Raw genomic sequence first — 103,758 nt, forward strand, 5'->3', positions numbered from 1 at the left:
GGACTCATCTTTCACCTTCATTTTGATAACCCTCATGCCAAAACCAGAAGAGGAAAGAGGCATTGATTTCATTGTCCTGGAGTTCATTCACTCTGTGTTTTCTAAGAGCCTGTAACTTTGTGTTTTCTGCCAACTCAATTTCCCTGGTGCACTGGCAGAGAAGCACACTGGGCAAACACAAAAATCCCCAAAATACTGACCATGTTTGAATCTAACCTACTTTGGGAATCTGGGATGCAGAGGAAGTTGAACTGGCTACCCAGTTCCAGCTGTGTAAGAGTGCCCTGGCTTCTTTTAAAGCTTATTTATGTACAGATCAAACAAACAGACTTCCAAGCTCTTTCATTTAACTTTGATGCCAAACTTTGATGTCTTCACCATTTACAGTAATCATTTTTATGTGCATTTAATATTATTTTTTTAGTGCAAAACACTATACATAAAAAGACCAACTTCATTTAAAATATGCAGCATTTTTGCTATTTGAAAACTCTGCATTTTTAATTTGTTTCTTATCAGCAGAGTACTTCTGGGGCAAGGAGAACATCAAGTTTTTAATGCCTTTCAGTTGATTTAAATTAATACTTTATGTTTTTATTCAAAAGAGCTGACTGATAGAAGGGTGCTGACTTTTTTTTTCACACTCTTTCTCTGGCATGTGTTATATGCAAAGTAATAGTTATTTCTTAAATGTTTGGTGCTTTATTCCATGATGAGTACCCAGAAGATAACATTTCCACACAGCTTAATGCACTTGGATCACTGCTCAAATGCCCAGGCTGGATTGGAAAGGATCCCCAGTGTCTCAAGGTTAAGATTTATATCTTAATATACCAAACATTTCTTTTAGAGGCAAACACTACCTTTGTATGCTTGAAAGCCCCATCCCCTCAAAACAACAAAGCAAGGAAGTGTTTCCCTCCTTGGCTCTGTGTCTTTGCTGAGCTCTTTTCCAAAAACATAGAAAGCCAAAAGATAAGAGTAAAACTTTTAATCCAAAGGGGCCTGAATGATTTCTATTGCATTGAATAACCACTTCATCACTGTCTCTGGACAAAAGGGCTGTGTTGGATTCCATAGCTGACAGGAGTGGTGAGGCAGAGGACAGTCTTCAGTTGGGAAGCTGCACTCCTCTCCTTTTCAAATCGGTGGAGGAGGAGTATCTGAAGTTACCTTTTCACTGCTGAATGCTTCCCCTTTACCCCAGGTAGCTCAGAGGCTGGTAGAAATCTGGTACCTGCAGGATGGAGCTCAGAGAGGAGTCACTGGGGATGCAAACTCAGACTATTCCTGCTACAGCTACCACAGTCACAGACAGGATCTAGAAATATCTGGAAAATGGGGGGAACTTAGAGGAGGACTGCAATCACACAGCCAAGTCCCACACAGCACAGGCTACTGTAGTATCAGCACCACATTTTTACAGAATGAAAATATTATTGCCATTATCCATGAGGGCAAAGTACAGGGGGGAAAGTTTTTCTTTCTAGGGCAGATGGAGGAGGAGGAGAGCAGTGAGAAGAAATCATTAGTAAAATAATTGGCTGCCTGCTTTGCACAGTTGCCACAAAATGTTTATGCTGTCAGTGCCATGAGGGTATTGACTTCCAAAGTCACAGTTGTGCCAAGGAACTGTCAACCACAGGGGCTGCTGTTGCTTTTCACCTTGTGGGTATATGAAGCACCCCAGTGTCATCACCCCCATTGCCCTGCTTTCCCAAGAACCATATCAGAAAGATTTATTATCAGCCTCCTTCTGAAACCGAGGATTTTGGCCCCTGTGATTGCAATCAGGAACAACCATAACATCTGAAAATATCTCTGAAAAATGAAGATAGGATGCTGTGTGATAAAGGATCTGAATTAAGTTCGTGGAGGGGTTTTTTTAAGTGAGTAATAAGTTGGAAGCTTCTGTGTCAAAGAACAAAAGACCTGTTGTTTTTCCCTGCTGTAGATAGGAAGAAATGTTAATATCTTACAGTCAGGCAAAATGATACTGAGTTTATTCCAGGAGTGTGCTGGAGTGGGGCAGAAATGTCACTTTATTAAAGCAGGTTTTTTTGCTTTTCCACCTCATTTTCCATCTAAGTTTAACAAAACACAACTTGAAGAAGGAAGGATGTCTTTGTTTTGTATCAAAGCAGACAGACGTAAAAAAGAGCTCCTAAAATACCCAGTGGTTAACTGAGCACAGGCAGTCATTACAAGAATTCCATCAAGAAGCCTCCCTTATCAGCAAGAAATCATATTAAAGAAGGGCATGGTCTGGGAAGGAAAGACAGGCACCACACAGTAACTTACTCATACCTTACATGTGTAAAGAAAGCTTCTAAGAGCACCATCCTGAGAGCAGCTGCAGCTCCCTGCAAGTCCCTGCTGCTCTGGGGTGGTAAGCACACTCAGTACACAGCAGGATTTACCTCTCATGGCTATCTCAGCCCAAAGCCAAACTGTTACATGAATAAAATCCCTGCATACTAGATCAGGACACAGGAAGATTGCCCGTGTTGCTGAGAGATTATCAAGTGAATAAATCTAGCATGTGATAGATAAAACAAATATCCATTAAAAATACAAATCTCTCAACACTAGGAAGAGAAATGCATTCCCAGCACAGACTCTGAAAGCCTTCAAAAAGACAGGCATATCCAGCATCAGAACAGATGGAGAAGATGAACAATAATTGCTTTCCAAGCATCCATCCCCACAAAAGCAGTGAGTACAGGCCCCCTAAAGAGACAGATAATAAGAGCAAAAGAAAAATGAAGAGTATCTCTGAAACACCTCGGACTTGATGAGAACAGCTGGGAATTTCTGCTATGAAGTGTGACATACTAGAGACAAATGCAGACACTTCTGGCTACTCAGCCAGTAGTTGAGTTGGTATTGCTTGATCTCAGAAATTTCCACTGACTTTTGGAGCTAAGAGAGGTGTAACTGCACCAGACTTCTGATTCTTGCTCTTGACTCCAGTCAGCCCAAAGTAAATCCAAGTTTCAAATAATTTTGCCCCTTCCCTTCACTGACTGTGGAATCCACCTTTCCCCTCTAAGGGCATCTCAGTTCTGGTTGTTTCACACTCAAATTTCTCTAGATACACCTTGGTCTAGTCTTGCCACATTCACCTGTCAAGAGAGAAGGTAGCAGCACGAGCATAATTAAATAATTATTTAAATAATTATTATTAATTATTTAATCAGCCACTTGTGGGAGTTTCTGGGCTCGTGCCAGCTCTCCCTTCAGAGTTTTTGGACAAACACAGTGTGAGGGGAAGGACTCCAGTGCACTCTCCCAAGCTGTTCCATTACACCTGATTTATAACATGACACTACTTGTTCTAGCCCATAACCTTGAGCTTGTAAAATACACAGGGGAAAATTTACTAACTACTGAGTTCATCTTAATGCACTCTTGGGAATCTTAAGGGGGGAGAAAAGAAGGGAAGGAATTGGGCATCTAGAAGAGCTGATTTTGAACAGCAATCCTATACTGGCCCAGTGCAGTGCATCTCACTCTGCTTCCATTTAAGTAAAGTTTTAATTTACACAGCCAGCATACAGTAAGGACCCATGTTTATCTTGCTCTGAAGGTAATAATCAATAGGAGAGTTGTAGACACATTTCCCAGCTTATTAGCTGCACACATGGATGGAGTTTCCCCACAACAGCATGTACAAATGCCTTTACTCCACTCTTAGCTGGCATCAGAGTTTGATTAATAACAGAAGACAAAAAACTGGTTTGCAACTTTTCTGTTAGGATAGAAAATTGTCCCCCACATAGCAGACAAATTCCTAGCAGTAAATGAGTTTAAACAGAACAGCACTGGGAGCTGGATCACGGGTGCCACAGGTCCTTCACCACACAACCCTTGATGGCTGCACTGCTGTGCAACACACACAAGCACCACCCACACATCCAGAAGTTATTCAGATGCTGTGCCCCACATTTTGTCACTGTTTTCAAGTGTAGACTTTTAGGTTAATTTCCTCAGCTAATACTCTTGAGGTGAATGTCTAATTTGCCCAAGGTAGAGTTAGGCTCTCCTTGGCTTGTTCCCTTCAATGGCAGCCTGCCCTCTGTGCTAATGTACAACTTCCTTGAGACAAGCAGAGAGTGTTGATGTTACAGAGTAAATACAAAATGAGCTCTGCATTCACTGACTATTCCCAAGAGATATCTTGCCCCTTTGAGTCTAAGTACTCAAAAGTCAGTCCCTGAAACTTTCAAGTTGTTTTTGCCATGTAAGGCTCCAGCTAACAGCAGCTTGTGTGATTATTTCTGCCATTACAGTCTCTTACTTTGTTCAGCTTTTAATTATTTTAAATTACATGGCTGAAGTGCTGCTGGATAGATGTCATTCAGCAATAAAGGCTTGTTCTTTGAAGAGCCTGAACTAGGGGCCTTTTCAGCAGGACTGCAGCTCATATGCTGGGCAATGTCACACTCAGTTTCTGTGGTTCACTGAGGACATTAGGAGTAACCTTATTTCTATTCAAAGCAGAATTGTGTTTGCAAATTACTTTCCAGCATGCCAGCAGTGGATTCTCATAGGGACTGGCAGGAAGCAGTGATTTCTATTGTTCCTTCACTCCAGTGACTGAAGGATTTCCCAAGTGACAGCACAGGACTGTCACACAGCTCCAGCTTGTGCCAACAGGGAATCACAGGATTTGTACTGCACAACCTTGGTCAAACCAAGTTCACAGCAGGTACAGCAACACTGCTGAAGCACTGGGCACACCTGTCACCTGTGTCACTGAACACACCTGTCAGTGCCCAGGTACCAGCTGAGCCCTAATGCAACCCACCTCACCACAGCAGCTCCCAGCACACACCTGGCTAGAACCAGCAGTACCCAGCTGTCCTGGCACTGACTCTCACACTCATTTCTCCTCCATTTTTAAAAAGGATGATGATCATTTTATAACTACAATCATGAGCCTTTCTTACTCTACCTTTGATGAACCAACTCATTCACAACTGCCCAGAAGTCTTAAAAAGGAAAAAACAAACAAACAACTACACACATCCAAAAAGATATCAGGCTGCCTGACTAAAGTATTTCTACCTTCTCACTGGATACTTCAAAATGTTTATGAACAAGCCCACCAGCAGGTTTACAAGTTTCTCCTCAGTTAAATCTCACATTGCTCTCTTCAGATGTCCCTGAAGCCTCACTACACCTTCAGATGTACTTGCTCCTTCTGCTGTTTCTGTACCACCAGCACAAACACCCACCAGTGCTGAGTTTACAGTGCCCCCAGATGTTAATCATGAAATCAGCACCAAGTAGAGACCTCACTGCCTCTCCATCCCTTCTGGTGACAGTTCATTTTAAAACATTCTTTTATAATAAATGATCTGCTAAAGGCTTATTGCAGTTAGCATGGAATTTTGTGTCTGAATCTGTACCAAACACCTAACTGAGGTGCAGATGTACTGTAATTACCATGAAAGCACACTCAGCACACAGCAGGATTTACCTCTCATGGCTATCTCAGCCCAAACCTGAGATAAAATTTATAAATATACAATTATATGTAGTACTTGCCAGTATAAAGCTGTGTCACCAGAACTTACTGAACTGGAAAAGGTTCAGTTCCCAGCATTCTGATGGACCTACCACAGAAACCACTCCAGACATTCTCACCACCCTACCAGGGAAAGGCAGGGATCAAGGCAGCTCCTCACCTCACCCCATCTCCCATCACTCCTGTCACAGACACAGCTGTGGAGCTTCCTTAGCCTGCACCATAAAGATCAGCTCTGGGTTATGCACGTTTAAGACAGCAGAAAATGCTACCAAGGCACAGAAGAATACTAAAAAAAACATGCCAAAAATGAGTTTTCCCACTTACTGTCTTGAGGAAGAAAACAAGAACAAGCAACAACCTTGCTTTTTAACTAAAAAATGTTTAAAGCCCAGGTCTGTTTGTTTAAAGGACTTTCAGGGCCACCTGCAAATCATAAAGCAGCTGGAAAATAAATCTTCTCCCTTCTCTCTCTGTCTGTGGATTCATAACCAGAGTAATGATATCTCTAAGGATACAGCCTTCTCTGGAGGTCCAGAAAGGATCTGAAACAAAATCTACAGCACGCAGGGGAAATAGGTACTGGAATAAAATACCTAGAAGCCAGGTTTTAGATATTTACATGTGTCTGAATGTAATATATATGAGTGCTTATTAAACTTGGATTATTTTGCAATTCTTTAGTCTTCTCCCAGATCAGTGATCCCCAAAAAGATTATAAACAACTCAAGTTTGCTACAACTTGTAAGAGATTCACTCTGACAGAGGAGTGTGAGGGCAGCTGGCAGAGCTCAGCACAGCTGTTTATCACAGTACAACAGAACCAGTTCTTCAAACACACATCACGGACTGCAGAGATAGAGAATTTTATCAGAACACACCTTTCAGACAAGTTACTAAATCGTGGCTTTACAGCAAGAAATGTGTTTGAAAGTGCACTGCAGAGACCTAGATTGCAAATAGCCCCCATTAATGGTACTGAGTTCTCAATGTGCTTCTAAACATCATGAAACCCTTTCTTTGGTAGCCAAAAGAAATCACTCTGTTCCAGCCTTTGTCAAGACAATAAAAATTATTTGTTTCCTTAAAGGAACTGTCCCTTTCCCATCAGCCAATACTGATCAAAGTAAACACATGTAAGGAAAGCTACCATGAGCTGTTGCAGTAAAAGACCCAAATGAGGTAAGCAAGCTATCTCCCACTCCAAAGTTCCCAGAATGGAAAAGAAAAGTCCAAAAATCAGACATCTGCATGTACAAGCAGCTGCTCATTCTGATTTTATGCTGATGTTCATCAATTCTGACCATCTTGATGTGAAAATCTGACTTGAGTGAAATGAGATTCCCCCTATCAATCTCAGTCTTTTTCTTTTCAAAGAAGTAATGATAAAAATGGGATTGTTTTCAGAGAACTGAAAGCCTGATTTGTATATGCAACAAGCCATTCCATATGAAATCCATGGAGTGTTTCACTTTCCTCCATGTTACAAAAACTATTTGTTTCCAGACAATGCAGAATTATGCACCAAAAAAAGCTTTTCTCCATATTTTGCCTGTTACCCACAATGAATTTCCAGAGAGAACAGCCTGAACTCCACGCCTGTACCTGATTATTAATGCCACGGGCAAGATCCAAAAGAGTTTGACCATTCTGGAAGTTTTCACTGTCACCTCCTCTCTGACAAACTAAATACTGCCACCTACTGACTGCCAAAGCCGGAACTTCCAAGTATTTTTTTATTTCCCTCTCCCAGACACAATTCCCAGGACACACAACGAAGCCTGTTACAGCCCAGATAAGCCAAAAATTGATGTCTGATATTCTGAGATATTATTGTTACTTGGTTTTGGCCACTGTTACTTGTTTTCTTCCAATGTTGTAACTACTTTAAGATGTCAAAATTTAGTTTGAGGTTTGATCTTGCAGCATGACTGTCAAGCACACAGTTTTACAATAGAAGGTTCACCATACATAGCAGAGACACCAAGCTTTATAACACCACCATATGTTTTAGATTTGACAGTCCAGAGTCGAGCTTGAATGCTGTGGTCCAAGTAACTCAGAAAAAGTAACATCTGCTGCTCCAAGATTTTTCCATACCCTTGACTTGACAAATAAGGAAAAACCCATGATTTTTCTCACATCATCCAGCTCCAGCAGCACCAAAGATATAACTAAACCATGACTTTAATTATTCCTTTACACAATTACATTGCCCACCATGAGATATCTAATACAGCCACTAACGTGCGTCACAGTGTGTGAACAAGGGTTCTGTTTCTCAGCTGCTGCACGTATTCCTTTGCTTGCTCAAAGCCAGTCCTTGGTGGCTCTGGGGGAGGAGGAGGACCTTCCACCAGCTTCACAAAGTAGTGGCACCTACTGATTTTCATCATGCCAAACATGCCCTTGCCGTGGCACCGCAGGCGCTTCACATAACGGCCCCTGCCCGTCTGTGACTCCGCTGCAGGAAAAGGACAGGGAGAGAAGATGATTCAGGCAAGAACAAACTGCTACAGCTGCAATAAAACACCTGTCTTGCCAGGGTATTTTTCATGGCTCTTTCTGGGGAGTTAATTCTACTTGGGATTCTCCCTTCCATCTTTCTTCTGTTACATTTAGCAAATCACTGCTACAGAGGAACCCGTGAGCTGCATTAACGCTCTTCAGGAGCACCAAAAAGGGGAATTTAGAAAGCAGGCACACAAAGATAAATATGTGGGGAAGGACAAATCACACTGAGCACTTACTAGATTATACAGCTCTTCTGAAGGTGGTATTCATTTCACTGCCTTTCAGTAGTTTGTCTCATGAATTCCTGTAAAGTCTTACAGACTTCATTTTCCCTCCTTTCTCCCTTTATTGAATTCATCACAGGTATTTTCATTATCTGCACATCCAGTCCTGCACTACAGCTGAGCCTTCCTGTGGCAGAGGCCTGGAAGGCTCCAAAGAATTCTAATCAAATCTCTCTACACTCCAGGTGACTTTAAGCTTATGAGGTCAGTTGAGTAAAATTTATCCCCTATGAGACAAAATGGGAATTTTTTCTATGGGCCTCAAAACACCTAAGAGTACATTTCTCTAACATTTTCTAGCCTAAAAAGCACTTTAGTTAGTACAAGCTTATCCTGCAAATCATCTACAGACAAGTCTTTTTATTAAGAAGTTTACTGTCATTACCCATTTACTTTTACACTATGTCTGATGGAAGTTTAACTTTGATCCTGCAAATCAAATTGTACCAGCCCCAGACAAAGGTTCCAGCATCTCTGACTGGCTTCTTATTGTCCAATCTTTCATATTTGTGTCAAGCATCTTCCTTTGTTCAACAGGGAGCAGAAATTCCATTCTCAGATGGATACATCCATTTTAAAAATGCTGCAAACATGTGTCTTTCATGTTTTGGTAAAGTTAAGTTTAGCAGAAACTGTCCTCTATTCACTTCTGGTGATTTCAAGCATCAAAATCTTATTAAATATATTTATATACATTATTCAATATATTAAATATATTTATATACATATTACATATATTATATACATTTTCATAGGGTAGGATAGAGTAGGACGACATTTTTCTAATGCACTAAATTTAAAAAATGTACCTATGTGTAAGTTTGATTTGAATTCCACATTGTGCTTTCTTACAGCCATTTCCTGTGCTTCTAACAGAACCTGTAACAAAAGGAAAAGAAATGGAAATGCTGAGGAATTTAAGCAATGCTATTTCTTATCTCTAGATAACATGAAAGAAATTGCAAGTTTAAGTCAGTTATAGAAAAAGTATTTTATAAAGATAAAAACTGTTAAAAGACAAGCATCTTTTACATAAGACTGTTCCTTGCATAGAATGAAAAAGCCTCAGGACAATTTTATTACATTTTTGGGGAGGAAAGGGAGTGGAAAAGATGGTTTCCACCAGCACTTGTCAGCCTTCCCTCCACAGACCTTTGTGTAATTAGACATCTGGCTAGAAATAAATTCCAAGGTGGGCAAAATGAACTTGGGTCCATTCAATCTTTTCAGCTAACACAGGACATTTCTTTGCCATAATTATACCAGAAGTCAACGCTTCAGCCAAGAAAATGAGTAATTTGAGAATCCAAACTACCACAGTGTATTCAGAGCATTTGTGCCTTTACAGAACTCAGTCCTCTCCAAAATGATGTCCCTCATCTCTTACAGTTTAAGAACCAAAGCACACAGATGTAGCAGCCATTAGTGACATTAGCAACCATTAGGATTCTGCACCTTTTACCATGAACTTAACACCAAGCACTGCTAGAGAGGACATCCACATGGAATTGATCACCACGTCAAGACAGAACAGACAGCAAAAGTGACCCCAACATATTCATAAGTTACAACATTACATGACTGCAACAAAAATATGTTGTTAGTATGTGCTCCCAACAGGCTTACTTGAAACACAAAACCCGACAGAAGTAGAAACACCTCCAAACTTCTGGTGACAGGTATTGATTTTTAGGTTTTCTGGAAACCAGGAGTGTTAAAGAATACTGCTATTTACCTCTTTGATCACCTTTGCTCCCTTTTTGTCACTGAATTCCAGCTGAGCAAGAGCCTGATCAATGGACATTCCTTTTATCTGCAATCAAAGTGTTAAAATTAACTCCTGCATTTATAAGTTATTTCATTTCTCTTATTCAGAAGACAACATTTAAATTATACTGCTATTATAAAAACAAAAATACTGTCATTTCCTTAATTACCATTTCTTCACTGTAACACTAAACCAAACTACAAACAGCCATTCCCTGTCCAGACCCATGCTCACCCCCGGGACTCTGCTATAAAGGTGCTGATTAAACTGTGATTGAATGAGGCTCTTAGGACAAATATAGCAATTAAATTTTGCATTCTCTCAAGTACTGTACAAAGTACTCTTTGCTTACCAGTTTTGCCAGATACCACATCTTATCTTTGCTATATTTTATTTCCCTCCGACAGTGATATATTTCCTGGGGCAAAAAAAAGTTAAAGGATGAGTAATTTTGCTGTGAAAACAGGAATGGAGCATCCATGTCTGCTCCACAATCTATTTTCTTACTAGGAATAAAATAAGAATGACTCTGCCTACTATGAGAACAGCACATAGCTTTGACATTTGAAACTGAAAGCACTAAAAAAAAGATGCTGGCACCCAAGAAATTTTAATTTAATCTTATGACAGTTCATCCTGAGAAGGATAATCAGAAGGTTTATCACCATCTTTTCCTCTCCTTCTCCCCACTTTAGAAGCAAAGATTGACATGCCCATTCAGCCTTAAAAATATTACCCTGCTGTCAACTCCACTTACTGGGAGAGCAAATAAACAATATTACCAGAATGAACTGAATTAGCCCTCAAGAAGTGAAGAGAGTTTCAAGTTTGATTGGCACAAAGAGCTGCCTCCACAGACCCATTTAACATTATTGCTAACAGGGACCAGCACCAGCTGGTAGAATCTAACATCAATACAAATTTGAAAGAGATGGAACTCTTGATAAACAGGGAAAACACTGATCTAATAAACAAGTCTGTCAATAGCTGCATTTTCACACACACTGCACCAGTCAGCCCAGCCCACAGCAGGGATTTCTATGTCCTAGGCCACAATGCTCACAAAAGCAATCAATAAATGCTCATGGCCCACAAAATACATGCCTAAAACCCCCACTTCTTTTCAGATATAAATACTTTTATTTGCTGAGCAGCGTGTCTAACAGAAGCCACAACACATCAATTCCTAATGAAGAGAAATGACAACAATGGAATTCCAGAATATCAGTTCTTGACAGTACAAATTCTACCTCCTTGTAGTTCAGAAACTTGTACAAACAGAGGATGGGCCCCTTAGAGCTTGAACCACACACTGAGTAGGTGAGCAGCTCCAGGTAACTCGAGGCTCCAATATAATTTAGAGGTGGAAAGAATTCCAAGTGATATCAACTTCTGCAATACAGCCAAAAACTGAATAAAATCCTAAACAATGAGCAAACAAGCTTCCAATCAGTGCCTTGTGCAGTCACCCTGTGCAGACAGTGACAGTCTGTTCAGAAATTGCTAAACATTCTCAGGTGAGGACATCCTCAGGTGCACCCTTACAGCTGGCCTGCGAGGCTCTCCAGGCAGCTGGGGAGGGTACACAATCCTGTTCTTCTTCTCCCACTTCCCAATTCTCTGCAGAGATGTGCTGGTGTGGAGGCAGGACAGAGGAAAAAGGCTCCCAGATGGCAGCCACCTGCAAGACAAAACCTCAGCCTCAGCTGCTGAACACAAGAGTTCTTTGTCCCTGCCCAGTTTATCTGGAAAATTGTGAACTTGTTGTCTTGAAAAAGAGAACCAGCACATTTGTATACTCAAAAAAACCCCAAACTATTGAAACCTTTGTAGTTCATGCTGAAAGGGATTTTTAATTCAGCAGGACTCAAGCTTCTTAAAGCAAACCATGAATGTTGGTATAAGATTCCACATGAAGTGTCAGACTGTCACACAAAGTCACAGCCACCTCTGTTCTGATGCTCTTGTGGGGTTCAGAACTCACACAAACCATTTGTACCTTTCCCAAGGTACTTTCCATACTTATTTAACTTTTACCAACACATTTAGCAGTGGAATTTTCTAGTTTTTCAAGGGGCTGAGTATCTCAGAGCATCATAGATTTATAAACATTCATAAACATTATGAAATTTGAGAAAAGAGGTATTCTAAACTACTTCCAAAACACAATCAAGTCAATCCAAAAAGCAGACAGCTGATAGCAATAAAATTAATTTTCAGGCAGTTTGCTCAGCTCAGATTCTGAAAAAACAAGCTACATTTTGCCCCCTGCTGCCTGGATAAAGCAGCAGACACTGGTGGCTACAAGAAACAGATGAGTTCAAGACCAAACACTGTGAGTTTTCCTGAGCCTTGAATGTCTTTGTGTGTGTGGCCAACCTGTGCAAAGCATCTCAAAAACAACAGAGCATGACAAAAGGGCATTGTAGACCACTGCTCACAATAATATGTGAGCAGAGATTAGCATAACACACATATTTCAATGTCATGGTGTATTTTTTCAGGTATTTGCAGGGACACAGCTGGCAGTTCCAGTGCTCCTACAGCCCAGCTACGGGATTCCTCCACAATGAGGGGAAACTTCAGCAAGTGAGGAAAGCAGTGACTGGGGACAGCACAAATACCATACTACTGTGACTGTCAGAGAAAATATGGATGTGCAACAGAAAGAAGTGAGGAGAGAGACATCTGCATCGTGGCACAAGCTCTGAATACACAGAAAGACACCACAGGGACAGAAAGTGACCTGTTCCCACAGCTCCAGGGCTGGGTGAGATGGCCAAGCCAGGGGACTCCAGAGCCCAGCCCCAGGTGCCCATGCAGGGCAATGCCTGTCCCACTGCCTGGGGCAGGGGTGACAGAGCCAGACTCACCTCTCTGGCCGTGCCCAGCTGAGGAGACCCCGTGCCCAGGCAGCACCTGAAGGGTAGGGAAAGTGAAGAAGGCATGAACCGAATGGTAAAATCACAGCATGGTTTGGGTTGGAAGGGACCTTGAAGACCATCCAGCCCCACCCGCCGCCATGGCCAAGACGCCTTCCACTATCCCAGGTTGCTCCTAGCCCCATCCAGCCCGACCTTGGACAGTTCCAGGGATGGGGCAGCCAAAGCTTCTCTGGGAAACCCGTGCCAGGACTTCACCACCCTCACAGGGAAGAATTTCTTCATAATATCTAACCTAAACCTACTCGCTGCCAGTTTGAAGCCATCCCCCTCACCCTGTCACTCCAGGCGCTTATACACACCCTCACTCCATTATTCCTGGACGCTCCCTTCAGACACTGAAAGGATACAACTTGGTCACCTCGAAGCCTCTCTTCTCCAGGCTGAACAACCCCAATTCTCCCAGCCTTCCCTCACACGAGAGCTGCTCCATCCCTCCGATCAACCCGGTGTCCTCCTCTCCAGCGAGACCCTCCCAAACCAGCGCCGCGTCCACTCAGCCTCACCCGCGCTCAGCGCCCAGCGCGCCGCCATCTTCCCGACCGCGCTTTGCGGCAGCGCCCCGGGCGGGCGCACGGGTAGGGGCGCGGTTTGCGACAGTTTGCGGCGCCGTGCGCGGTGCTCGGCGGCAACGCCCGCAGCACGTGGGGCGGCGCGGGGGGACCCGGGGCGATGGCGGCGACAGGGACGGGAACAGGGACCGGGACAGGAACGGGAATGGGGGTGCGGGCGCTGCCCGCCTCCCCCAACTGGTACAGCAGCCGCTGCAGCGATGCCAGCAGCGACGGCCGCCTCTTCGGCTTCGCGGCGAGGCACCGCATCTGCCTGCTGGATGTCGCCGCCGCCGCGCCCACGTTTTACGGTACCGTCACAACCTTCCCTGTCCGCCGCGCCGTGCAGAGGCTGCGGGGTGGTACCGGCACAACCTTCCCTGTTCCCCGCACCGTGCAGAGGCTGCGGGGTGGTACCGGCACAACCTTCCCTGTTCCCCGCACCGTGCAGAGGCTGCGGGGCCTCCCCGCACCGGGAGCCAGGGTGGGCGCGGGGGATGCGGGGGGCTCGGCGGGCTCCGGGCGGCCGTGGGAGGGCTGGGCGGGCTCCGGGCGGCCGTGACGGTCTCTCGCTGTCGCGGCAGGGGAACTCATCGGGCACACGGACAGGATCTCCGCGTTCGCCTTCTGCCACTGCCCCGGGCACGGCGGGCTCTGCGCCAGCAGCTCGGACGACGGAAGCGTCAGAATCTGGGACAGCGGGAGCCTGTCGCCGGTGCTGGAGTACAGCCTGCACCAGGTGGGGACACGGGCAGGGGACAGAGGGACTCGCGGGTGTTTCGGGGCTGGCGCACAAAGTTGGCGAGGCTGCTTTGCCCAAAAGTGAGTTTCAAGCCCGGTGTGGTTAATCCTGTTTGGCGCTCCTGGGCGCTCTTTGTTCGCAGCCCGCAGCGCTGTTCATCCCCGTAGCTGCTGCTTCACCCAGCTCGCCTAAAATGATCTCAGCAAATTGCTGTGGCCACAGGACAGAATAAATGTGTATTTAAAGAGTTACTGCTGGTCAGGAGTGCCCCTCAGCAGCTCCATCTATCCTCTAAAGCCTGAAAGAACGGAGGCACTCAGGGACAAACCACAGTGCTGCTGGGGCACTGCTCTCAGAGGATTTCCTGCTGTTACTCTGTGTTAGGTAGCAATAAAACAGCTCTAAACCTTTCCCATGCTCTTTCCTCAGAATGCCATCTCAGCACTGCACTGGTCCCCTCTTGTGAAAGACCTGATTGTGACTGGTGATGAGAAAGGTGTCATTGTTTGTCACTGGCACAACAGAAATGACAGCCAGCAGTTCTTCCCAGAGCCCAGGACAGTGTTCTGCCTCACCTGTTCTCCTCATCATGAAAACCTGGTGGCCATTGGGTAAATGCTCATTATTTAATGTTATGTTTTCCTTATGTTTTGTTTTCCACTCTTCTTCTGCAAGAGTTTAATTGTGAGGTTTTGCTACATGGTTGAAAGGTAAATTTTAAGTGGTCTTGGTGGCTGTTCTTTTAGTTTTGGAGTAAAACAAATTAGAAATAACATTTAGATTTGATAATCCTGCAAAGGCAAAGAAATCTGTAAAAGTGTAATGGTCCATCTTGGCTTCTCTGTAATAGGGTGATAGTGACCCTGGAAAGAGCCTATAAATCACCTTGGATATTATTCCACAAGCATCCAAGAATCTCTTAATTAATTTAAATCTCTGCTTTCAGCTACAAGGATGGCATGGTGGTGATAATTGATATCAGCAGGAAGAGAGAAGTCGTGCACCGGCTGAGAGGCCACGAGGATGAAATCCATTGTCTGGCCTGGTGCCCTGTGCCTGGGGAGGAAAGGTTACCTGCTTGGCAGGATGAGCTCCAGGGTAGGTGAACATGATTAACAACTTGTGGAGTAATTTTTAGTTCATGTAAATGTCCTTCTAGAGGACTGAATTTTTTACAGAAGGTTAGTAATTAGCTAAGCAACTGATGAGTTCAATAAAATATGTTCTGATTCAAATCAGTATAATTTTCAGCTCATTTTTATGAAGCTTTGATTTTTACAGCATAATAACATGACTTCAATGGTATTCAGCAGCTCCTTCAGAAGAAGGCAAGCTTCCAAATGGGGAGCTGACACAGGACACAGCCACAAGGAAAGGTTGTTACCTGGCCTCTGGAAGCAAGGATCAAACCATACGAATATGGAGCTGTACCAGAGGCAGGAGTAAGTAAGAGATAAACAATAACAAGGTGTGGAATAACTCCTGAACTGCAAATTGCCTTTGTGTGCTGAAAGCACGGGGAATGTAATTAAAGCTACAGATCCTCAGGACTGCTCTGTTTGTCTAGGTTTGAAAAGGCAAGTGTCCACTGAGGAAGGCAGGAGCCTCCCTTGAAATGGAAAATGCAAAGTTCCTCCCTCTGAATTGTTACAATTTTGAAATTAAGGGGCTCTCAGGCAAAGATACGGGAGTAGGAGTAACAGCTCTTTATTAGGAAAAAAATAAAAATGCAGTAATACAAAACAACCCTGCCAGGGTCAGAACAGGACCTGACACCCTGTGGGTCAGGGTGGTGGCACATTCCCATTAAATGGTGGCTGCAGCCCTCCTGCAGTGCCAGGTGTGCTTCTGTTGGAGCAGGGATCCTGGAGAAGGGTGTTTTGCTCTGAAGTTCCAGGGGTGGTGGAAATGGGCCTGGTCTTCCTCTGGGAATGCAGTGGGAAAGGGCTGCTGTGGTGTTCCAAACCTCAGATTGTATCCATGTAGGAATGCTTGGCTCCTCCCTCTGGGATGATGGAATTTTATCAGCCATGCAGGGACACTCACTGGCCATGAACAGAAGATATTTTCTAGAGGGAGGATTGGGTGTGGAAGGGATAAAGAAAACTGCCCAGTTAACAGAGGATAGCTGCCCCATCTCTAATAGATGGCAATAGAATACACACTCAGCCAAATGAGTGCATTTGATGCACAATTGATGCATGAGTGCACAATTTTGGCATCTCCACCCTAAGACACTGAGAATTTGGGTGTGAGGTGCAGTGATGCCTCCTGGTCCTGCAGGTGTGATGACTCTGAAGCTGCCACCCACCAAGAGGAGAGGTGGGGCCGTGGACCCGGCGGTGAAGGAGCGCATCTGGCTGACAGTGCACTGGCCTGCTGGCCACCCCTCAGACATCCTGTCCAGTGCCTTTGGGTAAGTGGGGCACCCAGCAGCAGCTGCAGAGTCACTTGGTCCTGCTGAAGGAAGTGCTGAGTAGAAAAGACCACGCCTTCTTCCCTCCTTTTCAGTGTTACAGGAGAAAACAGGCTAAGAGTTAAGGGTTCAGACTTTGGCAAAGTTACTGTTTGTCCCATAATTTGTCCAACAGTCTGAGTATTGACTGCTAATAGCACTAGTTGTGGTTTAACCCATCTGCTGGGAAAAATTAGCAGTTTTTAGGGGGAGTTTGGGTGTGTGGCTTTTTACAGATAACTGCAGAACTCTGTTACTCCTGTATACTAGCAGTATATTTGTCATATAGTCTGTATAGGACCTGTGTTGTTCTTCTGAAGTGAAAAATTTAAATACATTTCAATTTTGCAGAGGAGAACTGCTCCTTTGGAATTTGACCCAGCCTGGCAAACGCAAATGGACTCTTCTGGGATCTTCAGAAGGACAAAACCACTCCCGAATTGTGTTCAATCTCAGCTCTGTGAAGCACCAAGACAGGGAGCTCCTTTTTTCCATTTCAATGGACAGAGATGTAAGAACCATTTAAAAATTAGCATAGGAATGGCAGTTTGAGTGAGACTAACCCTTTTAGGGCCACAGTTTTCTGTTTTCGCTAGAAGTGGGTTTATTTTACCATTTTATGACATCACTTCCCACCATTTGTCCTGAGCACAGGTTATCTATGTTTTTGTTAGTTTATAAGCTCAATCTCTTACGGTGATGGAGTGAATGCTTATGACATTCTAGACTTGAATAGTAAGCATTTAATGAAAGGGGTTTTCCACTTGTTTTCCTCTATGTTTCACTTTTAAAAGGCTTGATTTTCTTTCTTAAAATCATATAATTGTAGAAATGAATGCATCTATTTTTTATGGGGTTTTTTTTTGATCTTTGGTATTTTACAGGCAGCAGAGTGTCTCCTGTTTTGAAATTAGAAGAGAAACTTAGTAACATAAATTCATTATGTCCATTCCAGTCCTGCAGCTACTGCAGCCCTGTCTGTGACATGGAATCCATGGGTGCAGATCACATCCTGCCAAGCCTTTGATTCTTCATTTCACTTCTGCTTTGTTTTTCCTTATCCTGTCAATCACTCTGTATTTAACCATTCCTTGTTCCACAAATATTCTTCAGGTGAAATGCTGGGATCTGTCCACTCTGGATTGCTGCTGGACTATGCCCTCCCTTGGAGGGTTTGTCTACAGCCTTGCCTTCTCCCCCGTGGACACAGGCTGCCTCGCCATCGGGGTCGGGGACAGCATGATCCGAGTCTGGAATACTTTGTCCATCAACAACACTTATGATGTTAAAACCTTCTGGCAAAGCATAAAGTCCAAGGTTACAGCAGTAAGTGTGCTTTGGATTCCTTTTTTTTCCCCTCTTATTCTTTTCACTCCATTTTTTTCAAGTATGTTTTTCACTCTGAAGGTTTGTCCCAAATAAAATGAGATAAAGCCATGTTGTTAATTTTATACTCAATTCTTTCTGTGTACAATACATTTTAGAATCTGGCAAGAAGTTTTTAGACCTGTTTGTGATCCTAGAAGCTTGCCTTTACATCTAGTGGAGATAAGCTGAAGTCCAGCTGGCTGTTATGTTACTTTTTCACTTTTGTCCTCCTTCCTTGCTTCACCCATGGTTGCCCTTGCTCTGCTAGGAAGTTTGACAGATACAAAAAGCCAATACAACCAACATAGGTGTCTTCAACTGGGGTTTAACCACTGGTTGGTCAAAAGCTACTGCCTGGTAAAACAGCTGGCAGCTATTTCTGTTTTGTAATGTAGCTATCAAATAGGATTTTAATGATTTTAGTCCCTTGCATCTTATCCCATCATACCAGGAAGGGAGAAAGACTTTGATACTCAGAGTGATCAAATCAAGTGGCTGTGGTTGGAAGGGTGGGTATAAGGTCCTTGCTCATCAGTTTCAGCATTTTCCCCTTGTTTATTATTTAGCAATAAAGTGTTTGTAACTTAGGTCATTTTGTGTCTCTTTGTATTTTTCTTGTAGTTATCCTGGCATCCAACTAAAGAAGGCTCCTTGGCTTTTGGAACAGATGATGGAAAAGTTGGCATATTTGACACCTTGTCCAGCAGGTGAAAAAGTAGCTTTCAAATTCATTGGTGTCAGATCCTGCTTCTGTGTTACCACTCAGGGCTGGTGTGGTCTTTGTTGAAGGATATCTTTGCTGTTAAATGAGTGAGATTAAATTCAAGTTAGTCAAACAGGTGGATTTTCAGTACATTTTTCATTTGCTTTATGTCAGTGAGCTTGTAAGGTGAACTTGCTTTAAGGTTAACTTAAAATGGCATGACCAGAGATCACCTGTGGGAGACATCACTTCAGGAAGACTTTACCCAGAAAGACATTTTCAGGGAAGGAGGAGCAGCAGGGAGGGGAAGGTCACCAGGACAATTAGGTTACAATTTTAGTAGTGTCCTACAGGAGATGTTAAAGAAAGCTTGGTTGAGCCATGGCTTTAGAATGTTAGAGCACCTGGTCTCTCAAATATGTTGCTTTGATTTTATCTTCTTTTCATTTCCATTTGCTGAAATCTGACTGCCCCTTCTTCCTTATCTCCCTGCCCAGTGCTAAGAACAAACCACCTCAGATCTCCAGCACTTACCACAAGAAGACAGTGTACACATTAGCCTGGGGTCCTCCCACTCCTCCTCTGATTTCTGGTGAGTCTCCCAGCACCTTGTGACAAGGCAGAATGTCCATGCAGAGCACACAGATGCCAGGAAGCTGCCATTCCCTCCCTTCTTAGGAGAAGGAGCCCCATTGCTTGGTGGCAATCCTTTGGAGCAGCTAAGAATGTGTTATGTTTGAGGAACTTCTAACAGTTTTGCAAGGCTACAAACTCTGGTAGTTTGTGAATTCTGGTACCTTCAGCAAATAGGTTTGTGTCGTGTCCCACACCTCTGGGCTTGCTTCAGGGTGTTACAGGCTCACAGGCTTCCTGCAGCAATTGCATCAAACCAAATACAGGTTCCAGAGCTTCTGCCATTTGAGCTTTAGCCCTGCTTACACAACTTGGATCTTTTTCTTGTAGGGACCAAAATTTAAAGAGAATTTTATTGGTTTTGTGCTATGAGGGATCTGTTGGTGGGAATGAGAGCTCCTATTAGAAGATTGAGAATTTCCTGCTGCTGGACCACAGGCAATTGAAGGATGTATATTGCTTTTTGAAATAATGCTTTGATTTATAGAGATTACTTCTGTGAAGAGTGTTGAAGAACAGAGTGTAATTAGCTCTTTTTCTCTGTTGGATAGGAGAAGAAAGTGAACAGCCCTCTGTAACTTTATATAGTTGTGCTGGAGAAGGAATTGTTTTTCAACACAATCCCTGGAAGCTTAATGGAGAAGCAAATGACATCAACAAAGTCATCAGAGACACCAATTCAATCAAAGTGAGTATGAATTTGAAGGGTTTTATGGATTCATAGTAATCACATCAGTTTCCATGGCCTTGTAGTTCTAAGTTTCTGATTTTGCCTTTTTGATGTATCTGTAGCAAAAAACTTGAACCCCTCAGTCTCCAGGGATGAATTTCAGTGACACTAACTCAAACTATTTAAAGAGTTTATATATTTGTGTCTGAAGAGGGTGGTTGGGATTTTTTTTTTCTCCTGGTGTCAACATGGCACATCTTTTTCTGGCATCAGTTGCTTAAATTTTCTGCTCTGTGATTTACTTGGGAAAGGTAAATGGGGGATAGAGTTTAGGTTTAAAACTGTGTGGCAAAACAAGTTTTTCATTAAAAACAATCATGATTTTGCAGGAGGCTGTTGCCATTTATACTGCAGCCAGTGCAGAGTGGCTGGTGATCACTGAGTACCTTCTCAAGTGTGACCAGTCATTTCTTAGTTAAAAGTGTGAAATAAGTGAAGTGGGCTGGATCTTCAGTTCTTTCAAGTCAGCTGAAGTCTGTCCAGGGGTATTGATTTATATCAGCTGAGTTTTGGCTTCTTCCTTGATTTGAGACTCTCTTGGGGTTAAGAGAGTAATGTTAGAGGCAATGAAATTGTCATATTAAGGCATCTGAGTTGTAAATTGTAAGTAGCTTTTGTCTGAATTCAAATGAATAGAGATAATTAAAAATAAACTTTGATTTCTTTTGAAGTGTGAAAGAATTTGCTTGCAATGTCTGGTGCTTTCCAAGGAGTGTAAAGATATGAAACATCAATGTCCTACTGGAATGCAGACAAAACTTCAAAATACTTCTCAGAACTAAACAACAGCAAAAACCAATCATTGGTTCTTGCATCAGTAATTTCAGTCTTAATTGCTCAGATTTATGTCACTGCTACAAAAGCAATGGATACTGTTATGACTCTTCATTTTGCAGACTAATTGCAGCTCTGTCCATTTGCCAGCTTTGCTCTCTTGAATGTATGTAAGAGAGATTTAGGAGGTTTTGGCAATAACTGTGTTTTCTTTCTGCAGCACAAGCTGCCTGCACGGACAGAGGTCAGCTGGAAACCAGATGGCAAACTCCTGGCTCTTGGCAATGAGGATGGGTATGTCCCACTTGTGGGTTAAGGTGGTGTCTGCTGATCTTGACTTCAGTCACTGTGGTGAAGTAAAAGTACTTTTTGTTGCCCTGGTTTGTCTCTGTTCTTTCTGTGCTGATGTATTTATTTGAATAATGGAAATACAGAATTCCCTGTTATTTGTTGTAGCTGCCCTTGGCATGGAGGATCCTCATTATCACATTAAACTCTGTTTCAAGGATCCACTCATAGTAGAAATGCACTTTTGGTGATCAGTGAAAGCAGGGTTTGAGTTGACTCCAGAAAGCACAAACTCAGTTACTCTTAATTCATGTGCTGCAATTCTGCTCATGCAATATAGCAAAAAAGTTCCCATTTTCACCAACTACTGAAATTCTTACACTGTTCTTCTTACATTTCAGCTCAATTGAAATATTTCAGGCACCAAACTTGAAGTTGCTCTGCACTATCCAGCAGCATCACAAACTGATCAATGCCATTCGTTGGCACCATGAGCACGGGACCCAGCCAGAGCTGAGTTACTTGATAGCTTCAGGCTCCATCAATGCCACCATTTATGTGCATAATCTGAAGAGTGTTGTAGGTAACAATATTCCAAATCTTGGCATCTTTTTTTTGGTTTATTTCTGTTTTGCCTTTCTGGCCGCCCTTAATAATTTTTCTTTTTTCTTTCAGAGAACTCCTCAGAAAACCCTTTGACAATAACGGAGCCTTTTCGAACTCTGGCTGGGCACACAGCTAAAATCACAAGTCTTTCTTGGAGTCCCCACCACGAGGGAAGATTGGTGTCTGCTTGCTATGATGGCACTGCACAGGTATTGTCCCAAGCACCTCAGAATTGTATTTCAAATCATCCATTCCACAACTGATCAAAGAGCAAAACTTGTTTTTGTGAGATAAACTATTGAAATACTGCAAGTTTACCTTTGCTTACCATCTGCTGGTTCTGGATACCTGATATGCAGATTATGTTGTGATTTGTGAATTGATTTGTAAGTCCAGTCATTAAGGTTTTCATATTGGCATTTTTGGATCTTTAGGAAAGAAAGGTATTGTGCAGCTGTATAAATGCAAACAAAGGAAGCTCTGCATTTTCTCCATGTGCATGTTGGTGTTTGAAATACCTTTGCAAAATCCCAAAAGACAAGTTTGCAAGACCTGTGCAAATCATGAGAAAATGCAGAATATTAGGTGCAGAGGTGACTTTGAGTAATTGCATTTCTTTCTTTGTTGCCCAGGTGTGGGATGTGATGAAAGAAGAGCCTTTCTGCAACTACCGAGGGCACCAGGGCCGCCTGCTGAGTGTGCAGTGGTCACCAGTGGAGCCAGACTGTGTTTATACAGGAGCAGATGATTTCTCTGTTCACAAATGGCACATCTCCAAGCAGGAGCACACACGGCCTCCTCAGGGTGAGTGCATTCAAACAGAAGATCTTTCCTGAAGGTGATGTTGGAGCTGAGAATTGGGGAAGTGCCATGTTGAAATGATGCAAATTCTTGTGCTGAATTCCAAATCTGCCTCTTCCTCTTCAGGAATAAAGTGTGTCTGGGTTTAAATTGAGTGATCTTATTTGGAAACTAAATGTTGATCCTGAGACACAGGCAGTAAATACACTAAATTTTGCACCTTTTAATTTTGTACCTAGGCAAAAAGAGTATAGAATTAGAGAAGAAAAGAAGTATACAGCCAAAAGTCAAAGCCAAGAAGAAGAAAAAGCCTGTAGGCAAGAGTCCAGGCAAGCAGGATGCAAATGGTGCCATGAATGGAGATGAGAGCATCAAGGAAATGCTGCTGGAGGAAAATGGAGTGTCAGACCATGAAGGAGAAAAAGAAGCTCAAGAGGCAGAGTTGGCTGATAGAGTCTCTGTGACTGGTAATAATCAAATCATCTTAGTTCAATGTTTCCTGGACTGTTCAGCCCTCAGAGCATCACCAAGTTTAATTTTCATGCAGATTTTCTCATTGTTTGGTTTTATTGAAATTGTCCACTTGAAGGAAAAAGGCTCTAGAATGCCTTTTATCATTTTCTAAACTAGTCTGGGACTTAACTGTCTTTAGATAACAAGATTCTGGCCTCATGGACAGAGTTACTGTGTTTAGCTTGAAACAATGCCATTTTTGATCAGAATTGATAAATCTTATAATACTGGTGGATTTTCACTGGTGTCTGTTGATGCCTAATTTAGTCTTCTGATAGTTCTCTGTTTTCTTGATATTTCATTTCCCTAAAAAGCTGTTAAATTCTGTGGCAAAGCAAAGCTTGGTTTCTGTCTATTTCAGAATTAATGTAACAGAATGTGAATATGTGAATTATTCTCTGTGCATTTCCGTTCATTGCTTTTCCTTTTTTTTTAATCACAGTGTCCAGGGATACATCTTCATCTGCATGTGATTATTCTTCATTCAGCTTGCCAAAGCCTTCTGTGACCCAGAAAGATGCTCCTGTGAAAAAGGATCCACCTAAAGAGAAACCAAGTTAGTATGTTTCAGGCATTTTTAACAGTCCTGTACTGGGGCAGAGTTCCCCATTCTAGACTTGTTTGACTGCAGCTTCCCTTCCTAATGTGACACCAAATTAATGCCAGAGAAAGAAAAGAGTGCTTTTGAGGGGTTCTGCTGTAACTGCAGCAGCAGTGACTAAAATGTATCTGATTTTTAGCTCCTGATGCCTCTCTGAAGAAGAGGAAGCCTCGTTCTATTCTGCCCTTCAGCACATTAATGGATCACAGATCAAAAGAAGAACTGCATCAGGACTGCTTGAGGCTGGCTGCATGCCTGAAAACTAAAGGTACCAGTATGAAATTTAAAATACTTAGAGGGTAGTTGCTCTCAAAATCAAGTGTCCAGGGACACTTGACTGCAACCACAGCACATTTTTAAAAATCCTCACCTTTATCAAAGAGTGTGACTTGGTGTGATAGCAAACTTAGATCTGAGTGTTGACCAGCAAATTATTAATTCTGCTGTACAGGAAAGAAAGTAGAAGACTGAAGTATTTGCCAGCACTTGAGTGGTACAGTGACTTGGCACATTGCTGTTCCCAGCTTTGTGTTAAATCCTAAATATTCATTCTTATCTGGTTTAGATAATAATGAAGACGTGTCCCCTGACCTCAAGGATTGCATCCACCTGGGGCTGTTCACAGACAGGGATTCTCTGCACAAGATGATTGATATGGAAGGTAAGTGGCATTAAGAATATGTCCCCTGTAACTGGTATATTCAAGTAGAAAACAAGTTGGGAAAAATGCTTGAGTTTTCTTTACTGTGGATTACAGGCTGGGATTGAGAACGAAGCTCTGTGTGAGAAGAATATACATCTTTTTCCCAGATGGTTTTTACATCTTTCAGATGCAAACCTGCCTTATCTTGAGCTTGAATGATTTCCCCTTTGCCAAGCTATTTTACTGTGACAAATGATGCTGTTGCACTCATGCTGATGGGAAGTGTATTTGCTTCCAACAGGAAAGCACCACTTGGAGAATGGGCATGCAGAGCTCTTCCAGCAGCTCATGCTGTGGAAAGGAGACATGAAGGGTGTCCTCCAGGCAGCTGCTGAGAGGGGGCAGCTCACAGACCAGCTGGTAGCCATGTCACCCATGGGTATGTTTGCTCTAGCACCACATGAACTGGTGGGATTGGCTGCCAAGGGTCCCCTCATTCTGGTGGTTCTGGACAGAAACTCAGGAATTAGTCCTTTCTGATATGACTAGCAGTCCTTACAGCTTGCTGCTGGTTTAAATATGCTTTTAAAGTTACTTTACTGGCAGTGAAGTCCCACAGGCAGGTTGAAGCCTTAGTTTTGCCCTGCTTCACTGACTTGTGTTAGGGTGGTTAAGAACTAGAAACTGACCTGGGGCAGAGTGGTTCATATTGAGGAAGCCAGTGATGCTATCACACAGGAATTCTTCCAGTCATAAAACTGCCTCCAATGGTGTTTTCTTCTGTTTTGCAGTTGGATACCAGGCCTGGGTTTGGACAGTGGAAGCCTTTGCCAAGCAGCTGTGTTTTCAGGAGCAATATGTGAAGGCTGCCTCCCATCTCCTGTCCATCCATAAAGTCTATGAGGCTATCGAGCTCCTGAAAGTGAACAATTTTTACAGGTTGCTGTATATTTATGTTTAGCACTTTATCTTGTTTTTTTAGTGGGGTAGAATAAGCATTTTGGTTCACTCTTTGCACACAGATTAACTTTTCTGTCTGGTTTCCCTTGTGTGCATTAGGGAAGCAATTGTAATGGCCAAGGCCAGGCTGAGACCAGAAGATCCAGTTCTGAAGGAGCTCTACACCAGCTGGGCAGCTCTGCTGGAGAAAGATGGTCATTATTCCATGGCTGCCAAATGGTGAGTGCTACTGGGGAGAAGGCAGAATTGGTTCCATGCCTCAAACAAAGAAGGTTCTTGGTTTTGTATCATGAAATCTGTTAACTGGTCTGGTCGTTGGTTGTCTGAGGTGCTTTCTTGTCGGAACTCAGGACATTCCTTTGGGAGTCCGGAGTTTCCTGGGACCCTTGCCAGGGGGCTCGGAGACCCTGGCACACAGCCCAGAACACCAGTGGGTTCGATTATGAACCACGGAATAACTTGTCACCTTTATAGAAAGAGATAAAAGCCACAATAGTGTAAATAGTGTAAGAATAAATAATTACAGAGTCTAAATGTAGGTTTTAGGATTTTTGGTATAGGGGTTTCTGGTGACAAGATGGAGGGATTTGGGCGTGTCTAGCCTTTCTTCTTCTTCTCTACCTCCATCTTGTCTGGTGATGTTGGCACTTTTAGATTGGTCTAAAGTAGAAACTCACTGTCTAATATAGATGATAGGTATTGGAAAATAACTGTAAATATTGTACACGTAGTTTGTAGTATATAAAGATAACACCGCCCTGGAGGAGGGGGGAGTGCCTCTGGCTGTCCTGCCAAACGGATCTCGGCTGGACAGGGAGAAAGAACTTTATAGATAAGATGCAATAAACAACCTTGAGACCGAAAAAATGAAGAGCCCTGACTTCTTCTTCAAGTACCGGGCTGGGAAAAGAAACTTTAGAACTTTAGTCGGGGTCACTCTGACCGGCTAAAAAGACAGCCCCCGGCACTTTCTGAGCCTGATCTCACTCAATTTCCTCTAATGTAGGTGGGAAGAGAAGCTCCAGAGAGCAGTTCAGAACATAAAGTCCAAATGCTATGTTACAGTAGAGCCATTTCTTTCCACAGACATTACTGGAAGTTTTTGAAAACTAGTTTAACAAGGCTAAGATTAGGTTGTCTACAAAAAGGCTGTGTGAGATTTCCAACTTCTCCACTGGCAGCATGCAGTGCAGCAGTTCATCTTGAGCTTCTTGAAGCCTTAGCTAATATTGGGGTATCCTGCTCCAGCTGGGGTGTTTTGACTTTGTGACTACCAAAATTACTAATACCCCTTGAAATACTTTGGCTGCAGTAGTGTCCTCTGCTTAATGCTGATTTCAGTTCTGGCAGCTCTGTGGGTGTCAGAATTGTGAGAGGATTTGAACGAAACCCAGAGAAATGCAGTAGGGACAAACAGCTGTATCTAACCTTTGTCTCCTGAATCTGTTTAGTTTTATTGCTCATCCAAGCCATGTGTAGCATGCAGACCATCAGGGATTTCAGTCCTGACTTTAAAGCTGTGTGACTTCCCCTTGTGGCTTTGCATCAGATTGTTCACCATATGTCTGTAGTAAACTTTGATAAGAAAAAGTGATGAGAGCTCTGAGAACCTGTGGAAAATCATTCGTGTATTTGTGCTACTGTTGCAATACAACTTAAAAACTATTTTAGTACCAATCAGCTTGTTTTGCTCTTATTGTTTTCAGTTATTTGGGAGCTTCCTCACCCTATGATGCAGTTAAAGTGTTGTCAAAAAAGGGGGATGTGACATCTCTTAAAACTGCTGCTGAGCTTGCTCTGATATCTGGGGAGGAGGAGTTGTCAGCAACTTTGTCTTTGAGATGTGCCCAAGACCTGCTGTTATCCAGGAACTGGGTGGGAGCTCAGGAAGTCCTTCAGCAGCATAAAACTTTATTTGTGAGTCTGGTCCTTTCCTTTCCACCTTCTTCAGTGTTGTCTCTCTCCAGATTGACATAACTTGGCACCACTTCCCATTTGTTAATAGTCTACAGTTGGTCCTTTGGGCTGGTTTTGCCTCAAAATGTTTTTCTAGGAGTATATTGGAATGACCCTATGGAATAGTCATGGTGGGGGGGGTGTGTAGACTCTGTGCTTGTTTTGTTACATGGGAGGTTGTAGAGAAAGGTGGGATTCTTTTAAATGTAATACTGATCATGAAAAGAAAGAAGTGAAGTATTTGCTATTTACATTAAAGGAATGAATGAGCCAACTGGAAGTCCAACTGATGGAGGCTTAAATTTGAAATGTTTTTGTGGGCTGAGAAGCAGGTGGCTACCTTGGTTTGGTCTGAGGTTTCCTTCTGACTTCCCTAAGACTCTGTTACCAAGAAGCTGCTACCAGGCGTGGTGTTCTGAAGTCACTCTCCCTGCTGTGGTCAGCAAGGGGTTGTTTTTATGGTTGCAACAGCTCAGTGCTTTTTTTCCCCCTCCTTGTTAAAGGCACAGAGACTGGTTTTCTGCCTGAACGAGCTGCTCTGCAGCTGCCTCAGTGAGAGGAATCCCTGTGAGCGGAAGAGCCCCGTGCCCCCCTGTTACCACAGCTGGGAGCTGAACAGAGAGGCCCCATTTTTTGACATGGTGACACAAGTGTGGCAGAATGTGCTGGGCATGGACACTGCTGAAAAAGCCACCTGTGCACAGGAGCAGCTTCGTAGGATTGAGCATCCACCTTCAACCAGCAACACACACCCAAAGCAGGTAAATGGATTTTGAGCTGTGCAGGCACAAATCCTTACTTGGGGATGGGCAGTAAACCCAGCACTCTGTGGTGTTGCAGCAGCCATTCCCTGGGAACTGATGTCTGCATTCTGCTGCAGGATGAGATTAGTCTGGGGGAGAGATGATCAGCTGCTGGGACAGCTTTGTGTAGCCACCAGTTTGTTTCTGTGCAGGGTAAGAAGTGACATAGGGTGTTGGGATCAGCATTGATGTCACTGAGGTGTGCTGGATGGGAGTGACTGACAGAGCTGAGTAGTCTCAGCAGTGATTCTGTTAGGGGAGGAAGGGCTGCTTGTTGTCAAATTAGTTTGCAAGGTTTGTCCTTAGACTGGTGCTCCTGCAGCTCTTCTCTGTGACCACAGGGAGTCACTGCTCCCCCTTCTCATCTGTTTACTAAGACACAGGCAAGCAGAGTGGCTGATTTTACAGCTCCAGGTGATGTAGAAATGCTCCATCTCCTGCATGAAGGAGACTGTAAATTGCATTGTCACTAAAATTGCTTTTGGTCAAGTCATGTGCTTCTGGGCTCTTCCACAGTTGTTGTAAGCTCACACTTTGCAGTAAAATTTCTAACGGTGCTCTCTGGTGCTTCCTTTAGGTGCTTTTCCATATCTCCCATGACCTGGCCCTTGCAGCCCTGAGCGGTCACTTGGGTATGTGGGATGAGGCAGTGAAAAGTATTCTTGCGGCTGTGACTCGCAGTTTTGATGCTGGGAATTTCACTCTGATGCAGGAGATTTGCAGTATCATCCTTCCTGAGGGTGAGTCTCTCCTTGTGTCTCTTCTGGCACTGACAGGGCTCTTTCCTGCCAGCACAGCTGTGTCCATTAATGTTCCTAGGCCAAATAATGTTTGAAAGCAGCAAGATACAGACATATCTGTGGAAACTTGTGGAATTTGGCTAGTGCAAGGGCCACTGGGCAGTGAAAATTCCTGACTGTGGAAGGAAGCTCAGCTGTGTCACCTGGAGTGAGTGATGTAGGAAACTGAGTGAATTCTCTTCTGTGAGGGAGACGTTAGAATGCTGTGTTCATTTCACAGTAACACATTCTCCAAGTTGTCCTCCATTCTCTGTAGGTTATGCAGTGCATTTAGTTTGTGGCTTGTGATTATGTGACTCTTGTGTTTTGCAGACTGAGATCAAGGAAGTTTGCTGTAGCTGAAGAGAACATTTCAGCTAGAACAGAGTATTGTGTTCACAAAGATGCCAAAGATGTTTTTGCTTTCATAGTTTGTGCACTGCTGTGCCAGCATCTGAGTAAAACCCTGATTTGGGTTTCCACGTTTTCCTGTTTCATTTACCAGATCTGCTCATTGTCTTTGGAAAGTTCCATGAACTATTTGTAATCCTTTTCTCATTATTAGGCTGTGATGACCTGAGAGACAAACTGGACAGCACAAATTCTGAGAGCATGGATGCCTGCAGGAGTCTGGAGGCCTTTGTGGCTTACAGACTGCTCTATGATCTGTGGTGGAACCCACCCAAAGACTCCCCTGGCCTGCAGAAGGCCGTGTTGTGTCCCAGTGAGCAGAGAGCTCTTGAGAAGAGCTGTGTTTCAGGTGACCCAGCCCCTGAGGAAACGGTTCAGACTGCAGCTGAGATGGGTGAAAACCTCTGCAGTACAGCTGAAGTTCCTAAGTGTGAGAGACAGAGTGACTCAAGAACTGATTCAGTTGATGTGGCAGACAGACAGTCAACACTGAAGAGTTGCCAAGTGCTCCTTTCAGAAGAGATGGCTGCCTTGCAGAACACCCAGAGAGACATAGCTGAGGTCCAGGAGACTTTAGCAGAAATGATCCGCCAGCATCAGCAGCAGAGGAGCAATCTCCAGGAGAACACAAATGGAAACAGCCAGGGAAGCAACCTGGAACAGAGTTCAGAGACTGAATCAGACAAACCGTGCTCTGACAGCAACCAGATGAATTGGTAAGACTCAGCACAGGAATGAGTGTTGGAAAGTGTTGCTTTTTTGTGTGTTTGTGCAGGAGATTTCTTGTTTTGCCTAGACTGCCTCTAATTTCCAGCCCATCACCCAGGAGCACTTGAATATATAGCTCAGAAACCTTGCATTTCCCCTGGGCTGAACCACCACATGCATATACTCAGTGCAGCTGAAGAGTTTTGTGATGCATGAGGTGTTACAGTGAATAAGCAGGACAGCTTGAAAAAGGGAGGATAATGAAAAGGCTAAGCATGATCTAAGAGTTTTCTTTGTTGAACATTGGTTTAGGACTTTGGCAGGGACAAGCTAGGGCATAAAACACTCAGCCAGTTCTCTCCTGTGCTCCTTGTCCAGGAGGGAGGCTACAGTCACCTAACAAGAGTTACTCATGACACCTGCTCTTCTCTTGACAGCAAAGATGAAGCAAAGCAACCAGTTACACTCCCTGAGCTCACAAAGCAGCTTCTGAAAGCAAAGCAGCAATTAGCTGAATTCCCAGACAATTTAAAGGTAAGTTTTCAGAAGAGCCATTGCAGTTCTGAAAAAAGTCATTCTGTAAGGACAGCCTTATCACAGAATCCCTTACATGCAGAAAGCAACACTGACATTCCTTGTGATCCTGTGGCAGTTTTGAGAGAGAACTGACACATGGCAGCAGGGTGGGGTTTTTCTTTCAATTATTGTTTTCCCCGTACAATTGGAAAGTAAAGCTAAAGCTACTGTGGGGGGAGAACTCAGTGAGATATCCTGTATGGATCATCCCATGCATTTTAGGAGTAATCCCTTGCTACGTATCTATGAAAAAAATTTATAAACAATAAAATCAAAAATTTAAACTATAAAATGGCCTTTATAGATTAGGAGCTGTAGAAAGTATACATAACACATTCAAAAACATGTAACCATGGTGATTGGACAAGAGGGGGCAAACCTGGAAAAATGTGAAGAGAAAATGCATCTGACTCCTGTCTGGCTGTTCTGAGAATGCTACAAAGCAGTGTCTTTAGAGAGCTGCCTGATTATGTTGAACAACTGTAATACAACCTGTAGACATCACCTCGTGGTCCTTCTTTTGCAGGTCTTCCCATTTCCTGACGTGCTGGAGTGCTGCCTGGTGCTCCTTCACCTGGGATCCCAGTGTCCTCCTGAGCTGCAGGAAGAGGCTCTGGCTCTCATTAGGAAACAGGGTGGTGCTGGTGTTTACAAAAAGGCTGGCAGGAGCTTCTTGACATAACCCTGGAGACCAAACTCTCCCTTTGAGCTGCCTCCAGCTACTGAACACTTAAGGCTGCTCTTTCTTCAAGTGAAGGCTTCTTTTGATGGCTGTGGCTGTTACTGATACAAAATGTCAGGTTTATACACATCCACTTGTGCTCATCCACTGATACTTATTTAAGGAGACTGTTAGAAAACTGAAAAGCAGTAGAGAACTGTTATAACTGATTTTTGTATAGTTTTTTTTATTTGTTGGACACTATGCTTTTGAAAGATCTTGCTATTTACATGCAAGAGAAAGTTTTGAGCAGCTGTGTAGTCTTTCAGCAGAGGAGGAAGAATAGCTGCCCTCAGGAAAATCAATGGTTTCTGTAAGCAAACTGACCTCTTAGGCCAGTATTGTCCTTAAAAGCTTTCTGAGTTTATATTCTCTCCTTTAAATAAAGTCTTCTACTACTATGAATTGGTATTTAATTTGATGCATAGAAATAAGAATAGCATTCTCTAGAATGGTGCTATTCTAGAAAGTGCCAAAACCAGTATTGGATTTTGCAATCTTAAACATGCAGTATTTTGACCAGTCTTACAGCTTACTTAAAGGCTTTGTCTGTCTTGTTTGAAAAATTAACTTCTATGAAGAGCACAAGGGTGCATAAGCCTTAGTGAACACAGCATCTGTCTTAGTCATTTTTAGAAGCAAGGTTTTAAATGCAGCAAAAAAAGTTGATGGGGAAATGTGTGCATCATGAATTTAGAAAGTTTAAGTACAGTAAAGATTATTGTTTAATTAAAAGGAGGAGTGATAGATTTTTAGATCAAAAGCTGTTCCAGATTCTTCCAGCTAAAATGCAAACTTAAATCCTGACAGATTTCCTGCTTCAAGCTGAGTAAAGCCTCAGAACAACTTCAAGAGCAGCAGGTGGATGCCAGGGGTTAGACTGAAACAAGATCATTGATTAAACACATCTACAGAGGCACTGTTGCCACCAATTTGAATTTGCTAAATTCTGTACAAAGCACCTGAAAACCAGGTGGGGGAGCCAGTGCTTAACCAAACTGCCTTCCTGCACTTAGAGCAGGAGCCACTGGAGTTCAGATGGAGCAGAAAACTTCATACCCAGCTCTCTCCCTTTAAGTGGCCACTCTGCAGTGCAAGAATACTGCACCAGACTGAGCTGAACTGAGAGAGCAGCAGGGAGAGAACACAGCTCTGCCAGAGCTCTTCAGCTCAGCTTTCCTCAGCTACTGTACAATAAGCTCCAAAGACATTTCACTAAGAGCTACCCCAGGAGCACATCATAAATGGTAAAGGAAACAAACTTCAGCATCTTCAGGCATGTATCTCCCAAACTCAGATTCCAAAAGCCTCAACTGTGGAAATTCTAGTGCTTGATGGAAAATCCAAAACAAAAACTGGTTTAAAAAAATTTATTTTACAAAAAATAAAAACTAGTCTTTACAAACATTTCAAATACCAGCTCTAAACCTCAACTCTTTAATACTGGATTAAGCTTGTTCAAAATGCCAGACGAAGTCTTAAAAATTTTTAAGTTTGACATGTCCAAAAGGGTTTGTTCTTTTAAGAAATGTCATTACAGAGCTGTTAAAAAAAATACTATAGAATGTTTTCCAAAGTCAGAATCCCAAGTTCTTCATCCTCTTAACTACTTTTCAGGTGTTTATAATGAAAAGGACCCAGAAACTCGGGAAAAAAAATCAGAAACTCTGTTTTACCTGTTAAGCATATTGTAAAATTAGGGGCTGGAGAAGAGGACAAATATTTGTCCATGCTGACCTAGTTGTGTTGCATGAGATTAATAAAATTTGGAGGTTTAAGGTGAAGAAAACTGAAGTCATAGGATTGGTCCAATCCCCTGTCAAAGGTGAACTCTTGGGCCTCTGAATGTATTTCCAGAACAGTTCCTTAATACCCGTAAGAACAAAGCTGAGGCTTAGCATGGGTCAAAGCAGTAACACAGAGAATTAGAAACTAAGGAGTGCTGATCAAATCAGCTCCATTAATCTCCATTCCCTCTGTTGTTAAAGCAAATTTCTGAATATTTTTAGCTGCAAGGATCATTTTTAATGTCATCTGTTCCCAAACCTCTGCAGTGATCAAAGGGAGCAATTTCCACAGACAGATAAAATAAGCAACACATGAGGTGAAGCTGCCACCCTCACAACATGCAGAAGTTTTAAAATAAGCTTTATAAAACACAAATTGCAAATTTGCGTGCGTGTCTGTGTCCATTTTCACTGCATTTCCCAACCCTCAGCTCTACCCAATATTCTACAGGTAAATCTTCCTTGCAGATTCTGTACAGTAAAAAGAGGAAAAAACCAGAGGTATACACAGTAGATTCTGTCCTTTGCCCTTGGTATTAAAAATATAGCAAACCACAAATGCTGGCATTAGGAAATCAGTCAACTCTTCTGGGTTTCAAAGGAAAATGCAGCTCTTCAGCAAAACTGCAAGGCTTGGTGCAGCCTGTGTACTGGAGATGCTTTTTGTTTGAGACACTGTTTAGGGAAAATGGTTGAGGACAGCAGCTGCCAAAATGGTAAACATGTTCTGCTGAGGGGCACCGCTCATCACGGCTGCATGTTGTTGATAATGGCCAAAATGCTCATTTTCTCTTGGGCTGAGTCCACATCTTCATTTTGTTTCTGAGCCACTCCTGTGCCAAGGCCATACAGTCGTCCGCAATACTTTGCATCATCAATTGTATCCTCAAAAAATAACTGCAGATTTTAAAAAAAAAAAAAAAGAGAAACAGGTATTGTTTAATTGTGCCTTTAAATCAGAAAACATCCAGTGTTAATTAACAGCTCATTTGAAATCAGCCACCTCCACGATGGAGTGTACAAATTAAAATAAGCAATGAAAGGCAAGTAAACAGAACAAGTCTGTGCCAATATCAGCAGTTCCTATTCCTGACAGTTTGAAGTGTGATGGCCACAAGGCTCAAAAATTCCAAAGCAAAACAACGCGTTATACATGTTGACATTTATGGACAGAAAGTGGAGAAGGAAGAACACTGCAGTACCTCTTTCATTCTGAAAAATGCCATTCCTGTGAGGAGGGAGTCTGATCCTGCCTGGTGTTGTCGTCCAATTCGCTGCAAATCTAGCTGGTCTGCCACTTCCTGAAGGCCACCCTGCAAAGAGAACAGAAGAGATTTTATTTTGGAAGATTCATCTCTTGCCAAAATTGCCACATTTCTCCAAAACACAAGGGCAAACAGGGTATGATGAACCAATGCAGATCCCAGCAGTACCCACACTCCAGGTGGGAGTGAAACACAGTGGGAAATGGGGTTCAACAGTGCACAAATAACTCCTCAAATTTAGGTGCCTTCTTTTCCTGTTGCAAATACTTGAGAGAACTGTGGGTACAGTCACAGGTTACATAAGCTGAGCCTTTCCCTCCCTTTACTCAAGGCTATGATTCAGTAGATAAATTACTTTCAACCCTCTTACCAGTTAATCAAGCCATGGAGTATTTCATGTAAAAGAAATCCTCTTGCATGGAAAACAAAAATATGCTGAATTATAATTAGCCTCTGATAAACAAACCAGAAGACTGTGGCAATGTGTTTATAATAAACACATGGGTAAGTCAGAAACTGGGGAGGGCAGTATCCATTAGACAGTTTATTTTATCCTAAAAACTGTGTCTCAGGTGCTTCTCTGTCACTACTGTTATTTACACATACACATTATATACACATTCCCATTTTAAGACAACATATGCAGCAGTTCTGCCACTTGTATTCTTGTACATGCACAGTGTTGGTACTCATCACCTGCTTGCTGGGGAGATAAAATTACCTTGAGGTTTTTGCAGCTCTTCATTAAGTACTTCACATCATAGATAGATGGGAAGAAAAGGTTTAAGATATGGAAAAATTCATGTTCCTCTTCTGGTAACCTGGAGTCTGTCAACAACTTCACCATGTAGCCAAAGTCATAACCACTGAAAACAAAACCATAGAGAAACCAGGTAAGCAGGCAGAACCTAAAACCCAAGGTACTAGTACCTTCTTTTTCAACAGAATTTTACTTGCTGTGCCTTTCAAACCTTAACATTTTCTGACAGTCATAAAACTCTAGATCTCAGCCAGAACTCATCCTGATTTTCTATGTCAATGCAGGACTTTGGGATGCTCCCCAAGTGCCCTCACTAGCCTTCTGTGGAACAGCTAAGCCATTGGGAAGAATACACATTTCTTCCCAACTCTGTATATTTCTGTAGCTAAGGGCAATACAGAATAAAAGGAAACTGTGAAAGTATCTGTTGAGACAGAAGGAGGTAGTGGCAAGTCCTTTCTTTTGTGATAGAATGTTGGACCAGAGGCTTCCTGATCAAGTTGGTTGAAATGCTACAAGAAAGATATCTTAACCACACAGGTGGAAGTTCAGAGCACCACCAACATTGTAAGGAAGAAGAAATAAAATCCTTTACGATGCATTTACTAAGTGCAGAAATCACATTTCAACTTCTTCAAGAGAGGGAGACTGCAACAGCCAAAGGATTCACAAGCAGTCAGGAAGACAGACCATGAAGTGTCCTTACTTTTTAAACTTAACCTTCCTATCTTCAAGCTTATTTTAAAAACTGCAGGACTGCTAATTTTTCTCCCTAAAATCTGTCAATCTCCATGCAAAATGCAGAGAATTAAGAAGAGATCTAACAGGGTCAGTGACCATCCTGGACCCACCTGTGGAAGGACAGCCATTTCACACTGTCACTGAGGACGACCCCCGACGTCATCAGCAACTCAGCAAAATGCAGGGTGTCAATCCCTTCCTCTTCATGCTTCTGGAACTGCAGCCCAGAGCTGGCAAGGAGGTCTATGGAATCCTGAGAGTACATGTCTTCCCTGAAGGAAAAAAAAAAGCAAGTTTGCACTCAGAATGCTGCCAAGACAATTTTAGAAAAATTCTCCCAACACTATGTCAAGAATTGGACTAGCCAGTAGGATACTTCTGGGTTCCAGTTTGTCCCTCTAGAAAATTCAAACTGGCTCAGTTTCAATACCCCTACTGCAGCGTCCTAGAGCCATAAGCTGTTCTGTGATCATAACTAGTTAACACTTCCATTGCTTGTGCAAATTCCAAAGATTCCACCTCCACAACTGACTGTTTTGAACAATGTCCCTTCTGCACGGTGAAGGGAAGCACCACAGATGAGGCCCAGAGGAAAGGGGAGTTCTCCCAAACAGGAAGATGTGCAGCTCTAAAGCACTGACCATCATTCCTATCTACATTCTGCCTTTTCACTCCAAAGCATGTACCACCTTATCAGCACCTCCACTTCCATCTCTGGGAGTAAACAGAATTGCATCATCCTTGACTCAGGAAGCAGGACAAGAATGATGTGCTTGGTGGAGAGCTGAGCAGGAACGTGACTACTGGTTTGTGTCATTTGAGGGGGAGGAAACACATAGAGCCAAGTTCTATCAATATGATAATTCATTTAAATGAAGTGATCACACAGCAAAAACCACTTCACTCTGATTCCAATACTTGCAAGAGGCTCACAAATTTGTGGAGTATATAGTGCAACTTTTGGGGTCAAGAACTGGACGATCTGCACATAATAGCTACAAATTTTTGTAATGCTTTCCAACGACAGTTTCATAAAAATAGATTGATTTCCTCTACATATGTGGTTTTGCCAGATAAACCCTTTCTTTATTTCCAGACAGCTCTAGTGGTAATTATGCTGAGTTTATCTTTATAATTACAGGGGAAGGGATAATGAAACTTGTTTCAGCTGCAACCTAGGATATTACAGTATGGAGGAGACAAGAACTGCCACACTCCATTTAACAAGACTCATTCTGAACAGATGTGATGATTACACCAACATGTTTTTAGATCCCAGCTTATACTTAAGCATGGATTTGTAAAGAAGTCTTTTTCTTTTTGATGAGAGCAGCATATCCATTTATTTTTAGCAGAAAGAGATGGAGTTCTACACAGATATATATATATGAAGTTTCAAACTTTGTTCCAGAAAAAAAGGCACACAAAATTATGAAGAGAAAGGGTAATAAGGATAGAATTTTAGCACGGCTTTGACCTCCAGATACACTGTTAACTCATGGCACTCCAAAATAGGTTCCCACATAGTCAGTACTAGAATTTGAATCCTTATTGCTCAGAAGCAGCCAGCAGCAATGAGCACATGGACACTGGTATTTGCCAAAGGAAAGCATCACTCCAGCAGAAGGAACAGGAAATTAATGCCAAGCCCAAAGACTCACGTGAGGTTGAATTTGAAGTTGAACTGCCAGGTGTTAATGCCAGAAGGATACTCCCCCTTCTCATTTGTGAAAGTCAGGCCCAGCTGGATGATTTTCAGCAGGTCAACGTTGCAGCGAAGGAGCTGGTACTGATAATCTATGGAGCTGCGGAATTCACCGATCGGCCTGACCACCACGCCGGGGAACTCCGTGTCCTGGCACAGAAGGGAAAACTGAGCTTCACCATGGATTCTGCTACGAGTCATTATTACCACTCTGTTAGGACAGCCCAGACAGTGAAAACCTTCACTGCTTCTGAGGAACAGTCAATGCCTACATTAACAAAAACTACTGTCAGTCAAACACACCTCAACAACAGCAGCTGTCTGTTAGAAGACAAACCATCTTTTAGATGAAGAACCTCCTACTCAGGCAGTGACTCTGTGCTGTCTTTGCTGAACACCAAACTGCCACGCTGTTTCTACCCTCATACTGGGTCACTGAGCTTCTCCTGACCACACACAAAATCTTTCACAACAAACCCAGTGCTGTGCACCTGACACAATCTCTTCCTTGCCCAAGAGGTTTATCTGTCTACTCTTACAGCACAGTCACTCCAAAAAAAATTAAGAACGCTTTCAGTGAGACTGAAAAGAAGCAAAAAGTTCATTTCTCATTGACAAATGTTAAAAAAATCATATTCACTTCCACAACTGAATTTGACACCAAAATCCCACACACTCTGCAAAGACACCTGTCTTTTGCCACACTTTTTATGAGGATTCTTCAAACCCTGAGGTTCAGTGCTCCTAAGCAAAGCTGGCAGAACTTACAGTACCACAGCTAAAACCAGTTCTTTATCTAACACACTGGTGTGCTGCCAAGCAGATACAGACTTGTAAGAGCAGGAGGAGATTCCTCCCACCTGGGGGAGATTATGCTCTTCTTAAATAAAGCTTTCTGAACATATTGTCTTATCTACAGCCAGAATATTTTTCTTCCCTAAGAATTAACATCTGGCCTCATTAAAAAGGAGGCAGCCCTGCTGGCTAGCAGTCACTTGCAGGCTTTTTGACCTCCAGTCCCATGGCATCTTCTATAATCAAATGGAGAAAAACATTCAAAGGACAAACACACTGGTGGAAAAACAAGGATTTAAACCCAATTGTGACTTGTTTCATTTTTGTGCTGCACAAACTAATACACTATGAATAGCTAAATATTAAATAAATTCAGGTTTTTAAGTTGGTCACCCTCTTCCCCTTCTTTCACTCAATCCATACTCAGCACTGCTTGTATTAAATTCTAGAAAGCTACCAAACAGCTTTTTATTTTTTCACCTCTTCTAGTTCAGTTTGACTGGGGGTGGGGAGAAATAATTTCTCACTCAAAAATCAACTTAGTCCACAACCCCAAAAAAAATCCCTTGACTAAGGCAATTAGGTCAAGTGTAAAACATTTACCATGGCAATGTAGCTGTAACTCAGGACAATCTCCCGAATTTTCCTCATCTCCTCCTCCAGGTTGTTGGCCCATACTTCACAGATAACCTGGCTGTTCTCTGCAAGGGCTGCTGGCATCTTGCAGGACCAGAAAAAAGGCAGCTGATGCTGAACTCAAATGACAGTGCAGGATCACAAGCTGTGCAATCTTATCAGTGTGCTGCATTGAAGAGATAAATAAATAGTGCTTTAAGTGAAGGAAGAGTGACATGCGAATAAATGTTCTGTAAGAGTCAGTCACTTCTATTTTCACCTTCAAATAACCCATTTAAAGTTTACACCAAGTTTTCTTGCTTTATCACTTTCTGTAAACAGGCTGAATGAAATCAAGAGCATCTGTTCACAATATAAAAGCAGATGCACAATCAACAGTCCAGTTATTTATGTAAAGAATCATTATCCCTAACTTCCTTTTCCTGGCATAAGCTTTGACACTTTGGGCACAAGATGTACAGGCAGTGAGTCCTCATCTGTAACCCTCAACTATTTCCCAATCCCTGGAAGTGTACAGGGCCAGGCTGGATGGAGCTCTGAGCAACCTGGTTTAGTGGAAGGTGTCCCTGCCCACAGCACGGGGGTGGAATGAGATGATCTTGAAGGTCCTCTCCAATCCAAACCCCAATGTGATTCTATGATGAAGACAATCGTTTAAACACAATAACAGAATGCATCAGAGAGAGCACTCACTGGCATGAGGTTCAATGGATATGAATATCTAAAGGAGGGTGCCAAGAAGATGGAGCCAGGCTCATCTTGGTGATGCCAGGATAGAAGACAATGGGCAGAAAGTGATGCAGAGGAAGTTTCCCCTGAATATGGGGAAGAACATGAGCAAAAACTGTGGCGGGACTGGACACGGGAACAGGTTGCCCAGAGAGGTTTTGGAGTCTGCCTCAATGGAGATGTCCAGAACTGTCTGGACTCAATCCTGTGCCACACGCTCTGGGATAACCCTGCTTGAGCAGGGAGGTTGGACCAGGTGACCCACTGTGGTCCCTTCTAACCCATCGTGGGATTCTGTCTGATGTAACTGGGGACACACTGCAGCGAGGTGTTTCACCGGCACCACCAGCAGTGTCAGCAGCGCTACGGCTCGGCTGAGCCCCCGCTGGTGCCCCTTTCCCGCAATAACACCGGCAAACCGCTCCCAGGCGTCTGCAGGAGGGCTCCGGCTCAGCCCGGCCGGTCCCTGCGCCACCAGTTACCCGGAGCGCACCGCCACAGCCCGGCCCGGCCCGGGGTCACCTCAGGGCTCCCCTCACAGCCCGGGAGCGGCCGGACACGGCTGACCGCGGCCGGGAAGCGGGAGGGCCGCTGTCGGCGCCGCCGTATCCCGAACCCCAGCCACAGCCCTGCACCCTCAGCGCCCGTCCCACTGCCGGTCCCGCTGCCTGCCTGCCTGCCCGCCCGTCCCGCTCCCCGGTACCTCCCGGCAGCCGCGGCCGGGACGCGCCGCTCTCGCCCCGCGCACCCGCGATGGCTCCGAGTGCCCCCCGCCGCGAGGGGCGGTGCTTCCGGGTCTCGCGCCGCTTTGCCTCTCGCGAGAGAGAGCGAGAGATGGCGGAGCCGGCGGCGCGCGCGGGAGAGGGCGGGTACGTTAGTGCGCGCGGCCGCGGTTCCCGTATTGCGCATGCGCCCAGCTCTGGCCGGCTTGCCTTTCTCCTCCTCCTACTTCTCCCCCCCTCCCCCTCTCCCCCCCCCCGCAGTGCAGCTAATGGGCTCGCCCGGGCTCCCCGCGCTGCAAACAGCGGGCGAGTCCAAACTCCTTGGAGGGGGGGAGAGGAGGGATGAGGGAGCTGGGTGCCTGCGCTCTTTGAGGGAAGCGTCGCCATAATACCCACCGGGGCTGGAGTGGGCTTCCAGCATGGGGAGCCGCCAGCACCCCGATCCTGTGGGACACGGGCTGCGCCGGGCCCTGGCTGAGCGTCCCCGAAAGAAGCAGCGGCCGCCCCTCCCTCACTAAGGGGAGGTGAGGTGGTCCCTGGGTCGGGGTTAGGTCCGAGCACCCCCCCCCCGGGCTCCTAGGCCAGGGCCGCGCAGGGTGGGAGCGGGATGAGGGTTTGGTTTCCAGGGGGGATTACCTAAAGCCTAGAGAGCAAACGCTGCTGTCCTGGCCCGCCTTGCTCCTACGCTGTAGTGCGTATCAAGCTCCTTAATGGAGCAAGTTCTGCTTCTTCCTGCAGGGGCTTAGAAGTCATTTAAGTTCCTACTACACCTGCCGACTTTTAGTCTGGCTTCTCCTGTTCCAGGAATGGAATTTAAGTTACGTTACCAACAGAAGGTTGTAGTTGGTAAAGCAGCTACTGCTTGTGTAACGGGGCTGTCAACGCTTGCTTTGCTGGCTGATGCTGATGGCAAATAGGCAATTCATTTGGAAGCTCGTCTACTAATTAAACTTAGATAGTATTTCCTTTATTTTAGACTGCCTTCCTTCTGGATGGGGTTGCATCTGTTGTAAAATGTGTATGTGCCTCTATAAATATATATGTTCTGGTACTGGATTATCTGCCCACCATATGGGAGTCTTTCCCTGAATCTTGTCTACTTGCCCAGCATTTTGATCAAAGTATCTGCAAAAGCAGATATTGGCATCTTTCACACGTCAGACACCATTCAGTGTCTCAGGTTTAATGTTCATGCCTCAGCAGAAATGTTGCCTTTAGAAAAGAAAAGGGTTTTTCAAGTGTTGCTGTGTTGAGTGACCTTGGTGCTGTCAGCATCTTAGGATATTCCCTTTATTGAGCATTATTTTGATTCAGAGTTTATCTTCAGGGATGAAAGAGAGTTACTGTTTTGCCTTAGCTCTGCAGTCTCTGGTGTCGTGCAATTTATGCAACATGCAATATGCTACACTGCCAGAGAGTAATCACCTTTCTTCTGTGGTCAGTTGAGTCTGGGGTTTTGTACAAGGAAATCTGTGTTATTAGCAGGTAAATTCAGCAGGCTGGATTACAGCACCCAGTAAATATAAGGTGAAATTTTTATTTCCCAAAAGAGTTCAGAGTCATTTTTCTTGCTCGTAAACCCAGTGCTTGGAAGGATGTTGAATCCAGGGTAAAAAAGAGGATGCATCTCCTCAGGCCACTGTAAATATCTGTGCCTTGGTACTGTAATAAAAATGTGTTGCAGGCAATAATCACCTGTGATAAATTACATTTGTAGTGTGTAAAAATTTATCTGTAAAACAAAGCTGTTCAAGGATGTTTGCAAGCACTGGTGGGAAGAGCTGGAGACACGTTTTGCTTGATGAGATGAGACTTTCTTTCAAACATGACATGGCTAATAAAGATTCAGAATAGCTGGAAGAGGCACCCTGCTCTTTAAGGAGTCCCATCATTTCTGGTTTTGGAGGTTACCAAGGTTGCCTCCAGCTCCAGCACTCCAAAGCAAGTCTTGAAGAGTCCTCACATCTGCACAGAAGTGTAGAGCTGCATTATAAGGTGGAATAAAGGTATTTAACTCAACGTTTTCACACTGGGCAGCTTGAGCTGCATGTCCTGTTGTGCCTTTTCTTTAGAGCTTACAGCACCACAAGAAAACTTTCTTGTGGGAATCCTGAAAGGTGAATTCATCATTCTGTTGTTCCACAGGTGCTCCCCAAGCAGCCACTGCAGTGCTAGGTGGTGGCACACATGCTGTGGCAGAGGGTGAGAAATCTGGTTCAGAATGCAGGGAATTAGGCAGGGGGTGATGTGTGCCAAGTTCAGATTCCTCTTCAGCCTTAGAGGAACTATCAGTATGGGCTTGTCCAGTCCCCTGAAAGATAATTCATAGATTTTTCCCCTGATGTTCCTATCAAACAGTGAAACAACCAGTTCCTATTACAAAAACTGTGGGGAGTGAACAAAGTTGTATTATGAAGTGTCTGATCAAAAATCTTTTTTGCTGAGAAGAAATCAGACTTCTTGCATGGCTCAGCAAAGATTGCAGCAGCATTGGAGTGTCTGTGGTGGAGACATTAGCACAGGGCAGCCAGCAGGCAGAAGCAGCTGTTTGATTAGTGACAACCTAGGCTAGGCACAAAATTGCAGCAGAAGATAAATGGCATTTACAACCCTATGACTAATGTGCTGAGCTGTCCCTATGGGTATGAATATTTCAGAGATCACCCGTGTTGGAATTGAGCAGTGGTTCAAGAGGAACACTGAGGTCTGAAATTCACTCTTATTACCTGCTATTGGCTGTTGGATGAACAGCCCTCCCCCTGCAAGCTCAAATCCAAAGATCAGCTGAGGACATTATCCTTATGGCACCCCTCTCTTGAGATGCTCATTTCCACTTCCTCCTCTGCACGTGAATAGTTTGAAGGAATCACATTCCTCTCCATTGAGCCTGCTCTATGTGATAAATACCAATTAGTAGCAACAGCTAAAAATTACAACTTCTGTCCCTACCAGGGAATAGTTGGAATTAGGGAAGAGAAAGTGAGGATGGAAACACTAACAGTGTTCAACTGCAGAGCTCTCTGCAGTTCCAGCTCTGCTGGCATGAGGTGTTTTTGAGAAAGAGCATGTGTTGCTTCACCTGTGAAGGGCAAACAAGGCTAACTGTGAGGCAGAGGTGATATTCCCTGTTTTTCCTCCTGTGGAAAAATAGATCTGGAAAGTTAGGATAGTAACACCCTCAGTTCCCAGAGCTCTGTTGGTAACAGGGCACTATGGGCTAAGTAACAGATTGGGGCCACATTTGCATAAGAAAGATCGATGCTGCTGTAAATTACATCTTGCTCTCTGCAATACCATAATTACACACTTTATAGTCTGTAAACATCATGTTTAAAGACAACTGAGCCCAAGCACATGCTAACCTATGTGTGTCTTCACTTTACCCATGCAAGCAAAGCCTCTTACTGGTTGAGGGCACTGTGTGGCAACAGAGTTGGAGTAATTTTTAGGCTTAGTACAGCAGCATGAAAACTGGACTGCTGTTTTTTTGCCAAATTCCACAGTAACCCTTATTGCTTTTAACATAAACACCTTTGACCCATTCAGTTGCACTGGCAGTAGCTCTTTTGTGCTCCAACCATGAGTTAGTGAATTATAAAAACTGCTTGTCTTTAGGGTGTTGGTGACTTTTTTGTTCTCAGGTACAACGATGAAAAAACTTACAGAGATGCAGAGATGTATTCCACGTGCTTAACTGAGTAACAGCATGCACATACACACGAGGAACACTGCCAGCACTAACAGTGACATGGCACTGGCTTCACATGACTTGTCTGGGAGGGGACAGGCAGCTCCTGCTTGGAAACACACCCCCATTGCCCTTGCCTAAACCCTCATAAAGCTTTGACAGCAGTAATGAAAAGTGAGGAGTTGAACTCTGGGCTCTGAATAGACACAAAGGACTTCTAGGCTGCCATCAGCAGGTGGTGAGCAAAGAACTGGCAGCCAGAGTTCAAGGGTGCTTGAAAAGATACGATAGAGACTTTGAGGAAGTCATTAAAAAGTGTCTGTGTGAAGTCCATTGTCAGCTTTTCTAGGAACAGGGTTTCCCCTAAAACCGTGCAGTGCTTGGTAGGACATCAAACGCCACGGCTGGTCCTGTGTCTGTCCACACAGAGGGGCTGATATGCAACTGTTCAGGTGACCAGGTAAGTGGTCCTGTGTTCTTTGTTCTGTGTGTTCTGTACTTTCATGGATAGTCACAGCCTTTGTTCTCCCAGGAGCAGTTTTCCACTGTATGTGCTGTATAAAGGTTGATTTCAGTGAAGTAAGAGCTACACCAGAGGCTTCAGGAGGAAGGCACAAGGAATCCCAGGGAGCTGGGGTGGGCAGCCAGTCCATCACAGCAGATGGAGCTGTTCTGAGCTGTGCCTGCCATGCAGGTCTGGCTGGTGGCAGAAGGATGCAGTGCAGGGAAAGGGCACCTGTGCTGCCTCAGCTTGAGGCTGGTTGGGCACCAGAAGTGTGAGAACAGCAGGCATGGGGCATAAATAATAATTCACATGTTTAAAAAAATGTCGAAAATACAGCAGGATTTTTTTCAGATTCTACTCAGATTATAATGAGCATTTTAAAACATGTCTTAGACAAACTAGCTTTTTTCAGTACCAGAAGTGGAAAATTCAGTGAAAACAAGATCTATGACTTAATGAACAGTTTTGGGGCAAATGAAGCTATACATGGAAATTATAATATTAAAAAAAAATGTATTAGAATTCTTGTTTGGCTAGTGTATGTTTCCCCTTTAATTTCAAGAGACTGATTGGAAAAGTCACTGAAAACAAGATCTGTGACTTAATGAACACTTTTTGGGCAAATGAAGTTATACATGGAAATTATAATATTAAAAAAAATGTATTAGAGTTCTTGTTTGGCTTGTGTATGTTTCCCCTTTAATTTCAAGAGACTGATTGGAAAAGCAATTACTTTTACTCTAGGGTTGAGAATTTGCTTTGGATCAAATTTTGTGTTAACTAATTCAAAATAACTGGAAAGGAACTTTTTTTTTAAGCAGTACTAGTTTTAGCTGATATTTGGAAATAGCTGCAGGCAGCTGAGAGCTTCAGTGCTTGATTTGGGGCTGTGAAATATGCCAACATGAGAGCAGTGCCAAGCAGCTGAATGGCTTTTTTGTTTGCTGAAACAGCCATGGTTACATGAATAGTTTTTTAATGTATTTGGTGTATTCTGAATCAGGAGAGACATTACACAATAAAAAAAGAGTAGGTAATGAGATGTTGGGGAAAACCTACTCTATCCAAATTTTCTGGTTTAATGTAAATAATGTAGAATTTTATCCTGAAAAGTGGCTTAATAAAGGCAGTGTTCTGAAACAGAGGGTAAGCAGATGTGGCAGCTCTGCTTTGAACTGGAAATCTTTGCCCAAGCCAGCCTTCTGTCATAAACTGATTATTTTAAAAAGTACTAGAAATGTGATTGTAATTTTAACTCTTTCCTAAATGCACAGAATATGTGACTCAGTCAAGTAATAGCTCCTTCTCCTAAAAACTCAAAGCAGAGTCACATTTTCTACAGTGCTCTGCTCTGGAGCTCTTCACGTGCAAAGGTGTCAGCAGGTTTGAGTCAGCACTGAGGATGGAGGAACCTCTGGAGCATCAGCCTTCCAGCTCAGTGAGGTTGCCCTTTCACATCTGCCTCTCCTGATCTAATGTTGTCTGCTACAAAGTCATCAGAGCAGAATAATCTCTTTAACCAGAGAAATCTATGGCCAGCACTATTTACTTTACTGTCCCAGCAGAATAATTGGATATTGCTCCTTTCAGCTCCCTACTGGGTGGTTGTAATGATAGGAATGTGCACAGCCTAAGAGCAAATAATAGGAGTTATAACCAAAAAATTCCAGGTGGAAAAAACTTACAGTGAAGGTTGTCAAATACTGGAACTGATTTCCCAGAGAAGTGGTGAAATCTCCCTCTGTGCAGACACTCAACTGTTCAAAGCTCTGAACAACCTGTTAAGAAAGCTGGAATGGAGCAAAGCCTCAAAGGAATGGATTATTCAAGCCTGACATATTTCAAGCTTTAGTAGTGTTTCCTTGGTGGCAGTGGGCATACCTGCCCTGAGAGGACCTGTGTGAGAAGATTGGCATGTAGTGGATATTAGGTAACATATGTGATTAGAAGGTCTTTTAAAAATTAAGATAAGATCAATTTCAATTTGGCCTGTGGCATGTTATTTATGCTGTTCTCTTCAGGCTAGCAGGTTATATTTTTGGTTGTTTCTTATGGGTATTCTTCATCAGATATATTAGAGTTCAACTGTATTTTATCAGTAAAGATGTGGCTGCCAAACAATATGTGAGAGGAAAAGACAATCCCACAGACTGGCTGTGGTAGCTCACAAAGTGCAGTAGTGAGGAGCTCTGTGTCTGGGGATGGTCAGGAAGCCCTGGGACACTGCAGGTTCCCCAACACATTCTCATTTTAAGCAATAGCTCCTTAGGGCACCTCTCATGCTACCTTTTAGGGCCAAGGGAGACAAAGTGAACTTGGATTTGGTTTCTTTATAAGACTGCTACCAAAATTCAGCGTTTCCCATAGGAGTACATCCAACTCTAGTGTTGAAATACAGGGTTGGGAGTTGGCCTCAGGGTTTCAAGTTTCAAATCCCTTTTTGCCTTATTTTTCTTTTTTCCTTCTCAGAACTGTCTAATATCAGTTTCTTCCACTAAAATGTGTGGTATGGTGGGCTGGCCTTGCTCTTTTGTGTCTGTGAGTAAGCAGGAAGGAGGGTGTCTAATTTTACTGTCTCATGCCCTTTGACCTGCATACTAATATGTAATGTAACAGAGCTGGGAACACCTGTAAATAAATAGAGTTGTATTTGTAAGAACATACCCAGAAGGCTATAATTTCAAATCTAAACCTCCTGACTAATACAGGATTTCTTTTGGACAGTTTATTCCTCCTTTCTGAAACACTGCAAGAAGAGTACTCCCAAGAGGCTTCCCTCCCTCCATCATCAAGGTAATAGAATATTATCTTCCTAATGAGTAATATTCCAACTGTTTGTACCCTAGACAAGAACGTTTGAACCTTCTCTGTGCTTGCCTTTGTACTTTAGGTAACAGTTTGCCTGTGATTGAATATTCTGCTGAGTAGGAAAAGCAAAATGGATTGTGTTCTGCAATCCTCAGTAATCTGGCTGTCATGTTGTTAGAAGTTGTGTGTTTGTTCTCAAAGACCATGTGAAACCAAGAAGATATTAAGGAATGTTTTGTTAACTTTTTCTTATTGTATTTGATGATAAGACTGCAGAAATATAAAAACAACTAGTCAGTAATCCCTAGGACAGCCAGAACATGGCCTGAAATATAGAACCCCTCATGGCCATGGCCAGCAGTGAAGCCCCAGCAGTTACTCAAACCTTGGGTTTGATTGGTTTGATTTATTTTTTAAATTTCTTTTAACAAAACCATCAACAAATGGTCAAGCCAGAGCCAATGCAGAGAGATTCATTATGAGGTGGTCACATGCCCATTTAGGACTTTAACTCCCTAAGTGACTATAGCAGGACTTGAAGCAAAGATTATTTTCTTACTTATCATGTTCTTAAACTGTAACTCAGAGTTTGAGTGAAGGCTGTGGGGCTCTATTGTGTTAACTCTCTGTGGGCCAAACTAATTTTGTTTTCGTCCCTGTTTGTTTAATTGCATGTTGTCATTATGGAAGAACATATGTATGTCCCACATTATCATTTCCTTACAGCCTGGGAAGGGCTGAAATAGCTACTGGGTGCTGCAGTGTATTCCCAGGCCAGATCAAAGGAGGAAGTCTTAGCACAACACACCAGTGACACAATCAAAAGCTTTGGTTTTGGCTGTTCTCCCATTTTTCCTTGTTACTCTTGCATCCCTGTTAATCTTCTGGGACACTACTAACTCAAGAAATAAGGGCATTTTTCTTCTCAAGAACTTAGCTTTGCTCCATGGCCAACACCCAAAGGATGGAGCAGGACAGGACGTGGCACAGAGAGTAAATATTTTACACTTTTAGCACTGAGCTGCAAGTGGAGGTGATTTGCTGTTGTCTGCATTGTCACTGCATCATATTCTGCTACTCTCCAGCTGGCCACAGTTCACTTACTTGGATTACCTTTTATTTCAGATGGAAACAGACTCTGGATATTCCTCCACAGCTGAGCTGCAGAAGCAGGTAAAGGGTCCAGCTCATCTTGAGGAAGCTCATGCAGGTGCTTTGGAAGGCTGAATGTGTTGAATCACCTTCTAAGAGAAGTGACAGACACATCCTCATTCCGAACATTTTTGCATAATTAGGAGCTCATCTCTTATCACTAAAGCAACACTTCCCCAGCATTTTTCCCTTTCAGTGGACTGCAGCTACAGCAGCAAGTGGGGAAGGACCTGTTATCTATCCTTGTGTTGCAAGAGCCCACCAGTCTCCCATAACCAGAAGCTGTGCCACCTCACTGGGCCTGGTCCTGCTAAACTCTTATGGCCAGCTGATGTGCCCCAGTCTCTTTACCTTGCCAGCAGCAACCCTGTTCTGCACTTAAGGAATTTGCCAACTTCTACAAGCACTTTAATAGCAAGAACTCAAGCAATCCATAAATTAGTTTGGAAACTATTGTGCTGTAGCTGTTGGCATGAGGAGAAACAGGGTATTAAGCACTTGGACTTGATGAACAAGATTTGTTTTATATGTAAACTTCTCTACTTCTACATCTCATGTAATTATAGTGTGTGGGATTCATGTAATCACTTCATCATATGCAATAAAAACACAGCCTCAAAACAAGACAGTTTCTAGCCAAAGGGCTCTTAAAATTGCTGAAGTGCTGAGCTCTAGCTCCTCTCTGTCCTGTCTCAAAGCAGGATATGCACAGTGTCTGTGAGTATTAGGAGTTACAAAGGTTTGAAACTCTTGAGCTGGAGGATATTAAAGCAACTGAAACCTTATTTGGGCTAATTGGAAATTCTGTCACTTGTAAGACAGAATTTTCATTTGGTATGCTCTTCAATCCCAGGAGAAAAAGGATTTCTAGGATATGAGTCTGTTAAAAAGCTCAAAGCTTTCTGTAACCTTTTTTGCCCTAAAGAATATGTAAGTGATGGTCCAGGGTCTAAAGATTAAGAAAGTCTTACATCAGCATACATGGCTCATAACATGGATGAAACTGGAATTATGAAACTGCTGAGAGAGCAGATCTCTGGTCCAGGATCCAGCAGGCACTGTCTGATGCTGGAGAAGAGGCTTTTGCCAGCCTGGCATTTGCACTTCAATACCCTCAGTGATAACAGTGGCAGCTGATTGCACTGCTCTCATATCAACCCATAGGGTTCACAAATATCAAACTGTAGGCAGGAGTCCTGTCAGTTCCTTCCTCCCTATCTGCTTTTTCGATTTAAAAAAAAAGGGAGGTGATAGGAGGAAAGGGTTGGTTGTTTTAATAGTGAATGTTTCAGTACTAAAGCAAAGTTCTGGGACAAATAAATATTGCTTATAAGTCCTGGGCCACATTTAATGTTCTGTAGCAGTTACAGAATCTAAAAGCCATGTAAAGAGGATTCCTTTATATTGCATTCCCCTAAAGCACCTGCATTTGGCATTTCTCAGAGCTGCCTCTCTTGTCTGTCCTCTCTGACAGGAGGTGAGCAGGACTGCAGCTATGAATCACACTGTTTTCACTCCAGTGTTTGTACAGCACAACACCACAGTTAAAAAACAGGAAGGACAAAGCAATGAAGAAGACAATAGCTGGTTATTACACTATTGCATTGATTTTTTAAAAAACATTTACCTTGCAGAAAAATGTAATTCATATTCACTCACAAAAACCAAATTAATTGCAGTCCAGAACCAATTCCAACTTGTACTATCTAAAAGACAGATTGTTAATTATAAATTTGTTGTATATAAACAACTTTGTTTCAAATATTTAAATAATCAAATATATTGAATACTGCTTTTTGAATTTACTTATTCCTGTTAACCAGGTCATCTGAGCACAGCAGTCCTTGACTGCTGTGGGGAAAAAACACTGTATCCTGGGAAGGAGAAAATACTGAGGAAGGGAGGTGATGAGATGGAGCACCATTCCTTATTGCTGGTGTTCCTTTCCCACTGCTCTGAGTTATCCAGAAGCCCCTGGAGCTATAGCCCTCCAGGTACTGAGCAACATGCCAAATAAAAACAAAGAGGGAAAAAAATCAGTGGTCCTTTCTCTCCCTTTGGTTATACCAAAGAAATTCCACATCAGTCATGCACCAGATCTCTGTAAGCATGACAGATGGATGATTATAAACAATATCCCACAACAACTTTGTTATTGTGTTCTTAAGTGTGTGTGTGAAGCAAAACAGGTCATCACAGGACTGCCTTCATCATTTCAAATACCAAAAATACCATGGCAGGACACAGCCGCACGTGCTCACTCTTGTTGCTTCTCACAGGGAAAGAAGCTCTCAGATGCCTTGAGGATCAGTGCCTATGTCTTCAGTACAGGCCTGCTCATGTTCACTGCCCTGGTGAACATTTCTTCTTGGTAAGAATGTTCAAACAAAGCAGCTTGAGGAGAAACCTTTCTGTGGAGAGGGGGAAAAGTGGATGAATAGATGGGCAACCAAGCACTGTTATTCCCACAGGTTTATGCAGAAAATAACTTTAGGCAATTTCTGGCAAACAGCATGGTTGGAGTTCTACGACCATATGGAAGGAGATGAGTGGACAATCTTCCTTGTTGGTGAGTTTTAACAATGCTTCTCAGGAGAAATCATCCATGTATTACATATTAAAGGGAGACATGGACAAGCTTCCCAAACTCACTAATCCTCCCACTGACAAGCACTGGCTTAGAAGGTACCCACAGGTGATGTGGTGCAGCTGTTCTGCTTTTGGCTGGGGTCACCATCAGGGTCCTGTACAGATTAAAAATCTGATCTTTTTTGCTGCTACTGAAGTGGCTTCCCTGTGAAAACGCTTTGCTCCTGTGAGAACTGAATGACTTAGTAGAACGAATTACTAAAAATGTAAGTAAATTTAGTGAATTCTACTCTTGCTGTAGTACCTACAAAACTCTTCTGTGATTAGCAGCTGATTAGAACTGGTAGGGACCTTGCAAGGTTCTAGAGATCAACCTTATCCTACTTGGATTTAAAAGCAACAGAGGCCTCCCACCCACCTAGAAAAGCCTTTTCTTAGCTTCAGTTAGGTCAAGTTTCAATCTCTGAGACATTTGTCTGCTCCAACCTCCTTCCCATTCTTTGATCTTACCTGGATGTCAGAATTTACCAATATTCCATTTTAAAGCATCTTTGGGCAGGGGGTACACCCTTGGCACATCTGGGTTCTAGCAAGGTCCTCTGGGTACTGTGCCAGTGTATTTTGTTTCTGATTTAGCCATCATTCCCAATTAATTCACACGTCTCTGCCCTTTCCTCACGCCACAGGGGCTGCACTGGTGCCTGCACTTGCTTTCTGGGGCTTCAATGGAATCCTTCTGGTGGCTGATATAACAGGAAAGCCAACTTTCATTACTCGCTATCGCATTCAGCTGGGCAAGAATGATCCTGTAAGTACTTCTCACTCTGCCTTTCCTGCTGGCTAAACACTTCCTGCAGTCTCTTAGGCCAGGAATGGGGAGAAGAACCTGTTATGCTTTTCTCTTGCAACCAGGTAGGATTCCAGGGGGATCAAGTCAAGTCTTGTATACCCACTGTAGGGAGGAAGGCAGATCCTGTTATGAGGCTACTGATCAGATCTGCATTGACTGCTTGTTAAAGAGCTGATCCCAAAACTAACTGCCTACAAAGCTTTTCATCCTTCTAACTAAAACTACATTGCTTCTTTCTTAGTCTCAAGTCCTGACTTCTCTTTTCAGGTGGACAGAAAGAAACTGTGGAAAGCCATCTACACAGCGCTGGGTAATCAGTTCTTTGTCTCCTTTCCCATGCTTGTGCCCATGTTCTACATCATGAAATGGTGGGAAAACACCTTCAGCAAGGAATTACCAACCTTCCAATGGTTTCTTGTGGAGCTAAGCATTTTTACTATAGTTGAGGAAATTCTCTTCTATTATACACACAGGTGAGCTGAGCACAGGAACAGGTGCTTGATTTTCTTCCATGCCTTTGAGTTTATACTCATACCCTACAACAGCAATAATCCTCATCACTCTGTTCCACCAATCTTGTATGTATATGGAAAATCTTACAGGTCCTGAAATCCACCCTCACAATGTGAGGCCTTGGTGCTGCCAGTAACTGTAGTAAACAAAAATGGGTAGAATTTTAAAGGTGGAACAGCTTAAAAGCTAAGGAAGAAACAAAACAGGCAGTTTTTCACAGAAGCTGTAACCCAGCATTCTTTGAAAAGAACAAGACTGACTATCCTGAAAGACAAAAATCTCAAGGGTCAGTGACTGATCTCTGTTCCCTTGTACAGCACCTACAAATTAGGGCCTGACTTCCAACACTGCAGGATTTCCAAACACTGACACCAACATTAGAGGACAGAACTAAAGGAAGGAAGACAAAAGAAGCAGAAGGAAGCACAGTATTCTCAGAAATCTGTAGGTTTCCCTTTAGGACAAATGCACCCAAAAAATGTAAATGCAGGTTTTTTACCAAGGACCCATGGAACTGAAAATTCTGATTCTTTGACATTTGCCAGTAGAAAAAGTCAAAACAGTGAAAACATAAAGTGAGTCTTCCCCTAATAGTTCTCCTAGGTTTGAGTAAATAAGTAATTCAGGGACTTTGATTTATGGGATTTATCTGGCCTGAGTTTATCATAAGCCAGTGGACACATTAATTAAACAAGGGCTCAATACAAAGAGAGCAAAGGAAGCAAGGAATCCTACACTCTTATTGCCAGCTACTCTGAAATCTTTATGTTAGAGGAGACACAAGCAAGTCCCCTGCAGAAATTCTGTATTCTGTTACTCCTTTTTTGCAGAGCTCAAACCCTGCCTTTCTGTTTACTCTGCCTAGGCTGGTTCACCACCCAGTGCTGTATAAGCACATTCACAAGAAGCACCACGAGTGGACAGCCCCCATTGGTGTGGTCTCCATTTATGCTCACCCTATAGAGCACATAGTAAGTGGATTCTCCCATGGTCACCCTCCAGTTGCTGTGTGGAGTGTGATTTCCATGGCATGAGGTGGAGTGGTAAGAGAAGAGAATTTGCCCTTAGAGGCTTCTTCCTTAGGAAGAGGAAGCTGAGCTGCATTGCCAAGAAGCTTGGCTCTAGGAGGGTTGCAGGACTTGTTTATACTTGACTCCAGCAGCTTTCAGAGCATAGATCCAAGGGCCTCCAGTAGATAAAGAAATGACTGGACGGGGCTTCCCATGAGCCCCAAGAGGACTGGGAGTGCTTTCAACAAGAGATACGACAGCCTGAGTGATTGTGTGGATTTGGAAATTTGTCAGGATTTTTGTGGTGGTTGCTAGCATCAGTGTTTGCAAGGAGTGTATGCCAGCACCCCTCCAGCTGAGACTTCTCAGGAAAACACATCCCACCTTCAAATATCCCACTTAAAAATTAAATCTCCTGTTGCTAATAGTCCTGGGCTGCTCTGAGGGTCTCCCCAGCTGACAGTCTTTGGACAGCATAATGACTGAGGAGCCCAGCTGAGCTGTGCTGGTGCATGCAGCTGGGTCTGGGCAGCCAGAGCCATTTGTGCCACGGGCAGAACACAGTGAAGAGCTGCAGCAGGGTTTGTCACATTGCTGGGTGTGTCTGCAGGCCATGCCCCTTCACAGTGAGGTTTCCCGAGGGCAGATTCAGCATTATTCCAAGGTGAAGCTGAAATTCACACCTCAGACTCCAGGGTGATTTACTGGAATCATGCTGTACTCACCCAGGGTTTGGAGTCATGTCTAACTTCTGCTGCAGACTTATGGAGTTTGGGCTATGACAATGGTTTGCAGTAGTAGAATTCTCTTATCTCCATTATTACTTTTTGGATGATTATGTAACTTTAGTAAGGTGTTTGCAGAGAGATCTTCCCTTTACACTGTTTGCACAAAACAAACCAGTGTGATGGATCACCAGCTCCTCGAGGACAGTCTGCCTGTAGTGGACCCATTAATGAGGTACTTTCTTCTTATTTCCAGGTCTCCAACACTCTGCCTGTCATGATTGGCCCGATGATCATGGGATCTCATATTGTTTCAGTCTCAGCATGGTTCTCCATTGCTCTTGTAACAACAAGCATTTCTCACTGTGGCTACCACCTGCCCCTCCTGCCATCTCCAGAGTTCCACGACTTCCACCACCTCAAGTATGTCTGCACACTGCTCAGCTTTCCATTCTCCTGCCTCTCTGCTGGCACCACAGGCAGGGAAAGCTCCTTTCTGAGGGTCAAGTGGGCTTGCCTGACTCATGCATCAGCAGAACAGCTCTCCAGTTCACCTGAGAGCAAGCTGAGTGCTGCCAGTCCTTAGAGCAGTTAAACTGGGATTTCAAGGCATTCCAGCTCTGTTAAGGACAGTTCTCTGCAAGGTTCTTCCTTGAAGTTCAGAATACACTTTATGTCATCTAAAGACAGAGCCAGGGCAAGTCACACAGGTAAAATAAGCGAGCCTGCCTGTCTGTCCCTCTCCCATGCACTGGGATCAGTAACACTGATCAGATTACACTTTGCCCAGACCATCACCATTAACCCTTCCTGACAGAGATTCTCAGCCTCCTGTGCTGGACAGAGAGCAGTTGCAGCAGACTGTTCAAGGATACGAACCCGAGCAGTGGAAAAACATTCCCATCTCTCCAGTGTGCACTATATTCTGACATGCTGCCCAGAAATGTCTGCCCTGCTGCAGAACCAGCCCAGGGATCAGTCACCACGTGCCAGGACAGGGATCCCTGCAGAGCTGAGACACTGGGTGGAACAGCTGTGCCAGCTGGAGCACATCTGCTCCACATCCCAGGACAGCCAGGTCTTGAGAGCACGTGGGGCATGGAAACGTGGGTGTCCAGTGGTCCCACAGCTCTGAGCTGCCCAGGAGAAACAGCTGCTGCTCAGTGCCACCATTTCTGGGCAGTGATGGCACCAGAGAGGAACTGCACAAGGTTCACCCAGGCTTTGACAGAGCTGCCAGGGAGACTGGTGCAGGGGCAGAAATCCCATGGACAGATTATCAGGACTCAGAAAGGAATGGAAAGAGGAAGGGCAAGGTAACCTCAGTAACTTCCAGTGATGTTTATCTGTGTTTGGTTCTCAGGTTCAACCAGTGCTATGGTGTGCTGGGAGTGCTGGATTTTCTGCATGGCACGGACAAAATGTTCAGACAGACCAAAGCCTTTGAGAGACACAAGGTCCTGCTCAGCCTCACACCACTCTCTGAAAGCATCCCAGAGCCACCCAAGAAAGAGGAGTGAAACAGCCCAGCAGCTCTTGGCCAGCCTGGTGATGACCAGAGTGAGAGACAATGATTTATGCCAAATAGTATTTTAATCAGGAAACAAATTCTTGGCCACACATAACAGATCATGAAGCTGAAGTTAAATATGCTGCTTTGAAACGACTGCACTTTTGCTGCCATTGTTTTCTATATAAGACACTTATAAAAAAACCTGCTCTAGAAATTTATTTTTAAAATTTAATGGTTTATCTGTTACTTGCACTGGCTCTTAGATCCACCTGCCTGTTTATGAGCCAGGTGTCTTCTGGGCCACATGGCTCAGGGTTCTCATTATTAAGGTTTTAGCATCAGACTCCACATGTGATGATTTGGCCTCTTGTTGGCACTCACTCTATTAGAAACATTAACATCATTCCATCTATTTGTAATTAACACAAGCTTTTGTGACTCAGAGCACCTGGGACACAGGACACAACCCCATGGACACTCACTGGGGCCACAGCTTTAGAAACACTTCCCTGCACATGCAGCAAGGGCCTGACTTGCTGTGAGCAGTTGTTATGCACGGGAGACGAGGACAGGGCTGAACTGGGGCTGCCACAGCCTCATCACTGCTCCACAGACAGCTGCACACAAAGGGAGTTTCCCTTGTGGGACATGGAAGAAGAGCTGGGAGCTGATGTGGTTCATGGCATCGCCTCCTCCTGCTGAGCCTCCCCTCATTCTGAGACACGACCAAAATTCTGATAAATTCCAGAGATTTTCCACGGAAAGCAGAGTCCCTGCTGTCCTGAGCTGTGTGGAGATTAAGGAACCCCTCTAAGAAAGGGCCCAAGAAAGCAGCCCCCAGAACAATATGCACATTCCCAAGTACCCACAGACCATCCAAGACATACTGTGAATTCTCTCAAGGATCTTCCTAAGACTCAGTCCTGCCTGGGAGGCCTGGAACAAACACATCACATTGCTCCCCAGTGCTGGAGCAGCCCCTCCAGGAACAGGCACACAGGGTTGATCTGTGCTGCACTGACCATTGGTCAGCCCATTGGCCCACAGCCCTACCTGTGGAACCAAAGCCACTTCCCCTGCTCCTCTCTACAACTGCACCAGGATGAACCCAGCCCAGTTACCTCCCCACAGTTGCAGGGGAGGGCAAGTCAGCAGGACAGAAAACCCAGGCACCACTGTCTTTTGAACTTTTTATTTTTATACATTTTTTTTGTATTAAAAAGGAAAAAGCATAATTACCACAAATTACAAAGGACTAAAGCATTACTAGAATAATGAATCACATCAGCCTAGAAAGCAGATACTCTGAATAATATTAATGTTATAATACAAGCTCTCATTCAAGTATTTTACATTTTTCTCTTTTCCTTTTATACGTGATGATGATCCTAGCACATGGGTCAAAGATTATGTACTATCGACAGAGATGGATCATGTACAGCAGGCCGTATTAACAAGATTTTCCTCCCAGGTGATACATGGTCTGTGATGAGTCATTTTAAGTTTGTCTCTACTATAAATGCAGCTGAAGAAGGTTGCACACACTCTCTAGTTTTGGGAAACAGAAGGCTAAGGTTGGACACATAGGGTTTGAGAAGGGCCAGCACATGGAACCATCACCCCTTTAGCTCCAGGCGAGCGAGCAGAAGGCTGCACTCGCTGGGATGCAGCTCAGTGGGTGTCTCTGAGCCACAGATCCAAAGGTTTCCAAGCCCAGTGGGACCAGGACAGGCTGAGGGGGGAAGATGGGGAGCAGGGCTGTACCAGGGAGGCTTGAGGGACCAAGTGGTGCCAAGCACCCCCCTCCCAACAAGGGGCACCACTGGCACAAGCCACCCTGGTGCAGGGCTGACCCTGGGGAGAGCAGGAGGACAGCGTGGGGAGCTGGAGGGAGCCCAGCACGCTCCACAGGGGCCAGCTGGCACCCAGGGCACCCCCTGCTCCTCTGGAGCTTCCCACCAAGGGGATGTGCTTGTCACAGATACATCGGTCCTATGTTCAAGTGTCTGCAGAAAGTGAAACTGTAAACTACTCCTGGAAATGCTGCCCTCCAGCCACCCCCTCCACACCACCGAGATGAATGTTTGCTTAGAAAAAGAAAAATGAAAAACTCTTTTATCTGTTACCTGTATTGGAATCTTTAAAAAAAGTCAGTGAGGCATTTAACATCAATTGTAACAACTCTCTCAGGAAGAGCCCAGCATCCATTTCAAACAGTGACAAGTGACATAACCAGCCTCAGAGACAGGAGACAATAAGCATTGCAAACACAGCTTGCTACATTTACAGTTTTCCTTTTTTTTTTTTTTTTTTTCCTTTTGATAAAATAACTGGGAAGGCATGAACAGCTAGAAGGCCCCCTCTCCACTGCCACGTGGAACGTGGCAGGACACTGAGGTTAAACACATCAGTTTGTTACAGTACAACAATCAGTCCCCATCAGGTGTCAAAACTCAGGGACCCCACGGGCTACAGTGAGAAGGTGCCATCAGAGGTGCCAGGGGGGCAGCAGAAGAGATGGACAGGGCAAAACCAGAGCAGCAGCATCATTACTTTTTAATTTCTTTTTCCCCCCAAATGAGCACAGCAAAGCAACAAAGCCTCCTCAAAAACACACCTTCCACCTCCACTCTGAGTCCACACCACAGCTCTGTACCTGCTGCAGCCACATTCAGACAAGTTAACCTCGGCAAGGAGGAACTCCTGAGAAGAGGGGCAGGATGAGGAAGGCTCCCCTGACTCAGCCTCCCTCAGCCTTTCCAGAAGCAGCTGGGGCTCCCCCCAGGCTCCTCCAGTGGCTGGACAGCAGCACCATGCAGCTCTCGTGAGCTGTGGGACAATCAGCACTCACAGGAGCACGTGTGCAACCACTCAGTCCTCTAAAATTCAAAAAAGCACAACGTGGTGGAGGGGAGGCATTCAAACTAAGAACAAGACCTAACTCTCTCCTCTGCAGAAGGGCAAGAGCTTCCTCAAATGCAAACCACCTGTGAACAGCTGTCCCTTTACCCAGTGGGGACATGAGCCTTGCTGTGGCCACTTGTGACCCAGCTGGGCACAGACCTGGCACCTGGGGAGCTCCGAGCCCTCTGCCAGCCCCCACCCTGGCACGGAGCAGGAGGGAACAGTTCTGTGCTCCCTTCCCTGCAGGAACACAGGGGTGAGCCAGCAGCAGCTGCCTTGGACTGTCACGTCCATCTTTGCTCTGTCCTGCCACTGCTGTCCCATGGACAGCAAAACAAGGCACATGGTCCACAAACCTGGAGGGCACTGGGACCACTGGGATTGCTCTTCTGACCCACCTTCCCCTGGGTGCACACACCAGTGTGACAAACCACTGACTTGGCAGAGGGGGAAGGGAAAACACTTCCATGCCAAGACAACATCCTCAGAATCAGAAAATAAAAATTATTTAAAATCAGTATTTTGGGAAATTCTCTGGGAAATGTCCTACCTCTTCTACAACCCAAGCAATTCCACAGTCTGCTCTACAAGCAACAACTCCATAGCAGCAGCTCATCCCTCCCCATTTCCTATGAATTTGTTGCTGAAACGCAGACAATTGGCTTCAAGAGAGCCACGCACACAAGCCAACAAAAGGAGCACAGACACAGCAGCAAGGATCACCTGTGGCACATCCAGACCTGCCTCCACTTGCAAACAACCAGCAACACATCTACTATGTCCTTGATCGACTCTCCAGCCTCCTCCCCAAATCTGGGACAAACCCACCTAAAAATGTAACCTCAGAGATCTGACTCCAGCTTACAAGAGGGGAAATGCAGAGATAACAGTCACGGCCACAGCACTGTACAAGTGTTACTTTTGCCCATCTTGCCTAGTTCCCTCCCCACAACCCCAGAGCACTGCTGCCATAACGGAGATCCATGGCCTTGGATGGGCTCGCCTGCTGCAGTCAGGCCTGTGAGTGGCACGAGCTGCAGGGTGACATGGCAGGGCTGGACGGACCAGGGCAGGATCACACCACCAGGAAACAGCCAAGAAGCAGCTCCCCAGCCTCTCAAACCCAGCTGTGCTTTCCATTCTAGCAGCAGTTCATGAAGCCACTCCACTCAGATCAGCCCACCTGCCCCCAGGAAGGAGCATCCTGGAGGCAGTGTCAGTTTGGGAAGGGATGGCCTCAGCCAGGGCCCCACAAGCACCCAGAGCCACTGCTGATGGACAGCCTGGCCGTGCTTCCCTTCTGGCTCCTGCTCTCACCCACCCACCCTGCAGCTGCACAGGGACAGCGCTGGAGAGATGATTGCTCCCAGCTATGAGACAGCTCTGGATCAAGTGGATCCCTTGGGAAAGCTGTTCAGTACCAGCTTGTGACTTGGGAAAAGGGCAACACGAGCTGCACCCTCAGAGTGGTGCATCCACACTGCACACAGGAGAACAGCTCTGGAGCTCAAAGGGATGGAGCCTGAGCCACAGCCAAGCCTGGTATCCCAGGGACACAGCAGAAGGAGCAGGGTGGCAGCAAAGCAAGTGGGTCTGGCTGGAAAGAACACAACTTTCCAGTGCTACCTCTGGAGATGCTCCAGAGGTAGCACTGGACACCTGCGAGATCTCGCGCCTGACACGCGCCCCTCACAAAGGGTCCAGCTCACAGCCAGGATCCACCTGGTGCTGGGTGTAAGGATGAATCAAGTAAATGCCACAGCAGCTCTGCAGTCACCCACTGCCTCAGCTGAGTAAGGAGCTACACGGTGTCATCTCAGCCCTTGGAAATGCACAGGGGCTGTGCCCTGAGTGGGAGACTCCATGCAGGCGCCTGCCACAACACACAAGGAAACCCAGGCGAGAGCTGTCCTGTGCCAGGCAGGGCTCCTGCTCACCCCTGCACAAGTCCCCCAGCAGCCCTGAGGCAGTGACTGCTGTGGGACAGCTTTCCCAGGGCTGCCTCACTCCCTGGCAGGTACAGCAGAAGCAGCCCTCGCCCACAGCCAGGAGCAGTGCCCCCAGCTGCTGTGACAATCTCCCTGCTCACTCCCCAACCACGCTGGAAGCACAGACAGGAGCAGAGGCACCTCCTGCCCAGGGAGGGCTGGGGATGTGAGCAAGGCCATGACAGAACAGTCGCTGTGGTGGGGACAAGGCTGCCACAGCACCGACCCAGCGGAGCAGAGTCCTGGATGTGACTGCCCTCAGCCCCTGCCCCGTGAGCCTCAGGCCCGGCAGGGAGGCTCTGTGATGGGGGAGGCATCCGAGCGAGCTGCGGGGTCAGAGGAAAGGCCGCAGGGAAGATCAGCTCGGCAGCAATGCCGTGAGGAGTCTCTGGGCCTGGGGGGAGCCAAGAGCCCAGTGCACCCCAGGGTGCAGGACGCCAACAAGCCTCCCCCGTCCAGCTCCACCATAAGGCAACTTTTTTTTTGTGTGTTTTTGGGGTTTTTTTTGTTTGTTTTTTTTTTCTTTTTTTTCTTCAGTAATATTTCCAAGGAAGAAAGCCAAGGGAGATGTGTCTTTTTTTAAAGAGTTTTTCTGTTGTTGTTTTAGAAGGGTGTGTGGGTTTTTTTTTTGTTCTTTTTTTTTTTTTTTTTTTTGTTATGTCATTTTTTCCAAGGGAAAAGGAAGAGAAAAGCTCCTTCAGCAAAGTCCTGTCTTTGCAAGTGATGGGCATTCCTGGGGCAGCGGGTGCACCGTCCACACAGGCTCGAGTCCAGGTGCCTGCCAGCCTCCCAACCAGCCATCCTCGCAGGAAGGAGTCAGAACAAGCCTATCCTCGGCAAAGGTCCTTTGGTTGACTTCCAAATTGTCCGTGACAGAAGGGAGAGGTGCACAGAGGGCGAGCCAGACCCTCGGGAAGGTGAAGACGTTGGGGAGAAGGGAGCAGGAGAACGAGGAGGGCGATGCTCCTGGGCAGAGAGAGAGGCCCCGCCGCATGGGGAACGAACGGGAGGCGCCAGCCGGGTCATGGAGGTCAGAGGCTCCGCAGCATCGGCACACGCTGTGGCTTCGGTCCCCCACTGGGGAACCTCGCTCCTCCGAGCTTCCTGAGCGGCTGCCCTGCCATCCCAGGGGGACACACAGGGGACTCGTTGGGGCCACACAGAGCAGACTTGTTTTGGTAAATCCAGACGAACTTCTAGCAATAATTTAAAACTTGATATATATATATATAATAATAAAAAAATCTCCCCTTTCCAACCCAGCCAGAACACATGTTTTTTTTTTGAAGAGACACTAAGACATGAGTGTGTGCACAGGAGGAGAGAGAAGGGAAAGGTTGGGTCTGCTGGGAGCGGGTCTGGCTCTGGTCAGGGTAGTAATAGCAAAATGGTGTTTTGGATGCAGATCGTCTTTGCTTTCCAGCCACAAGAGAAGAAAATCGTGTGCGTTGAAGTTTCTCCCAAGCAGCCTACTCCTGGGAACCCACCTTCCAGCTCCTTTCCTGTCCCACCCCCTCATGTCTGCCCTTCTCCAAGCCATTCCCCACCACCCCACCCCACCCCCCGGCAGGAAGCGGACGCTGCAGCCTCTCTACTTCCCCACTGTCTGCGACTCTGCAGCTGATGGGGCAGGGGATTGCTGGCTCAGGTTTTTGGCATCCTCTTGTGCAGGCTGGCTGGGTGAGGCGTGGGCTTGGCTGGATGGGCACTGGCTGACCGTTTTGCTGGAAGACTGGGATGGGTAGCGCTTCCTGCCATCTCCCCCTGACGTCGTAGGGTATCTCTTGTGTCCACCTTCCTCCCCCATGGGTGGCTGGAAGAGAAGCACCCCAGTATCAGCACAGTCTCTTCCAAATGCAGATCCTGATCCATCCTCTGGGATCAGGAAATAGCTTTCCTGCAAGCCTCCAACTGCAACTTCTCTCCCTGGCCCACACACATTCACCCCAAGCACTCAGCTTCCCTGTCCAAATTTCCAGCTGCCAGATTTGACAGAAAAACTGAATGACTTCCACAAACTGACCACAATGGTGACAACTTGCTCTTAGTCACCTGCTTCCCACATAGAGGCACAGTCCAGAAGTTTGGGAGCCAAAGCTCCACACAATGCTGGCTCTACTCAAACCATCAAAGCTCCCTTTCCTCACCAGGGAGCACAGGTTCACCCAGCTCTGTTATCCCACACTGAGTGGGTTTACCATATTCCAATCCCGCAGTTTGTTCCCGGCCTGGCTGCAATGACTGGGAGTGACAGTAGGTGTCACTGCCCCCCTCCTGCCACCACTTACAGACCCCCAAAATCTTCCACCCTCAGAGGACTCTCTGCAGGGACCCTCAGTGTGCTGCAGGAATTGTGTCTACTCACATCTACTCGGAAGTCCTCGAGGCGCTTGAACTTGCTGAGGTATTCTTGCAGTTTGCTGTTAATGTCCAGATTTTTGGCTTTGGAATATTTTAAGAAGGCCCAGAACTTTTCCAGCCCATAGAGCTGCCCTAGAGGGAAAAATAAAAAGCCAATCCAGATGTCAGCAAGACAAAAACCAAACTAGACACCTTTCCTCCAGGCTTCCCCACAAACCCTACTGTCCTGCTGGTGGGCACAGCCTAGGCAAGATGGAACACCTGGAGGGAAGCAACCTACATCAGTGCTGGGCAGCTCCCCACTTGGGATGTCCCCAGGCTTAGCTGACTTGGTGGTGACAAGGCTCAGCCACTGCAGGGCTTTAAGAAATCACACAGGAAATGGTGCCTGTACAGGAATGCTCTGGCAGAGCTGCAGCCTCCCACTGCCCTCCTCCAAGCCCCAGCCATTTTCACGATGGTGAACTCAACCCCCTCCTGTGAAATGAGCAACAGGACATCCCAGTACTCAACATACAGCACTATGTGGCTTCCCCAAAATGAGAAGAGGCTCAGGAGCACCATGCAGCTGAGCTAACCATGCATCACTGCCAATCCCAGGGAAGCCAAAGGAGGCACCTACCAGCTTCGTAATCCTTGATGGTCTCTTCTTGGAAGTCCTTAAATATGTCTGGCCGGAATTTCTTCTCCAGCCCGTAGCTGTAGTATCTGAAAAGGCACTCCAGACCGTACCTGGGAAGGGAGCAGCACGTACAGCTCAGACACTGCTGCACACAACACGGGGCAGCAGCAGGAGACTGAGAACAACCCCAGACCCACCTTCAAGCAAGGCAGAGGCACTGCCTTAATTTGCTGTGAGCCCTGTAAAAGGCCAAACCCTGAGAAAAGGCCACTCTATCCCTCCTCTCTTACCTGTATCCCTCCTTCCCATCCTCCACAGCCAGTTGCTTGAACTCCTCATACATTTTCTTGTTGAAGTGATCTCGGAGGAAGAAGGACCAGAACCGGAAAAGCGTGTTCATCTCCTGGGACTGACCAATGCCCAGTCGTTTTCGCTCTGTTTGGGGAAGAGGGGATGATTACAATCCTCCCCCAAGGAATCAGGGGCTCATGTGTAGGAGGGCCCTGTGGCACTGTGATGACAGCCAGCCCCAGCACTGGACACCATGAGCACAGCCCATACTCTCCAGAAACCCTGGGGACACAGCAGGGCTGTCCGGTAGGACCCTGCCTCTGTCCATCCCTGCCATGTTCCTTTCCCCAGCATGGCAGCACAGACACCCTGTCCCTTCCCTCAGTGCAGGGCCCCTACCGTTAAGGCAGCGCCGCCGGTACTTGTGGTAGACGTGTTGTGTGAAGCCATTCTCCTTGAGCAGCTCGTGTGAGGGATGCTGGAACTTGGGCAGGGACTGTGGGGTGCAGCCATAGCTCCCGACAGCCGGGGTTCCCTCCGAGGGGCTGGAGCTGAGGTGAGAGACTGCTGTCAGCATCCTTCCTTGGCATCACCCAGGAGAGGGGGGATCACTCTCCACCCCACCTGTCTGTTGGTCCCACCCACACCATGTCACTATCCTGGGCTTGGGACATGAGCCATGGAGCAGTGTACTAGGAAGGGGACCAATGTTTCTAATCAAGTCTCATCCTGCTACTCTCCACGGCCACAGATTTCCCCCAAGCCTTTCCAAGAAGGGCAGGTTTGATCCAGTCACTTAACAGGAGACCTCCCCTGCAAGATACTACTTTCCCCTTCCTTCCCACACTCCCTCCCTTTCCCATTTCTGCCTCCTGCAGGTCTGTTCCAGGTACCTGATGGAGGCAGTCCGGGGCCTGTGCTCCCTGGAGTCCATAACCCAGCCCACGTGGCACTCCATCGGAGGATTCGAACTGTGCCTCGTCTTCCTCTTCCGTGGAGTCTGCAAGACACGGAGCATCACAGGTGTGTTTCCTTCCTCTCCAGGCCCCAGCTCCCACCTGTCCCCCAGCCCAGCCTTCTCCCACCTTGGCATCTATCGTCCTGCCCTCTTTCACCACGGGGTAGAACCGGGGCGTCTGCGTGGGGTCCTTGAGCTGCGGCGTGCGCGGTGTGCGGGGCGTCCTGGCGTTGCGGTAGTTGGGCGATTCTGGGACGGTCGTGGGCAAAGAGCGGGCGATGGTGGAAGGCTCAGGGACTCCGAAGAGCTTGTTGGCCAAAGCGTCTGTAGGTACTGCAGGGAGAAACCCCCGCCCTGTGTCAGCCTGGGCTCCGGGCACCGAGGCACTACCAGCCAGCAGATGGAAGCAGCAGGGGCAGGAATGCAGGGATACATCCCAGCTCTCCCACACAGGTAGCCTGAAATCCAGTTTGGCCAGAAAGCCCAAATCTGAGCAGCAGGTGCAAAGAGCTCCCCCACAAGGTATCTGCTTCCTAGTGGCTAAGAGCAGCAACAAATCCCTGTCACCAAGGACACAGCCCTGGTGTCACACAGGCAAACAAGGTCCAGCAGGCAGCTGCCTTCCAAGTACTCGAGAGGGTCCAAGAGGAAAGCCAAATCCCAGGAACTACATCTGAGCCTGCTATGGTTTCCTCACTCCACTGGGACACCCCTGCTTTTGGGCTCCTCTTCCAGAGCTCCGCAGCATTCAGCAAGGAGCATTAATCTGGGAAAGAGTCAACTCAATATTCTGTGAACTAGATAATCCACTACACCTGTGACCCCAGTTCCTTCTCCCCAGCTGCTACCCAGCCTCTAAGAACCTCTCAGCATGAGAAGCCTGCACAAATTTGGTCCCATCCATTCATGTCCCATCTCTTACCTTGCTGGAACCTGGGGGGACCAGGAGGGACTTCCTGGTTTGGATCCACGGGAGGCTCTGGGGTCAGGGTGTCAAACTGCTCCCTGCTGATCATATTCACCTTCTTGAAGTTCTCCACCTCTTGCTGCATTGGAGGAGGAAGATGGTGAAGAAACTACTCACAACCATGGCTCTGCCTGAGCAACAGCCACAACACTAGGCCCCAAAGGCAGTCACAGGGCCTGGGTGCCCAGAGGGCACTGGCTGCACAGGGGCAGGAAGGGAAGATGCAGCAGACAGAAAACTGGGCACTGCAAAGGCCACACCTGAGCCACTGATTTTGCCAAGCTCTCAGGGATCCCAGTTAGTTTCACTAACCAGCACCTGCTTCTTTAAGGCTTTTACCAGCCAGGTCAGAGACAGTGCAGTAAAGCTCAACATGAGCTCAGTGACCCATTTTTGGCCAAGACCCCCTGCCACTGTCCTGTGTGCCTAGAGCACCCCTCCCCACATCCTCACAGCCATGCTGGCAGCAGAGCACATCTCAACACACACTGTCCTTATCACCCTCAGCTTCTGTCACCCCAGAGAGCAGCACTGCTTCAGCAATGGGCCAGGTATCAAACTTAGAAGCACCAAGTCAGCTGGCAGTTCCAATAAGTCATCCCATCCCACAGCCATGAGTCTGGGCAAGTCCCTGGAAGTGAGAGTCACCAAGTTGGGACCCAAACGTTTCAAAACAGCAGATGGGCTTTCTATAAAAAGCCCATGTCTATGCAAACTGACACCAAAATGGAGAAGAGCACAGGCCAAGTGCAGCCCAGCCACCTATGAATCCATCCCCAACACACGCAGTCTCCAACAGGCTGTGCCCAAAGCACAGGGCACTAAGGGCAGTGCAGAGACGCCCAGTTCCCCGCACAGATCCGGCACTGCCAGCTGAGATCCTGGCAGACAGCAGAACAATGGGCCCCATGTTCCAGGTCACCTCACTACTGGCACTTTGTTTACGTGGCTGCAGCCTCACGTCTGGTTACAGCGCTGTGTTTATCTCCCTGGTATGGCCAAACATGATGCTGGCAGCCAAGAATCCCAAACACTGCAAGAGGACTAATCCCAGTTCAGCTCTACCCCATGAACAGGCTGTAACCCACCGCACTGCCCTTTTCACACTGCTGCACACGAGACTCCCCATGGGCCACGCAGACCCTCCCATCCTCAGATCAGCCACTCTCACCTTGATCTGTGAATACTCTGGCTCAAACTGCTCTGTCCACAGATCCTGCTCGTAGTAGTAGAGCCCATCATTGATCACCTTGGCCAGCTCTGAGCTCATTTTAGCCCTGGAGGTGTGGTTGCCAGTCCTGTCCCCACCGGGATGGCGGCGCAGGTACGGGGGGGTCTGGGTCACGATGAGGATCTTGTTCACGTCGCGGTCGTCGATCTCGTAATCCGAGTCCTCGTCTGACCAGTCAGTGAAAGTGTTCTTGCGCCCGTCCATCTGCTCCATCTCCTCATCAAAGAGGAAGTCGAGCTCCTCAGGCTCATCTTGGTCCTTCTGCTTCTGCTGCTGCGGTGTCTTTGACTCCTCTGGTTTCTGCAGGTTGGGGGGCAAGGGTGACACAGGGTAAAGACCCCACAGTGACACAAGACCCAGCTCTTGCCCCTTGTTTCTTTACCCCAGCCTGTCTGGGGAGAACACTTCATTTACACCACTGAGGAGCAGCTCCAAAAGGGCTCAGATGGACACAGGAGAGACTGGGACATCATTCCCAACAGACCCTACTTGACTGAAGCCTGCCCATGTATGATCCAAGCCACTCCAATCACTGGGAGACTCCCAGTCCAACAGCTCCAACATCACTTACCTTGGGCCTGGCTGGGGAAGGTCGGGGTCTCTTCTTCACTTCAATCCATGTCTCGGAATCCAGGTCTGGCAGACTTGTGGACAGGCCCTTGGGCATTGTCTTCAGGTTACTGACCTCCTCTGTTTTGGTGGGGACTGGGCTGGCAGGACGTGGGGAGCCTGGAGCGGACTCTGGAGCCAACAAGAGCCACAAACTGCTTTAGAGGGAGGGAGGGAACCCAGGGGGTGTAGTTACAAATTACCCAACCATTCTGGCAGCATGGCACAGCCTGCAGGACTAACTGGCACACAGTGGCCAAGGTTAACCAGCACAGTGCCCACAAGTGCTAGAGTGGGAATCTCCAGTTAAAGCTATGATGCCAGGGTGGCCACAGAGCTTTGCAGGTGACAGCTTCCCAGACATACAAAGCCTAAAGCAGGTGCTCTGCTGCTCTCTGGGAAACCTTCCAGAGAGAGTCTAGAGCCAGATCTTTTGTCAAAAGTCTTATGGCAACCCCAAGATCCTTCACATGGGCTCTCAGGCCCAGCCCTGGGCTCCTGCCAGCCCCCGTGGGATGAGGTGAAAAGAGCATGGGAAGCCCATGAAGGACAGAAGACCCTTCTGCAGCATTTTGTTGATAGCTCCACACCTGCTGCCCAATTTGTGCCCACTATGTCCTCAGCCAGTAAAGGAAGGCTGGATTCACAAGTGTCCTCTGCTCTGCCCAGCAGCTGTAGACTATTTCCAAGCAAGCAAAGACACTTTCAGCAGGACTGGCTCTGAATCCCTTCAGCCCTAACAGAGAACAAGCCACACTCAGTCTCTCACACTACCCCATGCCTGGAGGCAATAGCATTCTGGCAGTCCAAGGACACCAGCTCCCACCACCAAGCAGAAAGGCGATGGAACAGCCCTGCCCTGAGAACACTCCTGACTCTCAGGGTCTCAGTCATGCTGCAGTCCCAGCACTGCACCCCACACATCCCTCCCCATTCCCCCAGTGCTCACCAGTCTCTTTCTGGAAGCTCTGCCGGGGCACAAACTCAGGGCAATTGATGAACTGTGAGAAGTCTGTCTGTGTGTAGTCTGCCATAGGAGGGCCAGGCAGAGCCCATTTTTCTGGCTGCTCTTTCCTCCTAATCTTCTCATCCACGATTTCCACCACCTTGCTGTCCTTCAGCGCCTGGAACCAAGCAGTACTTGGTTAACTCAGGGCCTTGCTCTGGCATATTGAGGGGGTCAGCCCAAGCCATTCCTCCCCGGGAGGACTAACAGGAGGCAGGAGCAAGTCAAGAACAAGAGAAAGCTCCACTAGCACCTCATCCACAGTGAACAGGCATTACACAGGGGCGAAGAGAAGCAGAACAAGGAGGAAAGGTCCCCTTTCCTTGCCCTCACCTTGATGATGAGGCTGATGTCAGTGGTCAGCGCCTGCACGCGGTGGAAGCTGGCGATCAGCGTGATGGGCAGGAAGCCCTCCGAGTCCATCTTGCGCCGCAGGAAGAAGTCCCGCTCCAGGTTGTCCACACTGAAGTAATATTCTCTGCACAGACAATGTGTCAGTGAGAGGAAGCCCCAAACCACCATTCTCTGGGCACCCCCAAGGAAATAACCCCCACACACACTGAAGGGAGCAAGCCTGGGGAGCCCAGATGTGCCCGGTGCTGGAAGCAAAGCAGTCAACACGTCAGCTCTAACCCTTCCCATGGGATTGGCTGGACAGTCCCCACCACCCAACAAGGACAGGAGGTGGTGCTCACATCTGCCTCTTGATGTAGTCCTTGAGCAGCTCCTGGTCCACGCTGTAAAGCTCAGCACTGCTGATGTTGTCAAAGTAGTAGGTGATGTTGCTGGCGTACTTCTGGGTGCGGGAGCCATCCGAGCCCTCGAATTTCCGGTACCCATACTGGTAGTCAAAGTGCCCTGGGGGACACCAGGGTCAGCACAGAGCCCCTGGGGTCTGCCCTGCCACATGGGGGTGGACTCCTGCACAAATACGTCCCTCTTCCTGAGGATCCCCCAGAAGCCCACAGTGGAGCACCCACATCCCTCCTGCTCTCTGCCTCTGCCACAGAAGAGGCACGGAACCCTCTTACTCAAGGGTAACTGGGCAGCCCAGCTGACACACAAAGGCCCTACACTGAAGCTGCATCAGTGTTAGCACGGACACTGCTGAGTCAAATGTCAGGGCAGATGCTCTTTCTCACCCAAGCCATGACTCCTGCTTGGCTCTCAAATGCCATAAAGCTTTCACAGACTATCAACATGCTTCAATTCCTGCTCACAGAGATATTGCAAGGGGCAGAAAACATGAAAAAGAACTTAGTCTGAGTAGCAGGAAGACACCTGCTGTTATAAAAATACTAGTATGACTTATCTGCTTTGTTAACAGCAGCTCAACCTACTGGCTGCAGTGACCTGCCACAATATGCCTATGTACCCCTGGAGTGCTCTGCCCTCCCCAGCCCAATTTAGAGCCCCAGATCTCCCAGGCACGCAGACACAGAGCTCTGCACACTGTGTCACTCTCCCTGCAGTCACAAGAGCACACACACACACAATGATCACCTCCTCTGCCACGGCCCCGGCCCCTGCCCCGACCGCGGCCCCGGCCCCGGAAGGTTCCTCGCACGGCCCCTCCCTCGCTCTTCACGCTGGAGGTCTCGTCGTGGTCCTGCCAGCTGCGCTCGTGCTTGTTGTCAGGGTGCCAGCCTGCAGCAGGGGAAGGAGAGGCAGGAGGGGAGTTAGGGCATGACAGCACCTCCCCAGAGCAAGCTCACTGCACCCAGAGCCCTCTGAACGCAGGGCAGTTGCTCCCCGGTCACCAGGGCTTGCTCTGCCCCGTGGCCAGGCCAGGAGGGTCCCCAGCCCGAGCCCCACCTTTGAGCTCGCTGCGGTTGTTGGAGGGGTGCCTGTGCTGCTCGTTCTGCCGGTTGTTCCGTGAGGCCGTCTTGTCCCGGGGCACCTCTGACTTCATGTCTATCTGCAGAGGGACCCACTTGTGTTTGTTGCCTGCAAAAGGACGGGGTTTGGGTGTGACGCAGGTTCAGAGTGCGTCTGCTTCCTCCCCCACAGCCCCCATACACATGGAGGGGAGAAAGCAGCAGGGCCATTTGGACAGACCCTGTCCTCTGACACCCCTCCAGGCCTCACTGGATGCAGAAAAGCTCTGATGGGGACTCAGACATGGAGGGACGCGAGTCAGAACTTGCCTGTGGCAACTGTCGGAGCACTTGTCCTTCCTCTGCCCCTTTCTGCCTGCCCAGGCTCAGGCCAGACTGAGCCCACGTGTCAACCACAGCTAATAGAACCCACAGTGAAGGACTGTTCTGTGCCACCATGGAGCACACGGGAAGGCAGGCTCCTGCCCTGCACCTACTTGGGCTCTGCTCCACCTGCTCCCACCAAAATGACACCTGAAGCCTGCAAACACCTTTTCCCACAGCTGTCCCTGCACTGGGATCATGTTCTGCAGCAAGGCCTCCAGAGAAGGCAGAGGATGCTTCCACCTACCTGAAGGTTGGAAAGGGGAAGAGAAGCTGAGCCTGGGGGACTGCCCCCACCAGCTCCTGCCTTACCTTTCTTCTTTTGGGCTGACTTCTGGTTGTCATCATCACCATTCTTCTCCTCCCCAGACTCATCAGATTTGGTTTTCAGGCTCTCTTTGCCATCGCTCCCATCTCCCTTTTCCTGCTCTTTCATGTCTTTCTTGACAGGCAGCTTCCGAAGGGATGGTGCTTTGTGTGGCTGCTGGGGACACACCAGTGCAGGAAAAAGTGAGAGGTGGGAGTAGTGAGGAGCTGGAGGCAGCCCCCAGCTGTCCCAGGAGGAACAGGAAGACTCTGCCCTAGGCTGGGTGCATCCCTGCTCTGTACCTCCAAGAGCTGTCCTGCTCCTAGGGAAGGGCTCATGGCTGAGCAGGGCAAGGGCTCATTGAAACACCAAGATGGGCTGACAGGGAGACCTTGTGCTCATGGATGAGTATGTCCTTTAAAGGATCAGACTGCCCCTGTGACAAAAGGGTGAGTGACCACCTTGCCCTGACAGACAGCCAGGAGCGAGCAGAGCAGCATCCAAAATTAGAAAGGTTTCAATGGCACCCGTGTCCTCAGCAGGGAGGAAAGGCTGAGCCCCTTGAGCACACCAATCCCTTCTCATGCATTTTCAGTTCCTCCTGTGGAGTCCTGACCTTGGCCCAGTCCCTTCCTGCACAGAGCAGCCCTGAGGAGAGCAGGTCTGGGAGCTGGCCTACCTGCTTCAGCCAGCCCAGGGTTTAGACTGGGCTCCAGGTTCCCAGAATAGCACTGAGGGAGGGAGGCAGCCCTAAAAGGAAATTCCCAGCACACTATTCCTGGCTGCCTCTGCACTGACACTCAGCACCCCAAATGGCCTGGCTCAGCCAGTGCTTCCGGAGGGACAGGGAGGTCTGCAAGGGCCTTATCCTGCCCATCCCAATGGTTTTGTGCTCTCACCTGGACACTCTTGTGGGCTATCTCTCCAGGTGTTGGCCAATTTGTGGCATCACCAAAGTCACCAACCTGCAACCAAAGAGAAAGGTCCTGTTAGTGCACAAAGCTGCAGGTGCTCCCTGCAGCAGGGAAGAATGCTTTCCCACCACTGTCCCACAAACAGCTGTCCCCAGGAGGCTGGAGGGGGACACAAACATTGCATACACACAACCCCTCTCCCCACCAAAGCAGGAACCCTGAACTACCTCCAAATAGCTGCAGACAAGTTTATGTCCATATGTCCATCAGACATTGTAATGAGGCTGCCACCACTCCTGCAAGCTCCCAGCCTCTCACCAAATATTCTGCCCCAGCAGCAGCATTTGGCAGCAAGTTGCCCAGGGTAATTCACTCAATTACAGGCACCATCCCTTGCACAGGGAAAGAACTCAGCTTACAGCATTCTAAATACACCTGATGCAACTACATTCCACTGAAGAAGCTCTTCCAGCTAGTGGCAGGCACAGCCAGACACAGCCCCAGTCAAGTGCTAAACTACAACCACCATGTGCTGCCAACAAAGCAAGGGCATGGTCTAAGAGTGGGTGAGAAAACTCAAGCAAGTGAAGGGAACTCCCTCATTCCAATCACCCCATGGCCACACAGGGGAACATCAACTACTTCTCTGCTGAATAAATGACTTGCTTACTATCATCCTTTCTATCTCTTTCAGGTTTCAGAGAACCTGCAGGACAGAAGAAAAAAGTGAAACAGCTGCTCGGGTACCAAAGGAATCATATTTGGGCACAGAAGCTCTTCCTTGCCCTTGTGGAATTGTTATTTCTGAATTAATTTGGAGTCAAAGGAATTTTTTATCCCTCAGGAGACATGCAGGTGCCATGCTCCTCTGCCCAGGAGGCAAGTTTCCTGGGAAAACCAATTCCAGTTCAGGGCCATGCCTGTTTCACAGACAGGATCACCACCCATCCCAGAGCCCTCCTTTCTCCAAAATGGAACAGAGAAGGAAAGTCTATCAAGTTGCAGATACATCTCTATTGGCTGCTGGGAGCCAACACCAACAGCCCCCGTCCCCAGCTGTGCCGCAGAAGAAACTGTCCCTCCATCACCACTGATTCCCTGGAACAAATTGCCCTGGCTCCTCCAGAGGAGTGGCTTTGTCTGACATCAATTTCCCTGGCTCTGTGTGTGCCAGAGAGGAACAGACTGCACAAGGAAGGACAGAGCTGCAGACACACCACTGCCACACCCTGCCTACACAACAGGACTGGGCACGGGCTGAGTCCACAAGGAATCTGGGGTGTCCTCACAGTGGGGTGAGAGGTTTTCCACATCCAGGACTCCTCCAAGTGCCTCCCTGTTAGAGGAGAGGTAAGAAGGTCTCCCCTGACCTAGCTGGGCAGAAAACCAGTCACAGCAGCACGCAAGACCCCTAAAATGCTGAAGAGGAGATGGAGAACAAGGCCAGCACATCACCCTCTCCTCAAACAAGCTTTTGAAGGGACGCCTCTGCTCTCCAGACCCTTGAGAGGCTCATGCAACACTGACAATTGCACCACAAACTGGGGGCCATTGAGAGGAGAGCAGGCAGAGCCTTACCTTGCTTCCTTTCCTCTGTCTCGGGTTGGCAGCCCTCACCACTTTCGCTGGAGTTGTAAGTTCTGCAAGAGAAGGACAACAAAAGTGTTAAAACACTGCTGAGGGCTGTGAGTGGGAGTGTTGGCTTTGGAGAGAAGTGGGTAGGAAGCAAAGCAGCTCCCCCTTGAGCAAAGGAGGGCTAATAGGAAAAGGTAAACAGAAAACACAGCCAGCTCCTGACTTGAGTCCCAGAACTGCCCCATTAAGATCAGAAAACTCCTGACCAATCCAGGTGGCCCAGAGATGGACTTTTAACCCCATGCTGCTGCAGGATGGCAGTCCCTGCCTTAGCTCTGCCCTCCCCAGCCAGGGAGGAGGGGGGGCAAGGAGCTCAGCTCATGCTGCAAAGCACCCACAGAACAGCAAACAAACATGCCCTTGAAAAGCCAATTCCCATCACGGCACCGTGAGGCCAGTGCCCCCCAGGGAGGAGAGCAGGGCTCTGACAGAGATGCAAAATCTGTGGCTGCTGAAACCTGGGCTGAAGTCAGACATCCCAGCAGGGAGAGTAAGTTCAAGAGAGAATGAGCCAGTGCCTAAATCCTGCTACAGCTGAAAGTATTTAGGCACTGAAGCACCTCTGGGGTGTTTTAACACATCAGAGTGAGACTGTTGGGGTTCACACCACCACAGACCTCACAGCAAGTCAAGATCTCAACCTCACCATGGCCCATCTTGGCTCCAGCTCACACACCACCTCCTTACAAGCAGAAACAGGAATTCAGCTTGCTTTGTCCCTCAGGTCTGGTTGCAAGGTCTCTGATCAGGCTCACACAGGGCACACAGAGAACAAGCAGGAGAGCAGCACAGCTCTGCTCAACACAAACCAGCCCCACACAGATGAGGGTCTCCTCCAGGACACTGGTGCTCCACAGGGGAAGGAGAGCCCACTGGGCCTTGCCCCAAAGGGCAGCCTGTGCCAGGTGCCAGGCTCCTGCAGTGAGGATTTCTGCTGACTCACTGGCTTTGTTTAGAAGAAAAGCAGCCCTGACTGGGGTAGGGTGAGGGTGGGAGGATCAGCACCGGCTATCAAGGGATGCCCCGGGAAACACCCTGAGTAGCCTATTCAGCTCTGCTCAAAGCTGCCTTTGATCTCCTTGCAAGGCTGGACAACTTTGCCTGGATGATCAAAACCGGTCCCCATCTAAGCCTCAAAACCAGTGATTCATCCTGGCCTTGCTTAGAGCTGGAGGCTTTGAAGTGTCAATAAGGCAGAGCTAGACATGGCAGGACAGAGCCATGTGCACTCCCCTTCCCCAATTCCTTTTCCTATGGCTCCTGCATGGGGACTTCAAGCCCAGAAGAGTCCAAGCTCTCAGCTGGGTCCCTGAACCCTCCCCTTTTCCCCCAGGACCTCCCCAACCCACCTGCAGTGCCTCCCTTCATGAGCAGCAGCAGTCCCACGTGTCTCTCATTTATTCCATGTGCACTTAATTGAGAATCTTGGCTCCATGGCACAAAGCTTGCCACAGGGCTTTTAAACTTCCCTGCTAGTGTAGGAAGAGCCAGCACTTTCAAAACCACCCCCAAAATCCTCCATTCAACGCCCACAGATGTCACCAATTAAATATAGCTTCAAAAAGCACCAGGAGCTAGAGCACAAACCCACAGTCAGCCTGGCTTTCCACAGACACAGAGCACCCCTGCTTGCTCCAAAAGCACTGATGGGACTGGCACAGCCTGATCTCTGGGGCTGGGGGACAGCAGGGACAGCACTCTGCAAAGATCCCACCCAAGTGCCTGCTCCCAGCCACAGCACAGCCCCAGCCCTCACAGCAACAGCACCCAGACCTTTCCTGCAGCTGCCTCAAGGCCACAGATGTTCTTGTGCTTTTTTTTGGGAACCAATCAAAGAGAGGGGCCTCACAAGCAGCAGTGAAAGAGGACGAGGACCAAGGGGCACAGGCTGCAGGGGCAGGTGCCATAGACTCCATCATCTCTTCGGGGGAGGGAGGAGATTGTTTGAAACAAGTTCTGCTGCTTTCCTTATCTGCAAGATATGAACAGGGATCCCTTATCTAGCTGAGGTGCTGAGAAGACTAATTAGCATTTGCAGAGCACTGCAGAAGACAAAACACAAAGCACAGGGCTGCAGTCCAGCAGGGAGGGAGGCTGCGGAACATGGATGGAGCCCCAGCAATTCATAGTGGAGACCAAAGTAGGAGAGGCTGTGACTGTGCTGGTGGACACGTGGCCAGACACAGCATTTGCTGAGCCAAGACCACAGCAAGCAGAGGCTATGCATGCCTGGCACCCTCCAGGGCACGGCAACATAACCAAGGGCATCAGCAACACATCTTGTGGTCTTCAGCTGAAAAGACCCCCTGCAGGAAAACCTCACTGCATCAGCCTGGGAAGTGGAGAGCAAATGAGTGCTGCTCATCCCATGCAGGAGCTCAGCACAAGCACTGAGGGACACTGCATGCTGCCCTAGTTCACAGTCGAGCCTTTAAAAGCTGCTGACAGATGTCTCAGACCTCTGGGTCTCTCACAATCATCCTTTTGCATCTGTTTGGTGGCAGTAAGTAATTTCAGTTGCACTAGCAGTGCCTGACCACGTCCTGAAAAACAGGGCCCCTCTGTGTGAGGGGACAGACAAAACAGCTGCAGCAGGAGCCAGGGTTTAGTGGTGTGAGGCTGGCACAGGGACAGCGGGCAGGGAAGCAAGGAGCAGCTTTGCCTGCAGCCACAGAGCAGATGCTGGCACAGCCAAGAACAGAAAAGCAGGTCTTGAGTTTTGATCTGCTGCCTGCAGCCAGAACCTGATCGTTTGTCCAGCCATGGGGTTGCCCAGCCACAAGGAGATTATTCCTTAGCAACCAAGGGGATGAGGCACAGGTGAGAGCACCCACAGCAGCCCCAGCGCTGCTATCACAGCCAAACCCTTCCTGTGGCTGTGCCACAGCCAGAGTCCTCTCTGGCTTTGGACACTCACTCCCAAATGCACCTGACAAACACCAAGGGCAAGGCTGTGCAGACACCTCGTGCTTTCCTGCAGCCCACACCTGGCTGGGGCACAGAGCCCTGGAGTGGGAGGCTCACAGGGGCATCCAGGTGAGCAAATGCCTCTTACCAGACAGCCAGAGTCACAGCAGATCCACAGCTAAATATCCCTCCACCCCACCAGGGACATTTGAGGTGTGATCACTGAACTGAACTCAGCCAAGGAGACATGTCTACTAATTTATCTGAGAAAATGAGACCAAAACACCCAGCAACTGGTTCTCTGCCTTTCCATGCATCCAATGGAATTTATAATGGAATTTTGGAGAAGGTACATGAAGAGAGGGAATAAACCTGCAGTGCTGGGCAGAGGCCTGGCATTACTGCAGAAATACCTGTACCTATAGCAAGAATGCTGTAATGCCTGCTCCAGATGTACCACTTGTGCAATGGAGACAAGGGCTCCAGCAGCAGCTGGGACAGCATCAGAGGGCAGCCCAGGCTTCCAGCAGGAATGCAGAGTCCTCAGCTCTGGCACACTGTCCCTGACACAGCACCCCCTCCTTCCCCAGCAGCCAGGTCGACAGAAAGGAGCCATCCTGCTCCCTGCTCCACAGTCTGGCACCTACCAGAAACTGCTGATAAAGGAGGTTCCAAGCCAAGAGCCCGGACTTTGTGCTGAAGTGGCTGAGGCAGGGGCGCATGCTCTGTGATGCAGCTCCTGATGGGGCTGCAGGAGCCAAACCAGTATCCCCAGTTTCCCCAGAGCCCTGGCAGGAGCTTGAAGGTGCTGTGGGAGACAGAAAGCCACGTGCCCAGCGGTCCACCAGGATGCACTTCACTCTTCTATCTCCAAACAATCCTCCCTCCTTCCCACACTCCAGAGAACACTCTTGGCACATGTGAAGACTGTAAGTCATAGCCAACACAACTGGACACCTGCTCTGGCATCGAGGTTTTTAGGAGAGAAAGAGCAAGTGCAGCTTGGGCAAGGGTGAGCTGAGAAAAATGTTAAAAAATTATTTCTGCGTGGGATTATCTGTTTTCCCAGGAGATAGACAGCTCCTTCAGAGTCATTCTGTGAGGGCAGGAGAGTCCCTCCTGGGATACTGACACACAGGAAAGAGGTGGTGAAACAGCACCAACCCTCAAAGAAATTCCTGTAAGACAGACCCACCCACCACAAGCAGACCTGCCAGGACCCCACTGTGGCTGCAAGAATTCCCTTCCTGGCCTAAAAGAATACAAAGGGAGCCAACAGCTCCAAAGGTGCATCCCCACCTTCCCAACTCAGGCCACCAACCCTGTCCCTGTCCTTGCTCCAGGCCTCTGGAATCTCTCTCCCAGGGTGATCTGATCTGCACAGCAGCAGGGGCATGACATGGATCCAGAGACTCTCCTGCGGCACTCATGCACTCAGTGCAGGATTTGCATTGTGAGCCTGCCCAAGCCATCAGAGGACACAGCTGGTGAGCTTCATGTCCACCAAGAGCATGCAGGGACATTTGCAGGACCAGTCCTGCAGGCCAGATGTGACCTGCAGGCCAACAACAATCCCTGCTCCCACCAGCAGCCCGTCTCTTGCAGGCAGCGATAAAGCTCTTTTCTTTTTGAGTCCATCCCAAAGAGGACCCCCTGAAGTTACAGGCAGAGAAGCCTTGGGGGATGAGCAAACACTTTATGCTCCTTTTGTGGGTGCTGCACCCATTTTTGGGTCAACAAGAGGCTGTGGTGGGCAACACACCCTTGCTGTAAAGGGGCTTGAAAGCATCAGCAGATGGGAGGGCACCTCAGCCTCCCCAGGGAGACACTGGCAGCACCCCTGCATGCAGAGAGGTGCAGTTGTCCCCAGAGACCCATCAGCAGGATCCACTCCTGCCCTGCCTCCCAAGGAGCTGCTCCCAGCACGGCCTCAGCCCTGTGCCAGAGCTGAGATGGGAAACACTCCTCGCTGCAGCTCCGCACACGAGCGGAAAAGCCTGGGATTTAAAGCACTGACTGCATGGCATGCTCACATTTTGCTGAAGGCATCACAAGGCACACCAAGCCAGAAAGGCTCAGGACAGGCTCAGCCCACAGACTGCACCTCCTCTAGGTTTGCAATATTTTACAGCTCTACCTCCCACCAAATCGCAGCTGCAGCCAGAGGCACAGGAGTGCATGGAGGGGGAAACACAGAAGCACTGGATGGAGTTCTCCGACAGCTTTAAATGAGATGTTAGCACAAGGACATCTTCCAGCACAAATGGGTTGGTACCTCCACAACAGGGGCTCCCACCTGCTCCTGGGGACTGCAGAGAATCACAGTCAGCCCCACCACTAACACCACGTGGTCTCACAGCTCCTGGGGGCAGCGTTTGGCCTTGCTTACAAAGGTAAGAGGTATACCTGGCAACACCTCAGCAATACCAGAAGTTTTCTGTACATGCAAGAAAAACTGCAGAAGAATGGCCAAGGTCAGGACCAAGCAGAAGACTGGATCCTTAAAGTGGATGCCTGAGCAGGATTCAGGCTTGTAAAGCTCGTGGGAAGCCTGCTCAGCTGGAGCAGGAGATAAGCTGCAAGCACCATAGCTCAAAGCCTTCCAAGCAATTTTCCACAGCTCCTCAGCAGAAGCTCCACTGTACAAGCCCTACTGTAATAGCAAAGGAAGCAAGGAGCTGCCTACACCTCTCTGCAATGTAAGCTCTGCAACTGCTGCAAAGATCACTGTCTAAAAATAACTTCAAAAAGGGCATCTGACAGCTCCATGGAGAGCATGAGAACACTCCCACCTGGGTGTCCTAGGCAGCTCCAGGAGCTCAGGAGTCTGCCCTGGAAAAGTGCAGGGAGGGAAGCTGGGGCACAGGCAGGTAGAGCCAGGACAGCACTGTCACAGGCTGAGTGTGGGCATCTGAGTTCTAATCCCAGCTCTCCAAGCCCTGACATCCCTCAGCTGATAGTCCTGAAAGCCCCGGAAGAGGAGGAGCAGCTCAAGACATGTGCAGAGCTCATCTCTGCTGACAGCACAAGTGGGCAGCACAGATCCTCACAGTCTGCAGGGGCTTCAGTCAGAACAGCCTTCCTCAGAGAGCTGAGGAACAGCACTGCTCCTTTAAACACACAAAGCTGCTACAAGCTCTACACACATGCATTATCTGCAGGGTCTGACATTTATTTCCAGAGCAAATGAGGGTCAGGAAGGGTCTGGACTTACTAAAAATGCATGATCATCTTCACTGCAGCCTCTCAGTCCCAGAAACACTTCGCTTGTGACCAGCTACACTCCAGGAGGAGCGGGTCAGGAAACGCCAACAAGCATTTCTAACATAACACTGCCAGTGAGGGCAGCCTGGATTCTTCCTGGCACACACAGTTACTATTAAAGGTAGAGAATGAACTCCCTCTTAAGGGCGAGTGACATCTTTCCACTGCCTTTTCAAGCAAACCTCTTCCCTGAAGAGGATTTCTAGGAAACTCCTGACACACAATCCATGCTCACAGCCCTGCACACGATCCCTGAGATGCCAGGCCCACAAAGGATGAGACTGCACATGAACCACCTCCCACCCAGTTTTCTACAAAAAAAAAAAAAAAAAATCCTAAATGAAGGATTCTCTCCAGGGGAAACCAATGGTTCCCAGAAACCCAGAAGCATGGCACAGGGGACACAGCCAAGGTCACCCAGCTGACCAGACTTCAGAAACTGTCAAAATGAGGAAGCTGGGCTGGCTCAGGCCCCCACAGCTGCTGAGCCACCCTGATCTCTCTGAGCAGGGAAAAGGTACCCACCACCTCTGCAGGACAGGCTACTCCAGCACCAGTGCCTGACCCAGAACATCTGGTGCAGACACATCTCCAGCAATTCCTCTGCCAGCATGGAAGGCAGAAAAGCCTTCAAGGACACCTGTGAACACTCTGTCAGGTTAAATGGTTCAGGGGCAGGGGCTGGAAAAGCCGGTGGCGCTGCAGGGAAAACACCGCGTCAGTCTGGGCCCCTGAGAAAAGGCTCGAGTTGATCCAGCTGCCGCTCTGGGCACGAGGCACAGCAAGGACACCCCAGTGCTAGGACAGGAGGCCACCTGAGGCAAGGCTGCAGCAGCTCAGGGTATGCAAGTGAGCCAAATCATGGAGGAGATGGAGGGTCAGGCCCTCCCCCAAGCCAGCTCAGAGACCAGCTGATAGTTTATGACCTAAAAACTAAAATCAGTGGTGGGGGAGAGGGAGGGTTAACATGAACAGGAACTACAGGACAGCAAGGGCAGACATCCGGCAGGACTCACAACTCCTTACAAAACAATAAAAACAACCAACCCAGCCCACTCACCTTTGGGAACAATTGATTTGCAAATTAAAAGGGGGTGTCCACCCTCCAGGAGAGATCCTGAGCAGTTTCCTCTGCTCCCGTTTACCTCTGCTGCACAGTTCTGCCTGTTCTGCCAGGCTCTAATGAAAAGCTAGTTAACAGTTAATTATTACCCATTCAGACACACGATCCCCTACTCTGACTGCCGGCTGGGAGGGATAAGACAGTCACGTGATGCAAAAATCCCGACCTTATGAAAGCACGGGCAACTATATTTAGTTGGAAAAACGATGACCTAGCGAGCCTGCTCCTCCCTGGCCCCCCCTCAGAGGAGCCGACCTGCCACCTCCCCAGATCCTACCTCCATAGCACCCGGGTAGATCCTCATCCAGCAGGAACTGGAATACCTAAAGCAGGGACACCTGGCACAGGAGCAAGCCCTGTGTGCACATCCAGGCTATCCCAGGTGGAGGGGCCAGGCCAGCACACAGCCCAGGCTGAGGGACCCTCCCTCCCCATCCTCAGTGCTCTGCAGAGGGTCACCCTGTCAGCAGCAAAAGCTGATAAGCACCAAGAGCAACAAACAGGGGCCTAGCCCAAGGTCCTGGACCTTATCTTGAAAGCAGGAGGCACACTGGGAACCTGACCAGTGTGACCACCACAGGAGATGCATTCAGCAGCAACACTCCAGCTGCTGGCTTCTCTATGCCCAGGGCTGGTGATGCCCAGAGCTGGTGACAGGAATTTTTCCCCCTGGATCAGTCTACCCCTCTCTAGTCAGGGCTGGGTGACCAAGACAGACACCAGTGTGCTGAGAACAGAGTGGGAGCCAAGGCAGCACCACTGTTGCGGAGACACAGCCCTAGAAAAAAGGTGCAACAACAAAATCCAAGAGCATCACCTGCTCCCTCTGCAGTGAGAGCTTCAAAGCAGAAGAAAAGCAAAAAGCCTGAGGAGCAGACATTATTAATCTCTTGATATCAGCAGAAGGGTGCTCTCTGCCTGGATCCTGCTGTGGCCCATGAGACAGCACAGCCAGCAGCGCCCGAGGCACAAGTGAGAGGAGGTCACTGCAACGCTGCTGAACCCGTGCTGACACCAGCCCTTTCATGGCCGTCAGCCTCTTCTGCAGCTGCATCTGGGGACTTGGAAGCTGACAAAACCCTTCCTAGGAAGCATCTGGTACGTCTCACTGTAAATATTTAACAACAAAAAGACAGGAATCGGGAGCCAAGTGCCTGCAGAGAGACCCTCCAGCTCCAAGCATTCACACTGTCTAGGAGACTGTGCAGCTCCCACTGTGCCAATGGAGGGGGAGAGGGGTTGTACAAGGCAAAAGTGTGAACTCTGCACAAAATATGCCTCTGGAAAACCTGTCATCTCAAAGAACAGAATGGGTTTCCAGAAAGGAGACTGTGATGTAATTCAAATAGCATCAATCCGAGTTCCTCCTGCTGTTATTCCTGCACCTTCCTGCTACTTTGGCAGAGGCTTCCCTGAAGGACCAGTATCCCCTGAGCAGTGGTCATTTGCTAAGTGACCACTTAACCTTGCCCTCAGCCTGCACAGCTGCAAACCTGCCTCCCTGACTGCACAGAACAAGGAACACAAAGGCAGCACGGTGCAGAAATCCAGCTCCATCTCTGGGGGCAGGGGACAGTAACAGTGATTTGGTGGTAGGAGCAGGTGTAGCAAACTTTCCCAGGAATTTAGGGAGGTCATACCTAGGTCTCCCACTAAGCAAGGTGTCTCCATAAATGTGCTGAGCAAATCTTACAGTCTCATAACCACCTAGATTAAACTGGTCACAGGTATGGGGGCTTTCTCCTGTTAGTGAATCCACAGCACTAAAATCATGACAGGGCACTCAAGTATCCCTGTGATCTTTGAGAGCAAGCAGAAGGGCTTCTTTTTGTGCTACTTCAGGATTACTGCACCTCAGCTGAGCTGAGCTGATTTCAGGCATGCTTTTCCAAACAAAAGATACACCATCCTCACTTATGCCCCCTGCCTTAAGCAAGATGCAGAGACATTCCAGGTTTTTCTAAATAACTCTGATAAAACAACTTCCTTCCTGGGTTAACAATGACATGAATCCTGCTGCATAAACCACCCTCTCTAATGAAGCTAATTCCAGTGCTACAGGTGGCTGCCTCCCATGTCAATACAGAGCATAAAAGAGTACAACACCCTAATCAGACTAAGTCTTCCCAAAGGAGTCAGGAACACCTAATTACAAAATAGTGCAACATAGCAGTTTCCTAATTTAAAAATCCATCTCCCCTCCTTTTATTTCTAAAGGATTAAAAACCACTTCCTTGCAGTGGTAGTATCACCCTCATCTCTTTATGGAAAACTTCACAGCGTTTAATTCAAAGAGGCATTTATAAACTCAAGAAAGATATCCCAGACTGCTGACAGTTGTACAAAATGATCAGGTCAGGGTGCAGCAGATGAAAAAAAGCCATCAGGAGCGGTGAAACCAAGACAGAGCATCACTTGCTGCTCTGCTGAACACCAGCGCATCCTCAGCTGCACCCTGCAGTCAGCTCTGGTCTCTGGAATTCAACAAGGGCACAGGACTGTTACTGCTGCTCAAAGAAAAGCAATTAAACCACCCAGAGGCAGCTCCTCAAGAGGTGAGACTAAAAAGGCTGGGATCCTCCACCATGGAGAAGAGGAGGGCTGGCTGCAGCATGCAGGAGGCCAGGAGGGCACAGGCACAGCACACTAAGCTAGCAGGAGATCCACTTGAAGTGGCAGAAGTATTCCCTTTCAGAGCAGGCGGCAAATTTCACATAGTAGCCAGTTCTGGGAGCTGAACAGCATCAGGTGCCTGGCAGAAGTTTGGTGCTCACAGTGAAGACATCCACAGACATCCAGCTGCAAATGTGCCCTCCCAGTCCTCCTCAGCAGCAGAAGTAGGAATGCAAGAGTGTGTCCCTCAGCCTACCAAGCCCAACCCTGAATCTCTCAGGGGTGCTGAAGTCTCTCGGTTTTCCATCTGAACTCCAGATCACATGGTTTGAAATGGCTCCTTCTGAAAAGCACCCTACAGCTGCCAAATCCTGGTTGTGGGATGTGGGAGAGGACTGAGGCACTGCTGTGCCAGACAGAAGGAAAGTGAGGCTTCTCTTCACCAACTGCTTTACTTGCAAACACTATTAGATAACTGGGACGCAAACACTGCTGTGCTTCCACCTCCATAGTGCTCCCACGTGACATGGGGATGATCCAGGCTGAGGGCAGGCTGCCACCAGCATCCTATGCTGACAAGCAGGAACATGCTATGGGGCACACTACAGCTACTGTGCCTAGAAAATGGCTGAATTTTGGCTCAGGCACCCCACCTATGCAATTCCCAACCCTGATACTGCGACTCAGCATCTTCCATCACTCTGCTAACCATCTCCTTGGGAGAGGACCAGACTTCTCACCCACAGGGGAAACCAGCCATACAAACACACCTGATTAAAGCTTAAAAAACAGATCCCTGATACATGTGTGGGAGTTCTGGTGACCAGAGTAAATTAACTCATTCAATAACCTCAGCAATGAAAAGGAAGTGAGGGAGTCAAACCCAACAGCCTCAGGAATGCACAACAGCTCTGGTGGCAGGAGCAGTGCCACTCTGCCTTTGTCTGCTGCCTTCACCCTTCACTGTGTTTTGAGATACCACAGCTTCCAGATAAGCTTAGTGCACGTGAAGAAAAAGCATGGCACCAACTTTAAGGCTTTTCTGGAGAAAGGTATGAGAAAGACTGCACAACGTCTGTGCAACTACCATTCAGAGGAATCCTGCTTAAGCTTTAACTTATCTCCTAAAAAACAGACAGAATTGTAAAAAAGGCCCCAAGCTCTGTAGGTAATGTTTTCTGCAACACTGCTGACATGTAACAAACACTTTCTGAAGCACTATCATCTGCTGCAGACACACACTCATGCCCCACCCTGGAGGCAGCTGTGCATGGTCCCCAACCAGCTGGAGAACAGAGAATGGAGTAGTGCCAAGCAAAGGACATCTGAGTTCACAGCACAGGCAGGCAAAACCCAATACCCAAAGAAGACAGATCTTCAGCAAGGTGAAAAAAAGCCTCCTACAAACTGAACAGATGGGAATATATCTTTGCTCTTCAAAACCAGAGTATTTCACTCTTACATGTTAACAAAGCAAGAAAATCATGAGGGACTTACAAATGTAGAATCAAAGCCTTAATCCAGTGCATCTAGTTCTACACCATGGCCTTGGTAGCTGGCTAAAGCTCTGGAAACACATCCACAACTTCCATCCCTCTTACTTCCGTTCAGTAAGTTCAGTTACGGTGCCTCCAATGTTACACCAGACCACTCTAAACCAGTGAGTTATTTTCCCTGAAATCAGCTTTAAGACACCACAGCTGATTTCCATACTTCCAATGCCTCCACCATCAACAGTGATTTATCCTCACACCATCCATGGTGAAATGGGATCCCATGCCAAGCCAAAGATGGACACAGTGACATGCCTGGGGTGACACAAGGCCAAGTCAGGCACTGACTTCCATTCCCGGTGCCTTTGCTATGGCACATCCCCACATGGCACTACAGCTCTAAAACAGGCTCTCACTGGCTGATCCTGGTATCACTGGTTAAAGCACAAACCTTTCCTTCAGTCTTGGCACGTCCACAACATCAGCCTGGATGAGGAGCAATTTTTTTTTCCTGGCAATTTGGGAAAGGCAGGAATTGAGATCATCAATGTTTGCTTCTGAAAACTACATTACTTTCCTGATTTGGAAACTCCATCCAGAGCAACCTCGCTCTCCCACAAGGCTGCACACATGACTGGGGCCAGGAAGTTTTTTCTTTGCACCGATGGCAACACAGTGAGCAACTTGGTTGTCCTTAACAGCAATACTCAACAGTAAAACAAAAACTACAAGCCAAGGGGGAGGTCTGTATCTTCCTAAAGTACTGCAAATTCAAATATATATCCTCAGGTTCACAGACACCCACCTGTATACAGGTAACATATAAACAACAACAATCTGAGTTACATTTGCATCCTGACACATCATGTTTTCAATTATGTGGGATGAGCAAGACCTACAAGTTCCCAAACTCCTCCACCCTGGACATCCAAATTTGCTATGCTACAATGTATGGGAGGAAAGAACCTCCCAGCTGTTTAGTCATCACTACATGAACGCATAAAAGATGTCACTGCTATACAGGGGTGACCAAATATTAGAGGTTTGTTTAGGAAGTTCTTTTGTTTCGGTTTTTGGGTGGGGTTTTTTTGGGTTTTGTTTGTGGTTTGGTTTTGGTTTTTTTACACCAGTGTCCATTGCATATTCCAGACTGTACATTGCATGTACCAGTCTTCTAAGTTTGGTGAGTGCTGACTCTGAAGGAAGAGAAGTGCAGGGAAAGCAAGGGAGCAGGAACTTTGAAGAGCTCCATTTTCATTTAATACATACCAGACTGGCCATCAGCTGAAAATATATCTGTAAAAGAAAAAAAAAAAGATCAGTATTGGTTGCAGCTGGAGTGCAAATCATATTTAAAAGGTCTCCTCTCTCAATTTGTTTGCTTTAGCTAAACAGAGGAAGTATTTTCTTAGTATCTCAAGTTAAACATCAATCCAGCTTGGAACCCACCTCAATTCAACCACTTGTTGAGAGAAAGATTTTGAAGGAGTCTGTTTACCCAAATGCACTGCTCTCATAAATAACCTTCTGCATTGGCTTCTAGCAGACAGCAGTGAGCAATAAAAGAGGTTGTTGAGATGTACAAAGATCCATGCAATGAGCTACTTGGTGGCAGCCCACACTCCCCCTGAGCAGCAACATCAGATGGAAAACTACAGCGAACATCTAACAGGGAGAACAAGTGGAAACCAAGGCAAAAGCCAAGTGAGCATTCTTCTGATTGTCCTTGGTTTTGCAGCCACGAGGGACATCAGCAGCTGTGCCAGGCTCTAACACAGCACCTACACCAAACACACACTCCCATCACCAGTGGACACCCAGGGCCTTGGCACATCACCCATCACACCAGGAGAACCCTTCCCTTTCCCAGCTCAGGAGTCTCTGTCAGCAGGCCACTGCACAGGACAGATGGAGTCTGGGGGTTCAGACCCAAAACAGATTATTCAACCTCCCCAGCCCCCCAGGCTCTTTCCAGTTAGAGGTACAGGCCCTTCTCTTGGAGGGCCTTACGTATTTCTGGGAAGATGTTTATTTAAGTAGCTGGAAGGACCAGACTTAACTTAAGGAGCACACAGGACAGTGTGTGTGGAAAGCCCCTGTTGATAAGGCTTCCCCAGAAGATATGAAAATAGTACTTTTGAGAGAGCAATACATCATGTTTTCCTCAAGGATCCTGGAAGAGGAGGGGGAAGGGAAGGCTGCCAGCAAGGCAAGGTCCTCCTGGGACAGGGGCAGGACCCTGGCTTCTGCTTATCAGCTACCCAAAACACACATTCAGCTGGAAAGTCACAAGAGTTGCAGCAAGGACTACCCCTCAGGCAGGGCAATGCTCTCTGGCCTGGGCTTAGCTCATGCAGAAGCAGCAAAAACACTCCTCTGCCAAAATAGCTTCTATTTCTCTTCCTCTGACATGCTCAAGTTTGCACCATTCTCAGGCAGGGATGCTTTTATCCCATACAGGAATGGGAAGAGCCAAGCAGAGCAAAAATACCCAGAAGTTGAACCAAGACTCTCTCTACCATTATTACACAGTTATGGTCTGCAGCCATTTGAAGGCATGATATCAAGGACAGCCCAGCACATCCAGAACAGTCTCCAAGCAACAGTTTCAATCCTTTGCAAGATGCATGTTCTACTGCAATCCTCCACCAGCCACAATGTCCCAAATGCATTTAAATATCTTGTATTTCTGTATGGTCACTGAGGAGTTCAGGCAAGCTGAGACACCCTGTATTTCATAGAATCATAAAATCGTTAAGGTTTGAAAAGAGCTTTAACATCTCAAACAAGATATAATTTATTTCCCTAACTGGGCTGTAGCAGATGCAGGGCCAGCTACAGCTCCGTGGAGGGATGTTTAGAGATAGGTATTTGCTGAGTCATAGGAATTGAACCAGGAGTCCTCACTCTGGTCCTCCAGGCCTGCTTATCTCTCTGTGACCCCATAGGCTAGTTTCCCTAACCCTTACAATTGGTCAGTTTTCAATCCTCCCTAACCCTATAAAAGAGGCTGTCTTGGCCCATTTCTTTAGAAGAGCAGCTTCAAGACCCTTCGCGAGACCCTCAGAATAAACCATCGTGGAACCCTTGGCTGCCTTCTCCTCTCTCATCTTCATCTGCCTTCCAGAAGCCACGGCCAGCCACAGCCCCTACGAGCAAGCTAACAGCTGAAATCATAAAAGAGCTGATTTTCACTAAGAGCTGACAATCACTAAGCTTGCTAGGGGCCATGGCTGCGCTGCAGTCTGGCCTAGGGCACCCCAGCCTCCAGAGGGCTGAGGTATCCGGCCTTAAGACTGCTTGCCTGGGGCGCTTACCCTGCGAGGGACAAGCTATCCGGCTAAGAAGCTAGCCCCAGTGGCTTCATTTTATTTTACACTGGGCTTCTCTGCAAAGGAACAAGATGGTAACACTGGTATCCCCACCTGTTTGGATTAGCTGTACCAGATGCTACAAAAAACCAAAATAAATAACAGCACCACAACAGTTGATAAAATAAATTCCTTTGAGGCAGCCAGGAATTTAGCAAAGCCAGGCTTTGGTAAATGTTCCCCTTGCTGTACCCTGAGGGGTGCAGTTCTCCAGTGCATTCCTGCTAGGCTGTCCCACCAACTCTTCATCAGACACACCACAGCAGAAGCAGCCATTCACAACAGGTCCAGGCTCCAGACACCACAAATGCCACCACATCAGGCACAGCTGCAGGTGACCCCTCAGCAACATCTCCTATCAGACATGTCACCACCACAACTCCAAACTCACATTCCCTCAAGGTTTCCTCTCGGCTCACTGCTGTATTCCCCACTGCCCTGTCCTGCTCTAGATGTGCAGCAAGGCTCTCCTGGCTCCTCCTGAGCTCAGCCACAACTCTAGAGCTGCTCTAGAAAAGCAGTGACTCAACGCGGTGGCTGAGGTCAGTAGAAAGCAAGGACAGATACAGCTCACATTCACCTCAAGAGGCTTGCCAGGGCAACTCCTGTCAAGAAAAGACACCTGCATCCAGTGCTCAGCACCTCTGTCTGGGAGAGGCTGACCTTGTCCAACTCACCACACCTATGATTAACACGGATTTGACTCCAAGCTCTCCAGAGCACAGGGAGAACACTGGGCTTGCAGGCAGCTTTCCCCAGAGCTGAGAACAAGCACAGAGGAGTCTGTAGGACTTGCTTTGAAAATGGGACTGCTGGGAGGATGCATCTGAGGCAGGGCTGGTCAGGGACCAGGAGGCACAATGATCCTTTGGGACAAGTGACTTAAATTAAAAATTAGCCCGCCAATTAAGGGCAGCACCTCAGGTGCCCAAGAGAAGTCTAAATCAGGCAGTGCTTTCTTTTCCCAAGAAAGCCATCGTAGGGAAGCAGGCAGAAACATATGTGGCCAGCAGGTAAACCCCTGAGCTGCTCTCCAAGGAGCCCATCTTGTACTCAGCAGGGCTGAGGCTGCCTGTCCAGGTCAGCTCCCTTCCCAGCCCTCCTAAGGCACAAAGAACCAAGGCACAGAGACAGGACAGGTTTTTTGCTCAAAATCCCAACATAGAAAGGTGAAGCCAGCAAACCAGTCCCACCAATTCCTCTCACCACACACACCAGCTATCTCCCAAGCCACCCTGATGCTAGGTATCCCAACATTGGCCAGATGCTGCAGGACAATGCTTCACAGCAGCTCTCCACCAACCTGCTCAGCAGCAGGCAATCCCTACATGGGACCCTTGCCCACATAACACCCTCCCAGCCATGCCCAGCCTGCCCTCCAGGCAGCCCAGTGGGAAGAGCAAGAAACAGTATCTCAATGCAAATGAGCAGATCCGCAAGGTTTGGACCCTACAGTCTCACACTTCCTCCTCCTTCTTGCACACAGACACTTGTTTCTCAGCATGCACCCAAAATCAGAAAGATGTGGTGTCTGAACAAAGAGACTCTTCACTGAAGCACCAGGTACTCCTCAAGCCCCTGACCATTCTCCTCAGCCCTGTACAGAATGAATGCAGCCTACAATATCCCAACAGAAAAACACATTCTTTGAATCCTCCTGTTATCATCAAAGCAGGGTGGAGGATGGAGTGAGGAGGAGGAGGTCAGGGGTGTGCATGGCAGCTGGCAGGATGTTGGGACAGGCACGGAGCATCCCTTTCAGGACCATCAAGTGAGGGTGCAGATGCGGTACAGGGGTGCTTGCTCTGAGCACCAATACCCAGAGCTGCTGCACGCAGCCCGTGAGATATAACTAAATTGAGGGCAGTTGTCCTTTTTTTAGGTGGTGCTGGGGGTGGATCTCAATTTCAATTTTTGCCTGATTGTATTTTTACACAAAGGAGAAGACCGTATGCTAAAATGGGGCATTTAAAGAGAAAAGCTGATGTATCCACACACATACCCCCTTCCCCAGGGGCTATCTGGCTACTTGCTGCTATTCAGGTATCTGGGACAGGGCCAAAAAAGTCACCCCATTTATTAGCCCCCCATCTCCCCTCCGCTGCTCCCTGAGGAAACAGACACCAACCACACTCACAGTGCTGAACCCAAACACCCATACAGGAAGCCTGTCTTCTCCCAGCTCAGGAGCTACACTGGGAAAGGACCTCCACCACCCAGTGCCTGTCCCCAGCCCCCCTTTTCCAGTAGGGACACTGCTTCTTCCCTGCAGGGCCCGGGAGGCAGCGGCTGAAGAGCAGCTCATTATCCCTGACGCAAGAGAAACGCTGACTCGTTATTACAGCAACCTGCAGCCGTAACTGCCGAGGGGCCGTGGCCGCAGGCTGAGTGCCAGCAGGAACCAGCTCCCTGCTGGCCCCCCACCTCCCATTATTACCCTTCTGCTCTCCCAACAACGGGGAAAAACGACCTCAGAGTGCTTTATGCCACCTGCCAGACACCAAAGTGCACTGACTGATGGAGCACACTGAGCAGTGTGCTGGGTGAGGGCTGTGCACGCACAGGTATGAGTGCAGGGATGACAGCTAGCTCCTTGGCTGCTCCCAGTGGGACATGGGGCTCATCCACACTGCCACAGGAAGACACCAGCTGATTTGTTCTGGCTTTCGACCCCTGAAGTTGTAACCAAATCATCCTCCACGTTTTGCAGACAAAAGACTCGGACGTCAGCAAAAAAATGACCTCTCCAAGGTCACAAGGGGACTCGCAGCAGGGACGTGACCAGAACTCGATCACAATGGCTCCAAAGCTGCAGGGCCGCACTGCTGCCCAGGAGAGGGACTGGGGAGGGAAGTGCTGGTGGATAGCAGGATCGATTGGTATCTCTCCTCTTAACCTGACCTGCTGCCCAGCAGGGACAATCCAGGCAGGAAAAAGGTCCAAATTACACAGTCCAGCATGTACTGCAAAGAGACCAGAGCTGCTTGAATCTCTCCTCTGGCCCTATGCAACATTTCAGTTCAAATCTGTCACCTGGCTCCCCCTCAGAGGCCAAGGCAGTGCCTGCACAGGTTCCCGAGACAGTTACAGGACTCTTCAAAGCAACTCTCAGCAGAGAAGGGGGCAAGGTCTGCTAGGGAAAAGCAGCAAAGCAAGAAAACCTAAACCCGAAGATTAGCATGGCCAATTTTATCCCTCCCGAGATCTTGTTTGCTTCCTGTTCCCCTCCTTTGTTACCTGCTGAGCAGGATTGGGGAGGGTCCACCTCTCAGTCACCCAGATCATTCCAGCCCCCTCCAGCTGCCAGGTCCACGCTAACACCCCCCATGCCTCCCAACTCACTCTAAGATATTTACTCCCTCAAAGAGAAGCTGAAGCATGAGACAGATGGGTCAAATCCTAACATGATGCTGGCTAGGTCCCAAGACCTGCTACAGCCTGTGCAAGAGAAACAAAAAAAAAAACCTACCAAAGAGTTTAACCCAAATCACTTCCTCTGCAAAGGTATCTACACCAGCAGTATCTGCTAAGCAGTTTTCTGATCCCTGCCGAGAGGAAAGGTTAGATTTGTTCTCAGGCACCCCCATCACCTACACTGGCTCAAGAGCTGCAGCCAGTGTGAGCTCTGACATCAATTTCCCACAAACCACGAGGAAACAAATGCTTGAAATGGGTTTTCAGTGTATAAACAGCTGTGAGCTTGGTGAAGTTCAGCTGTGGTGCCCCCACTATCTTCATGTACTTGAAAATAATCACAGAGTTTCAAGAGGAACAACCCTGGGGAAAAAAATCACCTATTCCAAAATCAGAACATTATCTGACATGAGTCCCTAACTTACTCCACACCACACACTAAATGAGTACCTCAGTGATGTTCAATGTCCTCCAGATGGAAGGGAGCAGGGCAGACCCAGCCGGGCTGTGACACCAGCTGGACACACAGTCACCAGCAGGACCAGTACCGTGCCCTGCAAAAACACCTTTCAGAGATCCACATGGAACAGGTCTCTTCTCCAAGCACCAGAGATTCCAATGGGGTTCTGGGGAACCTGACCAGAAGAATGAGAGCTCTCCAAACAGACAGTCCTGCAAATCCAACACTCGCATATGCACAGGCACACAAGGAATAACTGGAAGGTCACAGGCTGTTGTTTCTCCCATCCACTTATCAGTGCTTGCACTGGAGAGAACAAACACGGGGTGTTGTCTCCCATTAACCCCTTCCCCTCATCTCTGAAGTGGAGAAGCAGCAAAGTGCTGCTGCTCCAGAGCATAAGTCTCAATATTCCCAATCACAAACTCAACAAGGCGCTTCAGATTACTCTTCCCATGGAGCAGCTGGCGACCATCTCTCTGCCTCACATCCTTTAAACACCAGTAAGCCTGGAGTGATACCACTGGAGGCCTTAGGCCTTCCAGGAGAGCAGCCCTACATGATTCTGGTCCAAATGATCACAGTCACCCTCCCCAAACTGCTCTTTAAGCCACTGGATACTGAACAAACACTACAACTTCTGGCACCATCAAGCAAAATACATGTCTCAAAGACTCTTGTTTAAACACAGGAGCCATTTTGGTGTGACCTGGAAGCCAGCTGGATCCCACACTGTGGAAACTGATACAGGATGGTGTTTCCCTCTGACAGGGCTGTCACTCTCAGAGCTGCAACACACTTTTCTGCTTGCACATCAAGGACACACCCAAACTCCAGAGGAGCTTTGCCCAAGGATAGATCCATCTCCATACAAAGGAGAATCCATTAATGTACCCAGAAATAAAGCATCTCCATGAAAGAGGATCCCATCCCACCTCCTCAAACGTACCAGTATCATGGCAAAGCCCCACAAAATCAGACAAGGATGCCATAAATCCTTATGAAAGCCCCAGAAACTGAAAATTGCAAGGCTCTCTCCACCTTTGGGCTGCAGACAGAGGGCCAAGCAGGGGGCTGTGGGATACACAAGGCAGCACAGTGAAGACAACATAATTAAATCTCTTAACTGAATTACAAATCATCAGACACACAGTCTGAGGTGTTCCCTCCCTCTGGCCCAGGCTATCTGCTTGGTTTTAATCAAGCACAGCCATTCCAATCACCCTCCAAACTCCATGCCTGCTTGGTTACACTCACTGCTGACAATTACATCAACTCAGATTTCACCTCCAATTGAAGCTACAAGGGTTATCTTACTGCAATCTGCCATGTCTCCTCCAAATCATCTTCACAATTGTCCTTACAGGTTTAATTTTACAATTTAAAACTATGGCTCATTTACAGCAAATTCCACCCTGCAGAGCATGCAAATGTCACATTCATCATTCCACAGTTAAAAAAAATACAAACTAACAAAAGCCCCCCAAAACCCAACAACAGTGAGCTTGTAGAGCTCACCTTAGACTGGGAAACCAATAGAAAAGTCCCCATTTTGTTCAGCTCAGTGCAAGACCCTCTGCAGTGGCAGAGGATTTCTGAGCACTCAGAAGATGCATGAGATCATAGCGGGTATTCCCCAGAGCTCTCAAGGTTGAGCTGGGAGTTGGGAAGTGAAATTCAATATGATTAGAGTGAAGTCTCATGCTTTGTCACCTGAGCACATGGTGGAGACACCTCTGTGATTCGCTCTTCTCTATTGCTGTGTGGAACCTCATACACAAATCCTATCACTCTTCTCTTTCAGTCACAGTAAAAACCTCCTGATCGCATTTTTGGGATGTGCTTCTCCACATTTCAGTATCTGCTGCTACAGACATATAATTTCTCAGCATCACACATACTGGTGTCACTCCTTACACTTAATTCTTCATTCTGTTTTTCACTCTACTTTTCCCCTTCGCACAGCCTTGCAGCTGACCTGCCAACATGAGCCCACCTGGAGGTAACACAGCCATGGTAAAGTGCTTCAGTCACTACTTCAGGTTCCTCTTTTTGTGCTGAATGAGGCCAAGAGAATTGCTTTTTGTTACTGTGGTTGTCTTTATTTTCAGTAGGCTTGTTCTGTGAGGTCAGGAGAGCTGACACAGACTTTTTACTACTTGGAAGTGTAACCTTTCCAGTTACAGCAAAGGCATAAAAATTGCAGAGAATCCTAAGGGTCTTGCAGGAATAAACCCAGTGCTTCTTTAGCAGCATGTAATAAAAAAAAAAAGGAAGATGTGACCTTGGAGAATCCAAAGAAATTAATTTCCTGTAGTTTAAGTGAAAGCTGGCTTATCAGACATTTGAGTGCTGCTTCTTAGCTGTGAGTTTTCACTATTTTATTCTGCCAATAACTTCATCATCTGCAAATGTGCAAACCACTCAGTTTGGTAGCTAAGACTTGGTAAAATAATCACTTATTTACATCACTGACCAGAAGCTTTCAAAAGCACAGTCATAAAGAAAAACAAAATAAAAAAGGCTGTGTGATTTAGTGTAGAGGCTGAATAGATATCACAAATAATTTGCTTTAAAGAAAGCGCTCAGTATTTAGCAGCATACCCACCTCTGAGTTACCAGGCAGGTAAAACAGTAGTCTCCCCACACACCTTTACTCTTACTTTCCCATCCACAAAACTCTACCCTTTCCTCATCTTTGTGGTTTTTCCAATTTCAGACTTGTTTCCCCACATATTTAGTCAGAAAAAAACCTCACCTCTTCTCTCAGTTTTTTTCAGACTCCTTAAAAGCTACCTTATCCAGCCCTGAAACCCCTGTGTTCTCTCCACGCATTCACACTGCAGGCAAGTCAAAAAAGTCAAATGACTACCAGGAAAGGAGAAGCAATAAAAGTCCCCCGTGCCGGCTCCCTCCGGTGCAGCCATGCCCTGCAGACTGCAGAGTCACTCTGCAGGAGCTGCACACGCCATGCTCAGCTGGAAAAACGTGCTCAGCACTGTGCCCAGGACAGGCTGCGCTGCCTCCCCCGAGCTGTGCCCCCACACCCGCGCCAGGGAGAGCGAGCACCCCCCTGTCCCACCTGCTGGACCCCACCTCGGGCTCACGCAGGCCCTCCCAGCCAGCAGGAAGGACACACAGCACATTTTTGTGCCCTGTCCAGCTTCTCAATCGTGCTTTAATTCTGTGTCAAGGATGTGTGAGGTTCACCAGCCCCAGCTGAGTGCCCATTTCTCCCGGTTGCCCCCCAGCTGCCACGGTCACCAAGGGATCACTGACAGAGATCAAACAAGTGACACTGAGGAGCACCAGAGATGCTTCTCCTCCAACATCTTCTTCGTGGGGCCGGGACGCCTCTCCTGGGCCCCATCAGCAGCCAGGGCTGCTTTGGGAAGCGATTGGGAGTGGAGAGCAGCACCTGGTAGAGCAGCAGGCTGCAGACCTGCTCCCAGCCACTTCAAGGGGCATCCAGCAGGAACCAAATGCACTTCCCCAGGAGCACAGGTCAGGGCACGCTGTGCCCTCCAGCACATTGTGAGTGTCACATGTACTCTGGAGGAACCAGAGAACCATTTTCTAGATCAAGACAGCAAAGGGCATTTGTGTCACCTCTGAGTGTAACCACAATCAGACTGAGCGGCATCACACCAACAACAACCCCCGCTGACCACTACTAAAGGAAATTAAGGTTTCCACCAGGCCCGCTGTGACAGAGCACCCAAGCCAGCCAGGGCCACCATGGTCACCTCCAACACACCATCAGTCTGCAGCAGAGAACTCTACCAAACCTTATAGTTTGTCACCACACAAAGGAACAAAAGACTCAAACCAACAAAGTAAAAATAAAATCACAACCACTGTAGAACACTGAACCCTGCTGCGTGTTCCCATACAACCCTGAAACACATGGAAGTGTCAAGGGAAGCTTCTGCTCCTAAGTCAGCTTTGCTCCAGAAGGACAGTGAAGGTAACTCACTGATAAAGCAGGTATTAGATGAGCCAGTTCCCAGCCCTTTCTCCTTGCATGTCTCAGCAGAACATTCCCAGCACACGTAGCTTTAATTCTGCAGGAAGAGCTCTTGATCCTGGCAATATCCACAGTAATTGTCAGACCAAAGCTGGGCTGAATGACCTGCTAAGGGTGGCTCCAGCAGCTCAACCAGCACCATCAGCCACAACACATCACACACTAGTTTGCTCACATCACACACTAGTTTGCTCGGGAAAGGCAACCCACCCACGAAGCCCCCCAGACTTCAGCAGAAATGTGTGCTTTGACAGAGTAAAGTTCAATTAAGAGGATCTTCTGGAAACCTCCAATTACATGATGAGGCTCCCATTAGAAACATGTTGACACTTGACCACAGTTTCCATAACCTTTCCCAAAAACAAAAGTTTATCTTGCACAGCATTAGAATTGCTATCAGCAAACCTATTTCCACCAAATGCCTCGTGCCAGTTTTTGCTCCACAGCTGTGCAACATTCATGTGCACACCCACTTCTCTGTTTGCCAAGCAATCCAGGCTGACCCTGACCCAAAATTTTCCCCATACAGAAATCTGGTAATTGATTTATTCAAGGCCAAATTCAGTTGCCATTTGTTCTGGTCACCCATTAGCATTACCTAAATACACAAGTAGCTCTAAGTTCTCCCGGCACTGCACTAACTCCTCTGAAGCCCTTCTTTTCCCTTTCCTTTGACCTCAAGTCATGCAGCTGCATCATTTGATACAAGATATTCAGATGAACCAGTTATTTCAATAGCAAGGAGCTATGTCTCCCAACTCCATTCAGACCTCACTAACAAGGACCTGGACCTGCAGAACGAGTAGAACCAAAGCCCAGTTTCAAGTGAGAAAAGGAACAAATGCAGAGCTGGCCATGCCAGAGACCACAGAGCGGATCCAAAGATCACCCAGAGCTTTAGCCAACCCCAGGAGACAATTTCTTGGCCATGAAAAGCTCCACCTAGACAGCACTATCACCATGGGAGAGCTCAGCAGGTATCACCAAGGTTGCATCACCTCTTTCCCCAAGCTCCCTGGGTACATAGCAAGCCAGGGATTTGTCAGAGCCAGCAGCGTGGAGACTCAGGCCCGTGGTAGGAAGTCAGCAAAGGCTTCAATGCTAAGATGACCAAAGGATAAGTAACATATTAAAGACCATAATGCAAATGCATATCGCGGTTGGGAATGAACAAAGCTCCTCTGACCCAAGGGTAGGAGCACCTGTAATAACTGTAGGGGTTAAAACATTCAGCCTGGTCTGAACAGCAAGCACAGCTTTCTACTAAAATGCCCACTCCTTATTTTGCCAAACAAGCACAACCACAGAGATGGTGCTGGAGATTCATTATAGTCTCAAGTATGTAAAGAGCAACTTAACTCTATCCAAGCCTGCATCTGGCATTGCCCTGAAGATAATTTCACACTATTCAAGCACAGTAAAAAGATCTGGTGTCATAATTTGGAAGGGAGAGCAGAGCATTGCAGCCCCAGTGCCCCCATTTCCACTCCTGCTTTCTGGACTCAATTTGTCTTCACATCCAAAGTCCTTCTGCTGCCTCAGTTGTGGTGGAAATCTCTATGGCACGACAAGCAATATAAAGTTTAAAAGAAGAGCTGTAAGGGTAAGGAGATAACTGGAGAGAATCCTTCACCAATGCCTTGGACCTGGCAATCTGGAACTGGAGGTCACAGCAGAAGCAGGCACTGAAGCCCAGCAACCAGGGCCAGTGAGTCAGCTCCCAGGAGCTGCACTGCATTCCCCAGCCTTCTCTGCCTGAAACAAACAGTGCAGAACAGGGCAAAGGTCCAGCACAAAGCTGAAGGGCAAAGGTATGTGGGGGAGGGAAAACACTAAGCCTCACTTTTTTTTGAGCAACAAGTTCCAGTCACCCTCATCCTCCCCAACAAGATGGGAAGAGTTACTCAAATGCAAGTTGTGGGATTGGAACAAAACAGGAGTTTGGAGAGGAAACTTGGGGAGGTGGTGGGGGCCTCCTGCTGCGATAGCAGCTCTGTTGCAACAGCCAGAAGAGCTCCACAACTACGTGCCACGACAGAGAGAGAATTGCCCAACACTTTGGAAATAGGTGTGTGCAGGACTACCAAGCTGGATACCTGAGCAAGCAGATGTGTGTGTCTACTCCGAACACGAAGAAATGCCAATGGTAAAACAAGCTTCCCATCCATCTTATCTCCTGTACTGGAGGCTGATTTCAAGGAAAGCCCTATGGGGAGTTAGTCAGCAAGGGGTGAGATGCTAATGAACCTTCCCCTGCCTTCTCTTCAGTACCAGTAGCCAAGTCAGACTCTGCTCGGGCATAAAGCAACACGCACTCTCAACAACAGTCAGCTCACCCGTGGTGCTTGCTGCTAGCAACTAAGGTGTGCCTTCTGGAAAGTACTGCCTATCCACCCAGCACGTCTGCCAAACAGCATGCAGGAAACTACTCAAGAAATCAAAGTACCTCCTCCATCTCCTCTAGGAAATACACTGCTTTCCCTGGCCAAGCACTTACAAGGAGAATTTTAAAAGTTAGCCCAGGCAAAGCTGAGCGATTGCAGTGCCAGTCATTAAAACCTGCGTGTTCTTACTTCCAAGATGTAAATGGCTTTAAAAATAAAGAGGAGCCAAGTGCCTTGATGCAACATTTCTTGAAATACATCCAGCAGGTTTTCAAAATGGGGTGCTGTTAACACCTGTTCTCACTAAGGCTTGCATCAACATCAGCCCTGGTGCAGGGCACAGCGGAGGAGTACAACATGTTCCAGAAGGTCGAGCTGTTTTAACTGCAAGCCACACTGCTCATCTACAGAAGAACTGAAGAAAACACTTTGAATTTGGTTTATAGCCAGTAGTGCAAAGCTGGTTTTGCCAGAAAACCTTTCCTTCACTACCACAGACACACATACACTACCATCATGTGTCAGTCAGGCTGCTGGCTGCATCTATTTACATGATAAGAAGAGAACATGTAATAACGAGGGCATGGTCACACAGACCTTGCTACTAGATTATTAGAGAGTAAAAAAGAGGCATCATTACAGCTCTGCAGCGTACCTCACAAGCAGTCAGCAGTGTCAAGTACAAGCTATGCCACATGGGACAGAACCAAGTGTACCTCAGGACTCAAAGGATCCCCCCTCTCCTCTGACAGAAACACACACAAATAAAAAGATAACATGCATCTTGTCAAGAGACCATGAAAATTTTCCAGTGTGCTACTCCAGAAGAGCCTCAGCCTCCTCCACTCACAGCATCAGCAGTATCACTGGTGTCTAACTCGATCTTATGTTTGCCCCACTTACTGCCAAGCCACTGTGCTTTTGGGAGGTTAAGAAGCAAGGAGAGGCTTCACTTCAAGAGCCCTCCTTCCTGCAAAAGGAGAAAGCTTTGCTCGTACATCCTGTTATATTACAGGCTTCACTGCCAACTTTGAGCATAAAAATACTGCAGCAGGTAGGCAAGGCACAAGCTTCTAAAGGTAAATCCTAATCCATGAAAAAATGACCCTGTTCTTCAGTACCTGTGTCAGGCCCCAAATCACTCAACTTGCCCAGCTGTGGCAAGTCAAACAGTTCAAAACAAGCTGGTGTTTTGACCAGCTGGAGGTGGATTTGTTAAGCTCTTCCCTCTCCATATTCCAACACGGACAGCAGAAACTCACCAAGATCTTGCAGGAGGCTGTTTTCCCTGAGCTCAATGCTTTTATTTTTATAAGGACCAATTCCAATGCAGGCCATTACAGAATGCGTGGACACCTAAGGAGAAGGTGCTCTATAGGTCTATAATTAATATAATCATTATATATTAAAAAAAAATAGAGCTTTCAAAGCCTGTGAAACAAGTCACAGACAGATCCCTTTATCTTTACAGAGTTGTCTGCACTACACTCTCTGGTCTCCTCACTACCTCTGGCAGATCAGGGCTGGAAACATTTACTATCTCCAGCACACAAGCACTGCACTGGGAACACAGCTGGATTATGAGCAAAGGCCTTGTAAGCTCTGTTGAGAAACCAAAGACTTCCAGTAGTGACTTTCCAGAATTCAGAAGCTCTCTCCACTTCAAGCATAGAAAAAGAGTCGCTTTTCTTGGGCGATCCTTCTGGAGGTCACCACAACATGACAACACACCTCACCAGCTGATTCTTTCATGCTCCAGATCTTTTTTGGTAAGTGCCTGCCAAAACAAATCCTCCACCCAATGAAATGAAGACACAGCATGCAAACTCTACAAGAAGGTACCTGGGTGCAGGGCTGGCAGGCAAGGTCAGCTGCCAGCCTGGCTCTCGTGGGAGCTCACCAGCCGTGTTTATTTTACACGTTTTCTCTTCTGCTAATGAACAAAAAGAAACCATGGCCCAAGAGAGGAGAGAGCAAGGCAGCAGCACTGGGGGCACTGTGGGAACCAGTCGCTGCTGCCAAGAGTCCCAGAACGCTCCACTAACAAATTACAATTTTTAAACACCTTTGGGAATAAAGAAACAACTGTGCTGGGCCCAAGGACAATTCTGAGTGTTGCAGCATTACTCCCTTACCCTACAACTGCGTGGACACACTAATGACACACCCTCACTCTCTCCCTCAAATAATCATCCCAGGAGTTGTAAGGGCCCCCTGCTTGTGTTGGGCAGCTGCCTCCCGCGGCTGACTCCGGACAAATCATCTTTGCAACGGATGAGGCTGGTAATGACTGTGGACACTCCTTACACAGGAGACCCAAACAGGAATACTCAACCTTGCAGTTTTGCATTTTTTGGGGTTTTTTCCAGTTGCCTTTTTTTTTTTTCTCCTTGGGATCGTTATCTCAGAAGGCATCACAATAGAGTGCAACCTTCACACAAAGGAGCGATGTGACCAGTTTTGTGTCATAACACACGAGGCAAATGCAGACAGCAACGCTATCCTGGATTTCCTTAAGCTTTGCTTATGTCCATGGCTACAATGACAAACCACCAAACAATCCGAACACAGACTTCTACCTGGCACGATTAACTTGTCCTCTATACTTCCCATTAAGATGACAGCTTTCCAGGTGGAAATTGCAGAGCTGTCCATCTCCCAAAGATCAATAACTCTGATGAATCACCATGCTAGGTAGTAACAGTTCTTACAAAACACTGGCACGTACAGTAATTGGGGATCTGATGGCACAGCTGGCAGCGTGATTTCAGAGCTAACAGAGACAGGTAGAAAAAGGTTAAGTCTTTCCCAAACAAGACGCTTAGTGAAAACTTCTGTGGTTTTCTCCTACTCCCGAGTCACTTGAAGCAGGTACGAGAGGAGCGCAATACCCATCCCGACAAGCGAGGAAATGGTGCTCTGCAGTTTCAGCCTTTGCTGACGACAGCAACGGGTTACAAGCACGATTTGGACAGCGCAGCCCCTCCGCTTCCCATTTCGGGGACCCCCGCTCCCCAGCCGTGCCCCCAGCCCGAGGCAGCGACCGCGCCGAGCCGAGCCGCGCTCGGCCGCAGCCCCCGGCCCCGCCGCCGCCATGAGTCGGCAGAGAAAGGCGGCGCGGCCTGCGCGGGGGAGCCGCGGCCGCGCACACGTGGGCAGCACAGGCCGCGGCCCGGGGAAGGGCCCCCGCGGGGGCGGCGGAGCCGCGCTCCCGGGGGAGCCTCACGCCGGGAACCGACCACGTTGCCGGCGCTACTGCGGCGGAATGCCGGGAGCGGGAGGGGAGGGGGGGCCGCGTGTCCGCCGCCGGGCCCGCCCGCCGCCGGGCCCCCGGCGCCCTCCGCTCGCCGCCGCATGGCCGGGCCGGGCCGCGCTGCCCTCCCCGCCTCGTGGCCGCGGCCGGCGCCGCCGCTCCCCCCGCTCCCAGGGCGTCCCCCGCCCCGCCGCGGCCCCGCAGGCCGCGGGCGCGGCCCCACGCCGCGTGTGCCGCATGGCGCGGCCGCCCGGGGCGCGGTCGGCGGCGCACCCGGCCCCCCCCGCCCCGCTCCCAGCGACCCCCGAGCACCCACCGGGAGGCGACTGCCCGTTCACGGCCGGCGCGTTCTTCGTCCAGGGGTTCACCTTGGGCGGCGGGGCCTCGATGAACTCCCGGCGCCCCGCGCCGCCCGCCTCGCCGCCGTCCTCCGCCTCACCGCCGGCCCTCAGCAGGCTCTCCTTCTCCTGGTTGTTGCTCTCCTCCTTCTGCTGCTTGGCGCTGGGCGGCCTCGGCGCCGCCGGCCCGCCGTCGGGGCCCATGGGCGACTCGCCCTTCTCCCGGCCGCCGTCCTGCGGCGGCTTCAGCACCAGGGCGCGCTCCTCGGCGGGCAGCAGCGGGGCCGTGCCGGGCAGCAGCGCCTCCACCTGCGTCGCCATCTGCGCGCCCCCGAGCCCCGCCGGGAACCCCCCGACCCCGGTGCCGCCGCAATATGGAGCCGCGCGGGGACCACGCGACTGCCGCGGGGGCGCGCACCGCCCGCCCGTGCGCGCCGCCGGCGAGGGGAGGGGCGGCGCGGGGCGCGCCCCCGCGGGGCGGCCGGCGGCGCGCACGGGCCTGATGCAACGCCCGGCTGAGCCGGGGGGGCGGGAACGGGGGGGTTTAAAGGGCACCGGCCCCTTCCCGATATCCTGGCCCCGCTGCCCGCCTGGGGGAGGCCGGGTCGGTCCAGGGGTACCGCTCCCGGCTCGGGGACTCCGGGAACGAACGCACCGGTGGAGCCCCGGAGTCCCCGAACCGGCTTCGATTGAGTCTCCCCGGCCGGCATCAGCCAGGAGCCGAGGGATTGGGATGTGCTCCTCACCCACGCCTGGGGATAATGGGATAACGTGGTTGGAAAGTGCAGAAAGGGACTCGGTGCGGGTCCTGGGGAATCGCAGAGCCACAGAAACGGTCAGGTTGGGCCGTCTGGTCCCACCCCCCTGTGTAAACAGGGTTGTCCCAGAGCACATGGCACAGGACTGTATCCAGACGGTTCTTGATTATCTCCAGTGAGGGAGAACCCGCAGCCTCCCTACTCTCTGTTCCAGTGTGGGTCACTGCACAGTAACGAAGTTCTTCCTTATATTCAGGTGGAACTTCCTGTGCATTAATTTGTGCCCATTGCCTGTGTCCTTTTGCTCAACACCACCGAGAAGAGCCCTGCTCTATGTGCTTGGCTCCCCCCTTTAGATATTTGTACACATTAATGAGGGAGAGACCACCTCTCATCTCCTGTGCCCAGCAAAACCCTTGTTGAGTAGGCTAAAATATTTAATTGATCTCTAGCTGATAGAATGTCTCTTGCTCATCACCATCATTAATATTCCTGCTATTTGT

General features: G+C 47.6%; 5 protein-coding genes across 15 annotated transcripts; 2 read left to right on the forward strand and 3 right to left on the reverse strand.

The window, feature by feature from the left end:
• Positions 1 to 7,255: 7,255 nt before the first annotated feature.
• MRPL22 (mitochondrial ribosomal protein L22) lies at positions 7,256 to 13,631 on the reverse strand. 2 transcript variants are annotated; one of them, XM_059860440.1, is made up of 7 exons: positions 13,548 to 13,631; positions 12,973 to 13,018; positions 11,645 to 11,780; positions 10,452 to 10,517; positions 10,067 to 10,144; positions 9,141 to 9,210; positions 7,256 to 7,997 (listed from the first exon to the last, which is right to left on the reverse strand). In XM_059860440.1, the coding sequence occupies exons 1-7, from the start codon at positions 13,573 to 13,575 to the stop codon at positions 7,786 to 7,788; spliced, it is 636 nt and encodes a 211-aa protein (XP_059716423.1). In that variant the 5' UTR covers positions 13,576 to 13,631; the 3' UTR covers positions 7,256 to 7,785. The 2 variants fall into 2 exon arrangements, with proteins under 2 accessions (XP_059716423.1, XP_059716424.1); XM_059860441.1 differs by lacking the exon at positions 11,645 to 11,780 and having other exon boundaries at positions 13,548 to 13,592.
• Positions 13,632 to 13,674: 43 nt separating this feature from the next.
• GEMIN5 (gem nuclear organelle associated protein 5) lies at positions 13,675 to 31,768 on the forward strand. 2 transcript variants are annotated; one of them, XM_059860434.1, is made up of 28 exons: positions 13,675 to 13,903; positions 14,177 to 14,331; positions 14,764 to 14,945; positions 15,281 to 15,432; positions 15,645 to 15,776; positions 16,618 to 16,750; positions 17,141 to 17,300; positions 17,903 to 18,115; positions 18,779 to 18,864; positions 19,358 to 19,452; positions 20,045 to 20,181; positions 21,218 to 21,291; positions 21,687 to 21,868; positions 21,961 to 22,100; positions 22,524 to 22,695; positions 22,932 to 23,159; positions 23,648 to 23,761; positions 23,946 to 24,074; positions 24,372 to 24,467; positions 24,751 to 24,888; positions 25,241 to 25,388; positions 25,509 to 25,628; positions 27,116 to 27,326; positions 27,869 to 28,126; positions 28,746 to 28,908; positions 29,513 to 30,074; positions 30,504 to 30,600; positions 31,169 to 31,768. In XM_059860434.1, exons 1-28 carry the CDS (start codon positions 13,714 to 13,716, stop codon positions 31,322 to 31,324), a joined length of 4,623 nt encoding a protein of 1,540 aa, XP_059716417.1. In that variant the 5' UTR covers positions 13,675 to 13,713; the 3' UTR covers positions 31,325 to 31,768. The 2 variants fall into 2 exon arrangements, with proteins under 2 accessions (XP_059716417.1, XP_059716418.1); XM_059860435.1 differs by having other exon boundaries at positions 15,648 to 15,776.
• A 951-nt stretch (positions 31,769 to 32,719) lies between these two features.
• On the reverse strand, positions 32,720 to 40,600 carry CNOT8 (CCR4-NOT transcription complex subunit 8). Of its 2 annotated transcripts, none has more exons than XM_059860437.1 (7): positions 40,530 to 40,600; positions 39,020 to 39,218; positions 37,578 to 37,771; positions 36,027 to 36,188; positions 35,137 to 35,281; positions 34,353 to 34,463; positions 32,720 to 34,047 (listed from the first exon to the last, which is right to left on the reverse strand). In XM_059860437.1, the coding sequence occupies exons 2-7, from the start codon at positions 39,134 to 39,136 to the stop codon at positions 33,898 to 33,900; spliced, it is 879 nt and encodes a 292-aa protein (XP_059716420.1). In that variant the 5' UTR covers positions 39,137 to 39,218; positions 40,530 to 40,600; the 3' UTR covers positions 32,720 to 33,897. The 2 variants fall into 2 exon arrangements, with proteins under 2 accessions (XP_059716420.1, XP_059716419.1); XM_059860436.1 differs by having other exon boundaries at positions 40,485 to 40,589.
• Positions 40,601 to 40,849: 249 nt separating this feature from the next.
• On the forward strand, positions 40,850 to 56,074 carry FAXDC2 (fatty acid hydroxylase domain containing 2). 5 transcript variants are annotated; one of them, XM_059860446.1, is made up of 11 exons: positions 40,850 to 41,027; positions 44,532 to 44,651; positions 47,421 to 47,489; positions 48,630 to 48,677; positions 50,936 to 51,027; positions 51,128 to 51,225; positions 51,932 to 52,053; positions 52,363 to 52,568; positions 53,474 to 53,579; positions 54,600 to 54,766; positions 55,707 to 56,074. In XM_059860446.1, exons 4-11 carry the CDS (start codon positions 48,630 to 48,632, stop codon positions 55,861 to 55,863), a joined length of 996 nt encoding a protein of 331 aa, XP_059716429.1. In that variant the 5' UTR covers positions 40,850 to 41,027; positions 44,532 to 44,651; positions 47,421 to 47,489; the 3' UTR covers positions 55,864 to 56,074. The 5 variants fall into 5 exon arrangements, with proteins under 5 accessions (XP_059716429.1, XP_059716430.1, XP_059716433.1 ...); XM_059860447.1 differs by having other exon boundaries at positions 44,541 to 44,651; XM_059860450.1 differs by having other exon boundaries at positions 44,547 to 44,651.
• Positions 56,075 to 57,032: 958 nt separating this feature from the next.
• On the reverse strand, positions 57,033 to 102,883 carry LARP1 (La ribonucleoprotein 1, translational regulator). 4 transcript variants are annotated; one of them, XM_059860443.1, is made up of 20 exons: positions 102,476 to 102,883; positions 86,520 to 86,546; positions 73,794 to 73,855; positions 72,201 to 72,266; positions 71,307 to 71,475; positions 70,609 to 70,740; positions 70,297 to 70,440; positions 69,489 to 69,651; positions 69,127 to 69,271; positions 68,737 to 68,911; positions 67,750 to 67,919; positions 67,119 to 67,478; positions 65,903 to 66,026; positions 65,108 to 65,313; positions 64,916 to 65,022; positions 64,422 to 64,573; positions 64,022 to 64,166; positions 63,732 to 63,841; positions 63,114 to 63,241; positions 57,033 to 62,561 (listed from the first exon to the last, which is right to left on the reverse strand). In XM_059860443.1, exons 1-20 carry the CDS (start codon positions 102,816 to 102,818, stop codon positions 62,340 to 62,342), a joined length of 3,150 nt encoding a protein of 1,049 aa, XP_059716426.1. In that variant the 5' UTR covers positions 102,819 to 102,883; the 3' UTR covers positions 57,033 to 62,339. The 4 variants fall into 4 exon arrangements, with proteins under 4 accessions (XP_059716426.1, XP_059716425.1, XP_059716428.1 ...); XM_059860442.1 differs by having other exon boundaries at positions 71,307 to 71,478; XM_059860445.1 differs by lacking the exon at positions 86,520 to 86,546.
• Positions 102,884 to 103,758: the final 875 nt, after the last annotated feature.

This window comes from Haemorhous mexicanus, chromosome 15, assembly GCF_027477595.1.
Source record: "Haemorhous mexicanus isolate bHaeMex1 chromosome 15, bHaeMex1.pri, whole genome shotgun sequence".
NCBI lineage: Eukaryota > Metazoa > Chordata > Aves > Passeriformes > Fringillidae > Haemorhous > Haemorhous mexicanus.

Excerpts from the sequence above, each read along its gene's own strand:
- FAXDC2 (XM_059860446.1), top strand. The coding sequence starts at position 48,630 with ATGGAAACAGACTCTGGATATTCCTCCACAGCTGAGCTGCAGAAGCAG. Across the intron at positions 51,226-51,931 it reads GTGGACAATCTTCCTTGTTG|GGGCTGCACTGGTGCCTGCA; the intron begins GTGAGTTTTAAC and ends CTCACGCCACAG. Across the intron at positions 52,054-52,362 it reads AGCTGGGCAAGAATGATCCT|GTGGACAGAAAGAAACTGTG; the intron begins GTAAGTACTTCT and ends TTCTCTTTTCAG.
- GEMIN5 (XM_059860434.1), top strand. The coding sequence starts at position 13,714 with ATGGCGGCGACAGGGACGGGAACAGGGACCGGGACAGGAACGGGAATG. Across the intron at positions 23,160-23,647 it reads TGATAGAGTCTCTGTGACTG|TGTCCAGGGATACATCTTCA; the intron begins GTAATAATCAAA and ends TTTTAATCACAG. Across the intron at positions 25,629-27,115 it reads TATTCCATGGCTGCCAAATG|TTATTTGGGAGCTTCCTCAC; the intron begins GTGAGTGCTACT and ends TATTGTTTTCAG.
- LARP1 (XM_059860442.1), bottom strand. The coding sequence starts at position 102,818 with ATGGCGACGCAGGTGGAGGCGCTGCTGCCCGGCACGGCCCCGCTGCTG. Across the intron at positions 86,547-102,475 it reads GAACGGGCAGTCGCCTCCCG|ATATATTTTCAGCTGATGGC; the intron begins GTGGGTGCTCGG and ends TTTCTTTTACAG. Across the intron at positions 67,479-67,749 it reads CTTCCCCAGCCAGGCCCAAG|AAACCAGAGGAGTCAAAGAC; the intron begins GTAAGTGATGTT and ends CCCAACCTGCAG.
- MRPL22 (XM_059860440.1), bottom strand. The coding sequence starts at position 13,575 with ATGGCGGCGCGCTGGGCGCTGAGCGCGG. Across the intron at positions 11,781-12,972 it reads AGCTGGGCACGGCCAGAGAG|GTGGCTGCCATCTGGGAGCC; the intron begins GTGAGTCTGGCT and ends TTTGTCTTGCAG. Across the intron at positions 10,518-11,644 it reads GAGAGCCTCGCAGGCCAGCT|GAAATATATCACTGTCGGAG; the intron begins GTAAGGGTGCAC and ends TTTTTGCCCCAG.
- CNOT8 (XM_059860437.1), bottom strand. The coding sequence starts at position 39,136 with ATGCCAGCAGCCCTTGCAGAGAACAGCCAGGTTATCTGTGAAGTATGG. Across the intron at positions 36,189-37,577 it reads AACTTCAAATTCAACCTCAC|GGAAGACATGTACTCTCAGG; the intron begins GTGAGTCTTTGG and ends TTTTTCCTTCAG. Across the intron at positions 35,282-36,026 it reads AAATGGCTGTCCTTCCACAG|TGGTTATGACTTTGGCTACA; the intron begins GTGGGTCCAGGA and ends TTTTGTTTTCAG.